A 144,179-nucleotide genomic window follows, 5' to 3' on the forward strand; every position below is an offset into this window, starting at 1 on the left:
TGAAAACATGCGTGTATCTCCAAGCAGAACAGCTGAAGGAGTACATTTAATCAGAAAAGTTCCAGAGCTTCGTGCAAATTATTGTGGAATACTGAGTCATTTCGTAGAAACTCATGCGTGTTTTTACTAAAGATTCGTCTTCCTCATAATCGTTTCTTGTTGAAAACATACGTGTATCTCCATGCAGAACATCTGAAGGAGTACATTTAATCACGAGAATTCCGGAGCTTCGTGAAAATTAATGTGGAACATTGAGTCATTTCGTAGAGACTCACGCGTGTCCTTACTAGAGATTCGTCTTACTCATAATGGTTTCCTGTTGAAAACATGCGTGTATCTCCATGCAGAACAGCTGAAGGAGTACATTTAATCACACGAATTCCGGAGCTTCGTGAAAATTAATGTGGAATATTGAGTCACTTCGTAGAGGCTCACGCGTGTCTTTACTGGAGATTCGTCTTCCTCATAATCGTTTCTTGATGAAAACATGCGTGTATCTCCATGCAGAACAGCTGAAGGAGTACATTTAATCACAAGAATTCCGAAGCTTCGTGAAACTTAATGCGGAATATTGAGTCATTTTGTAGAGACTCACGCGTGTATTTACTAGAGATTCGTCTCCCTCATAATGGTTTCTTGTTGAAAACATGCGTGTATCTCCATGCAGAACAGCTGAAGGAGTAAATTTAATCAGAAGAGTTCCGGAGCTTCGTGAAATATAATGTGGAATATTGAGTCATTTCGTAGAGACTCACGCGTGTCTTTACTAAAGATTCGTCTCCCTCATAATGGTTTCTTGTTGAAAACATGCGCGTATCTCCATGCATAACAGCTGAAGGAGTACATTTAATCACGAGAATTCCGGAGCTTCGTGAAAATTAATGCGGAATATTCAGTCATTTCGTAGAGGCTCACGCGTGTCTTTACTAGAGATTCGTCTCCCTCATAATGGTTTCTTGTTGAAAACATGCGTGTATCTCCATGCAGAACAGCTGAAGGAGTACATTTAATCACACGAATTCCGGAGCTTCGTGCAAATTATTGTGGAATACTGAGTCATTTCGTAGAGACTCATGCGTGTTTTTACTAAAGATTCGTCTTCCTCATAATCGTTTCTTGTTGAAAACATACGTGTATCTCCATGCAGAACATCTGAAGGAGTACATTTAATCACGAGAATTCCGGAGCTTCGTGAAAATTAATGTGGAATATTCAGTCATTTCGTAGAGACTCACGCGTGTCTTTACTAGAGATTCGTCTCCCTCATAATGGTTTCTTGTTGAAAACATGCGTGTATCTCCAAGCAGAGCTGCTGAAGGAGTACATTTAATCACACGAATTCCGGAGCTTCGTGAAAATTAATGTGGAACATTGAGTCATTTCGTAGAGACTCACGCGTGTCTTTACTAAAGATTCGTCTTACTCATAAAGGTTTCTTGTTGAAAACATGCGTGTATCTCCATGCAGAACAGCTGAAGGAGTACATTTAATCAGAAAAGTTCCAGAGCTCGTGCAAATTGATGTGGAATATTGAGTCATTTCGTAGAGACTCACGCGTGTCTTTACTAGAGATTCGTCTTACTCATAATGGTTTCCTGTTGAAAACATGCATGTATCTCCATGCAGAACAGCTGAAGGAGTACATTTAATCAGAAGAGTTCCGGAGCTTCGTGCAAATTATTGTGGAATACTGAGTCATTTCGTAGAGACTCATGCGTGTTTTTACTAAAGATTCGTCTTCCTCATAATCGTTTCTTGTTGAAAACATTCGTGTATCTCCATGCAGAACAGCTGAAGGAGTACATTTAATCACAAGAATTCCGGAGCTTCGTGAAAATTAATGTGGAATATTGAGTCAGTTTGTAGAGACTCACGCGTGTCTTTACTAGAGATTCGTCTCCCTCATAATGGTTTCTTCTTGAAAACATGCGTGTATCTCCATGCAGAGCTGCTGAAGGAGTACATTTAATCACACGAATTCCGGAGCTTCGTGAAAATTAATGCGGAATATTCAGTCATTTCGTAGAGACTCACGCGTGTCTTTACTAGAGATTCGTCTCCCTCATAATGGTTTCTTGTTGAAAACATGCGTGTATCTCCATGCAGAGCTGCTGAAGGAGTACATTTAATCACACGAATTCCGGAGCTTCGTGAAAATTAATGTGGAATATTCAGTCATTTCGTAGAGACTCACGCGTGTCTTTACTAGAGATTCGTCTCCCTCATAATGGTTTCTTGTTGAAAACATGTGTGTATCTCCATGCAGAACAGCTGAAGGAGTACATTTAATCACGAGAATTCCGGAGCTTCGTGAAAATTAATGTGGAATATTCAGTCATTTCGTAGAGACTCACGCGTGTCTTTACTAGAGATTCGTCTCCCTCATAATGGTTTCTTGTTGAAAACATGCGTGTATCTCCATGCAGAGCTGCTGAAGGAGTACATTTAATCACACGAATTCCGGAGCTTCGTGAAAATTAATGTGGAACATTGAGTCATTTCGTAGAGACTCACGCGTGTCTTTACTAAAGATTCGTCTTACTCATAAAGGTTTCTTGTTGAAAACATGCGTGTATCTCCATGCAGAACAGCTGAAGGAGTACATTTAATCACACGAATTCCGGAGCTTCGTGCAAATTGATGTGGAATATTCAGTCATTTCGTAGAGACTCACGCGTGTCTTTACTAGAGATTCGTCTTCCTCATAATGGTTTCTTGTTGAAAACATGCGTGTATCTCCATGCAGAACAGCTGAAGGAGTACATTTAATCACAAGAATTCCGGAGCTTCGTGAAAATTAATGTGGAATATTGAGTCAGTTCGTAGAGACTCACGCGTGTCTTTACTAGAGATTCGTCATACTCATAATGGTTTCCTGTTGAAAACATGCATGTATCTCCATGCAGAACAGCTGAAGGAGTACATTTAATCAGAAGAGTTCCGGAGCTTCGTGTAAATTATTGTGGAATACTTAGTCATTTCGTAGAGACTCATGCGTGTTTTTACTAGAGATTCGTCTCCCTCATAATGGTTTCTTGTTGAAAACATGCGTGTATCTCCATGCAGAGCTGCTGAAGGAGTACATTTAATCACACGAATTCCGGAGCTTCGTGAAAATTAATGTGGAACATTGAGTCATTTCGTAGAGACTCACGCGTGTCTTTCCTAAAGATTCGTCTTACTCATAAAGGTTTCTTGTTGAAAACATGAGTGTATCTCCATGCAGAACAGCTGAAGGAGTACATTTAATCAGAAAAGTTCCAGAGCTCGTGCAAATTGATGTGGAATATTGAGTCATTTCGTAGAGACTCACGCGTGTCCTTACTAGAGATTCGTCTTACTCATAAAGGTTTCTTGTTGAAAACATACGTGTATCTCCATGCAGAACATCTGAAGGAGTACATTTAATCACGAGAATTCCGGAGCTTCGTGAAAATTAATGTGGAATATTCAGTCATTTCGTAGAGACTCACGCGTGTCTTTACTAGAGATTCGTCTCCCTCATAATGGTTTCTTGTTGAAAACATGCGTGTATCTCCATGCAGAACAGCTGAAGGAGTACATTTAATCACAAGAATTCTGGAGCTTCGTGAAAATTAATGTGGAATATTGAGTCAGTTCGTAGAGACTCACGCGTGTCTTTACTAGAGATTCGTCTTACTCATAATGGTTTCCTGTTGAAAACATGCATGTATCTCCATGCAGAACAGCTGAAGGAGTACATTTAATCACAAGAATTCCGGAGCTTCGTGAAAATTAATGTGGAATATTGAGTCAGTTCGTAGAGACTCACGCGTGTCTTTACTAGAGATTCGTCTTACTCATAATGGTTTCCTGTTGAAAACATGCATGTATCTCCATGCAGAACAGCTGAAGGAGTACATTTAATCAGAAGAGTTCCGGAGCTTCATGCAAATTATTGTGGAATACTGAGTCATTTCGTAGAAACTCATGCGTGTTTTTACTAAAGATTCGTCTTCCTCATAATCGTTTCTTGTTGAAAACATACGTGTATCTCCATGCAGAACATCTGAAGGAGTACATTTAATCACGAGAATTCCGGAGCTTCGTGAAAATTAATGTGGAATATTCAGTCATTTCGTAGAGACTCACGCGTGTCTTTACTAGAGATTCGTCTCCCTCATAATGGTTTCTTGTTGAAAACATGCGTGTATCTCCATGCAGAGCAGCTGAAGGAGTACATTTAATCACACGAATTCCGGAGCTTCGTGAAAATTAATGTGGAATATTGAGTCATTTCGTAGAGACTCACGCGTGTCTTTACTAAAGATTCGTCTTACTCATAAAGGTTTCTTGTTGAAAACATGCGTGTATCTCCAAGCAGAACAGCTGAAGGAGTACATTTAATCAGAAAAGTTCCAGAGCTTCGTGCAAATTATTGTGGAATACTGAGTCATTTCGTAGAAACTCATGCGTGTTTTTACTAAAGATTCGTCTTCCTCATAATCGTTTCTTGTTGAAAACATACGTGTATCTCCATGCAGAACATCTGAAGGAGTACATTTAATCACGAGAATTCCGGAGCTTCGTGAAAATTAATGTGGAACATTGAGTCATTTCGTAGAGACTCACGCGTGTCCTTACTAGAGATTCGTCTTACTCATAATGGTTTCCTGTTGAAAACATGCGTGTATCTCCATGCAGAACAGCTGAAGGAGTACATTTAATCACACGAATTCCGGAGCTTCGTGAAAATTAATGTGGAATATTGAGTCACTTCGTAGAGGCTCACGCGTGTCTTTACTGGAGATTCGTCTTCCTCATAATCGTTTCTTGATGAAAACATGCGTGTATCTCCATGCAGAACAGCTGAAGGAGTACATTTAATCACAAGAATTCCGAAGCTTCGTGAAACTTAATGCGGAATATTGAGTCATTTTGTAGAGACTCACGCGTGTATTTACTAGAGATTCGTCTCCCTCATAATGGTTTCTTGTTGAAAACATGCGTGTATCTCCATGCAGAACAGCTGAAGGAGTAAATTTAATCAGAAGAGTTCCGGAGCTTCGTGAAATATAATGTGGAATATTGAGTCATTTCGTAGAGACTCACGCGTGTCTTTACTAGAGATTCGTCTTACTCATTAAGGTTTCTTGTTGAAAACATGCGTGTATCTCCATGCAGAACAGCTGAAGGAGTACATTTAATCAGAAAAGTTCCAGAGCTCGTGCAAATTGATGTGAAATATTGAGTGATTTCGTAGAGACTCACGCGTGTCTTTACTAGAGATTCGTCTTACTCATAATGGTTTCCTGTTGAAAACATGCATGTATCTCCAAGCAGAACAGCTGAAGGAGTACATTTAATCAGAACAGTTCCGGAGCTTCGTGCAAATTATTGTGGAATACTGAGTCATTTTGTAGAGACTCATGCGTGTTTTTACTAAAGGTTCGTCTTACTCATAATGGTTTCTTGTTGAAAACATGCATGTATCTCCATGCAGAACAGCTGAAGGAGTACATTTAATCAGAAGAGTTCCGGAGCTTCGTGCAAATTATTGTGGAATACTGAGTCATTTCGTAGAGACTCATGCGTGTTTTTACTAAAGATTCGTCTTCCTCATAATCGTTTCTTGTTGAAAACATACGTGTATCTCCATGCAGAACATCTGAAGGAGTACATTTAATCACGAGTATTCCGGAGCTTCGTGAAAATTAATGTGGAATATTCAGTCATTTCGTAGAGACTCACGCGTGTCTTTACTAGAGATTCGTCTCCCTCATAATGGTTTCTTGTTGAAAACATGCGTGTATCTCCATGCAGAGCAGCTGAAGGAGTACATTTAATCACACGAATTCCGGAGCTTCGTGAAAATTAATGTGGAATATTGAGTCATTTCGTAGAGACTCACGCGTGTCTTTACTAAAGATTCGTCTTACTCATAAAGGTTTCTTGTTGAAAACATGCGTGTATCTCCAAGCAGAACAGCTGAAGGAGTACATTTAATCAGAAAAGTTCCAGAGCTCGTGCAAATTGATGTGGAATATTGAGTCATTTCGTAGAGACTCACGCGTGTCCTTACTAGAGATTCGTCTTACTCATAATGGTTTCCTGTTGAAAACATGCGTGTATCTCCATGCAGAACAGCTGAAGGAGTACATTTAATCACACGAATTCCGGAGCTTCGTGAAAATTAATGTGGAATATTGAGTCACTTCGTAGAGGCTCACGCGTGTCTTTACTGGAGATTCGTCTTCCTCATAATCGTTTCTTGATGAAAACATGCGTGTATCTCCATGCAGAACAGCTGAAGGAGTACATTTAATCACAAGAATTCCGGAGCTTCGTGAAACTTAATGCGGAATATTGAGTCATTTTGTAGAGACTCACGCGTGTATTTACTAGAGATTCGTCTCCCTCGTAATGGTTTCTTGTTGAAAACATGCGTGTATCTCCATGCAGAACAGCTGAAGGAGTAAATTTAATCAGAAGAGTTCCGGAGCTTCGTGAAATATAGTGTGGAATATTGAGTCATTTCGTAGAGACTCACGCGTGTCTTTACTAGAGATTCGTCTTACTCATAATGGTTTCCTGTTGAAAACATGCATGTATCTCCATGCAGACCAGCTGAAGGAGTACATTTAATCGGAAGAGTTCCGGAGCTTCGTGCAAATTATTGTGGAATACTGAGTCATTTCGTAGAGACTCATGCGTGTTTTTACTAAAGGTTCGTCTTACTCATAATGGTTTCTTGTTGAAAACATGCGTGTATCTCCATGCAGAACAGCTGAAGGAGTACATTGAACCACAAGAGCCGCAGTGTACCTTATCTCACAGAGCGGCTTATCTGGAGACTATTTTTCCGTCGTGTTTTCCCCATAGAGTGGTTTGACAAAAGGGATAACTGTGTCTTCGGAATAGCACTGCCCTGCCAATGCACGAACAATATGTAATAGGGGCGTGTCCACATTGAGGTAGCCTGACTTTCTGGATAAGGCTTCATATCTAGCCCACTTAGTGTGCCCTTCCCCTGCAGCTCCTCCCTGACAAGCGGTGGCTAGCTTCGTACTAGGCTTTCGGTCTTGTTTGTGTTTGTGTTGGCCAGCCGATTAACGTAAACAGGCTGCCTTCTCCAGGCAGCTTTAACGAAAGCGGTCTCAGTGATTCATTTCTTCTGGAAGGCCAATGACCTGTCGATCCATGAAAAACACTCAACAACGGCGCAACCTGACCCTGGTAGTGCACTATAACTGCCCTTCTTTGTTGTACACCATGCCAACCCTGGACTATGGACCACAGGGTTTTTAGCCTTCTCTATGGACTTCTTTGTCGCAGAAATCAGTCGTGTCGTATTGCACACGGCTTATCTGACCAAAGATTTTCAAACGACTTTCCTAAGGACAGTCCCTGTAGCTTATGTGCGTAAAATTACGATACTCAACTCATGCTATTCTCCTCTACATACACATTTTAAGGTATACTCAATGAGAGCGGTGTGCATACATGTCACGCAACTTCCTTACAGTTTTCGAAGATTTTCAGTATTATATGTGGTGAATGGTTTTCCTAGCAATGGAGGGGGAAAGTGAGAATTGGTTTATTTGTGATATCATAGTATTTACTTTCACTTCCAGTTCTCACTCTGTGGAGGTAGCAGTGAAAAATTGAAAGATTTGTTGATGTACTTGTATTTCTGTAAAGTGCACATTGCCCTTGTTCACAATGTTGCAGTCCTAAATTCATGTGCTTCTGCTCTGCTCTTCCTCACTCATGCTGCAACCCGTAATTGCGAAATGCATTGAGTGAATGTGTCACGTAATGTGGGTCAAGTGTACTGAAACACCACAAACTGCACACAGAGGATCAACCGATAGAAATGTGTGTGATCAACAAGGACAGACACCAGTAACAAAACTGACAGAACTGATTTATTGAAGGATTACAGTGTCCCGTGTCAAATATATGACATGTGTATAGACCTCTCCCTGTTTGTAAACAAATGACGTCATAGTGTTCGACAGCGTCACCGGTTTGATAGAGTCGAACTATGCTCGAAGCTACAGTCACTATATAAGCTTACGCTTACAGTATCGACACGCTTTTCCCCTATTCAAGATTCCGCTCCGGGCGCCCATTCGCTCTGAGAGATCACGTGATCTGGTGCGTGCCGTGTGCTTAGCCGTGGACGCTGCCTTTTTGTTGCTCGAAGCTGCTGCCGTGATTTCGCCGTTTTGTATGCGTTTTTAAGGCTTAGTAGTCCGCGAAATGCCGTGTTGCGCGGCTCTTTACTGTAAAAACAGCACAGCGAAAGGCCATACGCTCTTCAGGTTTCCCCTAGGAAAGCGAGATGGTCAACGTTTCGAGGCGTGGCTTCGAATCGTGAACAGGAAGGATTTCCAAGTTACAGGACATTCGAGGCTTTGTCAGGTATGTATATTTCATCTTATCAGCAGTATGTTGCCACTGTTCAACCTAAGTACGTTCTCCCGCGTTGTAACCACCGAGCTACTGCTTTAAATCAATTCCCTTTTGAAGCGGGGCGTAGTCGGACGACAGCCGTTCTTGAAACGTAACTTGCAGAAGCATGTTTTCTTCTTTTTCTGTGTCGTTTTCAGAAAACTTCCCTCCGATTAGAGCGTGCCCGCGGTGAACTTTGTCATATCCCCGCGCGTGCTAAACGTAAAATGCCAGATAGGTACCTTTCCCGTCTCAGCCGTCCCATCGCAATTGTTATGTATAAGCAAGCGCCTTGCACGTCGGTCTTGAGTGTACATGCACAAGAACAGCTTCTGTGTGTGCGTTTGTGTACGTTGTAACATCCTCCCCTAACGGTGTAGGTACTGGGCCTCTTCCATAATGACACCTGCATGTTACCATGTTACCAAACATCTAGCATTGCACACCTTTTAGATAAGAATGAGATCTGCTACAACGTTTACGGTTCCCTTTTGTAGCACCATTTCGAGCCGGAGCAATTCCAGAAAGGCAGAGCTGACGGCAGGCTATTCCTTCTCTGGAATGCCATTCCCACGATACCCGGGACAGACATGAGTGGAAGGAAGTGCAGTAATAAGCGTCCAAGGAGCCCATCCCTGCCACCACTCACAGGACCAACAGGTATAGCTATGTGCTGCTATCATTAACCTTTCTAATATAAAATCAATGTCAAATGATCAAAAATGTGTTCTACAAACTTTAAACAATATCTCTCAGCAGCTCTGTCATCAGCTGTCGGAACTGCACAGACTGGTACCATTGATGATGACGAGGTGGGGGAGCCATTGATGCATTGTAATAGGTTTCTGGATGACGTTTCATCATCACATGATGGTAAGAAGCATGCAACCTGTCACACCGCAACATCTTAATGTGAACAATACTGTCTTACAGCATGTCCCTTAATGGTTGAGGAGCCTATTACACTACAAGAAGTCACGGAAGTCACCGTCCCCACCAGCGGTAAGAAATTATCATCCCTATGGAATGAACGGCATGTAAAACTATTTGGATCTCTTTGCAGCGGAAGACGAGTTGTTTCAGCAGCTTCCTGTTGTTTGTACAGTCACCGTCTCCACCAGCGGTGAGAAATTATTATCATTATGGAATGAACCGCATGTAAGACTATTGGATCTCTTTGCAGCACAAGACGAGCTTCAGAAGCTTCCAGCTGTTTGTGCAGCCACTGCCTCCACCAGCGGTAAGAGATTGTTATCATTATAGAATGAGCCGCGGTGAACATTTCCTTCTCTGCTTTTCTTCCATTCAAAAGTTTGCTTTACAGCTGCTTCAATGGAAGTGGAGCACATACTGCTCATCGACCCTACATCCGCTAGTGCCGACAAAGATGACGCATCATTGTCACTGAACTCGTCGACAGTTTCGGTCGAAGATGGCTATGTGCCCCCAAGTCATGAACGGCTATTCTGTGGTGGGAAACCATGCGAGCACGAGCTTCAAATCGTTGACTTGCGACGGCGTCTCAATAGTGCTCTAAAGAAAGTCCGCCAAATGGAAAAGAAAATGAAAACCCTGGAGAGTGAGCACCTTCCCACCTTTCTTATGCTAACCCGTTCGTGTGGCGGTACAACAATTTTCATTATCTTGATCCCTTTCCAGAGGACCCAAGGACATTCCTGTCCTCAGACCAGATTCGAAGTGTTGAAAATACAGACTCACGAGCTAATCGGTACAACATTTATCCTCATTCTCCCCCTCAGTGTTTCAGAAGTGTAGAACCAGGGTTCAAGCTGCAATTTTTGTTCACAGTTGGGACGAGGCAACAGTGCTCAAGGCATTAAAGGCACGACTCGCGTGTGGCCGTGGAGGCTATGAGTTCGTGAAGGAGCACCTCATGCCGCTTCCTTCTGAACGAACCTTGCAAAGGAAGATTGAAAACGTGAAGTTTGGACCAGGTACATGACTAAAACAACAAATCACAGTTGTTCTTGATGATGTATTTGTCGTGCTTCTCCTAGGTATTCTGGAAGAGCTTCTACCAGCTCTGAAGGTCAAGCTGGAACAAATGCGTCCTCAGAAACGACGTTGTGCTGTCCTCCTTGATGAGATGCAACTAACTCCAGGCCTTGATTTTGACCCGACGCAAAAAGTTGTCATTGGGCAGGCAACAGCACCACTGGCGAACCATGCCGCTAAAGATCCGTCTTTGGCAACGCATGGTCTTGTTATCATGTTAGCAGGACTTTCATCTCGGTGGAAGCAAGTCATTGCATAGCATTTGTCAGGTTTGTTTGTTGCTGGCAAGTCCCCAGTGAAAATCACAATGACAAACTGTTCTCAATACCTCCAGGTGACTCGATTGACGGAACCTTCTTGAAGGATTTTGTCTTCCAAGTCATCAACAATTGTGAAGCAGTTGGAGCACGTGTCGACGCTGTGATGTCAGACATGGGCCCCAGCAACAAGGCGCTTTGGAAGCTCTGTGGCATAGGAGCTAGCAAGAATTTGGGTGCTAATGTATCCTGCTCCCACCCTTGTGACAATCAGCGAAAACTGTACTTTTTGGCTGATCCTCCACATGTCCTGAAAAACATTCGTGGCCATCTCGTAAGGGGACAGCATATCCGCCTGCCAATGGATGTTGTTAAAGCTGAAAACCTCCCAACTGATGAGGTGAGTACACTCACGGACCCACTGAACCATGGCATTGCAAATGGCACTTTCTCTCCGGGTCTCAATACGACACACCAGACGTGTTGCAGAGATTGACGCTGCACTTTACTTAAAACTGGCGCCCCACCTGAAGTTGCGCTATCTGGACCCAAGCCACTACGAGAAGATGAACGTTGCCTCTGCAGTGGCAGTGTTAAACCATGCCGTTGCAGCAGCAATTAGGGTTCTCGTTAACCTTGACCTGCTTGGGAAAGAATCCCTCAGTACAGCTTGGTTTCTGGAGCAGGTTGACAAGTGGTTCACATTGATGTCGTCGAGGTAAATTACCACCGGCATGAGTGAACTAAAAGAGAACAAGCACAGAGATGCTGTGGCCTTCCTGGATAAATTTGCAGGACTGATGTCAACCATCACGATTCAGAAAGAAAACCAGAGCAGCTGCTTTAAACCAGTGCAGGCTGGTGTAATGGTGTCAACATACAGTGCAATTGCCCTACAGTCTTTCCTACTCAAGCAGCAGAACTTTAAATTTGTAATGCTGGGTAGGCTAAGTCAGGACGCCCTCGAAAACCTATTTTCTTGTGTTCGAGCGAAGAACCCCGTTCCTCGACCACTGGAGTTCAAGCTCACTTTGAGACTGATCATGCTCTCACAGTATTTCCGTCCGAGTAGAAAAGGCAGCTACAATATTAGCGACTGTGCAGACTTGCTGGAATTCGTGGAACTCAGAAAAGGTGTAGCGCAGGACACCATTCGTGACAGCACTAGGGACGGAGAAGATCAGCTCATTACCCCTGAACTTGATGATCCGACACCGATGGACGACGTAGAAGCTCAGTCACTATGCTATGTGGCGGGGTATGTTTCAAGAAGTGTTGCTTCTTGCTATAAGCTGAGCGACGCATGCAAGACCTTCTTAAACGAAGATTTAGTTGTGGACAACGACGACCTTCTGGGATTCAAGTCTTATTGCGGACCCAGTGAACGAAATCCACTCTGTCGACCATCCAAAAAAGTCATCAGTTTGCTGCAACATGCACATACAATATTCCGTCAGCAAGAACACAGGGTATTGAGCCTTTCAGTGCCAGCTCTCACCCAGGCCGTCTTGCAATCCGGGCTTCAACAATATCCCACGTGTCACAATATCGGAAAGAAACTTGTGGACAAATTTCTGACCCTGGGGATGCGGATTGCACTCAGGAAGATCAACAACAAGCCGAAGAATACATCATCAAAATGTGGCAGCAAGAGCGTAGCAATGCGAGTGCTCGCAGCCAACATAAAATGAAGTGATCATCCTGAAGTATGGTTCCACCGCAAACAAAACACAAGGCCCTTTTCAGGGCCATCCCACTTGTTTACACAAGAGGCAGCACTGCGAATGATTGAAAACCCTCTCATCTGAGTAAAGGAAATAACACTTCCTTAAAACCACAATATTGAAACAAACAAGTAATGCTAATTTGCACACAGAAAAAAAGTGCAAAACCTTTGTGATGGTTGTTCAGAGTCTGGAACACATAATGGTGTGGGGGGCAAACAATACACACAAAATCCCACTCCCAGACTCCTGTGTTTCTCTCAATAAACATATTCCCCTCCCCCCCCCCCCCCCCACACACACACATTCTCCGTACGTTATGTTTACTTGTTTGAGAAGTGGAATGTTTATTCTGCTGTAGGCCTATTTACACTGAAATTCGATTCGTCGCAGGTGCTTTCACGGCGCCGGCCGTGTACAATATTCGCTGTTACAGCCGCTTGCATTGAGGTATTCTACATTGACAATAAGGAAAGATAAGCGAAAGAATAAAAATGAAGCGCACTCCTGATTTTAATGCGTAACGGATGCAAACAATTTACACGGAACGAAACATAGCGAATTTACTTGAACAAGTTTTTGTGTGGATGCTATACTCCAGCAGCATGCGCACGAAATCTGTTTCATTCTTGTAAATTGTTTGAAAATAAGGGTTCATTAAAAGCAAGGCGCATTTTTCTCAAGGAAATACTAACGCGTATACGAGAGAGTCATATCCAGAGGCCGCGACGCTGCGCCGACAACACAGGCTGCTCGCTCAGGAGGAAACGAAACGATACGGGGTCACGTGGCTGAGCCTCGAGCAACAAGATGGCAGCCGTGCTCCTGTACGTAGTTCAGTGTCGATACTGTAGCGTAAGCTTATATAGTGACTGTACTCGAAGCTATGGGGCGAACAAGGTCGCGCCCGAAGGGGGGATTACGATGATCCCTGAAAGGGATGCAACCTTGGGTTCTACTTTTCTTTCAATCGGAGTCAGCAAACAAGTGCACATTCGTGGAAACCGCCTCTCACCTTCCGATCTGTTTCGGTTTCGGTCTGTCTACCAACGTCATGATAACGTTTCTCGGGTAGAGGTTTATATACCAGAGATGGGGAAATTACTATACAAAGAGAACTCGTTTCCGCTTAAGTTAGAGTGCAACAAATCTAAGTTACTAACTGCGGATTGCTTTTCCCCACCTGAGGGTTCTTTAACTTGCGATGAAAGCTCATCACAGAAAGATTATCATTTAACGTCCCCCGCGGAAGACGGCGTGTCTAAGCAACTTGTACCCTGCCACCAAGTTGCAGGCGTCCTCGGCCGGGTTCGAACCCGCGATCTCGGGACCAGAAGGCGAACACGCTGCCAACACCCACCGAGGCTGGTCCTGAGAAAGTTTACTGACAAATGAACATGTTCCTGAGGAAGTTACTGGAGCTCAAGATCAACAAATTAAAGAAAAAGGTACTAAAAAAAGAAGCTTAGTTAGAGTAACCAGTTACCCCCAATATTGGTATATACGACTACATAAAAAATACATAGTGAATAAGTAGTTCATTGCTATACTATCAGTAAGTGAGGATGTAGTTATAAGTTATTTACAGACATAAACAGTGAACATAGTGAAAAATAGATCAGTCAGTCAGTAGTAGTATTATAGTGTCAGGAAACTGGTGAAATGGTAAAGGGTGATGGTAAGCTGCTGTTGATGAGGGTGCAGAGGCTGGAGAAAAGCAGAAAGTGGTACGGCAGAGGGGCAGACGGCACAGAGGCCAAAAGAAGCCATGCATTGCCTTTCCATGTTACAGTTCAGCTCATAACAGGGGTTGTCACACTGGATGCTAACTTAACTTATTGGCTTGACCTAAGTTTTCGCTCCCTCTCTAGCAGGAGAGCAGCATACTGAATTATGGGAGTGAACAGCTGTTAATATTGTAAAAGAACATTACATCAGCATTTAATGAGATCTTGTATCGAGTACAACAATGATTTCGAAACATGTTTTCAGAGGTTGCCATACTGTTGTGTCCCATAAAATGCTCTGACCACTTCATTTCCTTCATGAGCAATGTCTGCATTTTTAAGATAGTTCCCTGACTGTTTTGCTCTCGTAACATTTTGAAAACATCTTGCTGCTTGAGTACGTGAGACAATAGCCTCTGACATAGTAATGCAAATCATGTACTCTCCAACATTGCATCTGACGCATAATCCTGTGCACTTATGTTTACTATACCTGGACAAGCGCGGTCATCCTGTCTACAATTTTTTTTTTTTTGTCCCGCCAGCAAATGTCGCAATTGCCCGCCAATTTGTCCCGCCACCAATTGTGGCAATGGATGGCAGAATCCGCCGCCTTCGCCTGCGGCACGGTATTCGTGTTCGCAGCCCTTGCTGTTGCTGCTGTTGTTACTGCTGCTGTTCCTGCTGTGGTTCACTTTGAACCTCAGGGGCTTCAGATGAGGCCTCCCCCTGTGAGCCATAAAACATTGTGGTACAATACCATTCACAGAGGATGTACCTCAGCAGTCTTATGTACCACTGCAGATGTTGATGGCAGTGGCTCTGTGTCACTGTGAAAAATATAACATAATGTTGTGCCAAAAAGAATAAAGCAAGACTATGAGAGCCTAAAGCCGTTGATTCTTCTGATTCAAAATCCAGGTTGATATAATTGTCTTCAGTTTTATGACGTGGCATATTTGTCAGCTCTGGTTGTGATATGATGTACCCCTTAGCAGCAGCAGCAGCAGCAGCAGTAACTATCGGCACTGCCGCTTTTCCTCTTGAGGACACTTGAACCCCTCCTGCGAAGCCGGTCACCTTGTCCCAGCCAACTAGTGCCATCACACGCTGATCGGTTCCAGACAGGAGGGATACAATGTCCACTGGTGCAGCACCTGGCCTAGGAGCAATGAAGCCACTGCTTCCTCCTGTTGCGTGCATTTTTTTGGATATCTGCCTCGCTCTGTTTCTAACTCCGTAGCGCCAGTCCTTCCACAACTGCTGCAACCCCTTCCCATCCTTGTGGAGTGGCCCAACTGCGTTCAGATGGGCAGCAATGGTCTCCCACTGGGCTCTCCTTTGTGCCGCACTTTCTCCCTCGAGGAACGTCCTGTTGTTACACAACTGTGGCGATTCCTCGAGGACGCCTAACAAAAGAATATGTTGCTGATGTAACGCCATCTGTAAAAAAGGGGGAAACTATGCTATGCAGTGGACAAAAACAAAAAAGGGAATAGTCATGCGTTTTAATTAAAAGTATTCTCCTGCCAGCCTGTGGTTTGTATCTGAGAGCTAATGCTAATCACTATTGAGCTACTTGCGAGCTCACACTCAGATATTCATCCAATTTGTTTACAGTAAGTACAAAATCACATTGTGCACAAGTTTAATGCCAGCAAAATATTCCCAACTTCAGTCAGAAACTTAACATTAACGTTAAACTTAACTCCTACAGACCAAGAACTTTGTCGTCATGAACACCGAAAGTCAGAACCCAAGGTAATTGAACTAAACTACGAGTAATGTGATACCACCTTGCTGTGAACTTTACTTACGTTGCACAACATCGTACATCGTCAGTTACTCACTCACAAACGATTTATGTAACTGGCTTGCACTTATCACGAAGATTTCGCTGTGGATGTGAATGTCGATATGAAGCTACTATTATAGCATACGAAGTGCTCTGCGCTGTTATTGGTTAAGTTGACTTAAAAAGTTGCGGTACGGGTGAACACATTTTTCTGCAATAGAGCAGCACTTTATTTCTGAATGTCAACGAAAGAACATGTATGGTTTTCATTTTATTACATTTACTTCCAGCCTTATTGCTGTTCCAAGAGGCACCTGTTGTAGAGAGTTATTGCGGGTTCGCGGTTGGTTGTCGTGAGCCGCGATGCGCACTCATAAGATGGCGTTCCTTGCCATGCGGCGGCTAGAGTCACTGTACCGGGACTTCCCCCGGTACAGTGACTCTATGCGGCGGGTGGCGGCGGCACACCGTCGGTACAGTGGCTAGAAGGAGAAGTGTGCCGGGCGCCGGGAAATAAGCGCACAAAACTGCAATGAAAGGATCCAAGTGGCGCTGGTCGCATTAGGCGAGTTACCTCCTGAAGGGCTCCTACGTGGGAAGTTGCGGAGTTCGGCACTCAACGTTAGCTTGATTTCACTTTTTTAGCTTGATTAGCTTGATTACACGTTAGCTTGAAAAGAAATCTTGATGGTACTTAATTCATGTCCTGTTAATTATGCAGCAATAACAACGAGAACACGAGCACGCGCAATTTTTAAACAAGAAAGAAAAAAAACGCCTTCAAAAAGAAAAAAAATAGGGTCATGATCGTACAGTACTGAACACATTTCATACTACCGAGACGTCATGGAAAATATTTTCAAATGGCTTATTTTCAAGCAAAAATAGCGTGCTTTCGTTGCAAAGATAAGTAGAGGGGACAAGCGAGCTGGTGTATAGATATACGATTGAACGGAAACATCTCTTTGGTCCTTAGACGAAAGGAGATGTTTCCGTTCAAGCGTATTTTCAAATGCTTCCGTCGCTCTCTTTTTGACACATTCTCCTTATTCAAGAAAATTTGAGAGAGAAAGAAAAAGAGAGACTTCGTAAGAGAATGCAGTCGTGTGACTAAAAAGAACTGAAGAACACGTCCAGTCAGTTCATTGCAGTGCACGTCAAAGCCGACTTGTTCAAGCCTTAGATTGGTCGAGAACTTGCATAAAGTCAAAGCTACTGCGGACGTAGACCTTCTGAGTAGAAAAACATAACGTAAATGCTTCTTGCAGCACTGAAACGAGCTTCGCCAATCCATGGCCAGGGTATAGTAGGCATCCCTTGTCGAAGAGCTGATGAACTCACTTTCTTAGATCTGTGCAGCTTCTCAAAATGATTTTCTAGTTTGCATATAGCTCTTATAACCATGGTCTATCCAGCCTATTCGCTCCCTCTGATCCTGAGATTGCGGGTTCGAACCAAGCCGAGGACGCCAGCAACTTGGTGGCAGGGTACAAGTTGCTTAGACACGCCGTCTTCCGCGAGGTCCGTTAAATACGGGATGCCGTGTGATGAGCTTTCATCGCACGTTAAAGAACCCTCAGGTGGGCAAAAGCAATCTACAGACCGACCGCTGTGGCTTCGCTCATGATCTCAGTTGTTTCGCGACGTAAACACCCAATTATTATTATTACTATTCGCTCAAAATTTAGCAGGCAGAAACCTGAATAAAGGTGCGTACAGGGTTTATTGAGCGCACTCTATACATTTTCTAAACAGGAATTCTTAACCACTTTCTATCCAAATCTTATCAAATTCTGTATCAAGCACACTGTATACAGCTTTTATACGACAATTTGTGCGTTTTATAATCAGTCCAGACTAAGTCTGTATGCAGCAAAAAATAAATAAAACTCGACGCGGAATTCCATTTCATTTTTTCTGATGTGTCATGTCATTGACCATTCTTTCATGCGCCGTACGTTGACAGAGATTGCAAAATCATTTCCATCACTGTTGATGCACAACGGGTAGAGGTTGTGCACCTGCGCACCAGAATCCAGGTTTCTTCTGATGGGCGCACTTTCTTGGTGAAATACTTGGGCGCGTCCGGAAACAGGACTGGTAGCAGTGACCTGCCCCTCGGAATTTCAACTTTTTCGTCGCCAATGATGTGCCGAAGAGTCCTCACGGTATACCCTTCCTCGTAGTGCCGTTCACACACAACGCAGTCAATTGTAGTTCTTTCTCCGCGCGCTTTACGTTACGCGTCCACTTTTCCTTGCGGATAGTTTCCTTCGGTGGTCGGAACAAGAAGACCTCATGTTCGTCCTCTCGGTGACATGGACCCTGTCGTGAAGACTGGATACCCATACTTCGCTAAGTGACACACAAAAGCGCCCAAAGAGACACAGATTGAACAAACAAACGCTCGAAACGACACACGTTGAGCAGACAAGTAAGCGTCTGCTTCCCGCGACCCGACTCGCCTAGAGTCACTGTACCCGGGGGAAGAGTATCGCATTCGCTTTCCCCGTGCCGCCGCTTCGCTCATTCGCCGAGGCGCGTCACGTGGTGCCCTTTCCTCCTCTTTGCTTCCAACTTCCCGGCGGGTCTACGGGGAACGCAATAGCTGTGACGCATGTGCGTGTACGTTCGTGTGACGCTCTTGCGTTTTTGTACGTGAAATGGATCCCAGAGAGCTGAGGAACTACGAACAACCATGCCTGAATGTTGTACAGCAACGGGACAGAGTCAGGCAAAGCCTTTTTCTGCATTCCGACGGGTACAAGTGACGGGACGCGTCGATCGGCACAGAATCGGCCGGAAAAAGCCTTTGCACACTGTATTGAATAACAGTTAAACTGTGCGAAGAACAGCCGGGCGTATCAAAGTAGTGCTTCTCGGATCTTCCCATTGCGTTCTCTGTTCTGTGGTGCCAACAAAACGCCACTCTCAGGACCACTTCACACGCGACGACTTCGAGGACAAGGAGAATCGATAGGAAGAAGCTGAAGTGGATGGCAGTCCGTAGCATTTTTGCATACCGGACACCTACAGGCTGAGGAAAGCTCCTATTCCCCGTTCTTCGCACGCAGAGTTCTACTAGGAGTCACCAAAAGACTTGCACACTGAAGTTAATGACACCCTAGTATAGGATCAAGGGGAAGTGGAGGAAGGTAATGCGTCGAAACGCATGTAGATATTCACCTTATCAGGTACTCTTATGAAAACTATGTATTCAGAAATATTGAGATGTAATTGTGAGTGAATCAACGTTGCCGAGGAACACACCACCGTCACAAATTTCTGTGAACAGAGCATCGAGGATACAGTCAAACCTCGCTTTACGAACACCCTTCGTTTCTCAGAAAATCGTTCGTAAATCGAGGTATTCGTAAATCGAGGTCCGAGGTGTGCAGTGCACAAATACCTCACAAAACCACGGGAAATTGATTTGAATAAGCTTTTTTGAAAATACTGCGTAGTTGTGCTTTGCACCATACTTTCGGCAGGGTCTATCCTGTTTAGAAGAGATGACAGAAGTCTGACACTTGACTCATCCACCCGGTCCTCAAAGTACCGTATCGCGCGCGGATGAGACTGTTTCCAACGGCAAATATCACGCTTGTCACCGGCTGTCAGGACTGAACGCCTTCTCTTGGAATGGCAAGATGTTTCCATCTCGGAGACCTGGTCCAAACTCACATCCGTTCGGCTATAAACGCCGGAATTATTCTTTCAGGGAATGGTGAATCATGTTTGTGGAACCTAGTGGCGTTGGAACATTGTATGTTTGACCTTGGCAGCATGTACTGAGGAACTTTCATTATCCTCCGGTCCACTAGCCTGTCCTCTGTACGTTCCTAACGCCCGTTCGTATATCGAGGTCAGAATGGCTTGGCTACTTTGGGTCCGTTCCCTAATAATCCGTTCATAGTTCGGATATCGAGGGTTCGTAAAACGAGGTCAAAATACACGGAAAAAGTTTGGTTCCCTGTGGAGCCGTTCGTAAGTTGAGGGAATTCGTATATCGAGGGTTCATAAAACGAGGGCCGACTGTATATGTACAGGACAAACCTGCAGACAAGCCATGAGATGGTTCCTTCGACAAGATCGTATTCCTAAAAGGAACGAGCAAAGGCTGAGACGGAATGTAGTGACCTGAAGCTCTCGATCTACTCCTCATGGAAGATCAACTGCTTGCATTGGAGAGGGGGACTGGAAGAACAATCCACAGCACTTTAAATGCGCATGAAAAAGCGTTGGCATGCGCATAGCCATTGAACGTGTGAAATAGAAATTTAATTGCGAAAAGATGATAATAAAACTGGTGGAGGTTATTTATGTCAATCTAAAGCTGCACAGGCGAGCACTAAAGTCTTATTTCCACAAAACAAGTGAACTAAAAGGCAAAAAAAAAATGCTCTACGGAGCGCAAACGAGACTGGACGATGCCTTACAACGGCGAACACGCGCCAAATAATTCGTCTCTTAGCTACATAATACAATAAATGATACTGTAGAGACGCTTGTGCCCTCTTCGTTAAGTACTAGCCTAGTCCCACCACAGGAAGTCACAAAAGTTGTGGTGCACAGCCGCGAAATCAACGCCATGTAACACTGAACTACAGCTATCCTAACACGCGCTCCGCGGCGGCTTGGAAGCAATATGGCTGCCGGAGCAGACGACGCGGAGCGATTGCGGTACTCTTCCCCCGGTACAGTGACTCTAGACTCGCCTAGTTGGTGCAGCGCCCTCTGCGGCGCAGGAACCTGTCATTGTAATTTGCGCTTCCCTATCGCAGGGCGTGTATTGTGAGCGTAGTACCTTCACCCCCCGCTTACCATTGGCGGCGCCCCGGTGCCAAGCTTCACCCTCTCCCCCGCTGCTGGCCAGAGCAGAGGAAGCACGGTTTCGCCGCCGCGGAAATAGTGTCGCCGCTGGCATTTCCCGCTATTCCGCAAGTCCGGCTATTTACTTTTCATTGGCTCCGGTCCCACACGTGACCCTTCTCGATCATGATTGGCTGGGGCTTATTTAACCGGTGGATGGATTCGACCGCGTTCGTTTCTCCAAGGCGCCGGCCCGTCTGACCGTGGTGTAGCTGGCGTCTATGTGAGCAGACGGTGATTTCGTTTCGTGGATTTCGAAGATGTTCGAGCCGTGGACAAACGCCTGAATAAAAGGTAAGCAGACAAACGTATGATGCATGTCAGTGATCAGACGTTTGATAAGGTTTATTCACTGACGTCACCTCGCCGCCATACTGTAGGTCCCTCGAAGTTATTCCTCGAAGTAGTTCCTGCCGTTCCTGCATTAGTTCGCTGCCATATCCTTTCTGGGTTACTACTAATGTCGAAAACATGGAAATTGCTTGGATATGCTACAAGTCACACTGCACAATAACACTGAAACACCAAATATGTAGGGTGTTACCCCAGAAAAGTCTACCCGCGCCGGCATGCTGTGCTCGCCAATTACTCAATGCAGGTGGTACAATGTGTTGCCTACGTATAAAACTCATAAGGACATTCCATCATGGTAAATATCGAAGTGATTGAGCACCGTAACGCTTAAGTAATAGTGCAAAACGTGAGGTTCCCGTAGTCAAAACAGCCAAGGTGGAGCCTTTCAGTTAGCAGACGACATCCCTTTTGGGTGTCGTCTGCTGAGTACGTCGGCATTTTTCGTTCCTCACGTTGCTTACTTCTGAGCAAAATACGACAGTTACAAGAAAGCGAAATGAAGACTGCAGTTCCATCCAGCTGGCAGGATATGCAACACGTCGCCGTCTGGGGAGCAGCATGTCCAGTGCTCTTCTCAACGCCGCCATCTTGATTGTTTTGACTACGGGAATTGCACGTTTTGAGTTATAACTTTGTGCTGCGGCGCTCAATCACTTCGTAATTTACCAAGATTAAATGTCCTTATGAGCTTTAAGAAGATCGCACAATGTGCCACCTGTATTGAGTAATTTGCGAGTACGGCATGGCGACACGGGTATACTTTTATAGGGTAACACCCTGTATGGTAAGTGGATATGGGTAGCGGCTTGGATGGGACCAACAATATGGCGGCCGATGCAACACATCTGCCTGCAAGCGACAGAGGCGGTCTCCTGCTGACGACGTCATGTGAATAAACCCTATACTGTGGCCTAACTGTGTGTATTACATCACTTTCTGCGTGTTATCAGTCATGATCTGGTTTATGTGCTATTCTGCGTGGCGTTACTTGTTGCGTTTTGTTCCGCTATTTGAATGTGTCTGATGTTTAATACGCTGGTGTGCATGGAAACGAAAACAGCGTGCATCGCGTACGCCGGGCTCCTTGAATTTTGTCATTAGTCGACATTAGGCGCATAGCGATAGCATGTCTTACATAGCGTATTCAGGCAATTAACGTGTTCGGGTTTACCATATTATTAACAGGTTCCTTTTATCATTCAGACACCGACAGCTGATCGTGGCCCTGCGATCCGCGAGCATGTGGCCCCTGTCACCTGAAAATTCTACAGTTGTGCTGGGATGAAGCGGATGGCTTCTGCGACTCATCACGTGCTATATATGTGTATAATAATAGCTACTTTCTCCAAACCGAATAGGCTCCCTTAAGGATTGTATAATATGATAGTCGCGCTCTCTGTTGCTCGGCACTATATATTCTTTATTTATTCGGCAGTATTCTGTAATACTAGTAATCGTGTAGATTTCCTTGCATTCAAATGTTGCTTCTTGTTTATGTATATGTTTACCGTGTCAATAAATTTGTACATGTGAATTGCTTCGTCTTCTGGATTTTCATTTTCTGCATCCCAACAATATTAACAGATGGCCTGGCGAAGCGCTCGGAACAGGGGGGGGGGAGAGAATTCGAGCGAGAGGGTAAGGAGAGGGCACGCAGCGTACATGCGCAGTTCGATCAGCCAGCGCGCGCTTTTTGGCGCCGTTTTCCGGCTACTTTGTCGTGATTCGTTACGGACGATCACGTGGTCAAGGTGGGCGGTGGTTTTCGTGGCGAAACCAGCTCCAAGAGCTCCCCATAGAGCCCATCGTTTGAGATAATTCACACAACACTGGGCACACGACCAATGAAATTGCGACGTGGTGGATATTATGCACAACCAGTTGGTCAATCAGGAGCTTCCATGTCTGGCTGGCTTTTCGGTCGGTCCTGGCTACCATCGCCTTCTACTGGATTTCAGGCCTGCCGCCGTTACTCGGTATTCAAAATAACTAAAGAGATTTTGGGGTAAAATAAAGATTTATTTAATACAAAGCACTAATTCAAAGATTTGATACATGGGTGCACTGTGCGTTCAAAGCCCACTGCGTTGTTGACACACTGGGACAAAGTTCGAACATGAAGCAGAACGAACACACCGTTCAACTCCTAATACCGAGCCAGTATCATGAGTGCGTACCATTTCATGATGAGCATCTTCTTTCGCTGCCTGCGATGCATCCATTATAGCGAAGCGAAAAGCGCTTGTGTGGCACGTAATCCTGTCTTTGTTGACAGTCCTCGAAGTTCAACGGCGCTCGAACTTGTTCTTCACGCTCCAACTCATGAAGCATTCCGGTACCGCAGTTGACAAATTGTTCGTGGGATAACAGTTGTGCCCAGAAACAGCACAACACGCGTAGACTCACAAGGACGAACTAATAAACCCGCGAACATATTCCTGCAAACTGTTCTGTCGATTGACACCACCGAACACAGGAGGACGACATGCCGGCCATGCTATTTCGAAACTATGCTGAAACGGTCGAGACGCTGTACGCACATGCGCGCTACAAAATGCGATTTCAAAATGTTCTCGACCAATCGGAGCGCGCGCACAGTCTAGGCCAATGGGCTTGCAACATGGTGTATGGGCGCAGTGGTACATACTGTACAGCCGCCTCCGCGGGTACCTCAGGAGGACTGGCGAAACTGTGGAAGCTACAGCCAGCCCCCCACAGCTCTCGCAAAATCTGTACCAAAATGCGTGTTACTGCGCACGGAGCAATCCGTGCCTCTCTATTGGTCGGACGCCACAAGCGTGTCCGGATTGGTTGCCGGAATTTGAAAACGGCACTTCGCGCTTCCTCGCCTGCGTGCTGCGTACTCCCTCGGCGGTTTCATTTGAAATGTGAACGGTGGACGCCGGGTCGGCGATGTCTTTCGTTGGGAGGCGAGTGCGTTCGGCGTCTTATCCGTGTGTTATGGTGTCTTTGATCGTGTTGTACTGTTTCTCGACACAAGCATCGGTCTACGAACAGCTATTGGGATTTCAAACTGAAGTGTTGTGAATTCTGGTTCGATGAACATGTTCGAGCGCCGTCAGATCTGCATAGCGGCGACAAGAAAATAGGATTCATGAAGCAGCAGCATTTTACGTTTGACGTGTAGCAGGCAAGGACAGGATGATCAAGAGATTGTGCGCAAGTATGTGACGGCTGTTCGTGCTGTGAATAAGCTGTGTCGATATGCGTGATTTGCAAGTTTAACTTTGTTCCAGTGTGCTAGGAAGCGCTACCCAATGGACACAGTACGCTCAGTGCATGTATATGCGTCAACCTGCCGATTGTGTCAGTATAATGACTCAAATAAATTTCTGTTCATTACGACACTTTTCACCGTTGTTTGGGAATCACGGAATAACTTTACGGCGTGCATAAAAGCTAGTAGACTTAGAGGTCAGGAGTAACCGGTACAAGCCAGTATGGAAAGCACAAGTCAGCAACAGCCACAACCAGTCGGGCTGCGAGCCAGACGGAAATACTTCTGATTGGAGGATTGAGGGAGCAATCGTTGCGTTCTCATTGGTCGTGTGCCCAGTGTTGTGTGAATTTACCTATACTATGGGCGCTATGGGGAGGTGAGAGCTGCTACAGCTGCGCTCCATTGGCCAGAGTGTTCTCCTGCCTTGCCTCGCGTGCGGGCGCACGCTCTCCCGTTCGTCAATAAACCAGTTATCGTCATGTAGCCACAGTGACTTCAGCCTTATTCACCTTCATCCCTTCATCATTCTCATCATCACCCCACCGAATCCGGCGTTCACTAGTCATTCAAGCCCAAGCCAGACTGTACCCTCACATGGCGCAGTCCACCCATGAATTTCTGCCTCGGGAATCGAGCGTTCACTAGTCCTTCAAGCCCAAGCCGCCTAAGCCAGACTGTACCTTTATACGGCACAGTCGACCCACGGATCTCTGCTTCGCGAATCTAGCGTTCACTAGTCATTCAAGCGAAAACCAGACTGCACCCTCGCATGGCGTAGTCTACTTTCGAATCTCAACATGGGCAACCCCGCAGCCGATAAGTCGACAAGCTCAGAGGATCATCATTCACCACTCCAAGCCTAGCAGCCCCGTCCCCTGCTGAAAAACCCCTACCCGTCCCCACGGCACCCTCGCCACCCAAGACGGACATTACACATTCCATGATGGCCGCCACTTGAACATTCGTCCCGCCATTACATGCCTCCTCGTCTGGCTTCCCCGCCCGAGCATAGTAGCTTAGTATACGGCCCCCGTTAATGTTTTCGCGGGTTCACGTGACTTGGCATTCGCCCTTTCCGTTCCTTGCCCTTCGCTTCACGCTTCGCCTCGAAACGCGATGGCGTCGCTCATCAACTGGGACGCATTGTCCAGTATCACTCAGCTTGGTGATGTATCGGACGAAGCCCTCAAAGAACTGCGACGTCGTGGGTATTCGTGTCATGGTCGTCGAAATGCCATCATGCGCAGACTATTCGACTGTATACAAGAAGAACGAGGCGCTTGGCCATTATCCGTCCAACCTCGTACCCAACAATCACCTACCGCCCCCTCGCAAATATCGTCGGAGTCTTCACAGCCTTCTCCCCAATCAGTCACTCCGTCTTTGCTGCGAGTCACGACGATGACCGACTTGTTATCTATCCACACCTTTGAGGACAACCGCCGTCACTCGTCGAAGCAGTGGTTGAGCGAACTCGAATGCGCACGCAAGCTCGCACAGTGGTCTGACGAAGTCCTTCGAGCAATTGCTGTAAGCAAACTTCGTGGAACGGCCCGCAACTGGCACGACGCTCTTGGGAAACACTGCGAAACGTGGTTATCTTGGAACACGGCGTTCCAGACTTAGTTCAGGGATGATCTCACGCTGATAGAATGGCAAGCAAAAATCTCTGAAGGCGTTCAAAATCCAGGGCAATCACTGGACAGCTACACGTTCGCCAAACTCAAGCTCCTTGCCCGTTCTCCAGTGCCCTTGACTGAAAAGCAGCAAATTGACTATCTTCTTCAAGGACTTCAAGGCCTCAACTTTGTGGCAGCAATTGTTGTCCAGCGACCAAAGACCGTTGCAGGCTTCATTGACATCGTCACTGACCTCGAGAATAGCCTCCTACATCCCCGACGTTGTCATCGCCATGCGTCTCAGCAACGGACTGACAGTCCACCTCAACCGCGAACGTCAACAACTGGATTACAGATTCAAAATGGTCGCATGTCTTCGTCTACCTCCCCTAGTCACACTCTTCCATCTCCTGCGAACGGCATCACGAACTCTTTGCTTGCTCGTCGCCAACGTATATCTGCCTTGCCTACAGCTGAGCAGGAAGCGAAATACAAAGCGATATCCGACCGACTAATGTACCGTCGTCACAATCAGCACTTCACAGCACCCCAGCTGTTACGGATGGCTCCCAGCGACAGTGTTCCTTCTTTGAGGCCACCATCACAGGCCTTGGTACACGCGACGCATTCCCGGACACAGGATCCAAGCTCACTCTCGTGTCCCAATCACTTCTGTCCGCCCACATGGTCCTTCCATGGACCCAGCCTCCTCTGGATGTAGTAGGTGGTTCCTCACTGCTGCCCATAGGTACTGCCATCCTTGAGATCACCATCGGGAACGTCTCTGCCTTGGTCAAAGCAGCAGTTCTGACCAACAATGTGTTGCCATTCATCATTGGTGAAGATTGGTTCGAAACTGCCAAAGCTCAATTGATTTTCCAGCCACCCAAGCCAACCTACTTCTCTGGCACTATCATACAGGCACGCCCCAAGGTTGCACCTCGCGTGGCCAATGCTGTTATCCTCCGAGGTTCTGCCCTTGCCTGTACTGCTGGTGCTCCCATTCCTAAAGACTGCCTACTAACTGATCCCTTGCCTTCTGAGCAGGAACCTCCCTGGAAAGCCTTCAACCAGAAAGTACCTTTCAACATGCCTGAGGCCAACACCGAACCCCAGCCTTCAGCCCAGCCCACCGGTGTTATCTCGGTTTCAATTCATAGTGAGCTTCCACCAGCCGCAATCGGAGCTCATCTGTCGCCAAGCCAACAGTCAGAAGTTCAGTCCATCTTAACAGGTCATTATCAAGTCTTCTCCCGCCATGAAGATGATATGGCCCACTACACGGGCATTGAACATCCGTTGACCTTTTGCCAAATACCACACCTTATAGCCGCAGCCCGTAACGCTACGCTCCGGATGACAGAAAATTTCTGGAGGAACGTATAATGTCTTGACACAGGAGTTTCTTTACTCCTGTGTCAAGACATTATACGTTATGCTACAGGCCCCTGGGCGTTCCCCGTCGTCACCAAGGGTAACAAAAAGCGACTTTGTGTGAACTATGTGCCTTTGAACGAATACTATCAGTGTTGTTCAACCTTTGCCTCATGCGGATGACATCATCCAAGACATTGTCGGATGTGGATTCTTTGCTTTTCTCGACTTAAAAACGCCTACTGGTAACTGAGCCTTCGCCCAGAAGACTATGAAAAGACCACCTTCATTATCCACAATGGCACTTTTATGTGGGCTCGCATGCCATTCGGATTGAAAAATGTCCCGTCGACGTTTCAACGTATCATGCAGTTTGTCTTTCGGGACGTCCAGCCTCATACTGGCAAGCATGGCATCCGTGCTTATTTGGACGATATTCTGATGTATGCTGACTCCTTTGGCACCTTTTTCTCTTTTCAGTTTCTGGCAGTTCTTGCTATATTTTTGAACCTTTGCACTGTGCCATCAAGAGGACTTGGTCTCTTCGGAGAAGGGTGGGATGTGACCGTAGTACCAGTAGTACCTTCTCCCCTCGCTTACCATTGGCGGCACCCCGGTGCCAAGCCTCGCCCTCTCCCCCGCTGCTGGCCAGAGCAGTGTTGCCACACCTACAGATTTATCATGAAATCTACCTACTTTTTAAAAAATCTACAGATCTACAGAGATATCTTGAAATCTCATGATATTTTGCTCCAACGAATGGATCACTCAACACAGCGTTTCGCATCAGTTCACAAAACGACCACGGTGAAAAATGTCAGCAGAACGCGGGGGTGAGTGTTTTACCGACTATTTTTAGAATATTTTCCGGCGTTAATTTGATGAAAACGAAGAAAAGAAACAGCCTCTCAACGACCACTATAACTGGCCTCCTGCACACGAAACGCATGCTGTTGGGTCAAGCTGCTTCGCCTCCGCCGTTGACAAGGATTTGATCCGTCGATAACAAAACTGGCGGGCATCGGCGGAGGAGAAGGACGTCTACGGACTGAGCCATTGGCGAGCCTCAACGCAAAATCAGTCCTCTTGAGTGTTTGTGTGCGCGTTACCAGTTTGCCTCGCAGACTTGACTTGACTGGCTTTGAAGTGAAATCACAACATTTATAGTTCACGTCACGCATGTACGCTTTCATTATGTCTGTGGAAATAATATATCGGGCTTTATTGTTTTTGTGGTCCATTGTGATCCTCGCTCACTGTGATGGTGGAACGAGCGAGAGAAATGTTCCTACTACACGCGATGCGTTATTCATGTATTGGAGCGGCATAGCTGATGTGAATACACGTATTACACGTATTAATACACAGTATTAAAGTCTACGTGCAGTGACGCTTTTTTATTGTGAGTGTAGCGGACACCTAAGTCTGCTACAATCATAAAAAACGGGACATAGCAAACCGAAACCGAAAGTTCCAACGCGTAATGCTAGAACGCCGCAGCAATAAATTCCGGCTGTGGTCTTCAGCAGTGGAACAAAATAAGCTCTTGCTCTTCCACTAATTTAGAGACGCAGGCAGATATTCCAGATTCGAAGGCAAAACGTTCAAGAAACTGAGTTTTGAGTGGATACAGATTTTTAGCTCGATCTACAGATTTTTCTGACTCGGATCTGCAGATTATTTTTTTTTTTTTTTTTTTTTACGTGTGGCAACACTGGGCCAGAGTGTTCTCCTGCCTTACCTCGCGTGCGGACGCGCGCTCCCTCGTTTGTCAATAAACCAGTTATCATTATGTAGCCACAGTGACTTCAGCCTTATTCACCTTCATCCCTTCATCATTCTCATCATCACCCCACCCTCACAGTATATGGCGCCCGGCACACTTCTCCTTCTAGCCACTGTACAGTCGGTCACACACGCAGCGCCGACCGTGAGCGGAGCAACTGCGAGCTCGCGAGGTGGCCGGGAACGCGCCCTGGGAAGCACTCCCAACGACGGGAACACGGATTGTCTTTAGTGGGATTCCAGCACGAGGGTACAGATGTGACTGCTTTCCCACTACGAAATGTGAAAATCTCTGGTACTGTTTTCGTTGCGCTGTGCCGAATCGCGCCGGACTATGGTCCCGGCAGGATGAGAAAACGTTACGTAGCGTACGCTGGCCGTCGGCGCGCAGCGCGGGTGGCCATGGGCGAAGACTACGTCGGACTCTAAACCGGCCTTTACCCCGCAATAGCGGGGCGCGACCACCAGATACGTTTCTTCAACCCGGTCTTGTGTTATTAACCGTGTATTCACACGAGCGACATACTCACAGAAGATGATTCTAGTGGAAGAAAAAGCGAAAATACTGCTTATACAGAGCCGAAGTTCCGTCCCGTGTTGTGCTGAGCATTCACACGGTGCGGACTACCGGGAGCGGCGTATTGCGCATTTAGCAGACGTCGCCGTCCGCCTGTCTTCCTGTCGCCGGAATATCTTGTGGCTGTGGCGCAGGGTATTCCCCACGGTAAGCAGTGTACGTGAAGACACGACGCTGAGCGCTCGCGCTCATGTGACAGCAGAAAGCTATGACGTTTCTCGCGTCTTCCGCTTCTGGGAAAATATCGCTCGTGTGAATACACGGTAACTCCCAGACCTTTTAGCCAACTGTGGACGATCGTGGGCACACCCCTCCGCGTGACTATATGTCGGTGCGTGTTTGCGGTTTGGATAACAAGCTACGTTGTCTTGTATTCATCGTCGAAATCAGGAGGAGGATGGCGACATACGAAATATCCGAGATGGACAAAGATATTACGCGATGCACAAAGCGCCTGGGAATTGTTCTGTACGCAGCAGCTTCCGAAAGGCCACCGACAGAGACGTTTTCTGACGAAGATACGAAAACGCGCTGAGCTAACCATGCCGACAATCAACGGCTGTATGCAGTGACTTATCCAGACCCCCTACAACTCCCAAACCTGAGAGACATCCTCTAAAATTTTGAGATAATGCAATATTTCGTCAACGAGCATAAAAGTACATGGGAGTACCCCCAATGTTGTCACGTAATACCCCATCTGCGGAGCCTGATGCACCCATGGGACAAAATTCTCGGTAAGTCACTGGCTACATTACACTTCCCATAAGCTTCAGTGCCATCAACGACGAAATACGATCTTAGCTCCAGTCTAGATTAAAACATATTTCATAACAAAGTTTGCAAACATGCTCGTAAGTCTTGCTATTTACTCGATAAAATCCGTCCGCCAATAGGCAACATCACCTGCGTTTGACATCATTGCCAGTTTGTTTCGCAGCCTGGGCAGCCATTCTCAGCCGTGGTTAATGGCGAGTATTTTCACTATCTTAAAGATTTTCAATTTCGTATTTCACAAAGTGAATGTTATAGCACAGAGGAACAAAGTGAAGATGATCGTAGGCTTGTATAATATTTTTTATTGTATAGTAAGTAGTAGTGTAGTCTTAGATTGTATAGTAATATCTTTTAATTGTCCCTTCACTGGTTATTCCCTATTCCACTCGGTGGAATTCGCTTTACAACGCCTTGGACCAGGTGCGGTAAGTGGTAAGTGCAGTTAGCACTATTTGTGATGCTGTGAATCTTTCACGATGTGCTTTCAGTGCTGATGAGAGGGCACTCATATACTATTCAAGAATATACTATTTCGCCATCCATGCATCCATTTCGCCTTCGTATTTCCTACATTTTCTGGTCCGGCGTCGAGTGTGTCATGACTGTGGTTGGTATCTTGTGTGTTTTAACGAAATTTTTCATGTTTTGCAGATCATGCAGCCAGTGGCAAAGCCTCCCAATGTAATATGTATACAGTCAAACCTCGTTACAACGAAACGCGATACAACGAAATTCGCGATAGAGCGAAATAATTTGGATTCCCCGGCAGATGGCCATAGAGATCAATGTATTTTAACTCCCGCTACAACGAAACACTTTTTAGCCGCCGCCTCGATACAACGAAAGAACGAGATAAGGTTTATGACCCCAAAGCCGACTTTAGGGTCATGAAAACAAAGGGCGCGAGCTGCGTCCTGTTCCCGCGGCGAAAGATGGCACGCGCGATTATGGTCGGGAGGAATCTGGTGCCTACAAAAGGAAGTCTGAGTCATTGGAAGGTTAGGGATTTTCTTCCGAGGCTTCTCCTTTTCGCGCTTGTTTTGAACTGTCCGGTTGCAGCCAACTAAAAAGAGCACGAGACGCAAGGCGCCATCGCGCGCGTGGGAAACGCTTCGTTCGCGTGGCGGCGTAAATGACGAAATCAGCCTAGATGATTTTCTTGACGGGGACAAACATGCCGTAGCAACGGAGAGCCTTATGGAAAACGCACTGTCATAGACGTAGAAGGTTTGCGGGAGATCGCAACACGATATGGAGAAAGCTGCGGAGGCTTCGGCGGCGTACGAACAATGCGTGACACCGCGTCTTCTAGGCACGACGCAGACGCGTATCACCGGCTATTTCACGCAAGAATAAAATGCCGTAGGTGCACCTTGGCGCTGTATTTGTAGTTGTCATTTTTCACGAAAAACATTTCCGCATCATCGCGGGAGTTATCGACGCTTATCTACAGCGCGCACCCTCGCAAAGGTCGCGATCCGCGACCTTCAATTCGGTACAACGAAATGTTCGATACAACGAAAGAAATTGCAGTCCCCGTGGGTTTCGTTATATCGAGGTTCGACTGTATGTATACTATAATATGTATACCCAATGTAATATGTATACTAAGTATATGCATATGGGATCCTTGCCTCTGATGCTCTAGTCCCTTCGACGCGTCTTACATAGCCTACTGAGGCAAAGGTTCTGTAAAGCCATCCGTAGACGGTTTGCACGTTGGAATTTCAAAAAGGTAAATGCTGTTTTTCTATGTATCTACATTGATGGCGTATGGGTCCTCAAATATGTGCCCAGGTTTCTGAAGCAGTTCACCAGTTCTGACTATTTGACTGCATCACCAAAACATCGGCGATTCAGGCTGAGCTGGCTTTGTGATTGTGGATCTGGAACGAAGCAACTGGAGAGTTGTTCAGCATGAATATAACAGGAGGCTGGCAACATCGTTAGACCAGGGGAGAGACCATAAAGAGCAGCCAGATGCAGCAGAGCTTCCTGGTGACGTCAGGCACCAACGAGCTTGGGCGCTGGAGGCTAACCAACAGGAAGTCACAGGAGTTCTCCTTCCTCGATGCCTTTCCCATCATCAAAGCCATTGTTCATGGCTACAACACCATGTTGCCATCGTCTGCATCGGTTAAGCGAGTCTTTAGCATGGCTAAGGACACTGTCAGTCAAAATAGGGGCCGCCCAACCGACGGTAACTTCGAAAGTCAATTGCTTCTATGCTGCAACAAGAGCTTTTTCAAAATTCAAGATTTATTTAATTTGGGTCATGTAAAAGATGCAAAATTCAAATGGACCGTGAGGGCGAACCCTTTTCGCAATAACAGAATGTGACAATCCTTGTGATGCACAGACTTAAGTATATCTTGTGGTTACAACAGCACCGTCTGACAACACATTTCCGCATCCTCAATATCATTACAATTACTTTTTCAGTAATGACTTTGTAATGTCATTACTTGTACTAACCATAATGTAATGTAATTAAATTAAATTCAGCGGTGTAGTGTGTCCTTCCTGCAGCATCTTAGTGTTTTTAGCACTGGTTTTAGCGATTTTAATAAAATTCTAACTGAAGTAATGAGTAATGTAATTCAATTACATTTTAAAACCAGCAGCATGGCCGAGTGGGCTAAGGCGTCCGCTCGTTGGTGGTAACCAAGATCGTGCTGTAGACTGGGAGGTGGTGGGTTCGAATCCTACCGCCGGCTGTGCTGTCTGAGGTTTTTCCTGGGTTTTCCGAAGACTTTCCAGACGAATGTCGGCACAGTTCCCCCTGAAGTCGGCCCAGGACGCACACTAATCCCCCTGTCCCCCACTCCTTCCTGCTGTCCTCTCTCCGTCTGTGCACATCTGTACGCCGCTCATAGCCACAGTTGCTTCGCGGCGCTAACACGGAAAAAAAAAAAATTTTAAAGTAACTTACCCAGATATATGGTCCGTGTGGACATTCAAAGGGTTCCATGTCATTCGTCCCAACCCAGAAAGGGTTCTCTACACATGCAGGGCTAAGAACCACTCGTCTAGAGGAGTATTTGGATTCCTGCATATGCAGTTGTAAGGTACAGGTTCTGACACTTCGGTAGTTCCGGATGACAATCGAAGTACTGTTGGTTGATGACACACTGGACAATGTATTTCCCACCACAGTGCACCATGTTCCATGAGTCGCTTCATGACTTCTGGTCTACCTACAGGAGGAGAAGTGATCATGCAGTTTTACTACATAAATTTTCATACAGTCTAGCATCACTCTTCACTCGAAAGGAATGGCTGCCCTGTGTTCTAACAATGAGCAGAAAAGCAAAAGGAAAAATAACAATGTCAGTAAAGGTAGTACAGTCACTGTACTTGAGTCAACTATAAGGAGACATGAAAGGCATAAAAAAAATAAAATAAAAATAATATACCAGGAAGAGCAGAAATAAGGCTTACAAGCCCTGGGACACACACTCGCACAATGAGCATGCGGCAGCGGTGCATACTCAAAAAAGCCCCAAATTTACCTCCAATATAAATTAGCTAATGTCCTGAAAGTCGTTTCGCCCTGAAAGCTCTTTTGTTTTTATGAAGACGAAGACTCGTGCTGGCACACCTGTAGTTTCAAGGTGAGGCCAAACCCTGTAGGTAAATTAACTGTAATAATAGCAAACGATAATAACAGGTAATACTTGCTCGGTGTGCAAGCTTCTGTTGCTATGTACAGTGATGACGATATAGAGCCTAGTTCCTGGTCAAAAGTAAAGAACTGAGATTGCATGACGTGCGTTATGCACCAAACTTTCTAATTTTTTTTTACTTTTCAAGGAGCATTAAAGTGGCACTCAGCATGCCCCGAAACTGCTGCCAACTTGCAAAGCTGTCTAGGAAAAGCATTCCCATAAAATATTTCTCTCCAGAATTTCTTCACTGTGGAGCAATTTCATTTACGAAATTGCTGCAGCGACGAGAGATTCGAGCGCTCAAACTGTGAACCACACTCCCTCTACTGTGACGTCTGTGATTGAGAGCCCTCTCATTCATTAGCAAAAAAAAAATTGTCTGCTACGAGCAGTCACGAGCACGGAGAGCTGTTCCTTGTTGACTGCTATTCATTATATCGCATTTTCTGAAAAACAAAGCATATGTGCAGCCTGACAAAATATGGTAGTGAAAGTGATATGGTATATATATATATATATATATATATATATATATATATGGCATATTGATACATATGATATATATATATGGTAGTGAAAGTGAAAGTGATAGAAAGATCACTAGAGTAATTATTCGTGGCTTCTGTGCAATCCTGAATTGCATGTCTCCAACTGGGGAGTGACGTACACGTGAGCCATGTAATGCAGCAGTCAAAGTGCGTAACACTTCGGAGGCTGAAGAAGGACGTCACAGAAAGGGTTAGTCAGGTGTAGGACTCGAGTCCACATCATCTGGATTACCTTTCCAGTGACTTCCTTCTGCATTCATTGTTCTTAGGCACTTGAGGCTTGTGTTGTTGTTGTTGTTGTCGTCCAGTGCTGTGTTCTAGCCTCAAAACATCAATTTCCATCGCTAATTCTCAGTCACGGTGAAGTCTGTTTGACCTGTTGTGTCCCCATATCAGTTAAGTGTGTGGCCGTATACAGCTGACCAGTGATGTAGCGCAGAGTTTGAGGTTGTGTGACTGAGAAAGCCAATGCCTGACTGTCGCCTGCAAACAGTTCCGCCGAATGAGCCAGAAAGAAACTCCATTTAATTCAACATCAGGATACCAAGCCAGGTAGAAACCTTCGAATATGCAGCCTGCACTTGAGCGAAAGCAACTATAAAGTGTTTTTGCCGTACGTCAACGATGGGACGGCAGCAGATATTCTACCGCTCGGTCAGCATGGCACAGGAGCTGCTGCACGTACAACTAGCAAACAAATCCCCTTACAGTTCAACTCATAGGTCGGTGTTCAGTTATCACGACACGGTGGCATCATCACACATCTTTCTGGCGCAACTACAACTCGATAGAGTCGCACACTGTCGGGAAGAACGGGTGGCGCTGTACAACGCACAGTTAGATTCGCACTGCATTACCTGTTCTTCCCATGGTGTCGGCAGTGCCAAAAAACTGCCAAAATGGTACCCAGTGCCAAAAAATGTCGTTGGTGGCCTTCGAATCATTTATTGCAAACAAACGAAAGACATCTAAGGAGCAGCGTCCCCTCCTCAGATGTCACGTAGTGACGTGCATCCCACAAGTCGTCAAGTGTCTACCCAGCACCACCTAGACAGAGAAAGCCTGTGCATTGCCTCTGTCCCTCTTTCAATTAAGAGTGAGAATTCGTCTGCTACTTCGGCTCACCGTTCTGTGAATTCAAGAACCCGCAAATGATTGCAGCTCACCTGGAACCTGCAGACCTAAATAGGTATTTAAACAAAAAAAATGCAGGGTGCTTTCCAGAAAATTAGTTTCGAGAAAGACTGAGACTGTTTTGAGCTTTATTTCCAAGTTTTCCCACTTAGTAGGTGGGGACGTTCAAGCGCATCTCGCAGACGACGGCGGTTCTTCTCCAGGGCCACGACCGGTGAAAGCATCTTAGTGATTGGCTATGGCCACTGAAAATGCAGTCCTGATTGGCTGACTCTTAATTGTTACATCACGTCGACAAGCGCACAGGCTTTCTGTATCGAGGTTGTATTCGTGTATCGTGAAGTAGGGCATTTTGTGCATGGGAGATTCAGGGGGCTGTTGTAGGTGTCGCAAGTTCGCTACCGTTGTACAAATTCCGGGAAAACTTTTTCAGGCACCTAACATATTCTGTGTCGACCAAAAACAGAAACAAAGTTGCTTGCTCCTTTAAGGGGTGCGCATTAATGATCAGTATACGTTACATACCGCGTGAGAAAAATCCTGCCAGAAAATACTGGAAAAAACAGGCTGTTTGAAACGAACAGAGTTTGAAATTCCTGGTACAGTGCGTTGACAACATTTTTATACTGAGACTACGAGAACTGCCTTGATGCAGTTTTCACAGGCTATGCAGCCAGGCAGACATCCTGCCAGAACCTGTATGTAACTACTCCACCTGGAATAACCTAAATTCAATACCTCATTAATCATGTTTCCAGGAATATGCGAGATACTACAATTAGAGCCAGTTATTATTTAAATCCTCCCATTTTTAAATAGTCTGAAAGACCATGCACTTTCAGATATAAACTGCAAGCTCTTGCTATGCAAAGATGGAACAGAAACTGCGACTTCTCAATGGCAAAAGGAGCGGCAGTGGGGGCCACATGTTTTGTAGCAGAGCTGAACTGATTGCCAGATGGACTATTTTCCGGTCCACGTAAGCTGAAGGTCATATTGTTTCTATGCTCGAGAAGCAGATAGTTCTGGTTTTGGCTCATTTGTACATCAAAAATTGGTGACGTGCATTTCAAAGTATTTTTATGCATTTATTTATTTATGTTTACTGTCACTTATATTTATTCATTGTATGAGCTCATCTCAGAATTTTTCAAAGGGTGACTTGAAATAATGATTGCCTCAGCTTCTGGTGTCTTGCATTTTCCCAAAAAAATCTTATTAGAAAGTTAATGAAGTTTTGATCAGCAGTAGGAATGGGAAAAACGGATACTCGAACCCTAGGCAGGGATTCAAGATCCGGGAATCCGAATTCCAGTGACCAAACCGGTGAACCAAATGTTTAAATTCCACGAACTGCATTTCTTTATTTCTTTTAAAAATTGACTAAGACTATGCCTACTTGTCAGAACCACTGCTCTGCCCTCTGCGGTCATCCTCAAGTATACTCGAATGAAAATCACAAAAATCCTGATTTGAGGAAACTGTCGAAAAAAGTTCCTAATCAGGCCCCCATCGACAAAAATGTCAGAAAAACTGTCCAGCACATCGGGTATCGGGGCTGATAAAGAATGGGTGAGAATGCTTATGTTTTTGAACAAAAACCTGCACTGTTTAACAAGAGAGAATTGGTAGAGCCCTGGACCGGTAATCCAGAAGATGTGGGTTCGATCCCTACAGCTGGCTAACCTTTTCAGTGACTTTCATCTTTCATCGTCTGCACTGTTTGTTTACATTGCTGTGGACTTTTAGATGTAGGAACTCTTCACTACAAGTTTAAAAGCAACATGATTTCTCCTGTAGTCGATGAACAACGTGTTATATATATTACATTTAAGAAGTATATGGGGATATTTGCCCCTGAAAGTGAGCTATTATTTAATTTGGTTTCATTAAATATATCAAACTCAGCTTCAAAACAAAAACAACTATTTGGATATGGTGTCTCTCCTTCAAAACACATTTCAGCAGAGTTTTTCTTCCTGGTTTTCTCAACTGTTTACGAAAGGATCTGAAAGATTTGACATTCGTGGATTCGCAGAACCTTCCTTGGATTTGGATGCAGAAAATTCTGGATTCGTCCCATCTCTAATAACCAGTAAGGTCGTCTGCCCGGCCAAATACCCCACCTGCAAAAGTGGCAATGCTGTTAGTCTCCCAGCCCATCATTAAAAGAAAATAGAAAGAAGAAGAAAGCAGGTAATGGATTTAAAAAAGTACCCTGTTGGATTTCATCCAAGTCATTTTCATATTCCCTGTGCGAGATGTATTTCCTGTGTGCTATTCATGTAGTATGCGTATATTTCCTCCTTTATATATTTCCGATAGGTTCGTGGCATTTCCGACTTTTAAAGAGACAGTCAGGAGCTGTCGACCAATTTTGGGGTTACAGCTGTGTGCCATCCTGAATTATGTGTAGATCACAAGTTCATCTAGTCACGATTTGTGAAATAAATGACTAAACCCAGCAGCTGCATCACATGTTTTACGTGGTTCCCAATAATTTCTGAACAAAAATTCGAGGGACTTTCAAGTACCTTCTAAGGCTCAGCCATCATTTTGTCTTGAACTCAGTTTATGACCAGGGCTTCATGTTCACAACAATATTATTCAGCCACAGATATTACATAAGATAACACACGGGGACTGCACAATGGTGAATGCGGCTGACGACTCCTAAATGTTAAACATCAGACAACAGAAAGCAAAATTCATTAATAACAGAGTGCACAGAGTGCAGAGTTGATTTAGTTGAAGACAATATTTCCCCCGAGTCGGGGGAGTACAAGAGTCCCTTGTTGTTTGCAGTCCCAGCCCTTCTGTGCGCTCCCCCAGACTCAGGGGAGATGTTTCCCTCTGCTGCATTATACCAGTTCGCTTGCATGCTGTCATGTTTTTTTTTTTCAGTTTCTTTTTTTCTAATTACTGCAAACAGTGCTAACTCCTATAATTTCAAAACTATGGTTCTGACTTTGGTTAAGCAGACTTTGCACTAGCAGCTCCATGAGAACAGGAAAAAGATGTGAAATCAATCAATCGTTTCTCAAGGACTGTGAAAAATTCCGGAGATTCCCAGGCCTTGCAAATGGCATTTTCAAATTCCAGGGCATTCGAGGGTTTCAAGGACCTCTAGGGACCAAGGTTTAGGTCGAAGCAGAGAGCAACCAAAACGGCCGACAATAATACAGGACAACCACACACAACATGCGGGTGTTGTGGCCATGTTGCTGCTACACTGGTGTCTGCACTGTCATTTGCAAAACAGTGAACTTGAGTGCCGACAAATGTTGCGCAGTAAAAAAAATCATTTATACAATGAACAGCTTAAATACAGTAGAACACCTTTATAGTAAACCAGTCAGGACCAAGCCATAGATACTGTATCAAGAGTGTTATTATATCAGGAGCATCTAAAAAATCTCAACGAACTGCATACACTTGCCGAAACCATTTGAGGAACGCTCTTTCGACAGTGCTCTCATTACGTCGCAGCTTTTTCCGTTCCCCACTTTTGCCATTGGCACTTGTGTCTCCAATGCGCATCCTGTTCTTGACTAGAACTGACGTCGTAACTGGCAAGACAGTGAACTCATTCACAATTTGTTTTTCACATTCGTGCAATTTCATACTTGACAAACAAACATACACAAACTGCGCAGCACAAGTCACCCAGACCACATAAACGTGCAGAGGTGCCACTGAAGGCGACATCAGCAATGATGGTACATACAGCGCCACCACTAAACCACATTCTCTCCACTCCTTGTTTTAGCGTTTTGATCTGTTCCTCCTGCTTCCATGCCTCTTATGGCAGCGACCATACCAAACAATTATTTTGTACAACCGGTATCCTGAGTTGCTGTAGTTCCTATATCAGTACATGAAGCCATAGAAGGTGCAATAATTCAGTCAGCGACTGGTGCTTACATTCACAATAACCGGGTTTCTACTAAAAGCGTAGTTACAATAATGGGATTCTACTGTAACTCCGTCTAGGTGAGACAGTACATATCCCTGCCGATGTGATGCACCTCACCATAATAATACAGTAGAATCTCGATGATACGATCCCGGTTGATACAAATTTCCGGATGATACAAATTTTTCTCAAGTCCCGGCCGGACGCCAATTCTTTACGTGTATTATCGTTCGGATAATCCGAACGTACTTTCCTACCTGGTTGGATGACACGAACAAAAGCTGCGCGCAACAACGGAGCAGGCGAGGGAGGTTGTTCCTCCCTGATGTCACGTGACACGCACATGAAACCCCTTCCTCCTACTTTTGGTGCTGTCCGAGTCTCCCGAGTTTGGACAGAGCCTCCTGAACTCAATCTCCTGCTTGCATGGTTGTGCGAAACTAACAGTGGTGGGGTTCCGCGACTGTGAACTCTCTTGTTAGTTGGGGGAAAAACCCAGAAGAACGGAGCATAAATTTGGAACCGGGAATGTGGTACGCCCAGTTGCAGAGCAATCACGCAAACTGAAAGCAGTGCCAGGCTATGTCTCACAAACGCAAAGCGCTATGATTCAAGGAGAAGCTTGAAGTTCTGAGCAAAGTCGACCAGGACCCAAAGAGGAAGCGAGCCGATCTTGCAAAAGAGCTCGGACTAGCACCATTGACGCTGAGCACGATTGTCGGTCAGCGAGAGCAGATTCTGAAGAACGTGCAACGCTTCGGTGCGAATGTCAAGCAAGCGAAGACGGCGCAGCACGTGAACTTGGAAGAAATCCTTCTGACGTGGTTTAAGGAGGTGACGGCGGCCGGCATCTACGTCGACGGCAAAGTGGTGCGAGAGAAAGCGGACGACATTGCTCTATCTCTGGGAATTGACAACTTCCAAGCGTCAGGTGGGCGGCTCCACCGTTTCAAGGCGAGACATAATATAGTGTACAAGACTGTCTGCGGCGAAGGGAAGGAAGTCGACGAGTCCGTTGTGAATGAATGGAAAACAGCAACACTGCCATCGCTCATCGCAGGCTATGAGCCGCGCGACATCTTCAATACGGATGAGGCTGGCCTCTTCTTCAACGTGCAGCCAGAGAAGAGCTTATGTTTCAAGGGGCAGAATTGCCAAGGTGGTGAAAAAAGCAAGAACAGAATTACTGTTCTCTTCTGCTGCAACGCAGATGGCTCGGAAAAGTTCAAACTGACGGTCGTCGGGAAGTTTCAAAAGCCAAGGTGTTTCAAAAACGCAGGCCCGTTGCCGTGCATGTACAAGGCCAACAAGCGAGCCTGGATGACGACGACCATTTTTCAAGAGTTTTTGGTTTATCTTGACCACAAAATGTCAAGCAAGAACAGAAAAATTGTCCTAATTCTTGATCAGTGTTCTGCCCATCCTAAAGATGTACAGCTTTGGAACGTAAAGCTGGTGTTTTTGCCAGCAAACGCAACCAGCCATTTGCAGCCGCTGAATGCAGGGATTATCAGAAATGTGAAGCACCATTTCAAAGGCCTCCTAGTGCGACGTCTCCTAGCGAAGATTGAACGCAATGAAGCAAACCTCCAGGTGAGCCTGCTGGACGCCTTGCACTTCATCGCTGTTTCGTGGGAACGGGTGACGGAATCAACAATCCAGAACTGTTTCCGAAAGTGCGGTATTCCCAGCTCACATGTTGAAACATGTGCGGAGCTGGACCAAGAAAACGTATCGATCGAAAATTGGGAGCGACTTCAGGTGGAATGCTCCGCATTTGATTTTGTGACTGCCGATGATGACATCGCGACGTGCGGAGTGCGATCTGTGAATGAGATAATCGAGGACTCTGCCGCAGGAGGGCAGTTATCTGCTTCCAGTGATAGTGAAAGTGAAAATGCTGTGGGAGATGATGAGAAGCCGCCAGCGACTGCCGACGTGTTGCACGCTCTCTACGTTCTGAGGCGTGCGACAAGTACGGAATGCGTCAGTGAGAACACTTGCACGCGGTTCTACGCGTTTCAGCGAAGTTTACTGCACGATCTCGAAGCACCCACGACGCAGCGGCAGATAATGAACTTTTTTCATCGTACGATACAAGAATAAAGCAGTACTGTCTATTTTTGCACATTGCCTTTCTCAGTTTGTTAGTTTCGGATGATACGAAAGCTTTCCGCGGCCCCGAGAGATTCGTATCATCGAGATTCTACTGTAATAATAATTTGCTGCTTGACGTCGTGGAAACTTTGATCATGAGTGACAGCACAGTGGGTGGCTTGTGGATTAATTCTGCTCACCTGAGGGTTCTTCAGAGTGCACCAAGAGCTCAGCACACAGTGCCGCCGTATTTAACGTCCCTCGTGAAAGATTGTGTGTCTAAGCAACTCTGCCGCAGGGTTGCTGGCGCCTTGAACAGGAATCAAACCTGATGCACCTCATCACTGGCTGTGGAATGGACCAAAGCAGACTGCGCAGAGCGGAACTTTGCACACACTGCACAGGTACTTGGTACGAGCCTCTTTAGCTTTTGTTGAACACCAACGACACCGTCGATGTGTCTCCATCAGACATGGATGGCGGGCGTTACCAGCAAACCGGAGCTGGTCAGGTATGTTTGTCATTAAGCGCTCACCCATCTTGCCTCGTTTCTTGAAGCACTCTATCAGGCTCCTCCTAGACTTCCTGAAGCTGCTTTGTGCAATGAGCTGACGCCCAAGCTGCAAGCGGAAGTCAAGGTAGGCAACAGGCTCCAAACAGTTCATCTAGACATAGGAATTCACTACTGCAGCATCTAGAATAAAGTAAAAAATCCTACTCCACCAGCGTTCGGAGCGGAGGCCCGTGACGTATGCACTGCGGATTCTATCAAACTTATCGACACCACCCATCCAGGTGCTGTAGTCCTTTACAACTGCTGGACACTCAACTGCCTTTTTTTTCCCATTGGGCAACGTTTGCTGTACCTGCACCCGGCTTTCGGGACCATGGTAGTTTGACATGATGTGAACATTTTGAGAGTGTTTCAAATAGAAATCTACGACGTGCCCCTCTCTTCGCCACAAGTAGGAGCCTCTGTCGAGCTTGTTGTCACCCTGGGCCTCCTCTGGGAGATTCGTCTTTTCGGCACGGAACATTCCACACGCGAGAATGTCTCTGTCGTGCAGCTCTTGAAGGAGACGAGTGGAAGTAAAAGAGTTGCCTAGAAACAACTGTGAGCCAGCTGGGATGGCACCGTCGGCAAGTGTGAGGACAACGTGTTCCCCCGACGCCCTGTCGAGTGGACCCTCATCACTCCTGCCTTCGTACAGTTGAAACTTTATCAGGTATCCCGTCTGAGAGTCAGCCAATGACCAGACCTTGTAGCCCCGCTTAATTTTCTGCTTCATACGCCTATACTGCATCATGCTAGAATGCCCATTCAATAAAATCAGACACTCATCTACAGCGAGATGACTTGATGGGCTATACTCAGCCTGAAACCTTTCATTCATCATCTTGATCAAAGGGCGCACTTTATAAGCACAATCAAAACCTTCCTTTCCACGCTGTGACATCTTTGCATTGTCATTCAGGTGAAGGCAAGTTGTTATCATTTGAAACCTCTTGTACGTCATCACCCTGGTGATCTCCTTTACATGAAAGAAGCTGTCGGAGCTCCAATACATCTGCAACTGGTGCATGGGATTTATGCTAATTAAAATGAGCATGCCAATGTATGCTCGAAGCTCATCATTCGTCAAAGGTTCCCATCCTCTTTTATATTTTTGCAGAGCATAGAGGTTTGTCTGTTCAACTATGTGCTGCATGCCATGAGTGTCAAAGTACAGTGTGAATGCATCCAGAGCTGTGCTTCTCTCATTAAGCCGCCGCGAGCAGGTAGGACCATGATTGTTGTGAGCTGGTGCCATGTTCCTGTTCCATGTTCCATGAGCTGGTGCCATAACTGTGGAGTCACCACCTTTAGGATCTAGCTGCGGGTCTTCGCTCTGCGTTGGTAGTTTCTTTTTTCTTGCATACTGTTTGAAGGCCTTTCTGTTGCTTGTGCTGGGCGCAGGCCATTGCACTGGGAAATCATTCTCATCCTCGCTGTACTCATCAGGATCTAGCTGCAAGAGTTCGTCTTCAGAGCTGAGAAGGTACTCATCTGCACTGTCATTCGGATCATCCGGTGAACTAACAGAGTGCTCCCACACTCCGGCTGCTGTCAGTTGCTCTCGGTTTCCTACAGATGAAAGATATGAAACAGTTACAACTGGCAGTTGCCTGCCATGTAAGTACTAAGCTTTGTGTGTCAAGTGATGAGAAAACACAGGATGCACACAAACATATAAGACCAGCCTCCACTTTCATTCTAGTTTACTTGAAGAATGAATGAAAAAATGCAACAACGAAGGTAGCACACTTTTTCGTTTTTCTCGGTTTTTATGTCACAACCCCTCGCGATGCCCCCTGCGAGTTAGGCAGACCCCAGAACATAACAGATAATGACTTCCTGTTACCTTGTCAACTCTGCCGTAAGTGAGCACACACAGTAATTTTTTATGCATTTATATTTGTCATTAAGACCATGTACCTTACATAGACATCTTTTGGTCCAAATTTTTTTTTTTTTAATTCCGTGTTTGCGCTGCGAAGCAACTGTGGGTATGAGTGGTGTACAGACATGGACAGATGGAGAGAGTACAGCAGGAAGGAGTGGGTGACAGGGCGGTTAGTATGCGTCCTGGGCAGACTTCATGGGGAACTGTGCTGACATTCATCTGGAAAATCTTTGGGAAAACCCAGGGAAAACCTCACACAGCGCAGCACAGCGACAGGATTCGAACCCGTGTCACCTCCCAGTCTCGGCGTGGAAAGCGATCATCCTAACCACTATGCCACGGGAGCTGGTTGGTCTGAAAATGGTTCGTACAGCATGGGATATCATTTGGCACCTACAAGACTCCACATGGCTGCAAACCAATTACAGTCAAACTCCTTTACAACGAAACTCAGGGGACAGCAAAAAAAATTTGCAGTAAAGGTATTTTCGTTAAAAAGGTGTTCGCTATAAAGGAGTTTGACTGTATGTCTTTTATTACCTTATTACTGTGCTCCCTCAAACTTTCATTTGAATGTCTACACATTTCCGTTATGTACTCCTTCTCGCAAAATAATTGTGTGGAGTGCACTGCACTACCTAAAAGTACACCACCCGGAATTTGCATCCCAAAGCTTTTTTCACGTGCCCCACACCACAAGCATTACTGCCAGGGTCTCCTGAAGCTGCTGTTCTTTGTCCCTGTCTCTGCAGTGTTAGCCTTAAGTATGATTTGCCAACCCTACCCCATTTTTCTACCTTAGTCTCCTGAAGCAATGGTTGGGGGAATACCAAGCTTTCTTCTTACAGTCGGGACAACCTCCACCCGGTGCACATAGGCACTCCTCTGGTGCATTGTGGTGTCACTGCTCATGTGGGCAGACTGCTTTTTTAACAGCCCTCAAATCACTGCAAATCCCTTTACCTGACCATCTCTTAATTTGCTTAATAAGTGACACTTCTACCCTGTACATGAAGTATTCCATATGGAGGCTCTAGTCAGTGTCGATAACACCTCCAACATGACCAGCTTAGAGTGGTTAGTGTTGAAACTTAGGACCGCCTCCACCGGTCCCTTGCACAGAGGATAGAAAAAGCAGCCTTACCTTTCAACTCGAACACTACAAGCGGGTCAAGATGGGGTCGAGTATTAAACAACAACTTTATTTTAGATAATGAATGGGAAGTTTCATCGCCAGGGGCAATACTCTACTCCATTACTCCATACACTACCCCATTGCTGGTGGGGATGTGGGGAATGAAATAATAAGCGCCTTCACAATAAGGATAGGAGTCCTATGGTGTCCAAAGAGCTTTGAGGGCAGGGCGTGGGAGGACTTCATTTGGCCAGGGAGCAGGCAAATTTGAGAGACAAAGTGGGCGAGAGTTCAGCTGATTAAGAGACCCTGAGAGTGTGGTTTGGGAAGGTTGGTAGCGGGCGCAATGAAGAAGAATGTGCTCTAGATGTTTTAGAGCACCGTAGTGACAGCATCTGGGAGGGTTAACTTGTCTCAAGCGGTAGTGCCACTGAGCTGTAAATGCCACGTCGAGTCGCATTCAATGAATTAAAGGAGTACAGAGGGCCATCCAAAAAAATTTCAGATTAAGACATCTGATGAAAGTGTGTGTGTCATTATACCGAATAGCGCGAAATGTTTTGATGTGTGCAATTTGTTTCCCAGAAGAAAACTTACATAAACATAGCTCCGCGCCTTCACCCTTAACTCGCCACTCCAGCTATGACGAGGATGAGGAGGTATGATGGCACGTCACCGATGACGGCATAAGGAGACTCGTTCTGGTTTGCCGATCAGTGGGGGTCAGCGCATTGTCCCTTTGCCGCCGTAAACCTGTTTTGCCAGTTTTCCCGGAGAATTGGGGATAGAAGGAGCGGCTGAAGCATTACCGAGCAAGGAGAAAGGCTTTATCAGAACCCCGAACAGCCGAGTAGCAGACGACAGCGGAGTAGCAGACAACATTTTTCTAGGCCAATCAGCGAGTGTTCTCCTTATAGCGTCAGCGCGAGGTTCCAGGCAGATCACAGGCTGGTACTGCTCTTCACCACCGTTGCGCACGGTCGCTTTTTGCGGCGTATTATAAATTCAATTTCTGCGTTAATTATGACTCTGTGGTGTAAATTACTGCACATGGTGCATCTTACTGGCAAACTTAACAGTTTTATAAGAAGAAAACTGGGTGTTAAAAATGACTTCTGTGCTACTTTAATGCAGGATCTTGACGAGAACTGTTTCGTGTCATGCGGAAAGTGCTGGATAAGCTCTTCTCAGCATAGATGGGGGAGAATGTCAGTTGCCCATTGGATGGCAAGCCAGGGGTATCACGAGGCGTCGAAGAATGGAACAACGGTCTCCTCTCAGCAGCGCAATACTCATTCGTCTCCGAGATGAGGGAGTTGCTCTGTGGCGCTGTCGGCCTGTTCATTCCCGAGTTACAACGGGTTGGAACCCCTGTGCCCCCTTTCGTAAACAAGGTGGTAACCCATTAACACACCTGTCACTGGGGGTGCTGATGGGCCTCGTATGCCAGCATTTTCAATTGCTAGCAGTGCAGATTTGGAGTCAGTGAAGACGGCCCTTCCCGTGGGGTAAAATGAACGATGTGCTGCAGAAAGAAAAAGATGGCATAGAGTTCCGCAACTGTTGATGAGGTTGGATGCGAAAGGCGTCGTCCTTGAACCACCCCTTTGGATGGTATGCTACTCAACAGGGGTCTCTTTCAGGGTGGTATCGAATTTTCCTGAGGCGCCAGTGACGGGGAATGGGAGCACACAAACACAGGAAGTGTGGAGCCATTTCACGTTCACATAAAACCTGAACCAGGAGTTCACGAGCTTCAGCTAGGACTTGCCATGTTTTAGCCATTTTTGGAATTTCAAGGCAGCTACAAAGGCTTCGAGCAAACAGGGTCCGAACGGTGTTTAATGATGTTGTGGAAATCCTGTGCAGGATTGGAAGGCTGTAAAGCACAGTGACCCTCACCAAAGCCATGTGAGGTAGCACAAGTACAGTGATCCCTCGTTACAACGAAGTCTCTTTATTCGAAGTTCCCCTGTATCCCGTATAAAGCGCATGCAGTTTTAACCGGATTATTTGAAGCATACTGTCGCGCGACTCCGCATTTTATGAAGCGCGAGCTGGCCGTATGGCCCCAGCTCCTGCAGGACTCGCGGAGCGGTGGAGACGCTGGGCAGCGTTCTCTGCGACCGTTCTTTCCCTCGTAGAGAAGAGGCGAAAGTTTCACACCCTCTCCTCATTTTTGCACGGAAAGCGTAGCACACACGTTCCACTGTTTCCACTTCGCTCGATCAGCGTCTCGCTCTCCGCGCAGTTCCCGCGTTTTCCAATGGCTCTACCGAAGATCCTACGGAAGTGTAAGTCGCGTTAAGAAGTTGAAAAAGCTACTATGCCTTTCATGGAAGGAGCTGGCGGCAGCTAAGATCGCAAATTGCTTCGCGCACACCGAATTTTCTAGGGGTTGTGTGCACGATGAACAAGAGCACGTCCCAGACATAGAGGACTGCGACGATCTCTACAGGCGAGTGCATGAGCTCGTCAGACAGGAGGAAGACGACGACTTCTCTTCGTTTTCACCTGAAGATGCACACGTACCCGTCGTCTGCACTGCGGGACATGGGACATACTCTGTTTGATCCGCAATAAAATTAAGTGGGGCGGTGGTGACGACGGCCTCCTACGGTGCGTGCACAGACTGGAGGAGGCCCTCCTGGCCCAACAAGGCCGCGCGTCAGACGCAGCTCACCTCTTTTTTTGTAACGAAATAAAAGTGCTACCATGCTGATAACTTCCCAAGGTATGTGTCTTTTGGGATACCGTTGTTTGCGCACAGTTTGGGCACCACTGGCAGCATTTTTAGCCGTTCCCGCATTTATCGAAATACCGCTTATAACAATTTTTTTTCCCGTCCCGATGACTTGGTTATAACGAAGGATTACTGTAGTTAGAGCCATGCAAATAATCAAAACTTCAAATTTGAATCCAATAGGCTATGACATCTGAATAGTATCCGCAGGCAAGCATTCACAGTTTTAGAATGTCATAGTCGCCAAACAATTTTTCTGAATTGTAGGAGCCATGAAATCAGTCCAAATTATAGGGCAGTTCAAATTTTTAGTGAATGGCATAAATCCACTTGATTTCAAAGAACATTTAAAGTGGAAACTTTCACTTGAAAAAAGAACAATCTCGGTATAGTATGTGTCTGCTTTGCTGCACAAACGCGCAACAATATATTGTGGCGAATGCTGTCAACGAGTGGATCATCGGTGTAGTCATCACAGCAAGGATTGCCCTTTGGACGGGGGTGCATCAACAACATCTGTCTCGCTGCTGTTGTTTCTACTTTTTTCTTATGTTGTCAGTGCCAAAGATGATGCTGATGCTAACGCTGCTGAAGTGTCAAACACTGACGCCTCGTTAATGCCAGTTGTCGAGAAATTTGCATCTTCGGCTCTACTAAACACGACTGTGGAAGTAACCTCTTAGATATCTTCAATTCAAATTGAGATTGGCACTTAAGTATTTCCAATACTCAAAGATACTCATAGTTGAAGACACGTGTATGGAAGCATGAGGAATGTTCAAAAAGTATCCAACACAATTCTTTTTTTCCGCTGAGGATATTCTTGTTAACGAGACGAAACAGCGCACACCTGTTGCCAGGTCTGATATTTGGCAGAGATGGCACCTGCATCTTTTGCCCTGAGAGATTCGCCCGTTTAGAGATGCATGACACCCTCATCGAAATTTCACTGCACGTGAAATGACGTGCACTGCACAAGTGTTGCGAAAGGCTACTTACTACAGTCGCTGACTCATATTTCGGACTCCAAAAATTCGAACCTTCCAATTTTTCTAACAAAACCCTTGACACTGTCAAATGCCCCATAGAGCCAATATATTTCTGCTTCCAGTATTTCGGACTCTGTTTCAGAAGGACTGCTAGTTTTTTCTTTAAGCTTCGCTACTCATTTTCTTTCAACATTTCGTCTTACAAGAGCCAAAACAGACATATTACAGGGACTTGATATTTTGGACCACGCCATGATGGGAAACGCGCCAATCCAGCACATGCATGCACGAAGGCTGAGCTTACTAGACCGTGCACCGTCGGTCAAGTTCTCGATCTGCCGCCACAAGGTTCAGACGAGAGTGGCAGCGACAAAGGGGTTTGCCATTGTGCCCCCATCAACTGTGGCTATCCTTACGGCCATTACTACGTTCATGGAAGTTATCACGACAAGGAGCAGAAACTCGCAGTCATGCGTTACCCCGTGTCAGCATGGTGAACAAAACTCATGTTGACAGTTATTTCAAGTGAGTGTGACTGCTCAAATTCATTTTTTAAGCACTTCAAATATAAGTCTGCCTAAAAATTCAGACTGCTCCATAATTTGGATTGACTGTGTGGCTCCTTAAAGTCTGAAAAACCAGTCGACGACTGCATGAATTACTCAACCACTAAGTGCCAATATACTTCCTAGGAAATAGGCTTTGATACCGAGTCGATGTCATCTTCTCTGTCTTTGATTCGATTAGGGAATTTTGCTACTCGCGCAGTTCTGATAATAAGTAACACTTAAACAAAAATAATTCATTAGCACACCGACAGCAGTCCAGGAGCAATTGCCATGTGACAAAAGCATGATTAAAAATTATTTTTGCATATAAAAGCATTGGTGATAAAATCTGTAATAAAAGCATCAGGTGTCTAACCTAAGCTGTGGTTTTAGAGCCATCATGCAGAGTAACGTGCTAGGTGATGTATTCATACACAAGGGGTGAACCGAGACTAGGCACCTAATATTCCAAAACTGAGTCAAAACACAGAAGGTTCCCACGAGCAATAACAATTCACTGGGACAATGCAGGCAAGTGGAATCAAATTATACTACAAGCTGTTTTAAGTACTGACATCAAAAATGGACTCTAATTAAATCAAATGGAAGCAGGCCAGTTTCCAGTAATGCAAATGAGGTAATAATGTGTGTTGCAAGTAAGTGGTGTATACAGTGAACTCTCAATAACTCAAACACCCACTCCAGGTATCTTAGTTTGACTTAAGGGGAGTTTTGACGTATCGAACCTGCCTCAAGTTTTGTTGAAAATTGCCTAAAAAAATGTTGAACTGGCCTTGCCCTTGCAGTGTAAACTTTATTTTCAAGCTTAAGTTGATCATAAAGTACATGTAATACAAATCAGTGCTGGATATGGCAGTACTTTCACAGCTTTGGAAGTAATCTAGTACTTTTCTTTCCTCTTTTTGCTTTGGGCCATTTCACGCCAAATAATCCAGATGTGCCATCGACCCCCCCTAAGAATTTTATGTGAATTTTTTTGGTGGTTCCTTATGATTCCGAAAGCAACAGAACATTGGTCTTTCCTCACGAAATTGAGCTTGATGGGGTGCAGAGCCCTTCAAAGATGCAGTGCTTGGCGAAAACCTATGTCATTTTGAGCAGGCATTACAGCCCACGTCAGGCACGGAGCATGTTAGAAAGCGTTTTATTTGGTAGGGGATAATTCATGTTACCGTATGTAAGCAATTTTCACAATCGCACTCGACAGGCTCAACGCTTGTGGCATGCATGAAACTTGCAAAGTTTGCGCAAGTTTATGAATTTTTTTGCAATATCAAATTAAAAATTTTGTCTTCAAATTTTTTTCTCGAATAGCCCCCATGTTGTACTTGAAGCACAAAATGTCAAACCCCACGGGTGCACTGTACGTCGCAGTAAAAAAATCATGAAGTCATTTGTCAAAATGCACATTTTTTACCGAAAAATACAGTGTGAGTGAGTCAGGATAGAAGAGTGATCAAAGTGTCATTCAAAGCACTGTCTTCCTAGCAAGATGTAGCAAAAAAATCTCAGAGGTACTTTTTGTTAAACTCAGATAATAATTTTTTAATTGAAGGTAATTTTGCAAACGTGTATGCACACATCGTAGCGAATGAACAACTGAGTAGGTAACTCAGAAAACACTATAAGTAGGGCCAGAAGTTTTCGGGTTTTACTCTTTTTCAGATTCGGGTAGTAAAAATCGGGGAAACACGTTTATACTAGGGGTGTGCGAATCCGAATATTTTAAGTCGAATCGAATATCGAATCGAATGGAGGAAAAAATTCCGAATACCGAATCGAATATCGAATATTCGTGCAAACTTTACAATATGTGACTTTCGCACTAAAAGTTTCCATTTTGTAGCCCATGCCTTTAGTGCAATTTTTCTGGCATTAACTCTCACAAAAGAGACATGCAATTCTTCTGCTTAAAGCCCCTACTCTTTAATTTTACATGAGAGTGCTTCCTGCTTTTCAGGTGAGCCTACAATTACTGGAGTACTGGAGTGGTTACCTTCATTTCAAAATTTTATGTCAGGCAGTAGCATGTTATACAGATGAGGTTGTAATTGTTTCGGACAACCACAGGCCATTTGTGAAACAAACGAATTGGCATCCTGCCTCAGCTTTGCCATGACCACCCTTTAGTTTATTTGCACTCGCCTTAGGAAGTTGCACTACCGAAATTTTAGACGTAAAGGACATCTTTAAGACACCCTTCTTGTTCGTGCGATGCAGTCATTATTCAAGAGTCCTAACTTTTTAAAGGCAACCTCAGAGACATCAAATCAAAGTCCCTCATCGGCACCGCTAGACTGCATGTGGGAGGGGTGCCACCCCTTCCAAAACAAAACTTCCCCTTCAAAACAAAAACTCCTTCCTCTACAAAACTAACTTTGGATACCTTTATCTTAAACTAAACACTGTCGCACCTGTGTTGGTCCTGCAGCAAGGGCAATTTCGTAAAGGAGGCTTCACCTCATGCACGGAAGCATCAGGTGAAGCCCACTTTTGGGTTGTGTCGTTCATATTCGTGGAACAGTCGAATATTCGAAAAATCGAATATTGGATATTCGATTCGCGAATCAAATAGTTCGAGCGTTTGATATTCGATTCGAATTCGATAACTCGAATATTCGCACTACCCTAGTTTATACCCTAAATTCCTACAAATATCGGGTGAAATTCTTTGCACTCTGCTAGTGCATTGTGGTGCAGGGAGAAATTGTGTCTTACATTAGGACGAAAAGGTTTTGGGAAATACTTTTTTTCTCAATTCGGGGTGTAAAAATCGGGTGCTATATATTGGATGGCCAAATTCATGCAAATTCAGGTGACTGACAGCAGGATGCATTTTCCAGTCCAAAAGCTTTATTTTATATCGGTACAGTGGCAGGATTCCTATACTATTAATATGTAGGGCCCTCAGTTTTCGGGTTTTATTTTTTGTGAAAATCGGGGGGTAAATATCGGGTTGAAAATCAGGACCTGCCAAACAGGGTAAAATCGGGTGATATACTGAGAAGTGATGTATTTTCGGGTGAAAAAAAAAAAGATACTTTTATGTCTTTAAATTAATTAATTAATAATTGGGGGTTTACGTCGCGAGACAACTGAGATCATGAGCGATGCCACAGCGGTTGGTCTGTGGAGTGTTGAAGTTAAGTGAAAGAATATTTATTAAGAGACTGGTAGATAATTCACTGTATAACCACTAAGGCTTGCACTGGCCCCTGTGTATAAAAAAAAATAAGTTGCATGTTCAGTAAAGCATCATCCATCGATGAGCGTTGACAGCATGCTCGCGCTCGTGTTGGTATGCCTCGTATATCATTGGCTGTTGCTGCATCCTCTTTACTACTCCGCGTACTTTGCTGATACAAGATACTCCCTACAAGATTTAAAAGTTGGCTTCACCTAACACTTCCGTGTATTGCGTGCAAACCCACTTCAAGGAACGCCGAGCGTTCGCTGCTTAGCGTGATTTTTCCTGATTTCTTTGCTATTTTTGGTAACAGCACAAGAAAGGGTCTCGTCGACGTACACTGAAGTTTACAACTTACTTATTGACACAAGCTTTCATGTGTAGCAGACTACGTTTCTTCGGGTGTGAAAAACACAGGGCATTTTTGGTACGAAACCAGGGTATTACTTTGGTTGGCGTTGCCATTCTGCAAGGTGGCTTCACCTCATTATTGAAACGGATTTTGAGGGACAAGGGAAGCTGTCATGGCCCCATTACTCTCACTTATCACTAAACTAACCAAGTTGATGATGTCTTTGGTTAGTTTAGTGAAGTTAGGTTAGATTATAGGGCCATGGCCGCTTCGATAATGAAGTTGGGAGTGCGAGGTAAGCTGCCACAGCCGCACTAATCTAACTTAATATATCACTAAACAAAGTGTATGATGTCATAGGTTAAAGCTGGCTTTCCCGTAACACAAAGAACTGAATCGAAAAGTTCCGCTAAATCTACAAGCGTACAACACTAAGCATTCGTTGAAGTGGGCTTGACCGCAATACGCGGAAGTGTTAGGTAACTTTCTAATGGTGACGCCTACCAATGGAACATTTTTCACGCTAGAAATCAGACCTGCATGCAAGCGTCCACAAATCCGAACACGGCGCGGTCGGGAGCAAGTCGGGAGCGGTCGCACGATTGCCGTAGTTCGCGCGTGTGCGGATCGTCCTTGGTTTCCACTTTCGCAAGTCCGGTTTACGGGTTTTATCGGGTTAAACCCGAACTATTTTGATGTAAATCGGGGGGTAAAAACGGGCTTTATCGGGTTTTACCCGAAAACTGAGGGCCCTATTAACATGTAGTGTGCAACCAGAAAATGAATTCTTTCTTAAATGCATCACTTCAATGCTTCTAATACAACAGCAAAACCCTACAACACAGTTATGACATGGTAACACATGTACTCTCTCAAAATGTTTTAAAAATTCAAAGGAATGAAGGTACAATTGTTAATATGATGTCATCTGTAGTTACCATCCTTTGTTAACATACAGCATCATCGCCATCCTCAATGTCTCTGCACCCATTGACGAACGGTCGGGCCTCTGAACGTAACGCAGCTGGCTGAAGGTGCGCTCAACGTCACAACTCCCATTGGGGATACACAGTAAGCTCAGAGCTGCTGACCTCAGATTAGGGTACTTTGTGTTCTTCACCCAGTATTCCATGATGCCCAGGCCATCATTTGTTGGGATGTCTTTCTTTAAGTACTGACAAAATTCTTCTTGCACAGATGCAGGGTCAGTTACAAGTGAAAAGAAGCTCAGGTGTGATTCAAACTGTTGGCTAGCAGCATGCTTCTGATGGGGGTCGAGGATCAAGGATTGCTTCCATGTTTCGTTCTGCGTCACTTGGCCCCTTTCAAGTGCTGTTAGGTTCCTCATGCATGTGGCATTCCATTTGTCAGTCAGAGCTCTGCAAAAGTCCGCTTTCAATTTACCATGCCGTGCCAACGCCACGTGCTCTCTGATGCGATCATAAGGCTTTTTTTTCTGGATCTGGCGAAATATCCAGGCAGCAGTACTTGCAGACCAACGTGAATTCCGCAGGTGTTTCACCGGAGTCCTGAAAAGCGTCCAGGCGCGCCTTCTTCTTAACCTCAAGATCTGAGTGCTCCCTCGCCCAGTCGTTAGCTGTCTTCTTTGGTCTGCCCATCAGGACAGCAGGCTTTGATCCCAAGAATAGGCGTCACACAAAGGTGCACGTTGCGAAACTGAAAGAAGTTCGTGTGATTAGTGTAACTGAAAGCGTCCGACACGGACGCATGACACATCCACAACCGGGGAGAACACAGAAAGCCCGCCGCTTGGTGCGCATGCGCAAATCAGATGTTGGATTGGATTGACTCGTCGCTCGGCTCGACACTGATTCAGACTGGCCGGTTAGCTTGCGCCCTCCTCTATGTTCTATGTTTGGCCGGTTTCTCTGGTTTTACCAGACTTGTGCCTGTTACTCGAAGAAAGTAATTGATTACCATTACCGTTACTTCAGCAGGAAAAGTAATTGATTACCGTTACCAATTACTCGACTACAAATGTAATTGAGTAACGAGTAAAAAAGTAACGCGTTACTCCAGTCGTTACTCTGCATTCACGCAAATTATAACAGTCTTTGTGTGCCTCAGGAAGAAAAAAGAACAAACAAAGAAAGGTTCAACAGCGGAACAGCTGAGATAACAACAAAAACAAAGACGCCTAGGATAAGAAGATCTGTATGTCTACTGTATTTATCGCAAGGGAAGACGTTGACCAGATTGTGGAAGCGCATTGCGTGGAACTTCCCCATGACTCAATAAACCTCCAAATCTTCAGGTACCATCACACTGGTGTAGGAAGGGATTAGAGGGAGAGACCCTGAAATTCCAGAACGTCATTACAATTACCTCCACTTGCTATAGTAGAACAGCAACAGCCCAACAAAGGCAGACGGCACCAGGGGCTTGACTTGGGGCAGAACATCTAAAAGATAAGCTAATACCTGCCGCAAAAGTAATCAATTACTGCGTAATGGATTACTCAGAAAAGTAATTGATTACTTGTAAAATTACTTTGACAGTTAAGTAACTGATTACTCAAAAAATTACTCAGAAAAGTAATTGATTACAAGTAATGCAATTACTAGTAACACGTTACGCACAAGTCTGGGTTTTACTGACATCGTCCGGGCGCAAATATCGCGTTTAACCCGAAGTCTGATAATTGCATTCAGGGGGTACAAACGGGGAGAAATAGGGTTAAACCCAAAAACTTCTGGCCCTAACTATAAGTCAGTGACAACTTAAGTCCTACAATTGGGACCGCCCTTTCATCCGTGGAATGCTCCTGCGATTGGCTACCAGCCTTTGCACGGCGCCCCCGCTTCGCGATGTAGTGCCGGCCTCCTGTCGCTCTCTCTCCCCCCCAGTCCCCACTTGCCCGCTCCGCTCCGCACTGCATCAGCACGCGAGGAGTGATTCTTGTGTGGGGGTGGGATCAAGTGTATGATTTATGTTGTCACTGAATATAGATGGAAAGAAAAACACTAAGCAATCACATTATTGAAGAGCAAATAACGATTGCAAACACGTGTTTCCTTCCTTCCTTCGAGACCCGACGGTTATGGAGTGAGCGCTCATAAAGCTGGTCATCTTGCGCTCTAACAAAACTTTTAGCCAGCTCGCGGTGCTGGTAAGAGAGAGATAAGGAAAGATATAGGGGTCCATTCAGGCTTCATTGTACAGCTTGGGACAAAAGTTTATGAAACATGCCACTGGCGTATTTCTTTATCGGAGCGCCCCCTGCTAGCTACCAGGAAGCGCTCGAATAAGACACAGGTGACCGTCTATTCTAGCCATATGGTTGATTTTTGGCCATGTGGCATCCGGCATCCGTCAGTAGAGTCATTGCCATGAGTAGAGTAATCACAACACGAACAGTGATCAAGTACTGCCTGCACCGAACACAAGCAGAGAATGCTTTCAGAAGCAGAATGCTTTCATGGGATGTGCCATTGTTCCTTTCATTTTTGTCGATCCACATGTCCCCGTCAGTATCTATGGTGGCTGCATTCGCATTTTTGACAGTTTCGCAGAAATTTCAAGTTATGTGTATAAAAAAATGTCCCTTGGTACAAAATAACTGTTCGGGATAGCAGATATTTACAGTTATACGAGTTCGACTTAAGTAGGTAGTTTTTACATTAAGGGTATACTGCAGGTACATGGAACATGGTAGGGCGTTCCAAGACCAAAGCAGCACAATGTACTGAAACTTGAGTGCAATAAGGGTGGACGGGTAGGTGGAAGGCCTTGAACAGACTCTCGAAACTAAAGAACACTGATAATACACATGCCGTCCACCCCTATTGCACTCGACTTTTAGTACATTGTGCTGCTTGGAGAGGTGTTTGATTTAAGAAAAGTTCACTGTACTAAATGCAGAAATATATCACCTGGATGGTCATCTGTGATATGCCACTCTGTGACTTCATGTGTCCCTGGTGAAACAGAAGAGCTGCTGTCTTGAGATCCTTCATAGATGCTGAGGCTACTTGAATCTCCATCTTCTTCTGAGGACACAAGCAAAAAAGAAAGAAGCCTCGAGTATGCTGTTAACACAGACTACAACACAAATGGAAACAAACAATATCTTGAAGGCCACTGTGCCACATACTATCTTAAACAATGTATTTAGTGGGCTGTGATATGAGGCATTGGTATGTCAACGTAAGTGTAGGTGAAAAATCCCAAATACTGGCGCTCAGGTCTATGGCAAACAATGTTCATTCTTCGAGGGCTTTACGGCACTTGAAGCATGCGCTTCTGTGAAACAGATAAAGCAAGCAGAACATAAAGGATATGTAGAGCAAATGAAGAGGCTAGGCTCTACAATAGCACTATGATTGAACAAATTATTTTGATGCTGCGGCAAAAACAAGAGCTTGGGTCACGCCCTTCTATAGTTGACGCCGCTGCACATGGGGATGTGAGTGCAGAGACTGCAGAGTGGGCATGTGGCCCAACGAACACGACGGTCACGTTGAGGGGAGGTGAGATGTGCATGTGGACCTATAGAGAGCGGCGGAGCACATGGTGCCGGCAGGCAAGACTGTAGGTACAAGGGCGGCAGCAGCTGGATGCTCCAGATCTGTGGGATGCAATCAATGGTGATCAATCAGTGTTGATCAATCAATGGTGATCACAGGAACGCTGGAGGCAAAGTGCTTCTGTACAAGGGCCAGGACGAGGTAACGGAAGTCATAGGGTGGCCGCAGTGTGGCCAGGAACTGTGCCCTCATTCGCCTGGAAAATTTCCGGAAATCCGAGGGAAGACCTCAGACAGCATAGCCAGTGGTGGGATTCCAACCCATCACCTCCCAGTCTTCAGCACAACCTTGGCTACCACCACCAAGCGTGACGCCTTAACCTACTCAGCCTGGTGCTATGGAAAACAGGGTGTGGAGATGGTGGATGTGGAGGGCCATGCTAGAGGTTGTTGCGCAGAGGGTTAAATTTGTGATTATGCCCGAGCTAATTACGACACAATAAATGCCCCACTCCAAAATTTCCGCAATAATTACCTAAACGGCTTTCAAGAACAACCAGTTCAAGAGAACTGGGATTTGTTCAAGCATGAGGTGCAGTATCTGACCAACAGATACATACCACTCCGCATTGTGAAGCGACCATCACGTACTCCTTGGTTCAACAAAACACTGAACAGACTGCGCAGTAATAAGCGTAATAAGCGTCTTTACCGAGCAGCCCAGTTGTCAAAATCTGTTCCTCACTGGGCGGCTTATTATGATGCGGAAGATGAGTACAAAAAATTGTTTAGCAACGCAAAGTCCTCTTTCTTTTGTCAAACACTGCCGCAGATTTAAGGATAACCCCAGGACGTTTTGGAGCACATTCAGAGCTAAAGACGACCACAGCGTTACTCTTCAGCTACCCAGTGGGGAACAGGTTCCTTCAAATCTTTGCGCTAATTATTTCAATGAGGTATTTGCGGAAATGCTGTCATCCCCTGTTATGCATTCAAATCCCCTTTACCAACTGGATGAATTTGTACCCATGGAGCAGATTTTTATTTCTGTACCTGGAATTGTTAAGATCATTGAGTCACTCAAAATATCATCATCGTCTGGCAGAGACACCATTAACTCAAAATTCTTGAGAAACACACAAATGTACGCCTGTATCATCGTTGCAACATGTTTAGAGCAATCACTAACAAGATGTGCACTTCCAAAGGACTGGAAGATAGGCACGGTAGTTCCAGTCTACAAAGCAGGAAGTAAAACGCTACCAGTCAACAGCAGGCCAATTTCTTCTGGGAAATTATAGACAGCTCTGACATGACTAATCCTTAACCTGGTCAGCAAAAAACTGAAAGTTGCTCCACTTATAAACACCGACCTTGAGGCAGCCCATCGGCTCCCCTCGAAAGATGATGGTGCGCCTCCTGTTATCATTGTGCGGCTCAAAGATCATAAAACCAGAGATGCATGGTTTAGCCAGAGACACAAGCTGAAAGGTCACGATACTCAAGGTAATCTAATGCTTCCCACATCAGTTTTTCTCTGCGATACCCTGACTGCCTTTAACAAATCACTCCTTTGGGAAGCCAAAACAGTGGCGAAAGTGAAAAAGTTTCAATATGTTTGGGTGCGCAATGGCCATATTTTGATGCGGCGGTGACCTTTTCAAGTGACCTTTTTATCAAGTTTATCTCTTATCTTTTGTCCGTCTTTTCTTTCACCTTTTTGTTTGCTAGTGATTAGTTTGTACTAGTATTACTGTGTGCATTCCAGTAGTGTTTATGTCTCTAGCCACATTGGAACGCTTGAGCAAAACGTGTCCAGGTTATCCGTTTACTGTGCACCTTAATATACGTAGTCTGGGAACACATTTCGAAGAATTGAAATCTGTTACGCAGATTTTGGAAAGCAAGGTGTCTTTTTTTGCGTTATCTGGAGCATGGTTAAACAGTGAATGCGATGCTTATTTTAATATAGAAAACTAGAATGTAGAATTTTATCATAGAGATGGTGGTCAACATGGGGGAGTGCACTCTATATACGATCAGAGATCCTGTACATAGTTCAAAATGATATTCGTCTTCACAACCACCTTGTGGAATCTTTATTTATCGAAATACCCGACTGCCCTTCGCAGCTCTGTACTTTCACCCGCCGCCCCCTTGTCGTGGGCGTTGTATATAGATTGCCCAACTCCATCTTAACTGATTTCCTTGATGAGCTGGACCGTGTTCTCCATTATTTTCAACTGCAAAAATTGAAATGTTATTGTGCTTGGAGATTTCAACATCGATTTCCTAGGGCGGGACCCGCTTGTCTCTTCTTATTCTGAAATAATTGCTAGTCACGGCTTTACACAATTAATTAGCTCAGTTACACGTTTTGGCAAGTTGGACAGTGGAACGCTTCTTGATCATGTTGTCACATATCTCCCTCCGCACGACCTGGCTTATGAGGTTGTAGGATGTGATGTATGAGATCATGAAATGATCTATGTTGGTAGAAAGACTCGTTCACTTTCTGATGGTCCCCATGATTCTACCAGAGGAGGCCCAGAAAGCGGGTTTCGCCGTTGCAAAAATAGTGTCGCCGCTGGCATTTCCCGCCAAATCAGGCTATTGACTTTTCATTGGCTCCAGTCCCCCCATGTGACCTTTCTCGAACATGATTGGCTGAGGCTCATTGAACCGGTGGATTCGCCCGCGTTTGTTTCTCTGAGGCGCCGACCCGTCTGACCGTTGTGTAGCTGGCGTGTATGTGGGCAGACGGTAATTTCGTTTCGTGGATTTCGAAGACGTTCGAGCCATGGACGAACGCCTGAATGAAAGGTATGCAGACAAACGTACGATGCATGTCATTGATCAGACGTTTAATACTGTCGCCTAACTGTGTGCATAAAAGTACGCCTTGTCCCGTATTACATCACTTTCTGCCGGTTATCAGTCATGATTTGGTTGACGTGCTATTGTGCGTGGCATCACTTGTTGCGTTTTGTTACGCTATTTGAATGTGTCTGATGTTTAACTGGTGTGCATGAAAAGGAAAACAGCGAGCATCGCGTACGCCGGGCTCCTCAAATTTTGTCATTAGTCGACATTAGGCGCGTAACGATAGCATGTCTTACATAGCGGAATCAGCCAATTAACGTTGCCTGTGCTCGGGTTTACCATATCATTAACACGTTCCTTTTTTTCCTTTTTTCATGGCCCTGCGATCCGCGAGCATGTGGCCCCCGTCACCTGAAAATCCTACAGTTGTGCTGGGATGAAGCGGATGGCTTCTACGACTCATCACGTGCTATATATGTGTATAATAATATCTACTTTCTCCAAACCGAATAGGTTCCCTTAAGGATTGTATAATATGATAGTCGCGCTTTCTGTTGCTCGGCACTATTTATTCTTTATTTATTCTGCAGTATTCTGTAATAATCGTGTAGATTTATACTTGCATTAAAATGTTGCTTCTTGTTTATATGTTTACCGTGTCAATAAATTTGTACACGTGAATTCCTTCGTCTTCTGGATTCTCATTTTCTGCTTCCCGATAATATTAGCAGATGGCCTGGCGAAGCGCTCGGAATGGGGGGGGAGAGAATTCGAGCGAGAGGGTATGGAGAGGGCACTCAGCGCACATGCGCAGTTCGATCAGCCAGCGCACTCTTTTTGGCGCCGTTTTCTGGCTACTTTGTCGTGATTCGTTACGGATGATCACGTGGTCAAGGAGGGGCGGTGGTTTTCGCGGCGAAACTGTGAAAGCTACAGCTGCACTCCACTGATTCTACTCAAGGAGAGGCTGAGCCGGGAGAGGGGGCGGAGACACGGGAGGGGGGCGTGGTCGCTCCAAAATGAGCCAATGAGAGTGCGCCATGGGGAGCGGGCGTTCCGGCGGCGGCGGCTAGAGGAGGAATGCGATGTAGTGGGCGAAGGCATGCGCAGGGCTTTGGACACTTGACTTCCGGAAGTGTGGTGGTGCTGGGGATGATATGCAATGCCACGAGAAGTTGTGGTGGCGCTGTAGGCGAGTGTGGTGTAGGGAGCCCCCATGGGTTGCTGCGGCTTCTCCGCTTTTCACCCTTTAAAGGAGCTCAGAAAGCACTTCGATCACTACCACTTTTTTAAACCAGGCGGTTATCCTGCCTATTAAAATGCACCACGCGCAATAATTCAATCAACAGACGCACAAATATCGCAAAATTCGATTTTAAAAATCGCGACCGTGCGCAACGGTGGCAATGACCGGAACGAGCAGACTAGCCGGTTACGTCATTTTGACGTAAGAAAGGTACAGCCGCTGGTTGGGTTAGAGAAACGTCGTCTGCTATTTTTTCTCTGAACCACGCCGTAAGAAGCAGCGTCTGCAGAAGTGTTTCTTTTCGCTTTTTCTTTGATTTATCAGGTACAGTAAACGAACAAGGGTGCTGTTGTTCTGTTGTGTAGCGACAATTAGTACAAAACTGCGCAACACTTCAGCGTACGCTTCAAGAGGAACGCCGCATCGCCATAATCACTAGCTCGCCCGCCTCGATTAGCAACGTTGTTATAGTTACTCAGTCATTCATCTGGTGGTATATTCGTAGAGGCACGTTGTCTGGCACGATCCACAGCAATCCTGCAACTTACGAATTGTTATCTGTTCACGGCAATCAGTCGCGATGCCGCAGGCGTGCGGTGTTCGCGGGTGCGTAAACAGTGTATGTAATCGCTCGAAATATTGTCGGCACACGGTACCGCGGAAAGAACCTGCACGAAGTACATGGCTACGACTGATACAACGTGATGACGTCCCATCGAACGCTGCAATCGTCGTCTGTTTTCTACACTTTCGACCGGACGACTACGAACTCAACGTGTCACTTGTTGAAGGCTCCGGAGTTGGAAAATTCAAACATAGACTGAGACCCGAAGTGACGCCGTCGTTGAACCTACCTAATGCTGCCGCCGCGCAAGAGAACGTGGTACGTATGTCGCCTGTGACGTGCCTGCAACGGTACATACTAGAAATATATGTGTCGTGCACCTGCTTAGCACATTTTATAAATTTCAATCACTTTCCTCAAATACAGGCAGAACAATGTGTACCAGAAGGTGACAGCCTAAACGGTGACAGTGCATGTGCCAGCTTAGTCAGTCACGTAAGGATTCTCACTTTTTTGCCGTGCAATGTAACAATAACCACTATATTTTTATGATGATGACTGGGGAGTTTTAGCACCAGGGTGCAATACAGAGGCAATGTAAACATATATATGCTCTGTATGTAAATGCTGCTGTCTTGTAATGTTGCCCCACAGGCTTCTTCCTTTGGAAATGAAGAGAGCGGTTATTCATCTCACACCCAACCTGCTTCCCCTGTGCTTACATCTCAGTCTCCCAGTGTAAGTATCTCAGCAAACATAGGTCCAACTTAATTGATTATGACTAGTACATCATTCAACCACTACACAGCATACATGCAGCTATGTGATTTGTAAAATATGTGTCAAATATAAAATGAGTATCACAGAGAGACACATATATTATCATTATCATACTTGTATGTCATTGTGTCTATACCTTTCTTTCATGAAGCCCGACATGACACCTACAACCGTCCTACAGTGCATGAACTGTGGGTGCAGGCAGCCCAACAGCGTACCTTTGACTGAAGAAAAAGGGACCCAGTACAGTTTGCCAAGAGAGTCAAAGTGGACCCAAACAACAGTTGTCCAAACTAGGAGAGTCGGTATGTAAAAACATGGGACTATGATGGCAACATGTAGCTGATACATTTCTCATCTTATAGGCACACAAGCAAATCATAATGCCAAATCTCTGCAAACATCGTCAACTCAAACAAGTGAAGACTTCTGTGAACCTGGGCCACAGCACTCAGGCATTCAATGGGAACCAAAACGGTGCTCTACACCAGTTATGAATGATGTGACAGAGACCACTATCGGTGACACTGACAATCCAGCAGACACCACCTATGTACCACAACACGACAGCCTTCTTGGGTAAGTGCTTGACTTCTTCAAAGTGCCACATTTTTCTATGTTACATTCAAAGTTCTTGCAGTGATAGCCCTCAAGCCAGCAGTGTCAGTCCCCAGGAGGAGAGAAAATATATAATATTCGAAAGCAAGCTGAAAGAACTGTTTCGTTCCTGCACCACATGCTTGAACCCATGTACTACAAGCTTCAGCTGTGTTGGTTCCCTCCTCCGAGTTGAGTCCTGCTGCGTAGATGGTCATACGTTTGTTTGGGAGAGCCAGCCATACATATCAAATAAGCCTGCTGGAAACGTCCTGCTGTCTGCAGCAATTCTGTTTAGCGGAGCAAGTCCCACTCCAACACTGCGGATGCTCAAACTGATAAATGTCAAGGTATAATTTGCATTCGGTCCCCAGAAATTATTCGCATGTAAAATGAGCAGAAGAGCTTACAATGTGTCCGCATTGCTTTTAGATCTTCTGTGATCACACGTTTTTCAACTACCAGCGAGGATACCTTCTACCAGCAATAACTGAGGTACGTTTTCTGGTAATGACATAACTTGGGCAAAAATTTAACCAGTTATGTATCTTGCTACCACAACTATATTTTCTGATTTCTGATTCTGATTTCTGATTTTTATACATTCTGACATTATACAACATTCTGATTTTTATATTTTTTTTCATATTTATTACTAGTTATTACTGAACTTTGCTTTTGTTGAAGGTATGGACACAGCACCAAGCGGCACTCCTGGTTGAGTTGCAGGGCAAGGAAACCGACTTGGCTGCTGATGGAAGATGCGATTCTCCGGGCCACAACGCAAAGTACCTATCGTACAGTTTCTATGATGGGAAGCTGAACAAGGTTGTCCATACAGTACAGGTTCAGGTATATAGTACCTTCGTATACTTCATACATTTTGTGTGAAATATTAACAATAACCAGATGTCCACAATAAAACTTATTCACTTTATCTATCAACAGTCAAATGAAGTGGCATCAAGCTACCACATGGAGCTGGAAGCACTGCAGCGTGGCCTTGAAGAACTGCATGATTTCAACGTCGGTGTACGGTCTTTGACAACAGATCGGCATCCCAGTGTACGGAAATACATGCGTACATCACACCCAGAGGTTAACCACCAGTTTGATGTCTGGCACGTTTCCAAAGGTATGTACTGTAGCAGACAGGTATACTGAAATTAGTTACAAATATCAACCTGCTATGAGATCCTTACTTTTCCTTTTCACATTCTTCTGTATAGGCATTCGAAAGAAGCTGATGAGTGCCAGCAAAGGAAAAGGTTGCGAAGCACTTGAGCTATGGTCAAAGCCTGTGGTGAATCATCTGTACTACTGTGTCACCCACAGCGAAGGAGATGCAGAGCGTGTGTTATCGATGTGGAAGAGCCTTAACAATCATGTGTGCAACATTCATGAGGGCCATGAAGGCCCATATCCACGCTGTCTGCACCCTGTCCTGGACGAGAACGACCGACCATGGCTCATTCCTGGTAAATGAACTTGCAACAGAGCTATTCAACATGCAATAGTTTTTCTCATTTGTATTAAATGTAATTATATATTATATTCCTCTGAAGGGTCACAGCCTCAGAAGAAGCTAGCAGAGATAACCCTGGCAAAATATCTGTTGAAGGATATTCCAAAGCTTTCTCCTGATGTTCAGACATCAAACTTGGAAGCATTCCACAGCCTTCTCATCCGGTTTGCTTCCAAGTCTGTTGGGTATGGCCCCAAAACTATGAAATGCAGGTTTGTAGGTCTCATCAGTAAGCTGCATTCTGCTAGAAATTATTTGTGTGCATGCCAATGTATCACAAATTTATGAAGTACACTTACATATAAGGCACCAGGATAATTACTTTCTCCATTGAACATGTAGGACGCAGCTAGCCATCCTGCATTTCAATGAAAACTCCAACAGGGCCCATGCTTTCACAGAAGATGGAGAACTGCGCTACCTAATGAAGCGATCGAAGGTGTACTCTGGAGAGTATGTTGCGCTGCCCATCAAGGAGGAGCCTACCTTCAGTAAGTGAACCACGAACAAGACACAAGTACTGAGCCGGTGCCATGTCAGCCTATCCATATTAAATTCAAAAACATGAGCACATTTTGTTGCTGTTTTCAGATTATGCTCGCAAGCTTCTGGACAAGGTGGTAGAGCTCTGCCATAAATGGCTTACATTTGATGACGCATGGGCTGCAAACCCTCCCGATGAACTGCCTAGTCTAACGAAGAACGAGCCCCCTGTAGACAAGAGGGCACTTGTAGAGGCCAGGCAACACCGTCTAGAGATGTCGCTGCTGCCTGTGCAAGGAAGATTCGCAAAGTACGTAAACCATCCAGATGCTGTATTGTCAGAAGTGCATAGCACATAACATACTATCCATGAAGACTTCTTCACACACACACAGACACAGAAGACGACACACGTAGGTTCTTTTGTTTCTTCTGTGTCCGTGTCTCTCGGTCTTCTTCATGAATCTATACCAGCTAGCCTGCACCCTTTTCCTTGTTTCTTTTATAACATACTACAGTGCTAAATGTCAACTATCGACATGTCGACAACGACAAGACTTGGCACTGGAGAAAACTAACAAACAGCAATTTTGTTTCACTGCTCCTTTGTATAAAATGAGTTGACAATGTAACATAGATCCACAAAAGTATGTATTGAAAATAGTTACGGTACATCAATTTTATCTCTACAGTGTAGGTCTAAATCCAGTGTAGTACGTTGAAGGGAACTTTTCCCGAATTGCCCACACAACACATGATGGCAGCACATGACGGTTCCCTTCGCCAAGGTGCCCCCAGAGCCAGGATGCACACTGCCGGTAGGCAACATAGCGGTACCTCCTGTAACAAACGGAACAACATCATTATGACGAGAACTGTATTTTTCTCCTACAAGGTCTGCTGCTTCATGGCCGTGGGCCAGCACGTCATTTATTGAACTTGACACTGGAGATGACACATTTTGTTTGACAACTTCAATTTGAGCTTTCAGAAAGCAGCTTGCAGGTGAGTGACTACGAAAGAGTGAAACTGAACCGCAAGACCGATAGAATCATCTGTGTGGAAGGCTAGCTTATCATACTACGCACTGGGGACAAGGCATTTACTTCATGGCAGTTTCCATCTGTAGCTTTCAGAGAAACAGTGACTACCTATATTACTCTGACACTCATGCAATCACCTCTGGAAGAGAGCATTACGGATGGTCTGGAGGAATGCATGTGGAGACATCTGAAGACTCTAAACAAATTTTATGAAATGGTAATGCAGCTGCGTTTGTGTTTCACTGGTACGTTGGAGTCTTACAATTTCCCTTTGACTTTTGTTGCGCATGAGAGCATCGTCATGGATGGCCTGGAAGAACGCATGTGGAGACCTCTGAAGACTCTAAACAAATTTTATGAAATGGTAATGCAGCTGCGTTTGTGTTTCACTGGTACGTTGGAGTCTTACAATTTCCACTTTCAAATGTATTGTTGAAAGCCCTACAGTATTTATTCCCCCATGAGTTTCAGACATGGTTTCCATACACCCACCATATGTTGTCTCCCTTCATACTAGTTCAAAAGACTATCTGGTATATGCATCTGGATAACTAACGACACTGGTGTCTGCTGATCTGAACATTGGCCTGCAGTTTTATATGATCTGGAAGATGTTGGTAATATAAGAAATAACTATGTACTTATATATTTCAGATTACTGAGAACACTTTTTCACGGATACTTGGTACAGAGGTACATGCTACTGTTCCTTTGTGTTGGGCAATGATCTTCTAAGGAACTGCGACAGACAAATCGAGGGAGAAGCTTTTCACAGTAACAACAACTTGGAGAGTGTGTGTGACGGGAATATATTTCTGTATCCCTGGGCCTGATTGTGATGATACACATCAAAGGTCTGTTGCTACAAACAACAGGCTGCTCCTGAGGCATTTCTGTGCATAAAAGACAGAATTTTCTCTGAAGTGTAAACATGCTCTTGCTATCCAAGACCTCGTGTACCAGTGAACACGCCTACTTGTGAATGCTGAATTTTGCTTTGAGGGCATGTTTCTCGCTCAACAGGCATATCAGAACATCATATGAACTGCCAGTCCTTGATAAACTACAACCTGTTCTAAAGAATTCATAAAAGCAAGGCATGAATGCAAAAAACTTGTTCTTGTCTCTTGGTAGTGAGTAATGTGCATAGTTGTTTGTTATTGTGTCTAAACAGAGTGACTTGTAGCAATATCTGACTTCTCCATTACAAAGTGCACATGAACGTATCTATGAATGATAATAAAATAATTCGAGGCTTTATATCGTGAAACAACTGTGATCCTATCTGTGAATGACTTATTGCTTGCAGAATAATAATTACCACTGTGAGTACAACTAATAAAAAGTTCATTAGGACGTTTCTGGCGTGATTCTGGGTAACAGTGGCCCCGCACGCATACTCAGTTTTTCTTTTTTCTTTTTTTTTTTGTGTGTGTTCTATCATATGTTCCCAATTATATCTTTATGATGAACCATCAAAAATGACACTAACTTTGCAGCGAAACTGAACGCTGTCATTGTACCGATTCGCGCATTTCACAATGCTGCACCATTTACTCAATATTAGTCAAGGTTGTGAACTTACTCGTGAAGCGGCGTGTTCATGAACACACCCTGATTTTCAAGTGATTGGAGGGCTAGCCGTATAACGACGTCGGTCAAGCACGACGCTTGGAACTCCGACGCCGTTGTGACACAGCCCTCCGGCTTCTTTTCGACAGCTGCTGGCACGTTGCGGCAGCAGACGTCCTCGCGCCGTGTTTGCATTGATCGGCACACTCCACATGTGCACCTGTTGCAGAGATCAACACAGTTAAGCAATGTCATAAAGTACCGCAACTACGGTCAACTTACCAATCATCCGAGCTGTCCCGTCGCTTTCTCTTGGCTGCCACATGGTTACCGACGACGCCAGCTAAGTTTGCGCCTGGCGTCATGTAAGGCGTATCGCCATACGGCGTACAGTTCATTATTTTGCACCTCTGCAGAGTTCGAATTTCCCATTCAGATAGTGGCATCAAGTGCCGATATTCCGCAGGCACTTCGAAATCCCCCATCGTTCACGACAGGGAGAAAGCAAGGAAAACGAAAAGAAAGAAAACCGGGTAGAACTGACCCAGATAGAAGCGCGGAAGAGCGGTCGCCGCTTTCGACTTTTATTACGTCACGAATGACGTTTTTTCCTTCTCATCCTCGTTTGACCCGGAGGAGCGAGTCGAGTGGGAACGCGCGCGGCGATGTTCAAGTGTCTTTTTTTCTATGAAAAACATCGCGCACAGAGAAAATTTTCGTGTTAGTCATCAAGTTAAGTTACCTACTTCCACAACGCGTTCGGACCGGAAAATTTTTGAGATGGCTTTCAGAGCTCCTTTAACCGTGCCAACGCCGCCTTTCCTCCTCGCCCTTATGCGGAGCCCGCATTTTGACTCCCAACTTGCTGCGCATTGCCGGCTGTGCATTTTGCGCGTTCGAGCGGCCATCCGGCACATATACACGCAAGTGATTGCATTTCTTCGGTGTCTTAGCATAATTGTACGTTTTGGGAACAAATATCGCAACTCATCCCTCCGGAATTTTAAATCCAGCGTGCAACAAGCGTGTCAGAACTTCCTCTGTGACAGCTGAAATCGGTCCTTCCACGAGTCATTTTCTCGGGTAATACCAGAGTTCCAGAGATTTTTTTCTGCATGTACCACGTTCGGGTCACAGTTCTTTTTTCATCGGAATTTACGCATGAAAGAGCTCCTTCTTTCTTTTCTTTATTTCTATGAACCACTGCTAGGGCTCAGTTCATCTCCGTATGGTTGGCATGGGGTCGTTGATCTGTCGCCTAAAGAGCTAGGTCGCGAACCAGCGTTCTCTCTTGTTTGTCCCTACTTGATTGAGCAAATACATTCGTTGGTGAACGAAGACAAGCGTGCGTGGAGATCTGCAGAGCGCGTTACTCGCATGATACGGCATGCAGCGAAATGCCAGGGTGCCGTGTGCACAAGTGTGCCAATCACTCTCGGAAAGGTGTGCGTTTGTATCGCTTCCCAGCATCTAAAAAAGCGGAAAGATGTTTCGCTCGTGCAAGTAAAGAAAGCAGAATGGGAACCAACAAGGAGCTGGTGCGTGTGCGAAGTAAGCAAGCACCTTTGCAACGTGCAGTGTGTACCGTGTATTCTGGTAGCTCAGTGGTCATTTACGTTAAAGTAAATTAAATTGCGTTAAATCTCCGCAAAGCCACAACAAGCTCATTGAGCTTCGTGAACACATACGTGGTGCAATGAATCCTCTGTATATTTCGGGCAGCGTGAGAAATGTGCTACATGTTTCTTCGTACAAACGTGAAGTGGCATTCGTCTTTTATTCATAATAACGTGGACAATAATCTTCCGACTTGTAACCAACACAAAGAAGAACTATGTCATGTAATCGTGGACAAATTTGTACAACTGCAATTAAGGGTGCAGTTTCGATAGGAGCATGTCGGTAAAACAACGTTGTTTTCAAGCACAACGGCAGCTGGCGTTGCACTTGAGTGAGATGTTATAATAAAATCTGCTTGCAATTAACATATTTCTGTTGTTTATACACGTTCCCATGTTTACTATTGTAATTCGCTTGTCGGGACGCGACCGCGTGTCCAGGTGCAGTGACGAGTTTAGACGAACGTTACAAAGCATTAGCAACATATTTTACAACCCATGACCAGCTCTACTAGCATATTTGACAGTTTTGCTACGCTAGTATCCTTCATTCTGCTTTCACCCCCTTCCTGTCGTGAAAAATCGAGAAAACGCCCAATCAAATGTGGGAGTCAAGATGCCCGCGCTTGTAGCAGACGACGGAGTTGTTGCCTCCGTGAAAAGGGGACGCAGATGGAGGCTCCTTAGTGTGGTGTTGAACGAAGGATTGTGGTATAATTTACCCGTAAGATCGCGTGAGTCTGTTTGACAGGCGCTCAGCGTCGCTATCGGACTGATCGTTTTGACCGTGCGTGTCGGCTTCATGAAGTGAAAACTGCTGTGACTTGTGAAGACTTTTCCCCTTTGACCATGATATCTGCACCTGTAATTCATGGAGGTACGGTTTCATGAAGTGAAGACTGCTGGTCGTTGTGATTTGTGATTACATCTTTTTTTTCTTTGACCGTGATATCCATGCGTGTATTTTACGGAAGCACGCATTCACGGAATAAAGCGTTTGACGACTTTTTCGCGTTGTTCATAGTTACACAAAGAGGGTGTAGTTCCGTAGACGGGCTTATATCTTTTTCGAATTAGCCGGAGTGTTCAAAAGCGAAATAATGTACTGAAGTGAGAGAAGACTATATAGCAAATATAAAAAAACAAGAATTACAAGAATGTGTGGTCTAGAAGTTTTTTATATGCATCTGAACAACCCCATCTGATGCACTTCTAGCGCTGGAGAAACACGGGAGTGCTAAACCTAACGAATTCTAAACTTACCATCTTGCGAAAGGTAGGGTCGTTGAAATGGGCTAAATCACCTCACTTTAGTGAGGTTAGGTCAAGTTAGGTTCACGACCTACTAGATTATAACGATCATGTCGAGCGTACCCCTTCCCAGCCCCGCATTTTTGGAAGCTAGCGGTGGCACTTCCCATCATCCCAGTTATTGCTTCCTCAACTTCTACAATACTTTGTACTTCAGCTTACATTAGCATTTCTGTACAAGCGGTGAACGTTCCACGGATGTTTTATTCTGAGGTTGATTATCATCATCATTCTACGTGTTTTCATTGGAGCTATCGCTGTCGTATGCTACGGTAGTCGTACATACACTTCCGCACATTCAGAATTCAAATTTCCATCGTCCAATCGTGGCGTGCCGATGAGTAGCACCCCTGGCAGATCGTGTAGACAGGCTCCTCATAGGGGTTGCTGATTGTGACATGGTCGTTATAACCTAGTAGGTCGTGCATAATGTAAAAACCCCGAGACTAGGGAACACAAAGGGACAGACACAACACGAAGTCTCAAGGGCTCAAGTCTTCGTGTTCCCTAGTCTCGGGGTTTTTACATTATGCGTCATCTTAACCAGCTCGCTTGCTTGCTAGCCATTTTGTCCCAGTAGGTCGTGGTTAGGTTCTACAGATTGGGGGGGTCTGGGGAAGTCCCCCCCTAGTCACGCACTAGGCAGGTCGGGTTAGGTCAGGAGGTCCTCAGCCAAGATGGCGGATTGCCTCGAAGAAACGAGCGATAAAATTTAATTTTTGTATGTTTGGTACGTTATAAGACGTTGATTTTTGTTTGATTTCATCTGTAATTTTCTCATCTTTCTGGTAAAATCATCTGTTATTTGATATCTACTTTCGTTTGTTTAAAAAAGCCATAAGCCCGGCTACGGAACTATATCCCCACAAAGAGATGCGATGTCCTCGCAGAACTTGTGCTGTTTGCGCGCGCGAAAGTGTAGGAGAGTGCAGTAAGAGTGACGCATGTGACATGCGACTGCTACAGTTTTGTCATTTTAACTCCTCAGCCATTGTTTTCTTTAGTTCACTGGATAGGTAATGGTAGAAGTGCAAGGGTGCAGGCGAGCTGGTACATTGTAAAACGACGATAAAACCGGAGACACGGAACAAAAAAGAGAACGTGTCGTGTCGGCTTTTTTGTTCCGTGTCTCCGGTTTTATCGCCGTTTTACACTGGATAGGTAATTGCACTGGGACAGCTGGGTCTATTCATGGAGCGCCGTATTATCAATTTTATTTTCCCCTATACTTTAACAGAAGTGTCATTGGAAGTGCGGGCAACAGATCGCATTCAAAGCGCTGCAACCTTGACAAATGCATGTCTTTTAGGGGTCACATGGTGACGTGTTGACTGAAGCAGCATGTAATGAAACGGCACTTAATGAAACTGTGTTCGATGAGATGGACGGACACCAATTCGCTCACGTGGGCAGGGATCAGAACTGTTATTTTTTCGGTTCGGGTTCGGGTACATTGGTTCGCGGTTCAGGTTGATAATAATAATAGTAATAATAATTGGGGTTTACATCGCGAGACAACTGAGATCATGAGCGACGCCACAGCGGTCGGTTTGTGGATTGCTTTTGCCCACCTGAAGGTTCTTTAACGTGCAATGAAAGCTCACCACACAGCACCCCGTATTTAACGTCCCTCGCGGAAGACGGAGTGTTTATACAACTTGTACGCTGCCACCAAGTTGCTGGCTAACTCGGCCGGGTTCGAACCCGCAATCTCGGGATCAGAAGGCGAACACGCTACCAACTGAGCCACCGAGACCGATTCAGGTTGAGTTCCGCAATAGCGCAAGATATAGATTCGAATGGATTCAGGAAAGTGCATTTTGAGCAGATTGCCAAGGGTAACTTAAAAGCAGGCATTCTGAAACAACACATATGTGTGCTTTTTTGTTGCCGACACAGCACTCGTTCACCTCAACACTGCGTGTTTCAGATCTGCATTTCAGGTGCAACGTTACGGTAGCATATACTGTACTCCCTATGTTCACTCATCGTATGCACCCTGTTACAACCTGCTCGGGGACTGGCCGTTATTTTCAGGTTGCCGGGGCGACAAAATTCGCGTACATAGTGATGGTGATGATGATGACAGAACGAAGCCTACAACTGCCGAAAGAAAGACGTAACTAAAGTCACCAACACGTCCTTTTGACTCAGTGTCGAGTTCAGCCATTTCATTGAACCGTCATTCTTTTTTTCTGTCTCATATGCTTTTGGAATTTAGTTTGGTAAAAGTCTGCTAGTCTGTTTGCTATAGCTAAAGCAGTGAAGGAAGAGAGAGAGAGGAAAGAAAGAGAGGCCAGACTCATAATCGAGATCCCGCACCTGAAATACGATTTTACTATGCGGACAATTATATCTAACGTCTGCAGATGCAATTATGAGAGCCGTGAATCTGAGAACACAAATATACATAATAAACATACAACTCTGAGAACATAAATCGTGGCAGTTACGAGATAAGAAAGTGTATTTCACTTCCTAATTAGTAACTAACTTGGACAAGTGAAAGGGACAGCATGAGACATTATTTTGTGAGGCCTGCATCACTGGATATCGAAACCGATACTTCAGCCATTGCGCTCCCCTGACCCATCGCCACTGCAATCAGGCTGCTCATGTATTCGATAGGGCCTGCTTCTGCTGGGTGGAGTCTGTCGCTTTTCAGTGTGTGTATGAAATGTGAGGTGCCAAGATTTATATTCGCAACGGTACAAAGCGGTAGGAAGCGTATCGCTTTAAGCCACAAAATTGTTGCTACAAAGTATCAACCACATATGTCTGCTTCCAGTCATCATGCCCTGTTTTGCACTGAGTCTGTCGCTTTTCAGTGTGTGTATCTAATGTGTGCCAAGATTTATATTCGCAACGGTACAAAGTGGTAGAAAGCGTATCGCTTTCACTAAAAGCCATAAAATTGTTTCAACAAAGTATCAACGCCATATATGGCTGCTTCCAATCCTCATGTCCTGTTTTGCACTGAGTCTGTCGCTTTTCAGTGTGTGTATGCGTGCTGAGATTTATCGCAATGGCACACAGCGGTAGACAACGCATCGCTTACATCCAAAAGTTGTGGCAGGGTTTTATGCAGGAGCAGAGTGTATATATATACACACACAGAAATGAGTACAATGAAATGAAAGATGACTCCTGATTGGCACTCAAAATGATTCATTCATGATTTCGAACAGTGCATGCTTTTGGTTTATTTACCTGTAGGTAGTTTTGGTTATTGTTGTTACATACAGTGTTGATTTATTGTGCTTGGATTCTCTGCCTTGTCATAAATGATGTTACCTGTACATAAGCTAAAACCCACAATCACTGACACTTTGTTCTTGCCTACTTATTGTCGAGCAGTCAGAGAGCTCATGAATATTACAATACAAACAAGGCGAAAAAGTCGCGACAACACGTTATACGCTTCCTGTGAAACCGTTCACCCGTAAAGTAAATTACACGCGCCGATATCGCGGTTAAAAAAAGAGAGAAAAATTACAAGTCACAGCAGTTTTCACTTCATGAAGCCGTACGTCCGTAAATTACAGCAGGCACGGTCAAAAGAATCCAGATAAACGATCTGTCCGATGGCGACACTGAGCAGGCGCATGCGATCTTAACAGGTAAATCATACCACGATCCTTCGTTCAACACCACGCTCGCCTACAGCGCCACCGCAACTTCTCTTGGCATTGCATATCATCCCCAGCACCACCACACTTCCGGAAGTCAAGTGTCCAAAGCCCCCAGCGTGCCTTCGCCCACTACATCGCATTCCTCCTCTGGCCGCTGCCAGAGTGCCCGCTGCCCATGGCGCGCTCTCATTGGCTCATTATGGAGCGACCACGCCCCCCTCCCGTGACTCCGCCCCCCTCTCCTGTTGCTAGGGTGTACCGTTTTAGCTCAAACCCAGTCGTCATGAAGTGACAGGTTAGACTCATGTACGAATGGTTCGCGTTTGATGTCCACATGTCACATGTGAATGTACATGCTGAGGTTCCAGTTTCAAACGCAGCAGACAGCTCTGGTTGAACTTTGCGTCGCGTGTCGTGGTAAAGGTGTGGAACCGTCACACGCGAAAGTGTCATTCTTGACGGTAAGGCATAGTTCGGAATGGCTTCCTTCATCAGTGCAGTGAAACCGTGGTCTTCCACAACGCTGTAAGGCTGCATGTCCAGTGCGATAATCTCTGCAATCTTGGTAGTCAGTGCTTCCTCTTTCTTCCTCTCTAAAGGCGCACGTTTTGCGGCTATTTGCACAAGTGTTGGCTGCTGCGACACTTTCTGCTCGTTTTTAAAATGTTTATACTCAGCGAACAGTTGTGGATGAAGTTTCAAGTGATTTTGAAGCGGTGTCGTCGTTCCAGTTGGAGTTTTGAAGCGGCGATCGCACGTCTTGCACGACGCCACATCAGAGGAAATCCGCCACTTGCGGAAAAAACACGGCGCATGCACACATCCCCCTCTCCCTCGTGCTTCCTGTAGGGTTTCGAACTGGCTGGAAAACAGACGCGATTTCACCGCTGCTGTAAGCATTGCCTGTGAATTGCGTCTCTTATGGCTGTATGAATTATTATGTGCAGGGCAAGAAGTTACATTCTTTTTTTTAGGTTTCCGTGTGATATGTTATATCCTCAAAAACGGGTTCGATGGGTTTGGGCTATGAAAAGACAGGAAGAATTGTGAGACATGACAGCATTTTACAACCGTCCAGGAAACACAAACGAATTTGCCCAAAGCTTTTCGCAAGCTTCCCAACACAAGATTAGTACTCGATGCGACTGAAGTCAGAATCCGGAGGCCACCCTCACTAAATGCACAGAGACAAACTTTCTCGCGTTACAAACATTACAACACCTACAAAACAGTTGTTGTCTGCACCCCGGGCGGTTATATCAGCTTTGTTTCCTGGCTTTGGGGTTCCCGGGCTTTTGGATATGGTGCAGAGTGGAGGATTGTTAGATCGCCTCGAAGAGGGTGATGCCATAATGGTGGATAAGGGCTTCAATGTTCCGTGTCTCCCTCAAGGCATTGATGTGTACAATCCACCCTTTAGGGTGAAAGGAGAAGCGCAGATATCCAAGAGCAGTGTTCAAAGTACAAGAGAAATTGCCAGTGAAAGAGTGCACGTTGAACGTGTGATCCGACGTGTGAAAGAATTTCACATTCTTGATCGGGCCTTTCCCATCAGCATGGTGGACATTGCTGAGCACATATTTTATGTATGCTGCTACCTTGGTAATTTCCAAATGCCCTTTATAAATGAGGCCTAACACGACACAGGGAAGGTATTAAACAAATGTGCATGTATTATCGTATTATCATAAGGTACCATATTTTCACGCGTATTAGCCGCACCGCAGATAAGCCGCAGGACTCGTTTTTAGATACATTTTGAAAATGTTTTTGCAGATAAGCCGCACTCACAGATAAGCCGCGGGTACTACAACGCGACTGCTTTGTGCGCTAAACCAGTGATGCGCAAACAAAATCAATAGAGACTCTCAACGCTCGTCGACGCCGTACTCCCTGCCAGCTGCCCTGTTCCCGTACTGTTCCGCGACGCTGACGACTTTTAGTTTGAAGCCGCTGTCGTAGCTGCGCCTCCGCGATGGAGCCATGCTTTACCTCTAACTGCCGTGCCCGTGTCCACGAATGCTGCTGCTCAGGTCAAATGAGAACTGACGCTTAGCTGACCACGTTTTATCCCGATGTCAGGTGTATTGAACCCTTCCTGTGGGTCAGCCGATAAAGGAGACCGTAGGGAAGGAAGGCCATAAACCCTGTGGTCCACATTCCGGTGTCGTCATGATGTTTAACAAAGGAGGTCAGTTCTAGTGTTCTACTAGGATCGGATTGTGCCCTTGTTGCGTGTTTTTTGTGGATTGACGAGTTAGTGGTGTTCCAGGAGACATTAATCACTGTCACCGCTTTTGTTAAACCTGCGTTGGGGAATGTATTCGGAAGGTCAGTCTACTCGAATGTGGACCCTCCCCTGTTTGGTATTGTTAGTGCACTGGCAGGGCGGTCCTGTTCCGAAGAACATGAGGCACTGTGGGCCCTTTCGTTTAATCTGGCGTATGGCGAAAATACCAGGAAAAAATAGCTATCAGATAAGTTGCACCCATGGATAAGCCGCAGAGCGTCCGCGAAAAAAAAACGCGCATAAGCTGCGGCTAGTACGCGTGAAAATACGGTAATCTATGAAGTGACCTTATCATGAACAAAGTAATAAAAATGACTCAGTTATGAGAACCGCATGGGGAAATGTTATACATTTCACTGTATACACTATACACTGTATACACTATAAGTTACAATATATACATTCATTTTGTGCTTCACGACTGGACCCTCCTTAGACGGATCTTCAGCTCCCTGATACTGTCTACGACATAGTACCCATTTATATACTTTTTGTACGGGATATAATTCCCCAAGGTTCCCAGGCGGCGGATGCGTTTGGTGAGAACTTCTGGGATGAGAGCATGCTAAAAAAATACTGTCCACCCGAACTCCAAGAACAGAAACGGGATGCCATCCTTCTCGATCATGGACAGAAATTCTCACTCTTCTCAATCTGACCGACAAACACTCAAAGAAACAGTCAGACAGACGGCAAGAAACAAGCGAAACCACAGCGATATTTCAAGAGCGTTCTAACCAAACACTCTCGAACGAAGGAAGCCCTATAGTTCTTTCCGCGTCCAACAGACGGCGCCAGTTTCTCCGCGAGTGGCGGATTTTGTCGAAGTATTGCCAGATCCCGCTCCTTCCAGAGCTTCTTTGATTGTTGCCACCGTCACATTCAATATCATCCATGCTGGCAATGCACCAACCTCACAAAGAGTGTGGAACTCGCGATAAAAGCAGTAAAAGTCACTCCCAAAACCGAAACTACGAAGCCGTTGGCGCCAGGAGAGACGCACAAGGACGCAAACGCACACAACGCAGCCTATCCGGTATAGCCAGAGGCTTGGTATGGCTCGGCTGTCGGCTCGATCATGATGATGCCGATGGTGCTCTCAACAACATTGCTGCCAAATGGACGGCTGTGGACTTTCGAAAGCGAAAAAAAGTCGGTTATTCGAAACTTTCGAATATCAATTCCCGAATACGAATACGATTCGAACATTGAAAATATTCGAGTCGTATTCCAAATTTCGAACATTCGCACACCTCTACTGATTTCCTTATACGTGCTCTTGAATAAAAGGACTTTGAATACTCTCTCTCAGCTCTGACTAATTGCTCTTACCTCATAAATCACATTACTGTTGAAACCGTAAGCACCTACAAAATTTGGGTGTAATGATAACTCCTGACCTTTCTTGGAAAGACAGTACGTTCAGTACATTGTCAACAATGCTAATCGTACACTTGGTTACATCAGGCGAAACTTCTACGTGGCCCCTATGGACATAAAGCTCCCCCTCTTCGAGGCATTAATCCGACCAAAATTAGAATACGCCTCTGCCGTCTGGGATCCCAGTCATACCTCACTAATCGATCAGCTAGAAAATGTTCAGAGCCACGCAGCTCAATTTATTCTTTCACCAAACAACGAGCACCTCATCCATGAAATCCTCATTATCATTCGAACCACTTGCTTTATGCCGCAAACACTGGAGGCTGTGTCTTTTCCACTCTACATACTTTCATAACCATGTCCTAAAGCAACAGCTTCTAATACCCCCATCGTAAACTTCATCTGGCATTGACCATCATTACAAAGTTGCCATCCCCCATTGCAGGAGAAACCCATATTTCTCTTCGTTTATAGCTCAGACAAGTGTGGATTGAAACCATCTTCCTGTGCCACTATTTAGCACAGACACTAACATGTTTCAGCGTATTCTATGTGCTCACCACTCCCTTCTGTAGTGCTTTGCCTTGAGGGTATCAATCAGTAAATAGAGGTCAGCAGTTTTCTTTTTTTGTTCCTCGTAAGTGCCGCGAATCAACTGTGGTTATAAGCAGCGTATAGACATGGGCGTATGGAGCGAGGACAGCAGGAAGGAGTGGGGAAAGAAGGGGGTTGGTATGCATCCTGGGCCGACTTCAGAACTGTAATACATGGAAAGAATAGGCACTACGGCCGGAACCCAAAATTAATAATGTATCAACCCGAAATTCGTACCATCCGTGATCATATCATCGAGATTACAACAAGTTTGGTGTGTTACACAGGGCAGTGATTCTCAAATGGGAGTTCGCGAAGACATTTCTAGGGTCTGTGAGTAGAGCCTGAAGCTTTTACAGAACAATAGTCACTGCAACAGAGATGTGGGATTGTCTCACTCAGCTTGTTGAGCAAGACACAACAAGCGCAACAGCGAAGGAACTGAGAGGTTCCACCAAAGCTGTGCTGTACGCAAAAGCAGTGTGCCTCCAGGATGTTCTTGAAGGTTTACGCTTGATTGCCACAAAAATGGAATGTGGAAGTGTTCTACTCCCGGAATCCTATGACTTGCTTCATGTGGAGGTAGCTTGCATCCTTGACAGGCTGGAGGCAGGTGTCATCTTGACTCCAGGGGGCAATGCTCCTAAAGGAAGCATCAGAAACGGTAAAGGAGACCATCAACACATTTTGTGTAGCTCTTGTGAGCAAGTGGGAAGCAACATGTTCTCGGAATCTGATGGAATGAGAGAGGAACCAGTTGACACAAGTCGAATTGTGGGACCTAGCAAGAATTCTGGACCCACTTCAGAAACATTTGTTGGGCCAGTGCTTTGAAGGGTACAAAGAACTTTTCTTGCTGGCCACCTCGTCACTGGACTCCCTCCAAGAGGAATTCGCCTGTTACATGAAAGAAGAGGCCCCAGTGAATCATGACATAGATATGCTCATGCACAGGAAGAAAAATTTACAAGTGCCCCAATCTCAGGAATGCTGCGCTGAGCATTCTCTGTACACCCACTGAAAGTTGCGATGTTGAGACATATTTCAGTAAGCTAAGGTAGTATTTGCAGAATCCACGTAGGTCCAGCATGAGTGAGCAACTGCTGAAGATGAGTGCCAAGCTTTTTGTTAACAAGAACATTTCAGTGAATGGTTCTCTGTTCCTATTCTGTGGCAACATTTCAAGTAATAAACCCCGATTTTCCCTGCATTCAGAGCATTGCAAATTTTTCTACCTGAATTTGCATTAATTTGGAACATTGTTTTTTCTTCCCAATTTTTACCCCCCAAATTTTGAAAAAAATATTTCCCAAAATCTTCAAGCTCTATCTGTGAGGCTCTTGCTCATCAGTGAAATGAATGCCACCGGAAGAAATATTAAACTGACCATGCACACGCAGAGTACATACCAGCGGCCATGCGTGAGGAGCAGTGGACGCGTCGTCGTCAGCATGTTGCAAGCAGAAGACAATCTCTAAATGCTGTGATTGGTCATGGTCTGTTGACACTGCGCATCATACAACAGGGAACGGTACAACGGTAACATACGTGGGGAATTCCTGCCACCAAACTGCACCTCCATATTGCAGCCACTCAACCTCGGGATCATCAAGAATGTAAAGGTTCATTACAGAAGACGGCTGATCCAGCGCATTATCATCAACCTTCGAATGAACAGGCCTGAGCCTATAAATGTACAACAGGCAGCTGAAATGTTGACAGGTGCATGGTGGTCTGTGAATGAGAGCACGATAGCAAACTGCTGGCAAAAAGCAGGTTTGAGCTCTGCCAGCTTGCCCTGCTCTGCCAGCCCTCAAGAGCACTCAACTGAAGATGACATCGACTGTGCTGTTTGGCAAGAACTGTCACAAGAGCTTTGTCTAAATGAAGGTGCTGCATTTGAGGACCATGTTAGTGCAGACTCTCAGGTGGATACATGTGCAAAGCAGAGAGGAGGACATTATTGCCAACGTGCTTCCTAACCAGGACGAAGATGGAGAAGAGCCTCCCGAGGAAGACACCCAAAGTGTCTGGAAATGAGGCACTGCAGTGCTTGGAGAAGCTCAAGCCATTTACAGAACAGCAGTCTGCAGTGCCTGAGAACGTCCACATGTGCCTTGATACACTAACACAATTTACCTCAGTGGCTATACAGTCGAACCTCGTTACAACGAAACGCGATATAACGAAATTCGCGATAGAGCTAAATAATTTGGATTCCCCAGCAGAGGGCCATAGAGATCAATGCATTTTAACTCCCGCTACAACGAAACACTGTTTAGCCGCCGCCTCGATACAGCGAAAGAACGAGATAAGGTTTATGACCGCAAAGCCGACTTTAGGGTCACGAAAACAAAGGGCGCAAAAAGCGTACAGTTCCCGTGGCGAAAGATGGCACGCGCGATTAGGGTCGGGAGGAATCTGGTGCCTACAAAAGGAAGTCAGAGTCATTGGAATGTTAGGGATTTTCCTTCTGAGGCTTCTCCTTTTCGTGCCGATTTTGAACTGTCCGGTTGCAGCCAAGTACAGGACGAAGGTAACAGCAAGGAGCACGAGACGCAAGGCGCCATCGCTAGGCTTGTGGGAAACGCTTCGTTCGCGTGGCGGCGTAAGTGACGAAATCAGCCTAGATGATTTTCTTGACGGGGACAAACATGCCGTAGCAACGGGAGACGCACTGCCATAGATGTAGAGCGTTTGCAGAATCACAATACCATACGGAGAAAGCTGTGGAGGCTTTGGCGGTGTACGAACATTGCGTGACACCGTGTCTTCTAGGCACGACTCAGGCGCGTATAACCAGCTATTTCTCGCAAGAATAAAATACCGTAGGTGCCCTTTTTCGCTGTATTTGTAGTTGTTGTCATTTATCACGAAAAAGTTTTTCGCATCGTAGCGGGAGCTATCAACGCTTATATACAGTGCACGCCCTCGCAAAGGAAGCGATCCGTGACCTTCAATTCGATACAACGAAAGAACTTGCGGTCCCCGTAAGTTTCATTATATCGAGGTACGACTGTACTGCAGTCTCAAAAACAACAGAAAATAACGTCTTTCTTCTCAATGTGCTAAATGCATTACTGTGCATTACTATCACTAAATGAACATTGTTATTTAAGCAGATTGTTCTTGTTATGATTCATAGCCGCAATTGCTGTGCATCCTTGGAGGTTTCAGTTTGGTGAACTTTCACTTCAGTGAACTTTTTTTTTTGCAGTCCGTTCAAGTTTGTTCAACTGAAGTTTTACTGTATTCATATCCGATTCGTATTCAAAAATTTCAATATTTGTTGTTTCTGATTGTAATGTTTACGCAAACAACCTTATACAATAATGTTCCAGTTAATAGTTCTCCTTGGCTTAGAACACCCTTAAACCGTTTTATGCAAACGGTTCATGAAGTCTGTAAGTGTCGTACCTGGATAGACGTCCATGAGAAGTTTGTCCATGCCTCGATCGTTTCCCAGTACAGGTGATGAGCCAATGCCACAAAGTTCTTCTGCGACAGAAAAGAGACCATTTAGCACCATTGCTGCTTCTAAGCAGGCAAGTGGAAACACCTTAACTACTCGCTGTCACTCATTATGACACAGCTTAAAGAAGGCACATTTTTTGCAAAGAAATGAAATGTTGCACATCACAATGCATTTTCAGCACTTTGCAGTTTCAGTCCACTGTCCAAAAGCATGATCTCAAGGCTACTGTTCCCCTTGTTCTTCCAACGAGCAAATACTGCAAATAACGTGATTCATATGGTAGCTGGTCAGCAACACAAAATGCAACTTTTGAGTCATAGATTCACACCAGTGCCAATGGTAGGATTTCTGAGTGGACTAGTATATTTACAAGCAAAAGCATGTCCTAGATTTATGGTCTCTTATTGAAGCTCACCCTCTGTTTGTTTTTGTGCATGCACGTGTGTGTGAGAGAGAGAGAGAGAGGATGAAATTGCTTCAGTAGTGTATAAAACAAAAGGGCTTGTTCCCAAAATACTATAAAGGTCGTGATATTTGTGGATTTTACAACTGGCATTTTGTGTGTGTGTGAACCTAAAATCCCTCAAAATATCAGTGTACCTGAGTAACAATGGATTTGCAAAAAATGAGATTGACAAAGCCAACGTGACTCACTCAGTAAAGTTTAGCATAGCACGCTTATATATTAACACGTAGATGAAACTTAGATGCTGCTAATGGACCTTTTACGCAACTACTTGTGCACATGAGCCGCAACCTTGGAGCGCCGGACAATGCTATCTCCGTATTCAATAGATGTCCCTGGGGCCAACGGGAGTAGACAGGAGTGGGGGACCAGTGGGAACACTGCGTTAACTTATCGGCTCCACTTCAAGACCAGTTTTTTGTTTTTTATGCTACCCTTGTGGGCTTGTTTTGGCGCTCGCCGAGGGTGCTCTGGTGGCATAGAAATCTTATGGAGAGAGGCTATGTTCATAAAAGCGATAAAATACACACGGTGTACACAACGAACTAAAATTAACAACAGACATTGACGTTTCTGACATTTTCCATTTTCCAGATGCACGCGTTCGTTTATTTATGTTCAATTGGAGAAATAGGTATTCGATGATATTTGAATATTGGAAACCGTTTTCGGACGCCTAGGTGGTAAAAGAACGGGACCAAATATCCTGCAGTTTCCATTTCCACATAGATTGTTTTCTTTCAAGAAAATTACCATCGACATTTCGCCATGGCTACCTCTCCCCTCCTGCCTGGGCTGTGGTCACGGTGGCTGTGGTAAACGAGGTTTCGCCTCCCGTTCAAGACATGTGATGTCTATGACACTAAGGACAACTTGGAGCCGTTTGTAGCACAACGAGACACTTACAAAACGCAAAAACATGCAGCAGTATTTGGAGGTCGTTTCAGATTTTTACGCAGTCATCGGTAGTGTAATGCATGCAAGTTCGTGTTGGAAACGCCGACAGGCACAACACCACCTCTCGTGAACCACCTTAAGCGTCACCTTGCCCTCCTGAGGGAGCACCAATGGCAGATCAATGCCAATGCACCCAAGAAAGATCAGCCCACGCTCAATGACATACTCTGTGGGCCAGAGCCTCTGCTGGTGAAGAAGAAACACGCTCTCAATGGCAAGCTTACAGCAAGTGGTCGCCTTGACCTTCAACCATACAGTATCGTGGAAAACGGTTACTGTATAAGTAATAATTTTCGCGAGGACCTATTTTTCGCGAAATTCCCGAACACCCTTTTTTTCGCGAATTCCGCGAAATATTTGAACCAATGACAAAAAAATATGTGAACGAAATACATATGCAAGAAATTTGACCCAGGACGCTGAGGCAATTTATGTAGACGGGGTTTCTTACGCTATTACATTGCATTGCCTCGCAAAGTGTTCAGTTCGCCGCTGTAACCGGAGACAGTAGTCCAGCCTTCACGTACGAATTCTGCGCGGATGTAGGCGTCCCGTAATTCCTGTTCCTTGTAAGCCTGGATCATCCAGCAAGCTTGTATGCACTCTGCCACACAGATAGACTTGTGTAAAAGTTCGCACATCACTATCGAGTGCCAATCACACCTGCTCGATGTGATGACAATGATGACGAGAGACAGGACAATCTGGCAATAACACAGATTCAAACCGAGTAGGACCCCCTAATCGCAGCCCTTTCAGTCAGAAGGGCTCAAAAGGAAGATATTGAACGAGTTTCACAGTTGTGATACCTTTTATTAGCTTCTTCCAGGAAATTCAAGGTCGAGCGCCCATAAGATGCAGGGTCGACGCCCCACGGTACCGCGAATTTAAGGTTCCGCGAATAATTGCCTGGTCCTGTCTTCTCACAAATTCACAAATTATTGAGCCTGCAAATTTAACCACTTATACAGTAATTCAAGGAAGTAATGTCGGAGGCCATCCCGAATTACGGCTTGCCGTGCAGATCTACATTCTCTCGAGATATGGTATGAATGGTCTCAAGTTTTAGGGTTTTACACGTTCTTCCCCGAATTTGCACCCCGAATTGAAGGTTGCCTCTATAGGGTGAAACCCGATTTTTACCGGCAAATTGCCCTCACTGGGATGTCTGTAGGAATGCACTAACTTACTTGTTTGGCAGAAAAATGCAGTTACATAACCGTTTGTACCAAACCGCTACAGTTAGTTTGAATAACTGAGCCCGATTTCTCCCCGAATTTAGCGTACTGAAAGTTTTTTCACCCGAATTTGCATGAATTTGGTGCACATGTTTATTTACCTGATTTTTACCCCCCGAATGTAGGAAAAAATATTTCCCGAAAACTTCAGGCTCTAGGTATGATGCCACCTGAAACAAGGTAAAATCAGTGCTAAAGAAAACCTTAGAGGGTGGCCACGAGCAAGGTCCAAATGTGGTGCAAAGGTTCAATGACTCCGAGCAAGATTCAATGATGGTTTGAAGTAACTTGAAAGGGGTTACTCTTTATGGCTAATCTTTTGTCCGCCGATTTCGAAATCGCACTTGAAAACCCACATGTAGTGGTGATGTGTGTGTGTGGGATTCGTAGACTTCCTCCTATACGGTGCAGTCCCATTATTAGAAATCTTCCAAATGATGCTCGGGTCCCAGCAAGCCTGTGTGCATAGAAATCTTATGGAGAGAGGCTAGAAGGAAAGCTGGGGAGGAGGATCGGAGGAGAGCAAAGCACTTGAACGGGGCTCTTCCCTTCTCAATGTATGCGCTCGGAGACAGCCATATTGAATCAGCCGAGGAAACGTATATTTCCGTATATATATAAACGTGTATTTCCAGCCCGTGAAAGCAGCCACAGTTCCAAAAACTGTTGCAACACTTGCTCGGTTGCTCCTCTGCTTCTGTCGGCTACATATTTTGTCAGTGTCCGCCCCTATCCAGGCTTGTAGTCAAGGCTGGTTGAGGCAGCGGCAGCAGCGGAGACAGCGTCCCCATGTGGCATCCGTGTCGTGTCTGTTTCTTCGTGTGTGTGTGTGTGTATGTGTTTTCGCATATCTTACGGTTTCATGGGTTCTGGCGGTGTGTTACTGTTCCAAAAACATTTTTGGCGTTATGTTTGCTGTATGCTTACTGGATTCTTTTGTTTGCATGAGCCGCGGCAACAGTAGCTGATTCAATATGGCACTCCCCTCGCCCGTATGTCCCAGTTTCGGAGGTTTCCTCCTAGCATACTTCTTAAGATTTCTCTGCCTGTGTGTACTTCAACGGGAGAAAATGCCTGGTGCGAGATGCATCAGCTCGGGAACACCGGCGGCGCGTTGCTGGCATGCGGGAACACCTTTACCTAGTTATTTTCTATATGTTCATTTCTCATAAAAGAGAATTCTGAAAGAGGAGCAAGGAACGAATCACCATAACTTGAGTGCTCAAACATGACCAGCGTGGAATGACGCTGCTTACTCAGTGGCGGCAAAGCAAGTGAGCCTTGCTGTTTTAAGGGGATCAAGACCTTTCCTCCTGACTACACACACAGCAAAGAAAAATGCAGCAAATCGATATTTTCTCAAATTGGGTTGGGGATATTTGCGCTCGCCTTTGGGGTGTTCGTGATTGGGTCACGCTTGACTTCGCAAACAACGTTTAGAGAGTCGTGGGTGGACAAACGAACGCAAGTGCAAATAAGATTATTTTCTGCTCTGAGCTGTTTTGATGCTTGCGTGTAAATAAATATTCTGGAAGGACAGCGTGACCATGAAGGTGCAGCGAGGCCTTGCAAGCCATGCCACTTCAATGCAGCTTGTGAGGGTCGGCGACGTATAAAGTCCTCATATAGAGTGGCTCCCTCTAGTTCGAACTCCGCGTTATTCCAGCAAATCTCAGCTCCCGTTAGAGTTCAAATTAACGGGATTGCACCATATCTGTGCACTCACACGAGCAACATTTCCCAGAATACTCCAGTGGAAAGGTGCTCAAAACATCACAACCTTCTGCTGTCACGTGTGCATGACCACCCTTGTCTTTTCTTGACCGTTTAACCGAGGGGAACACAGTGGCCTCCTTTAAATGGAACTTGAAGGGAATGAAATAAAACTTGTTTCATTTATCAAAAGTTTAATTCAAGAAAAGTAAACAGATTTCATGAAATGCAATGTTGTCTTAAAATCAATTTCCACTACTGTGGATTTCATTCACTTAACTACCTATGTTTCCATGAATTTAGACAGCACCAGCATGAGTTCACCACTACTGAGGTTCATAATGATCATACTATGTGGCCTTATGTTGCAGGACAATTGTAATCGTGAGTGAAAACACAGTAGTCAGTCAGTAGATCACCTGACTACCTGAATGCTGTTCAATGTACACTTAGGTCTCGGCCCACGCTACATCATATTTATTGCCTAATGCTACTTCAGCTAGACAGCTGCACTCACCACTTTAAGTGCTGTTACCACTGCCACCTGGATAGTTGTCTGTGGTAAAGCCATCTCCATTTGCTTGGTTTTCCATTGGAAACGGAAAGGTGGTGTCTTGAGCTTCCTCTCATGAGGGTCCTCCATGAGATGTGGATCCTCTGGGAAACAATGTGCTCACTACGAATGAAAAAAGAATATGTCTATTATAAAGATACGAGTAAGCATCACACCGGCTGAAATTCGCAGGAAGCTTCAACGTGAGCAATTCGTGAGGATATCTTCAACTGGGAGTAGTTTTCATGGTGGATGATTAATTAATTGTGTGCACTTAATTAGCTAACATTTTAATTGTTAGTTTTAGGGCTGAGATGTGAATTAGAAACCTTCAGAGCGTGTCGAAAAATGCACACGGCAAATGTTCCCCAGTATGACCAGCAAGCTAAATACTGCAACTGTGCAGCAGTTAAATTGATTACGAAATTATCTACACAAGCCATAGCATATACATGGGCCACTGGGAATGTTAAAGTAGTCAGTTTCTTTTTTTTTTAACTTTCCCAACTTATTATTTATTGAATGGGACAAAATGGCAGCTTTCATATGTATTTCAAGCAGCCACTACATCCTTCACTGTATGATACCTGTCTAAATGTCTATCCCTTCATTACGCAAACACTCGACTTTATAATTGGACACCGTGTATTTGTGTATTTTAGGTATTCATGAACCTTCTGGCTCGGGTCATGCACATTGTGAAATCTTGGCACCACAGGGGAAGATATGATTTTTCGTATTGATTTTTTACATAGCCAAGGCATCTACCAAATTGCAGCCTCCAAATTCCCTGACTTTTCCAGGTTTTCCACTGATTATTTCAAGCGTATTCCCTGAGCAAAGCAGAAGGGGACTTGGTGCCTGCTTGGTGCATTTTGATACAGATCCCTCATAAAACAGATCATTTACTGAGCACAGTGGGCTCCAACTACAGTAATCCCTCGTTACAACGAAGTCGCTTTATTCGAATTATTGCCTTATTCGAAGTTCCTCCGTGTCCCGTATAAAACGCATGCAGTTTTAACCGGATTATTTGAAGCATACTGTCGCCTGACTCCGCATTTTACGCAGCTCCCGCACGAGCTTAGTCCCGGACTCGCGCAGCGGTGGAGACGCTAGGCAGCTTTCTCTGCAACCGTTCTTTCCCTCGCACAAAAGAGGCGAAAGTTTCACACCCTCTCCTCTTTCCTGTATGGAAAGGGTAGCACGCGCATTCCACTCCGCTCTGTCTGCGTCTTGCTCTCCGCGCACTTCCCGTGTTTTCCCAATAGCTCCACCAAAGACCGCACGGAAGTGTATTACGCTCGAGCAAAAAGTCACGCTAATTCGAGAAATTGAAAAGGCTACAATGCCTTTCGTGGAAGGAGCTGGTGGCAGCTACGATCCCAAATTGCTTCGTGTACGCCGGATTTTCTAGGGGTCTTGTGGTCAAGGGGTCCGGATTTTCTAGTCGTGTGTACGATGAACAAGAGCACGTCCCAGACATAGAGGACTGCGACAATCTCTACAGGCGAGTGCATGATCTCGTCAGACAGGACGCAGACGACGACTTCTCTTCGTTTGTACTTGAAGATGCGGATATCCCCGACGCCGATCCGAAAGTAACGATAGTTTGGATGATGAGCCCCGGGAAGTTCCAACGACGACTGAGACACGGGACATGCTCCGTTTGATCCGCAATAAAATTGAGAGTGGCGGTCGTGACAACGACCTCATGCGGTGCGTTCACAGACTGGAGCAGGCCCTCCTGGCGCCCAACAAGGCCGCGCGTCAGTTGCAGCCAGTGCTACCATGCTGATAACTTTCCAAGGTATGTGTCTTTTGGGATACCATTGTTTGCGCGCAGTTCGGGCACTACCGGCAGCATTTTTAGCCATTCCCACATTTATCTAAATACCATTTATAACGAATTGTTTTCCGGTCCCGACGACTTCATTATAACGAGGGATTACTGTAAATGAAACTCGGTTAAACAGAAATTATAGATGAACAGAACAATAGGGTCACCATTGGTTGGTTTCCTATATATGCAGTGATAAAAAATCTTCGGATAATTGAAACAACACGTTTTGCGTACTTCGGGTAAACAGAACCAAGCGGAGGTACCGAGATCCTGGTGAACCTGGAAGACTACCATTCACGTCTCACAGCCTGGGGGAAGTCATAGCCAGTGTAATCCAAACCATCAGTCACTTCTACAATGCTAGGCTTAGGTCGTGTCCACATGTGTCTTCATGAAGTCTATCGAGAAACAGTTACATAAAGCACTTTCGCTTGCGTCAACGTTGCAGATAGTTTGGGGACATGATCATGAGAGCAAGTCAAAAATAGAAACCATGAAATTTGATATGCTAAGGTAAACGCATTGAATGAGGATGTACAGGGTTAGTCTCACAAACGCTACACATTTTGATCGCATCGTAAAAATAGAAGACGGGGTTTATCCAACACCAAACTTTGCAGACTGGTAGCCATTTGTCTGAAGTTTTGTTGGAATTTTTTCTGAGCATTATGGTCCTGTAGAAGAAAAATTAAAAATTGAGCAAGATTGCACTCTATGCATTTTCTATGGCCTATCTCACTGAAAAGCCGCCATTTTCTGCTGTGTGCACTTCATTTTCATTTCACCACACACAGGTGGCATCAGCATAGAGAACAAGACTGAAACAAGAGGATTGGTGCATAACGCCAGAATCAGCATGTCACACTGTTGTAGGCAGCGCTACCTGTGTGAAGTGATGTGAATGTGAAGCAGACACAAGAAAAACTAGCGGTGTTTGTAGGGGATAGGCCATTGAAAACGCATGGAGCGAGATTTCGATATATTTTTAATTTTCTGCCTACATGACAATAGCATTTGCAAAAAATTAGAATGAAACTTCAGATAAATGGCTATCAGTCTGTAGAGTTTCGCATGGGTCAAACCTAGTCTTCTATTTTTACAGTGCGATCGAAATGTGTAACGTTTGCTAGAATAACCCTGTAGATGATGCCACATGATACTGATACTGCCACAGTTGCCACCCACCATACCCACAGTAGTGGAGACAGATTATCTTGATGTTAAAGATTATCACCCCTGTACCACATCGAACATCATCGGCATCACCGCTCGTGAGCGGGGTCTCGTTGATTTCTGTTCATCATCGCATAGTCATAGGTGTCCATTAAACGTTGTTTATCGTCGCTACACAGATCCCTTCTTTATATTCTTGCACACTTGAAATAAAGTTGCATTTCACGAAATCTGCGTACTTTGCTTAAATGAAACTTCCGATAAATGGAACAATATTTCCATGCCCTTGGAGTTCCATTTAAGAGGAGTCCACTGCATCAGTGGGACTGTCTTACTTTTCTACCACTGAGCTTGTCGTATTGGCGGACTACTACTCGCAGCAATACCACTGATCAACACTCACAACTCGCTGTGCATCATCACAGCACTTGTCTGCGCTTTTCCCTGACTTTAGCTGCTTTTTGGCAAATTCCCTGACAATCCTCCGACTTTTCCAGTCACATCAAAATTTGTCGATAATTCCTGGCTTTCCAGGTGATAACCTGCATAGCAAAAGTGATACTACCAATGCTCACAAAGTGTATCACTGCTTCCAAGGGAGCAGATCGATGGAAAGTAAGTTCTGAGGCTGAAACACAAAACAGACAGAAAAAACAGAAGCCTCAAGGTGCCTGAAACCAGGATGTCGAACCGAACCGTTATTTTTTTGGGAACCGAACACGAACCGAAATATTAATGACACTGTTGAACCCGAACTGGAGCAGAACCGGAAAACATAACAGCGGTAGCTGGTTCGCAACAAAACGGTTCAAACATAAAAGCAGTCAGTGTAAGAGTTCAAGTACCTCTCAATCCCCAAACGAGGACACATTTGTCTCCATATCATGGATTTCACAAATTTTCACCTAACAGTCAAACAAGGGCGTATAGTAAGTATATTTTCGGTAACTTTTTTAACACGTTTTTAACACGTAACTGCTGTCCGTGTGAGCTAGCACCCCACACACGCGCTGCAGCGTCTGATCTTCAGAAAGGAGGCCCCATGCAGACGAATGAAGCAGGAATGGTGTAGGCCAGTTGTGTAGCTGTATAGGACATATATGTGATGTAGCAAGCACCCAATATTTAACCTTTACACGTGAGCAGTAAAAATTAAACAAGTCAGAAAATGAGAAGTAGAGAAGGAGCGTACACATAACAGTGCCTGTTTGATTGGTTGTGGTGTGAAACGTAAATGTAGTTCTGCTTACTGGTAGTGCAATTGTGTCGTGGCACATTGCCTCTGTGTTGTGGATTAACTGGTACACTGCTGTGAGGTCTGGCAGACTTGCTTCGACATGCTTCAGTAGGGTTTCAGATCAATTCATACTGTGAATGCGGTGTGCCTCAAGTACAAGTACAAGTGCAAGTACAAGTACAAGTGCAAGTGCAAGTGCAAGTGCAAGTACAAGTGCAAGTGCCATCATCGTCTATGCAAAATGCTGTCAATCTTATTAGCCTACCTTTAAGTGTGTCTCGCTGACACTGTGCATGTTAAAAAAGCGATTTTGGGAACAGAAAGTAGCAGGACTATACCGCTTCGTCAGCGTCAACTGTTCATCCATTTCTCCTTTCTCTCGCCAAAGGGAGTATACATAACCCCGAAAGACGTCAATGCAGACAACACCAGTAAGTAACTAGCCACACATTTCTTGAGGCTGCGAACCAGTTTGATTTTTGGCGTGGCCGAACCGGAACTGAACCCGAACGAAATCTAAGCAACGCGAACACACACCGAACCTGTATTTTTTTTGCGGTTCAACACCCTGCTAAGAACATGAACAATTGACATACGGAGGTCATCGAAAAAGCCAGACAGTGTCTGGACAATCACTGACATATTTCAATTGAGCAAATTAAACCTCGTGTCCCTCCCCCCCCCCCCCCCCCCCCCCCCACCAACAGCAAAAAACTACAAATTTACTGACTCACATGGATAATCACCACTCACCAGTGACGAATTATTAGGCATTCCCGTGGCTACTTGGAAAAATGGGGGAACTGGTATCCTCAGGTTCTATGTTTAGAGAGAGGGAACCACTTGCAGCCATACTGGCTCCTGCAGAAAAAAACACTGTTCTCATTTCAGTACCCAGGCTGTCAAAAGGCAACATTTTGCGAGGTTGGTGACATTTTCATGACAACAAGGCATGAAACAAGAGACAGGACAAAACTCGTCCGTTTTTCTCGTGCGGGTGCTCCATAGTTAAATCCATGGCTGTCTGCATCCTTTTTCAAGGTTAAACATCCTAAAAGATGTTTTGCTGTTTCCTGCATCCTTTATGCACCTGTTGAATTTAAAGAAAACTCAAAATACTCCGGGGTATCAGAGGGTGCAGGCACGCAATTCCCACAATGGTTGTGTTAAGTAGGCTCCCCTCTTGTGTCGCACCCAAACTGGGAGAAGGAGACACCCGGAGAGGCCACTAAACAGCTAAAAGCAATTTTGGAGCGCTACACTGCTCGCTCCCGGATGTCGCTTCCTGTTGTCGGCCCGTGCAGTGCACAGACGGAGGACATGTTGTCTTAGTTTGAACTTATTGTAACGTTGCAATAGGCGACTACGGTTGTATAGACTTCTCCTTGTAACAGCAAATGAAATGGAAAAGATGAGAATTTGTAAGAGACGTCATAGGAACTGTTTACTGTGAGGACGAGAGCATGACGTGAAGGTGTCTGCATTAAAGCATCGCATTTCCTGCGAATAACTGCCTGTATCTGTGTGGAAGTTATCCACTAATACAAAAGTATGATAACAGTTATATAAATATTACAGTTTAGTGAAATCGCAAGATTAGGTAACATAGAAAGTCCGTATTTTGCTTCCGAACCCACATTTCGAAGGTCGTCCTGCCGGCGCTCAACAGGAGGTACGTCACGGAAAATCTCAAGCACCCGGACGCTTGTCGTCTGCTTCAAAGCCCCCCCATTTCAAAACGGGTGCTCGGCGAGCAGCTCATATTCTCGCACTCCCGGGTGCGCAAGTGGTGCTTGTGTCGCATTAAGGCAGCGGAGTCTGAAACACTCTTGCTCCGGGGTGTCTACTTAACACAACCAATGGATAGAGGCTGGAGAAGATGGGTGATATTCTCTCTCACGAGGCAAATTTTTGCAGGACTTTGCTCAAGTTAATTGTGGTACCAGCAGCTAACATTTCTTTTTTAAACAAAGAATCTTATCTCGCATGAATGTATTCACTGGGATTGTAGCTTCATTTCTGACACGAAACACATTCCAAAATGAAATATGTCTGATCTGATGGTCACGTACAGAAAGACTGGCCATTACCTAACTAAACGAAGGTTGTAAGGTGAAGCTTCTCTAGTGTGGTTCAGGTTGTTTTGCACTCCGTGTAGAATGTGTCATTTTACTACGGTTTTTCTTTTCATGTGTGTGTGTGACACTGAGTAAGAAAGACGGGAGAAGGAAACTCTTCATGTTGTGAAATAAACAAAAAAAGATGATCACGAAGTAGTATGCACTCATAAGACTACCTCGTTATTAGGATAAAAAGAATGACGATTAACCTGTTAGAAGCATGAATAATTTAAGGACGAGACTTTCGTGCAGTAGTCTGTACACCTTAAGGTTGTTAGGAAGTAGAGAGCATATTTGTTCTGAAACTTTGGGCTTGGTAACAGTGTGGTAGCAAGCACAACGTAGTGGGATTTGTATAGATAGACTGTTTAAATCAACACGATGTATTGAATGTATTGTTTAACCAAAATTTGCTTTAGTTATTTCAGACTAAAAATAACTGGTGGTCAATGGTAGAAGGACATGCTGAAAGGCAAGACAAGCAGGAAAGACAATGATGGACTAGATGGAATGCATAACGTTGCATTCTTATCGGTCAAGTCAATTTCATTTGCGTTGTGCCCACTGCTGTGTGAACTATCTCAAACTATGGGTTTTAGGGGAAGCTGTTAGTGTTCGGCCCTGCCATTCCACCCTTCATTTTTTGTCCTGTATTGGACTGCAGTGGCAGTCCCAAGGGGGGCGTGTTGGGGGCGGTCTCCCCCAAAAGCATAGCCTGGTCCAGTTTTCGTCTCTTCCTCAACGTTTTCTCGCACGAAATCCTATCACTGGTAGGAAATGATGTAGGCCCTAGCGGCATTTTCCTGTTGATGCGGTGTTGCGCGCACATGTTGCCCAGTGATAGGATTTTGTGCGAGAAAAGGTTGAGCCCGTGTCCAGAACCCCCCCCGCACCCAAATGGATAGTGACTGGCTAAAGGCTCGCAGACGTCACCCCCCCCCTCAAAGTGCTTCGCTGGGACCGCCCCTGGTGGATTGTGAGGGACTGTATCAAATTCTTGTTGAAAGCTGAACGCTGGGTACGGAGGGTTCTAATAATAGATTATTGGCTGTCTACACTATCTTCATGTGGCTCAACGTGGCTTTGATTGCTCATTTTGGCTATCGCTCAATCTTTGGCGACAAGGACGCAAATGAAAAACTCAAGTCATAAGGTTTCTACGCCAACTTCAAAAAATTTCATGCCCAGATTGCTCTGGACAACCCTCCTTGAGATTGGGAAAAATTGGATGGACACTATGAAATCTCATGCACAGCTGACCCTGCTTTGGAGCAGAGTCGAGAAGAGTTGTCACCACAAAAATTAAAAGCATAGCAATTATTATAATAAGCACTCTACCCCACCTAAGGAACAACAGCATTTCATTCCACACAGACTAAAATCCTATGAATCAAAAATATTTTCTCTTACATAATTAGATACCCGAGATCCGGCAAAATTGGATGGACACTATGAAATCTGAAACACATAGCTGATGTTTCGTCGGAACAGCTACAAACGTTCATTCAGTGTTGAGCTATGTTTGAGATGTAGTAGTGTCCGTCCAGATCCCCCCCCCCCCCCCCGATTTCAGAGTTCTTATTCTGGTATTACGTAACCACGAGCCCGCATTATTTGTTTTTATGTATTTTCTCACCTCAGCGTTTCCATAACTGCCTGGTGAACGCGACGACGACGTTTCTTCCTTGAATCGGATGGAATCACTCACCTTAGGCGACAAAAACAAACAATTACTTGTCGAGTCACGTTTTATTGCATTCAATAACATATAGTATTGAGGAAGGCTCGCTGTACATACGGGTATTCCAAAAGAATAACTACATGCGTAGCTAAACTATGGCATACACCCAAATAATGCTTCACTACTTCGGTATTACTAACTGCAGCATATTGTCATCCGACGGCTGCATCCCACACAAGGCAATAAAACAGGACAGAAACAGAATATCGCACAAAATGACGCTGTAACCAGCGGAATCATATGAGCAGACAATCACGCTGGCATGCTTGCTTGACTAGCATTGCGAAGCAAAGCTACAAATGCTTACGAAATGAATGTCTGATGGTTCATGGGCGCAAACAAACCATTACGTAGTCCCTTCAACGCAGGTAACTATTGCTCGTTAAGTAAGAACGCCTGTCACATTGACACAAAACTCATCAGCTTGCAGCTGCTTCGAGCTTTTGGGCTTCTACTTCTACCGCTGGCGCCCAGGGTCGCCAGATGCCGACGACGGCCGCCGCCAAATCCAGCAGAAGAGAAGCCCAAAACAAAAATAGCCAAATAATAAACTACCGCAAGGTCACAAAAACAAAAAACAGCCAAAGCATTTATTGCCTTTTTATCTTAGCTTGCTCCGGAATCGCGTACGACTAGCACTTACTTGCTAATGCCCGGTGTGACGGGCAGCATAATATATTTCTCTGACTCCAACTATAAATATTATCGCAAAATGTCACAAAAATACTTGAACGCCCGTGCTCGAAACAGAATTATGAATGCATTATTGCGCTGTTAAATTTCTTAACTCATCTGAGGCAAATCTTTGCAGCAACGTCCTTTTCTACGCGACGCGAATTTTACGCGGAGCACGTTTTCAAGGGTGCCATATGGGACATATGGTCTGTCTTTGTGACAGAGACCTGACGGGCTCAACAGCAGCATATGGAGAGTGGCAGGCAGGAGAGTGGCTGGACAATTTGGGGAACATTTTCTGACCTACGCTATTTGTAGCATTCGCTACGTTGATCCAGCAGGAGTCTCTGCGTAGTTCATTTTATGTTTGTTTGAAGTAAATTAAATTCCATTGCAACATCAGTCGATGCGATGAAATTTCATTTCGGAAGGTTTTGAGAACGTCGGTAAACTTTTTCGACTCCACAGAGTTGCAATCAAGCAGTTTTAGGCTTTCCATTACCTGGGTTTGAAGGAATACGCTTGAGGACAGTTTTGACTGCAGAAACCAAACACTGACGACAGCGATCTATTATGGCTGTTTCCTCCTCCTCAGAAAGGTTTGGGGCTGTTTCAAGTGCTTGCCGAAACGTTGTTCCAAAGTCATGGCCGGTGCTAGGGGTGTGCGGGGCCTGAGGCAAAGGCACATCGCGGGGCCTGTTTGCGGCCTGCGGGGCCTCAAGTGCGCACTTGATATTTAAAAAAAAGTAATCCCTGGTTGAGAGCTTCGTGCGCGGGGCCCATGTAAGCGCGGGGCCAAAGGCGGTCGCCTTACTCTCGCCCCCCCCCCCCCTATCGCCGGCCTTGTCCAAAGTGACAAGGGGGGGATGCCGAGATAGTCTCGCCGGCACCAGACTGTGCCGCCGAAGTGTCTTTGCCTCCTCAGCAATAAACATGACGGATCAAGTTGAAGATATCGACGATAAAAGTTAATTTATATGTGTTTCACGCAACATTCTGTAACCAACTGTAACAATTCTGCAATAATGCTATAATTGTTTATCTGGTTATTTTCTTTCGTCAGAAAAAGTGGTCGATATCTCTGTTGCAAAACAAAATGCAGGACATAAACGCTTTCTGGTCCTCCGACTGAAAATAAGGCGCCGGAAATGCAGTCACGCGCAGGAAATTGCCAACAGCGAACTCAGACTAACCCATAAAAAATAAACACGAGAAATGCAAACACCCATCTTGAACTAATCTGATAATAAACTCAACCCATGCTGTGCCGGCACGTCCGCCCTGCTAAAATCGACAGATATCGCAAACTCATGAAGCCAACAGGATAATTATAGTGATAACCGCTTTTTATAAACACGGAATGTCATATTGCGAAGCAATCGAGCATTATCTTTATTTCGATGCCGTGAATTTCTGAGAGATCGGGAATTTCGCAACCGGGAATATCGAGGCCCTCTTAAATAATCATACCCTATGAATAAGAACCACGTGCTGTACATCGTAGCCTACAGCATTGCGATATACTTGCTATTCCAGTTGAATAAAAAAAAAAAAAAAACACGCCCAAAGTGTAGACGTGGGTACGCTGTGCACGCTTTGAAAGTGCTCTACATTTCTGATTCAATTCTGTATAGTGGTAGTAACCTTCCAGTAGGTCACAGAGGTAGCACTAGAAAATTTTCCTAAACTAACTCTAGCCGAAAAGCTTTCAAAACTCGGTTATGACCTGGCAAAACAGGGCCATCTGTCGTGTGTAGCAGACGCCAGACGCATTTGCGTGACGTCATAACCCTAGCTTACCCTGCTTTGGAGCAGAGTCGAGAAGAGTTGTCACCAGGGTTAATCCTGGCTATTTCTCGCCGCACAGCTACGACCTCATTTCCGCTACCCTGGCTACTTTTTGCCCACTTAGAGTAACTCGGAGTTGCCAGAGTTGAATAAGAAAACGCATCCAGCTGTCCGTGTGTGTCTGCACTTTCGAGTCTGGATGGAATATAGCAACATGCCCAACACGCAACCTCTTTTAAAACTAACTTGTGTAATACACTGTGGAAAGTAACTGTCCCTTGAGTACAGGTGTCAGGCAGTATGTAGGTTATTAAATTACAGCTGCAGCTACTCGTTTCTGAAAGTATTTGATACAGTAATTACTCTAAACGTAATAAACTACTGTTTCGAATTGATTACTGGCTGTAATAAGTTTAGTTCACTGGAAATTACGGCTTTATTGTTCAGCAGTTAATGTTTTCCTTCTCAAAACTAAACAATCATATAAAGCATTAGGCTGTGTCTCTAGAATTCTTTGACATTCACTAAATCTCTACAAGTACTCAACCTGAGGGACACAGTGGCGACGCTATCAAGTTGAATTGCATTAATTTCCATTGATTTCGATATGTTGGGAGAACAAAAATTAAAAGCATAGCTATGAAAATAACGGGCACTCTATCCTACCTAAGAAACGACAGCATTCCGTTCCACACAGACTAAAATCCTATGAGACAATAATATTTTCTCTTCCAAAATGAGATCCCCGAGATCGGGCAAAATTGGATGGAGACTATGAAATCTCAAACACATAGCTGATGTTTCATCGAAACAGTTACAAACGTTCATTCAGTGTAGAGCTGTGTTTGAGATGTCGTAGTGTCCGTCCAGTCTCCCCGATTTCAGAGTTTTTATTATGGTATTACGTAACCACCAGCCCGCATTTTTTAATCATTTTCCCCCCAAGAATTTTCTCACTGCAAACGCCTGTACTGAAAGGTTCAGCGTCTTCATGACTGCCTGGTGAACAAGACGACGACGGTTCTTCCTCCCATGTAGCACATGGTGGGATAATAGACGTCTAACCCAGGGATAAGTTGAGACTTTAGGGCTAGGTCTAAAAGTAGACGTCTACTAGACCTCTACGGGGTTAGATGTTTAGTGACTGTCTGCATCTAGATGGCCACTAGACCTCTACCGGGTTATACATTTAGTAGACATCTCAATTTGGAAGTCTACTAGACCTCCACAGTTTTAGATGTTATTTAGACATGTACTAAAAATGGCTTACGAGACACACCGACGCGTTCCAGGCTAAAAATCTCCCTTTCGCGTGGTATAGCAGCTCGTATGTATTGTAGACCCCACTTAAAAACTCCCAATGTCGTGCCTTTCTTTTTTTTTTTTTTTTTGCGTGTTCAGGGGGGATATGTAGAGGTAAAATACGCGGAAAGGTTGCCAGGTTGGTGAGAGCTACGTGGACCTGCTGATCCGCATTCGTTTGCTGAGGCTGCAGGCCAGGCCGGTGAGGGGGGGGGGGCAGCCGGGGATGGGGCCCGCAGAACCAAGGCCTGTCGTAATCAAACAAAGAATAAATACTGAACAGTGTTATCACGACGGTATCGTGAGGAGGGGGTACTGGGCATGACCCATCCCCATGCAGGGCCTGTAATTTCGCTCGCCGTCCCTGGTTGCAGGCAGTGCACACTGAAATAAGGGGTCACTGGAGTAGTCACAGGCAAAGAGTGACAGCCAACGTCGAGCCCAGCCTGTGTCTGTCAGAAATCGTTGCAGGGCGTCTGCCGCAAAGCGTTAGGATGGTGGATTGTTCCATAACCCTAGATACTTTCGTATGCGGGTACTATTTCGTATTTGGAATTAACGATGAAATTGTTCTAGTCTGTCTGGCTACTTCTGTCTCCTAGCTACTGCACTGATCCCACGGGTGATTCCCTTTCTTTTTTTTTCTGCCAATAAATCCCCCCCTCCCTCCACGGGTGATGGAGTTAGCAGACAAGCTCAACCAGAGCCGTGTATGAGCTCGATTTTTTGCAGCCCTCTCTCCCCTTCTTCCCCACCCACCACCCGGGCATGGGATCTCAGGAAAACCAGTTCCATCATGGAGCTCGGAAATGCGACGCGTAATAACTGTAGAAGAAGCAGTACCTTTTTTAAAGAAAGCAAGTGGTTCAGGTAGCATTGCATAAGCATACGCAAAGAAAGCATGTTTTCACACAACGCGAAGTATCTGCAGCAGAAGTGGAGACGAAAGAGGAGACCATTTGGAGCAGTACGCAACATAATTACCTTGTGAGCCGCTCTTGTGCTCTCCAGTTTTTCGGATATAAACGGTGAGCACAAAGTACACATGAGAGACCGAAGGAAATCATCGTAACGCTCATGTCAGAGCGTCGCACGTTCAAATCACATCTTCGCAATTACGCAGAAGTTTAAAAGAAATGGAGCGGCAGGTGCCAACCAGGGAGACCCCATAGCTCCAGAAACCATCCAGTTATTTGAAGGCGGAGGAGGTAGCTGAAAGAAGCTGAAAGAAGTGTTACACGAGCACATTCACAGCTTTGGATGCACTAGCAGCATCTGAAGGTGGTCAATGAAATGATAGTTTAGCTGCACTGCAGATGAAATTACAAACGTCAAGGATGCCTTTCAAACTAACCGCCCACGACCAGCAGACTTTCCTCCTACAGTCCGAGCGAGCTTCCGAGCTTTGACCGAACAGAAGAAAAAAGCCGAACAGGGTTGCCAGATGCCAAACTCGTCTCCCGCCAAAACTGATTCATAGAATAGCCCAAACATAGCAGCGCACGCCAACACATAAAAGAAAAAATAGCTCAAATGGCGAAAAACGTTTTCGTTTTCCTGTTCACAAAACCGGGAGAATATACAGCATAAGCTAGGGGCATGCAACTTGCACATGGATTATATGAGAAACGCATATGCATAAACTCATATTATGGACACATTAGTTCGCTTGTAAACTTGTTCAGGAAGACGTCGGAGTGGCACGAAGGCTTTACAGTCCATTTGTCCGCAGGGCGAATTTCACGTGAAGAAAGTTCATTGAATGGTCACGTGAAGCAGGTCACCGGTTAGCGTAAGGGGTGTATTTTGCAATACATACACCCAGATCACTCTCATATCACACCCCTTCGAGGCTGATTCTCTTATAGATGGGTGTGAAGTGGGTGCACATCTACAATGGTGTGTTGAGGGTGTGCTAAGGGTGATGGTGTTTTGCCTTATTGTAAATCTTTAACATTGTTGTGGAATATGAATGGCGTGTACACTGAGTCTTAATTTTCCTTCATACCAAAACCAGTAAGAAGCATAAACGTTGTCTTGATGGTGAGTTTATACTCCAAGCAATTCCTTATTTCGGTGTTTTTTGTGTATACACTGTAAACTTTTTCACACCTTTAAAGGTGTGCGCTATGAACATTCAACCTGGTTGCGTAACATTGCATCTCCAGGATGATATTTTACAAAATTTGGAAAGCATCACTAAAGATCAAGTGTCAGTGCAAATCTTGCTTTCATTATGTCTTGGATATCGTAGGTACGAGCTAATGCATATATGCATCGCTATCGATAATCGAGCACGCGCAAGTGTCTACAATACTGTTGAACAATGTTGAGATGTTGCAAGACTGAATTTTTGGAGGACAGACAACACTCGAGTAAAGAAAATTTGTGCGAAACCGTGCTCCATTATGATGTTACCAAAATTACACCTAAAAAGGCGTGCGCCATGCACGTTGTTACACCTTTAAAGGTGTGAAAAGATTTAGAGTGTATAGTCAAATTAAATTTAGACACCTCACCCTCCGTTTTGACTGGAATGCGAGCAGGGCTATCGAATTTGCAGACGCTCGCAAGAGAGACAATGTATATAGTCATGCCATTGCTTAGGGGTGTTGATTTACACCAAAAATTGATCAGATAGGGTAGCGTCCAATTACCAGTGTAGACCAACAAGCCGAACACCCGCTAAGTTGACGTAACACCCTTTCAGAAGGTAATGTGGGTGTACCATAACTCACACACTTTTAGGTGTAAAAGTTTGAAAGTGTTGTGAAACACACCATGAGAGGTAGGTGTATTTCATTATACCTACACACTTTAGGGGTGTGTTATGGTACATACACCTTACACTCAAAAGAGTGTAAAAAAGTTTTGTGTGACAAGGGGTGACAATCATAGTGTGGCCATGTGCTATCGTCCGAGTGCATGTGGCGTGAAACGCTGAAATAGCCCCGCCAACTGTCACAAAAAGTAGCCCAATTTGGCGGTTTATAGCCCAATCTGGCAACCGTGAGCCGAACTCCTCTCTGACTCCGTGTCCCGCCTCTCATGCTCTCATCTCTGGTTTACACTCTCCTCCTCTCTTTCGACCAGCGCAGCGCCACGTGTCTTCTGCACCACGTGATCCTCTCCTTTTGAATTTGGTGGGTGGTGGTGGTGGTGTCGATTACCCCTTGCCGTAGTTGGCTACGCAAAGTGCGGGCAGCGTCACGACTAAAAGAATTTGCAAGTCTGTGCCGTGCACGCGGTTTTCGCGCTGAGAGCCACCTCTTTCGCGTTGGAAAAAGTCCGCGTGATTTCAAATGTTTGTGGGCAATTCCTTCATGGTACAGGTGTTGTTGTAACTTCATACTGAAGCTCTTACTTCTAGCTATTGTTTTTGCAATCTGTGCAACATTGTACTGCATGTACGTGAAAGCGTTTCAGGCCAGTCGCCGGCGGTTTAATCTGTTTAATCTGTCGGTTGTGTAACGTCGAAGTTCGCGGTCGTCTTGGATGCTAGTTCCGAACCTGAAGCTATTCCCGGGTCCGTTTACAGGATTTCAGCCATTTTTTCAGGTATATAGACGATGTATCGGATATGGGTTTGTGAACGACAGGCATTCCCGTTCGTTTTTCCGCATTTACCTCTTGATGCAGGCATTGTGAGCGCTGATACGGAGATCGCAAGGTGCAATGCGGTGAGACTGTAACTATCCGCTCTCTGTACAAACATGTTGTTATTTTTATGACTCCTTCGCACTGACATGCAGTTCTAGCAATGTATTTTGAAATGGTCTTTCTTGCAGGTTAAGTCCGTACGAAGCAGCAGGGAATGGATGGAGTCGTCGCGAGCTGGTAATGAAGCTCGTTCTCCCCGACGTTGGATCAAAAAGGCAAACTGGAAGGGGAATCACGAGCCCCCAAGTCTACGAAAAGACAGAAGAACACCATCGCCGAGGAGATGACTGCTTGAAGTAAAATGTTTAGTCGTCGTTATTCCTTGGTTGGACATTGCGGATACGTGCCCCATGAGTTTAAGCTCTGTTGATTACAGCGTGTGTGTTGATGATCAACGTTACGCTTTCAAAGACATGTAAGTGCTGAATCAAGTTTGTGTTGTAATTGGTTGCTGTTTCGTGTGGTTTCTTGTAAGCGATCCCCATCTCGATGATGAATGCTCACGCTTCTGAAAGCCATGTAAATAACAGTTGTGTGATTTGAGGCTGTTTTGATACTGCTACTAATTTGAGGACAGCGCCAGAGGCGCAGTGGAAACGAATTAATTTGGACCTTGTTGTGCCAACGTCACAGCGCATTTAGGTAGCATATTGCAGACTGGTGTTTACATCAGGGTCATTTTACGCCGAATGGTCCAAAGGTCCTACGCCCTCAGTTCTTTATAAAGAAAACAAATGGTGCGTCTTCGCAATTGCGGTTGACTGAACAACGACAGCGCTTCACAGCTCCACCCTAGAGTGGCTACTTATAACGTAGAGGGATTGCAATACAGTGGCAGTACTATTCGAATGCCCAAGACTAATGTGTCCCTCCCTTTCCCCGGTGGCGCTGCGGGCAGCCTCCCGAATTTTGAAAAAACGAACGATTACTTATCGAGTCACGTTTTATTGAACGCTGTGACTAATCATTGGATGAAGGCACGTACTACGCAGTCGTTCACTTGCCCGCCATGGTGAGCTTTATCAGGGCATCGTAGAGATCTTGGACGAGCCGTGGTTCTTCGCGAACCAGAGCTTTGAACCCGTGTGTCTCTTGGACATCGACGGCATGCGCGTTGAGATAGCACAGGGCGACATTTTTCAGGTAATCCGCGTTGAACTTGTCGGCCACACGGAGTGTGTCAGCAACAGTCTCCACACTGAGATTCGAACAAAGTTCTTCTTCGCACATTGATTTTAACTTCTTCAAGTCGTACTTATCGGCCGCATGCAGAAGATCAGCAGCCATGGAACCGATGTTGGACACCATATTTGTGTAAATAAAGCTCAACATCTCCTGCAAGACCTCGGCGGACATGTCCTCCAGGTGCACTTCACCTTCACGCATCTCCTTCATGTTGCTCTTGAACATGGCATTAAAAACTGGAGACCGCGTGGCCAGGATAGCCTTGTGGACTTCAAATTTTTTCCCATCGGCGACGACAGTTAGATCGCTGAAGTCACGACATTCCCACAGGCGATGGTACAACTCTTCCTCGTGGAAGGCATCTTGAGGCGACTCGCTCCTCATCCAGGACACAGATGTTTCGTAATCTTTCAAAGTGGTCAGTTCGCAGCAGAGCGTTAGAGCATCACCAGCGAGATATCCAAGAGAGACATTGCGTACCTGATTACCATCGAGTAAATTAAGCAGAGCCACCTGTGTTGGCAGAAATTTCCGAAATTCTATTTCTTTCTTCTCTACCTTCTCTGGTGTTTCGTTGGCGAGCCAGCACTGGCACGTTGCTGAAATCGTTCCGTCTCGGATGTACACTAGCTCGACTTGAACGATAGTAGCATTCGTCTTCCCCCATGGGTACAGCCTCCAACACCAATCACAATCGACGCCCGTAGAAAATTTGTCACTCTCGATGTAGTCGCCGGTAGCCCCACGTCGCAGAGTGAAGCTTTCGACGAGCCAGGTCGCCTTGCAAGTTGCCCTTCTCAACTTACTGGAAAGTTTACTGCGCACAACTACGTCTCCAACAACGGCCGACATATCTATGATAGGAACGAACCATCGGCAGGAGGGAGGTGAGTCACAATAACAGTGTTCCCGCGCACGCTCGAAACTCGAGTCACAGGTGGAGAGGGATCAGGCATCGAAAATGGAGGAGACGAGCGATTGCACCTCGTTGCGGCGAGCGGCCGTCACGCGGGGATTACATCACGTATGTTTATCTTCTGACCTAGAGCTATAACGCTACGAGACAGGTTATTTTTGACGTGAAAACGGTTTAAGTTTGGTTTGGTAGCCCGGTTAATTTACTAAGCAACGAAATTATGCCGAGTTCTATGACGCAACAACTCGGTGAGTAATAAACCGACAGCAGCCAACAGAATAAATCAAGATAGCGCGCATGTAAACAAGGTCATTGCGACGGGTGACACAATCTGTGGGTGTCGCAGGCGCCTGCGAGAGAGGCGCAAATACAACTGTGCGCGTATCTCACTGGCAGTATATCTCGCAAACGCGCGAAGCTAGGACGTCGATCGAGGTGTCGTTGGAAGGCGCTGAAGAGGTTCTAACCGGACCTTAAAGGGACGGTCTCGTACAGATCGAGCGATTCCGAAACTTAGCTGAAATTATATTCAAGAGTGCTACAGAAACACAGTCGCGAAGTTTCAACCAGAACAACGAAGTGGTTTTCGAGAAATTTGAAGAAATATGCCGTGACAGCAGACGACGGAAGTCGCAGCTGGATTCAACTCCCTCTCATGCAACGTCACATGTGACGTGGTTATGGTATTTATGGTGGCAGGTCGCCCATTGGGCGACCGAAGCACAATGCTCAATCACAGTCGGAGGTGTATGCGCTTTGCGCTTGGAAGTTGTCACGCGCGACGTCGTAATGTCTGACAGCAAATTTAGCGATAGTGACGGGTCCCTGTCACTAAGCGGTGAAGATGAGCTCATCGGCGCCGACCGATTGACTAACGGGGACGTTGATGTACCTTTAGCTGCTGACCCTTTGCCACAACAACGTGGTTAGCCAGTGGAGTAGTGGATGATCCAGAATCGATTGACGGGTAAGACTCATCCATAAAAGCGCACTTTTTTGCGTATATATGTTCCGCCTGATTGTGACACCATTCTAAATTGTACAAACATTGCAGGTGTGTGTGTAGCCACTGCTCGCCAATACCAGGATGTGTTGTGCGCACAATCCGGAACCTGTTTCGATCCGTCACGTACACATGGTGTTGCATTCTCCTGGAAGGTGTTGTAAGGTTTGTGTTTGTTGCGCAGCTTTTTATTTGCATATAAAAATGTGTGTTTCATGGTACGTTACGCAAAATTTCGGACTTGGGCATTTCGTCATATGTATCACAACTTGGATAGTCTTCTGAAGGAAACTGCTCTCTCTATCCATTCCCGCAAGCGGCAGGAGGTTGTCAACGTGATAAGTGAAGGCTTTCCATTCATGTCATTACACCTGGAGCAAATGACAAAATCAAGGATAAGCTGATCTACGTCAACGTCTTCAATTACCCCTGGCCTATGAAAAAAAAAAAAAAAGCCCTTTTCAGGACCATCCAACATATCTGCATCAAAGACTATGCTTCTGCATCGAATAAGCCCTTATCATCATTGATTATTACAATATTTCATATCAAAAATACCTTGACGTGCATTGCGAATGTGCAAGATGGAACAGCCTTATTTTTGCTAATGTTATGGCAGTGTGTTCATGAGCCCATACTGGCTCAGATTTTGATTGTGTCAGGGGTTGCACGTTGAATATAAAAGACTTGGAAATGTTTAAAAACTTTTTAAAATATCAAAAATACCTAGACGTCCATGACAAATTTGTAAGATGGAACAGCGGTTTGCAACTTGTCGACATGTCGTCAGTCTTATTTTTGCTCAGGTTACACCGGTGTGTTCATGAGCCCATACTGGCTCAGATTTTGATTGTGTCAGGGGTTGCACGTTGAATATAAAAGACTTGGAAATGTTTAAAAACTTTTTAAAATATCAAAAATACCTAGACGTCCATGACAAATTTGTAAGATGGAACAGCGGTTTGCAACTTGTCGACATGTCGTCAGTCTTATTTTTGCTCAGGTTACACCGGTGTGTTCATGAGCCCATACTGGCTAACATTTTGATTCGATATCATGGGTTGCAAACTAACATGTCCAGCACGTTGAATATGAAAGATGTGGAAATGTTTAAAAAATATGAAAAATACCTAGATGTGCATGACAAATGTGCTAGATGGGACAGCGGTTTGCAACATGTCGACATGTCGTCAGTCTTATTTTTGCTCATGTTACACCGGTGTGTTCATGAGCCCGTACTGGCTCACATTTTGATTCGATATCAGGGGTTGCAGACTAACATGTCCAGCACGTTGAATATAAAGGTTGCGGAAGTTGAGTGTTTATGCAGTCATCTTTTATTGTCCCTTATTGTAATGTACGTCCACAGCACTGACCAATTGTGTTAAAATTGGGTTGTTGGTATCGGGTAGTCATAATGATGTTCAAGCAGCAAGCTCTGAGCAACCTGTCGTCCTGTCCTGTCAACAAGGTTGTCTTGTCTTTTGCTGCTTGAACATCATGTAATCACAACACTGATTTGTGGATATAACTTACATATTTATATTATGCAATACTTTTCTCACATCAGCAATGTGCAGGGAAAAATTAAATAGAGTTGTGAAGCCGGCGAATTTGAGTTGTTATATTTGTGACCCATTAATAGGTGTTGATTCTGGCACAGGAAGGAGTGCCACTCTCATCAGTTAGTGTCAGCTACTGAAGGGGTACAAGACAACATTATTGAGCATAGTTTGGTGATATACTGCTCCGGTAGGGATAATACCTTAGAGAGGCTTTATGCAAAACAAACTGATGTAGCCTGCTGGATCAAGCACTTCCTTCTCGCAATACTACCGAGGTATGCGGGACTGCCGTTTCGTGCGGTGCCGACAATTTCTGTACACATCACTTTTGGCTACTATCAACAAAGTAATACCTACATTTCAATACTGCGCGTATCCAGTTCTTTGGACACCGTTGCCGATAGCAGTTGACTCCATGACGGTCGACCAGACTTGTACGTATTTAGAGTATTGTATTTAGAATACTGTATTTTAAATACAATTTGCGGTATTTTGGTACTCTACTCAATACTTCTTGTTTTGTGTATTTGTACTCTATTTAAAATACATTTTATGGTATTTTCTACTCAATACTCTAATTACATATTTTGGATCTTCCTCTCGAACTTTATGTGTCTCGTCTTTCCATTATCTTGGTTGTTCAGTGGAAATCTCCTGAATCCCTTGGACTTGACCCGGACGTTGGCCCTTCTTGGAAGTCCCCATTTAGGGATCTTGCCCCGTGTGTACTTATCCTTGGCGAGTGAGGGTTCTATAATGCGTGTCCTGACGCGGTAACGCCGAATTTTGACCTCGCCGAGCAGGGGCCTGCTAGAAGTTTGCTTTGTTCTGGGTCACTACTTAGTGGAGTTATGTGGTATCTCTTTGTCATCTTTTTGGGACTTGTGTTTAGATGACTCCTATCACACATGGACGGCTTGGGTAGTACGCGGGGTTTAGACGATTCATTTCACATAGCGGCGACTTGCTGCATTGACCGGTGACTGGTGACTTTTTGCGTTCAAGGATAAATAGTATCTTAATTGTATTTCAAATACTATTTGAAGTATTTCGTACTCTATCTTAATTACTTTAATTTTCATCTGTTTATACTCTATCTTAATTGCATTCTAACGTCAGTATTTATTATCTTATCTTAAATACATTTTTGAGTATCTTGTACATGTCTGCGGTCGACATCTTTTAGTCTGAGCTGCGTCCGGCGCCGTCCCATACATATCGTGCTCGCAGAACGTCTCTTACCTCCTATGCATCGTGAACGAAACGTGCGGGGTACACGCACGCGTGTGACAATCAGACGTTTTGTTGAAGATGCTTCGGGTATGTGACTCCCAGCAGGTGCTTTTCTATATCCACTTTCGTCACATTGTCGTCGACAAAAGAGTTGTTATACACCCGGGTTACGTTTCCACCACTTCCATACGGAATATTCTTTTCGCAGGTAAGGCGAACTAGAAGTGCTCAAAATACCGATAACGATACGAGACAAGTTAGTAAATAAGCGTCAACTGCCTTTATTAGGTGGAGTCATCCACGTAAACTCCCGCTCGAAATGAAGATGCGAGACGTATTGACATTGTTGTTCGGCCACATTTTACAATACGCGTCTTTCGTTTGACCAGACCACGTGGAGCAAATTTATTGCCGTCGCCGTGATCCTCGAGCACCTTTTGGAAGTCGTCTGCTCTCACCGCTGCAAAAAGGCGCGAGAGCAGACGATTTGTTCATCCAATAAGCGGTCTGCCATCGTAGCGGATATCGCTGTTGCCAACAGAAATCGCAATGTGCTGGCGCTGTTCTTATAAACTTAATTCGTTTATTTAATAACCGTGGCGATTCTGGACAAGCGAATTCACAGTATTACGTTTTCAGCAATGAGGAATCGAATGGTACGCTTTGTGGATGGGCCAGGGTGTACGAGACCGTCCCTTTAAGCGATATCGGCTTCAGCGACAATAATCAACGTTTTACAACTTAGCAAGTTTGAAATATCAAAATTTTGTCAGAATGTGTAAATATGAAGCTGGAATATGGTAAGAATCGAAGAAGACCCCAAGCAGCACGCCAATATTGGTCCAATATTGGACCCATATGGGCTGCAAAGATTGCCAATATTGGCCCAATATGGGCTGCCAATATTGGACCAATATGGGGAGTGCAACCAGGCTCCATATTGGACCAATATGGGCTGCCCATATTGCCAATATTTCTGTGATAACACCTACGGGGAGCCCGTGTAATAATAAAGCATTATGCTGTATAATATTCACTACTTTTGTATGATTTTTGCTTTTTTATTGCTGCGGATCTAATTGATCCACGTTCACATCACTGCAAAAAAAAAAAAAGAACGAAAAAAAAGGAAAGAAACACGGCACTGTCCAAACACACACAAAACAAACGAAAAACAGGTGCTACGCCCACGCTGAAGATCACAAGCAGTCCCACAGAACTGCCAATACCTAAGATCCCTCAGAAGCCTTCATTGGGATCGCAATATTCTGTGGACTAACAATTTCCACACCCGCTCCGAGAATACAAAGCAGCGAAACACTTTCGTGGCGGTGGCGGACACACGCCAGAGCAATTTACACTGCTTGCAGCAACTTGAAATCACCTAACTTTACAGAATAGCCATCCCTTCTTATCAAACATTGTGTTTTTTACTTGACCTGCCGCAATTTCGTTACCATTACAGCACCCAGCGACATTTTAGCCCTATGAAACGTCCGTTCGGGCTGTCGCGCATGCGCATTAGTTGTAGGACGCGTGATTACGCTCAAACAACTCGCTTGCTCACAGTCGGCTCGACCGATTGGCATTGGCATCGCGAAGGAAGATGGCGGCGACTTTCAAGACGTGGAATTACAGTGGCTAGAAGGGGTAGTGTGAGAATCGCGCCCTCGAAGCCGGCCCTGTTGTGGAAGACGGCCGCATGGCGGCGCTCGAGCAACTTTCACTGCTTCGGCTGCTTTTTTGTACTAGACGATTGTATACAAATTTTATGCGGTTATGTTGCCACTGAGCCTGTGTAGCGTGTAAACTGTTACGAGACGTAGTGCAAATGCACTGTTTTCGATGTTTCTTCCTTTTCTCCTCTTCTGTCTGAAACCTGGATCACTAACAACAGCTCTAGCGCCATTAATCTCTGTTGTTTTATGACCCCCGTTTTCAATATAGATTAGGCGAGGCGCGAAAGTTTATTAATGATAAGTAGGACTCTACAAGACTTTCGCCTGTAATTGACATACATCCAGAGCTCCGCCAATCCCTTAGGTCTTGATGAGCACGCCAGTACATTTCACAATTTCCATTTCTCATTTATCCAGCAAAAACAGTGTTAGTTGAGACACAGCTATCAGGACAAGAAGTTGTTCAGCTGGAATACACTCAGGTAAAAGCTAATCTTTTAGTTGATATACCGCAGCATGATATTAGCAGATGAAAAGGGCAGAAAGCATTTAATGGTCGTCAGTCACATCAAGGTTTGTATTGCTAAAATCGCTTTAAATATTACAAAAGGCAAAGTTGAAAACTATTAATCACCATATCTTTCTTTCCCACTCACAAATGTTTTAGCACATTGCAATTTTCTTTGTTACAGTCGTCCCAGTTTAGAATTCTTCGCCTTCCTCTTCTCCTAACTGCTTCGGGTAGCGATTTCACGTAGAAGTGGAGGTGCGTCAAAATGTAGAACTTTATAATTCTGTTTGTCAGTTCTGTTTCATGTGACTCACAACCAACTCTGTTAAGCGGGCTTCCCAGAAGGACTGATGATACTTCCATCACTGCGTCACTGTGGAGTTTGCACTTGCTCATGCATGCTGTGAAGGCATTTTCCATTGTCTCTATCAGTCTGCACATCTGTTCAGACACATACAGGAGTCCCTCACGGTCAAGGTGTCTAGTGTAGCCATCAACTCCGTCGTCTCTCGCATGTTTGCTCACTAACAGGACAGCCCAGTTTTCACATTCCAATGCTGAGATGCACTTCCGAGCAGCGTAACCAGCTACACAAAATATAAGCCTGGAATCATTACGCTCCCCTGTCATGTCATCTAGTTCTAGAGGCTGACCCAGTGAATTTAGAATCTGTTGTGCTTCCTCCAGGTTGCCGATGTCTAAGGCTGCATCAACCTTTTCCTGCTGTGATACACTGGTATGGTGTGAAGGAAAGTCTAACAATGCATTCACAGTCTGCTGACGAATTTCCTGTTTGTGGTGGCCTTGCTAAGTTATAGAAACTCAAGCAATTAACTGAAGTGAGGAACTGTGATGGCGTGGGGTGCACATTGCAGCCAGAAGATCAATTGTGAAGGCAGGCAGTGCTTCCTCTGACAATGCCTCGACCTCGCACGCATCGTTCCGATCACCAACAGGATTAGAAATTCCGTTCCTCTGTTCACATACAGGCATGCAAGCAAGCAAGACAGTCAGCGATGGCACTGTAGCCTGTAGCGATGGAGCAGGGAAACTGCTTACAGCGCCGCCTGTGATATGACGTCACCGTCTTCCAGCGCGCGGGCGGCCTTGCAAGCGTGGAGCCGGGCGCGTTCTTTACACTACCTCTTCTAGCCACTGTAGTGGAATGTTGAGATGTCGAACTCTAGCGAACTTTACGTTGGGAATGCCAAGTACGTTGACTGTTTCGAACAATGTGTATCATCTGCGGGAAGTTGTTGAATGTAACGATGTAGTGAATAGGGTATTTCACACGCTTCAACGTTCAATCTTGCCGTGCTGCTTGGGCATTTGTGCAACACGGCTACGTACCCTGTTCAGTCAATATGGGGTGTACGCGTGCAATATGGGGCCCATATTCCCAAGATTTTCCCAATATTGGCTCAAAGTGGGCAATATGGGGCCCATATTGCCAGGATTTTCCCCATATTGGCTGAAACTGGGCAATATGGGGCCCATATTGCCCATTTTCAGCCAATACGGGGAAAATCTTGGCGAAACGGGTCCCATATTGGACCCGTATCGCCAATGACCAGCCAATATGGGTCCAATATTGTGTGCTGCTTGGGACGGCAGTCAGAAGAAAGGGCACCTCGAGAGGAACCCAAAGCGCACACTAGGTCCAGCACCGAGCTATGAAGAGGGATACGGGCGAAGAAGATTAGCTGCGGGGGCAAATTCGACGGCAAGCGTGAATGAAACATTCCCAAGAGCAGCCCCTAATTCTACCGAAACCTACTTAAAGTTTGCAGTGTATTGTAATGGAACCATGAGAGTAAAAAAAAGGTGGATACGTTGAAATAATAATAATAATAAAAACACTCTCGAGTAGCGCGCGATGAGGGAACTAGAAACGTAATGTTAAAACGGTTAGATGCAACTCAGTTTTTTTCGAACGAGAACCCTGTTGACAACCCTGTGTTCAACAAATAACGCCCCCTTCCCCCACATATTCTTTTTGTTGTGGTATATTTCCAAAAGTGGCCTACATCCTGAGCACGTTCTTCAAGTAATTTTTATTTAATTTCGTGTTAGCGCCGCGAAGCAACTGTGTCTATGAGCGGCGTACAGACGCGGAAATATGAAGGATAGCAGGAAGGAGTGCGGGACAGGGGTGCCAGCCTGCGTCCAGGGCCAACTTTAAAAGCGTTGTGAAACCATTCCCAAACTTTTGAAGAAATCACGTTCTAAACATTGATTTGTGCGCACTTATCATGCACGTGGAAACGCCATGTTTCTTTGACCCCGGGTTGCTATGCTCTATCCGCCTCGAGAGGTTTTTAGTGTCGCCACCTTACGGGGACTAGTCCGTAACGTGTTGGATGCGAGGCAGGAGAGCAGACAACGGATCAGACATGTACAAAATATTGCGCAAACGTATATAAAACAGAGTACAAAGCACTCAAAGGTTAAAGTAATTTGAATACAGTACTAAATACCCTAAGAAGTATTTAAGATAATGTCTAAAGTACTTTAGTATTCGCAGTAAGTGAAATGCGTGTTCTGAACGTGGCCACACAAATGAAAGGAATTAACTTCATCCGCCATACTTAAGCATATCTTTTATTTGCAGGGTCTTGGTGTCAAGTAATGCTTGGTGAACTTTGGTGAACGAAAGTAAACTTTGGTGATATGTTCTGACCCAAAACTTCGTAATATCTCATGTGTGTCGCTCCTGCTCGGGTTTTCAACCTCTGGCGCGAGTTTATTGCTTTGTTGACCAAGGAAATAAATGCCGGGATTCTCTTGCACCTAATCCCCTGGGGATTCAGCTGGCAGTATGAATAGAAACCACTTTCTGATGTAAGCGTCGGGCCAAGCGTGGGACCAATCATGGGACCACCCTATTGTACAGGAGGATAAATGAGAGTTCGCGAAATCCCCATCAAAAAAAAAAAAAAAAAAAGGAAAGAAAGAAAAATGGGGGTGTTGCAGTTCTGTTCCAGTGAGCTTAAAATATGGACACGGCGGGGAAGCTGGACACGGTATGACAAGGAAGAAAAGTGCTATGAGTATTGAGTAACGAATACTGAAAAACAAAATTTTTTAAATACATTAAGAATACTTGTCGCAAAATGTATCGAATCGAGTACCAAAATACTGGGAAAGGTATTTAAAATACCGTATTTTGAGTACGTACTCAAGATACGTACAAGTATGCGACGGATGTACAGCTTGGGACAAAAGTTTACGGAACACGGCACTGGCACATTTCTTCATCGGAACGGCCCCCTGCTAGATATTAGGAAGAGTTCAAACAAGAAACAGGTGACCGGCTATTCTGTTAATCTTCCAGTATGTGTGTCTATTCCTTTTGGCTGCCAAGGTGTCGTCCTAACAGCGAAATGCGACACCCCGGTGTTCCGTAAACTTTTGTCCCAAGCTGTATCTACGAGTGCTTGTTTTGCGTGTGCGGCGTCTGCGTGTAACTGTGTCGGTAACTTTGATACCACGTAGCCTGACTCACGTGAGATGAAGGACGAAAATGATGTGGGCAAATTATCTGGAGACATTACTGCATTTATGAAGCGAGAACTGGCGGGACAGTGCGAAAACGTGTCCGTAGGGTGAAGGCGGGAAAAAATACGAAATCTGTGTTAGCAACCCTGCGCCCTTCATTATGCACCACCACCGTGTACACCACCATAACACCACTGATCTCTGGATCGCGCATTGGAGAGGGGCTTGTGGGGGAGAGACACGCATTCGGGCCACCATGTTGGGAGGCCCTAAAGCGCTGTGTGTACTCATAGAAAACAATTGGAGGCAATTCAGAGATTGAGAGTATTTATTGCGCTACAGGCGTTGATCGTTGTTTGTCGTCACACAATTTTGTAAGGTGCCAGTATACCAGGGTGTCGAACCGAAACGTTTTTTGTTCCGGTTTTCGTTCCGGTTATATCATAAACGATCCGATACCGGTTCTGCTCCGGAGCAATAACATAACGGTTCATACCGGTTTTAACCGGTTCCGCTTCTGCTGGGAATATTCATCCCCAGAAAAAAAATCAATGTTACAAAATGTAAAACCGTTTATTCCGCATACATGGTATTTAATATTAATAGACAGCTGTGAAACTGGTAGCTCCTGGTTCCTGTAGGTTACTGTCTGTTCAAATAGGCTTTCTCCTTTCTTGAGGCGCATGCTGCACACGGACTTGTTTGTTGTGATGTCTTTCTTAAAGTACTTCCTTGCTGGGTTGGTGCGATCGCGTCCCATCCGAATGTCTCTTGCTACTGTCTAGCCAGCCAGCACCACCGCACGAGTACGACGCAAGTCGAGGAACACCTTCACTCACAAACGCGCTCGACGGCTCCGTTTCATCTTCTTCGTGTCCTATCCACAAAAGAGTTGCCACTTCGCACGGCCTTGCCCTCGCGTATACGTAAATGTATTCAACTTAGCTGCTCTCAAACAAGGGACGCGTTGCGCGACATTATACCGATAGAGGAGCCGTTATGCAGCCCCCTTGGGTCGCTGTTTAGTTGAGGAGAGTTTGGGCGGGGGATCAAATTAAAACGAATACTATATACGGCACATTGCTAGAGAGTCACATGTACCTCTAAGTCTGTGTGCGTGCGCGAACGATAAACCATTACAAAGGGAGCCTAAGGGTCATAGTATACCGACATACATTCCACCGTAACCGTAACCTTCGTATAGTATCCATGACATGACTTCAGAGCACACGACGTCTGTTTCCTTTTTTTTCTTCTTCTCTTCAAGTTTTTTCTTGTACCGAAAACCGTTAAATATATTTTTCGGTTTCCTGCCTGAGCGAAAAAAACGCATACGGTTTCGATTCCGCTCCGGTTCGCACAGAAATAGCGTTTTTTTCCGGTTTTCGGTTCGCTCCGACACCCTGCAGTATACCGATGTATCCTAACAGTGTTTCACAGGTGTCCTGTCGTTGGATTCTTAATTACGTTGTTTTGCATTCCGAAACTAGACCGTCACTGCAGTGCAGCGCTGGGGATTGTACTTCAGCACGTTTCCCAGCCAATATTTCAATAAGAAACGATGTGAGATTAACAACAACCATGTATATAATCTCCCGTGCTGCGTTCTGGACAAAAATTGTTCCACAAAGAACGGTCCCGGAAAAGATATACTCGCATGGCAGAGAGATCGTTCTGTAGAATGACAGCCGTTGTTTTAGCCGTGTATGCGTTTAGTATGATTTATATCAAGCATCGCCGCAGGAAGAGAGTGAGAGAACGACAGCCGTGCCTCGCCTCGCAAATATGGACACACCGAAGCAACCCAAATAATTACTTCACGGAATTAGATCACGCTCGTTAGGACAGTTAATCAGGTAGTGATGTAAGCTTAATCAAGTTACTTAGAAAGTGGTAACACCTCCTTGAGACACAGGACTTATCTCTTTTTGAAGTACAGCCCTTCTATGTTTCTTTGTTTCTGCCTTCATTTGTTCTGATTATTTGCAGGCGCGGTTATGCCAAATTGAATGTCCTTCTCGCGTACTCACATGCTTTTGCTGAATAGAACTGCAGCGTGAGCAAAGCTGCGTAGGGACGGGAGCCTGCTATCCTGTGCTGACTTTGTCATGCTTGTTATGTGGAGTACGTTCCAAAAAATGCAGCTGCACATCTGAAACTCCAATCAGTAGCATCGTCATCTAAAAGGGACCGTCGTAGCACCGTTGTGAGACCAGACACGCTTTCTGAAGATCTTCTATCCGATCTGAACCTTCCGCAGTTTGCACAATTTTCTTCAGCATCGAAGTCTCTAATAGGAACCACTTTGCATTAACTGTGCCTCCCATCTTACATTTTGATGTGGTAGGGCCTTCTTGCACTACACACGTATGGTCTGCAAATTGCAACAGGACGATTTGGAGCTTGAAACAGTTGTGATTTTGTCATTTTGGCCCTCGTGTACCCTGTTTGTGAAACGTAAAAAAAGTCTAACACGATATGCTTTTGTTAAGAAGATCACTGATGATGAGTAAAGAGAATATACATTTTTCAAGTTCAACATTTATTTCTTGCACTTATGCCTTTCAAGATACAATGAACGTGCAGGGAAGTCACAAAAGACAACCACCACCACAACAACAACTACTACATTTATTGTTTTGTGACCTTCCTGCAATGACAATATATATTTTAGGAAAGAATATGAATTTTAAGTTGGAATGAGCAATGAACAGAAACTGCCCTCCATTAATTTCCCCTATATATACTGAATTTCAAATTTAATGTGTTCAAATATGTGATAATATAAAAATATATATAACAATAATAATAATAGTATATAAGAATATAATATGTGATAAATGAATGTGATCAACAGAATATGTAAACAACATCAGTAGCCAGCGAAGTGCATTCTCAAGAAATAATTTTCTTCTTGTAGCATATATGAGCATACCTTAACTGAAACAATTATCACAGTTCCCTGACAAGTTTTAATTTCTGAGAGTGTACTGTAGAGGTGGCTTAGATCTACAACAGTTGATACAAGGTATTATATACTATGAATACCTTTAAAAATCTCACGTGACACATATGCTTTTACATTTTGGAGGTGCTGTGGTCATCAAAGTTTGTGGGCACTACACAGGTTCTGCACACATTTCTTGAGTATGTCGAGGCAGCTGTGAAGTAACCTGTATTGCTGATGATTATTTCAATTTTTATGGTGCATCGACAACAAAAGTCATAATACATCAGAACATTGGTTTGGATGCAACTAGTTAAAAATAAATATGTTGTTTAATAAATGCATTGGAGAAATGTTAAAACATCAGTTTAAAACGGGGTTTACAATCCCTATATCTTTAAATATTTAAAAGATTACAAACTCTTCTAAAAAGAATATGGGGAACTCTGCTATATATGGGGATAAACTATTATACTATACTCTTCTAAATATGGGGCCTAAGGTGTATAAGGCGTGTTTCTGATGTGAACATGTAAGAAAATGTGCAAAATTGAGAGAGGCTAACCACAGTGCGTGCACTGAGGTGGCTCCTTCCTGCAAAAATAGAAACCTGTGGATGAGGAACATGATACTCACCTGTAACCTCAATCGTATCACACTGCATAGACGATCCTCTGGGTAGCCCCATGAGGAAATCTGTATTGAGAGACCACTCTTGCCTTAAAAACTGCTACAAATAACAGTAACTACAAGTAGCGCCAAACCACCGTTACGCAGGATTCTTTGTCACAAATCAAAGCAAGGCACCAAAGAATACCAATACATGAAATAGGGTGACAATCTCGGTCGCATTATGACGTAATACCCAGCATGTGCGCAAAGGTAATTCAAAGAAATGACTGTGCACTTGCTTCCGTAGAGAACACCGTGTAACGTGCTAGCAATGCACGCAGAAAAGCGCTCAAGTGCTGGCACATATATTGATGACAACAATACCAGTGTAGTGTAACATGTTCTCTCTAGCATATTATGCACTCATACTGTATTTGCCGCCGGGTAAAATGCAAGTGTGTTCGATTGAATCTCGGAAGAGCGATCAAACAACCTGCGTCCAGTGCCCGTTTTGGGCAAAAAAACACTTCATAATTGTCAAATAAATGTACAGAATGGACGCCTATTTATTCCTTGATAAAGAATGACTCACCTGCAGAAATTTAGGCCCTGTATCCTTGCCGGTACGGTTGATACGACCGTAATTGCAAGAAGTTGCCATGATCGCTGCGGCGACTGTTTTGGGTACAGTACGATGGCGGCCGGTTTCCGCACGCTCTCGCTCCCTATCCGCGATCCAGCCTTTTACAATCGAGGTCAGTGTGATACACACAGGTCACCGGAGCCCATCCAAAACTGCCGTCACGGTCAAACCACTGATCTCTATAGTAATAGGCTGGATAGCGGATTGAGGGTGCAACGGTACGGTCACCGGCCGCCATCTTGCGAAGCTCAAAACATTGCCGTGCTGCGTATTCTGCTGCGTATTCTGAGTACTCATCTGCGTATTCTGCATGAGCCTTTGCGCAGCATTTTTGTGGTGTCATGCCCGCCTGCTGTGGTTATGGGTGTACTGCCCGTACTGGCAAGATACCGGGGACGACATTTCACAAGTAAGTGACTTAGTTTTACTAATAAATGTGATTTATTAGTCCACGAGCGGGGCGACAAAACATTGCTGTTGAAGCATGTGCGCGGCACTGTGTGACTCGTATCTCAAGATCTAAACGTTAAACTTTAAGCAGTACGTTATCTGGATAGAGTCATTGTGATAGTCCCGACTTCCTGCATTTGACGGGTATGGTCTTGGCACGCAGGCGTTGAAATGCGCTTGTCAGGTGTGGGATCTACGACTCAGTTTGTTGGTCACGGTATCGACGATTGCTTGCTTGGATCAGCCTTGTCATCCGTGTCGTAACTGATGGCATAAATTGTTCAATGCAGGTTCCCTCACAGCCGCCCACAACATTTAAAAAAGTGTGTGGTGAATGTCAGGCGAAAGGACTGGACGCCGTCGAGGACATCACTGGTCTGCAGCAAACATTTTAAAGACAGGTGCTTCGACAGAACAGGGTAAACCGTTCGACTGAGGCCTGACGCTGTGCCCAACAAGTTCGACTTCCCAGAACACCTAAAGAAAGTAATAATGCATACGTCATATGTAGAGGCCGGATTTATATGCACTAAAAGCTGGTTGAACACACATGCACGAAAAATTAATTAATCTTGCTCAGAATATGCACCTCTAGATATTCACTTGCATGCATTTAGAACACGCAACAAATTCACTGGGGCAAAAGTATCTTACTTTATGCAGTGTACAAAAAGCATGCAGAGTTGAAAGCATAGATCGAGAAGTTACCAGTCAAAAGGAACTCCCTACGAAGTTACCGTGTGAAAAATGTAACGAAGTTATTCAGCCCGAAACAAAACTCGCAGTTACGGAGTTACTTAAAAAAAAAGAACGAGTGACTCCCAAGTTACTTCGGACACAAAATAGCACTACACAGGTGCAGCGCGTGTGAGCAGTTGAGTTCGACCCTGAGTTGCCTGCGTTGAGTTTCGTTTATGTCCAATAATGCGGACGCTTTGCATCTTATTCACTGTGGGCACACAATGGTTCAGCTTCATTTCAATAGCAGCGGTTCTTACTGTGATGACCGCTCCCGGTAGGAACGACAGCACACGAGATAGGGGTACCTTTTGGGGTAGTTTGTGGAAGGAACGAGGCCTACACCAGTAAATAATGGGCACACAATTTAATCTAACACAAGAGATCTGTGCTCAGGCTGCCGGCTCACCACACTTGGACGTTGTCCTTGGGGCACAATCTGTGACGGCACAGTGTTGATGGACGCTGTCGAGCTGCTTGTTGAGAGGTTGCACCGTCTGAAGTCCGTGTCGGGCCCTGCGACACCAGTTGTTCCGGGTTCCCCGTCCGAGCGATGACTTCTTGCTCCCGGTGGTTCTGTGACGAGTCGTCGTCGTCTGCCCTCACTTCTCTTTTTTTCTGGTTATGGAGCTGCTCCCCTTTTATGGACTCTCCGGTCGCCGTTCCCACTCACCTCCCTTGCTTAGGGAAAAGCCGGCCAAGTAATGAAACGGCTTCCTGGAATCGGCGGTTTCGTGTGAAGTCGTGATCACCTTCCCTCTTCCCATCTGTCGCTTCAGTTTACGTGCACTGCTAGCCTCTACAGGCCACGACTATTCCCTGCTTTGGGAAGAGTTGGGAAAACAGGGAAATTGCTAAAAGGAGAGTTTTCTCCGCACTATATCTTCGTGCTAGACGTTGGTTCGTCAACAGTTGACTTAGCTCTGGGTGGGGGCGTTCAAACAATGCCGTGCTGTCCATTCTTTCAAACGGCCGCTGTCACTCCAGGGGTGCTCATAAACACACAAAGAAGATGCTCATAGAAGTATACGACTGGCCTGCTCGATGGGCACATCTGGAGAGCCCATTTAGTTATTCTAGGAACCTCACTTCCTAGGAACATCACATTCGCACCAGCGGAGGGATACCATTGCTTTGGGGCATTAACGGAGACCCTTACATAAGGACCCTTCCGTTAAAGTGCGTGGAAGGAGAGCGGCAAATATCGGGATATCTGGTACGTTCAGCCGGTCACAATGTCCTTACAGGTGTCATCCAATGGACCGGCAATGGGTCCTAGTATTCTTGCTTTCAGCCATCTCATTCCTAACTTCTCGGGAGATGGATCGGGCGTTAGAGATTTTCTGAATATGTTAGAACAGGTTGCAAAGGTGCGAGTCTGGAGCGATAAGCAAATTATCTGCATGTGCAAATGTGATGACCGCTCCCGGTAGGAACGACAGCAGACGAGATAGGGGTACCTTTGGGGTAGTTTGTGGAAGGAATGAGGCCAACACCAGTAAATAATGGGCACACAATTTAATCTAACACAAGAGATCTGTGCACAGGCTGCCGGCTCACCACACTTGGACGTTGTCCTTGGGGCACGATCTGTGACGGCACAGTGTTGATGGACGCTGTCGAGCTGCTTATTGAGAGGTTGCACCGTCTGAAGTCCGTGTCGGGCCCTCCGACACCAGTTGTTCCGGGTTCCCCGTCTGAGCGATGACTTCTTGCTCCACTGTATCGTTTGTCTTCAAAAAAAAAAAAAAAAGAAGGGGCGAATGTGATGTTACTAGGATTTGAGGTTCCTGGAATAACTAAATGGGCTCTCCAGATGTGCCCATCGAGCAGGCCGGTCGTATACTTCTACGAGCATCTTCTTTGTGTGTGTATGAGCACCCCTGGAGTGACAGCGGCCGTTTGAAAGAATGGACAGCACGACATTGTTTGAACGCCCCCACCCAGAGCTAAGTCAACTGTTGACGAACCAACGTCTAGCACGAAGATATAGTGCGGAGAAAACTCTCTTTTTAGCAATTTCCCTGTTTTCCCGACTCTTCCCAAAGTAGGGAATAGTCGTGGCCTGCGGAGGCTAGCAGTGCACGTAAAATGAAACGGCTTCCTGGAATCGGCGGTTTCGTGTGAAGTCGTGATCGCCTTCCCTCTTCCCATCTGTGACTGACGTTAGAGATTTTCTGGATATGTTAGAGCAGGTTGCAAAGATGGGAGTCTGGCGCGATGAGCAAATTATTTGCATGTGCAAATGTCATGACCGCTCCCGGTAGGAACGACAGCACACGAGATAGGCGTACCTTTGGGGTAGTTTGTGGAAGGAACGAGGCCAACACCAGTAAATAATGGGCACACAATTTAATCTAACACAAGAGGTCTGTGCACGGGCTGCTGGCTCACCACACTTGGACGTTGTCCTTGGGGCACAATCTGTGACGGCACAGTGTTGATGGACGCTGTCGAGCTACTTGTTGAGAGGTTGCACCGTCTGAAGTCCGTGTCGGGCCCTACGACACCAGTTGTTCCGGGTTCCCCGTCCGAGCGATGACTTCTTGCTCCCGGTGGTTCTGTGACGAGTCGTCGTCGTCTGCCCTCACTTCTCTTTTTTTCTGGTTATGGAGCTGCTCCCCTTTTATGGACTCTCCGGTCGCCGTTCCCACTCACCTCCCTTGCTTAGGGAAAAGCCGGCCAAGTAATGAAACGGCTTCCTGGAATCGGCGGTTTCGTGTGAAGTCGTGATCGCCTTCCCTCTTCCCATCTGTCGCTTCAGTTTACGTGCACTGCTAGCCTCCGCAGGCCACGACTATTCCCTGCTTTGGGAAGAGTCAGGAAAACAGGGAAATTGCTAGAAAGAGAGTTTTCTCCGCACTACATCTTCGTGCTAGGCGTTGGTTCGTCAACAGTTGACTTAGCTCTGGGTGGGGGCGTTCAAACAATGTCGTGCTGTCCATTCTTTCAAACGGCCGCTGTCACTCCAGGGGTGCTCATACACACACAAAGAAGATGCTCGTAGAAGTATACGACTGGCCTGCTCGATGGGCACATCTGGAGAGCCCATTTAGTTATTCTAGGAACCTCACTTCCTAGGAACATCACATTACTTCCTGAACAGAATACTGTCATTGACTGAACATCACATTTTATGACATAAAATGCCATGGAAGAACCGGAGCGAAAGCAAGAAAACAAGTGGACGTGAGTGAAAAGCGAATTAAAAGTAACCTGGAACTTAGCTTAAGTTACTTTGGCAAAGTTACATGAAAAAGAAATGAGTTCCTCTGAAGGTTACCACGGCGCAAAAGTAGTGAGTTAAGTTATAAGTTACCAAAAAAAGGAACTTAGTTACAGTAATGAGTTGCCTCGAACTCTGGTTGAAAGTGTGTATTTGCATGAAAGTCTAGCCTCTATGAGCATGTTCCCTAGTTTAGAGTTTCAAGCGATGGTTGATGATTGGAATCAGTACTGCATGAAGGGCACCTTAAAGCTGCAACTAGTCCAATATATGAAAACACTCCTACGTATGCATTCATACGCAGTTAAAAGCTACTCCATAATGGATAGGACAGTACTAAGATGGGCAAAAGCATATAAAGGAAAAATTATTGCATTAAAATTTTGACTAACGTACAAACTCATATTAGTGCGACATCCCAGCCACATGTCTCTTTAGTGCGTTCCAGCATGTTTACTTTACTTAGAGACAATAAATAATTTTTCAACCTGGAATGTCTACTCTTTATTCTCCCTGCTTAAGTTTGCGACAATATATGTTTGAATGCAGCCCAAATGAAAACAATGTGATCCGTCTGATCAAAGAGGTTTCCCAGTGCTACAGCAGTATCGGACTGTACCACATTGCCAAGGAATATACAGAGAAGGTGACAGCCAGGCCTCATCTGCGAAAGAAATTGTCAAGGTTGATCATATTCAACAACCAGTAATGAACTCTGCACTCTTAAAAAAAAGGCGTACTTTAACTCCTTTCCTTGCCACATATATAACACCATTTTGCAGAGTACAATTACGCTCAAAAGGGTGTCTCCTCACTCCCTCAAGGGAGTTGCATAACACCTTCTCCCTGCTGGGGAGTAATATTACTCTCCAGTAGGGAGAAAGGTGTTATGCTACTCCCTTGAGGGAGTGAGAAGACACCCTTTTGAGCGTAATTGTACTCTGCAAAAGGGTGTTATATATGTGGCAAAAAAAATGAGTTAAAGTACACCTTTTTTTAAGAGTGTGCCCACTTACCTGGATGACTGCTTCAAACTTTGTGATACTTTGATGTTGGAGCTTTCACCACAACACCTTGCTACTTAGCCTTTTTATGACTCATTCACTCTACCTCTAGTCAATTTTGAACTGTCTTTACCGCCATTTACTTCCCCAGTGCACATATTTCTAGTCGATATGTTTTTACCGTCATATAGCCTTTATATCACATATCATTCTAGTCCTTTGGAAGTGCTTTAGTGTCGTTCGGCATTTCGTGTCATAACTAGTCATGTCTGTGCAAAGCATAATGTTTATACCCAAGCATATTATGGTGGGTATGTAAACAAACGTACCAAACAGTGCTGAATGCCGAGAGTCAATTCTGAGAATACTGCTCCCTGGCATTCCACACCCCCGAGCAGAAAGGAAATGGGAGAAACACGAGAAGCAACACGCTGACAGACGACAAAAGAAACGTAACACAACAAATACAACACCACACAAAACCAGCAAATCACATAATTGAAGTTCAAAGTACAAAATTGGAACGACACCACCTCACACGAGTACAAAATACACAGGAAATAACATGCGGGATTTCACACAAAAAACGTAAGGAATCCAATCACGAGGGATTTCTGCAGCGATCCGTGGCAAAATTTTAGCGAAGCAGCAAGGGAAGCGCTCACAAACAGCAAAACTTGTCACAGCTAACATGCATTCCAATGGGCTGTAATGACTCTTTTGAGCACCGCAATATGGCGGCCGGTTGGCGTACCCTTTCCGCGAAACCATCACCCATCCGCTATCTAGCCTTTATACATAGAGATCAGTGGGTCAAACCAGAGCCATTTATAGGGAGAGTTTGGCCATTCTTTGATCTTTTGCCGCCTCATGGGAGGAGCTTATTTTGACGTCAGAGTCGTCGTTGCGCCGCCCAAAAAGCCTGAATCCGAGCGGAATCCGCTTATCAGCCATCTAATCCACGCCATATTGATGCTGTCCGCCAGCTGGTCGACACCTTCGTGGCCGTGTTGAATGTAATCTACAGGAATAACTGGCTTATGACCCACTGGCGCAAGTGATATGGGGGGCTTTGTTGCCGAACAGAAAGAGTTCAAGGACGAAAGGCTTTCGATGCAAGAAGCACGCACGTGTCTTCTCTCCTTGGATTGTAAACAACGATCAGCATCAATATGGCGTCTGCGACCGGGTGACGGCTGGATAACAATAGAGCACGACGAGGGAGGCCGTTCGGCCGTGACGTTGCATGACGCGCTTTAAGTTAGGCTCCTCCCAATGGCCAAACTCTCTCTATAAACGGCTCTGGGTCAAACTAAGGAAGCCGCCATTAGGCTTCCCCGTGTTGCCCGGCCAGAACTGGCGCAGGCCGCTAGTTTTGGCGGAGGAAATCTGAACAATGGTTTTGGTTCATGTTTGTCGTTTTTTCACTGTGTGTACCAAACAAAGACGTGTGAAACGTGATAAAAAGCGATTAAATCTCGAGTGGGGTCATATCTTGTGTGTTTTATTGTTCCGATGTATTCTTTTAGACCGGCCTCCAGCTAGCTTTCTAACTCGAGCCTACTTAGATTTCGGTTTCTATTCTGTGGTTGTCAAACCTGTCCAGCCATAAAACGCGTGAACGTATCTTTAATTAGTGAGTTTATTGGCGGTTTCAAAGATACCGTGGCACCGATGCCTTTAAATGGAGCCGAAATCCGAGAGCTTTGACGTTCAGTTTGGGAAGTCAGCAACATGAACATGAAACTCCCCATTGGCCTCTGCCGATGGAACTCCCCATTCATCATCTTAAAATAAAGTTGATATTGTTACTGCCCAATAAATGCATCAAAGAGAACTGCAAGCAGTGCAGAGAGGGTGGACCAGGAGTATCTTTCCTAAAGTAAGTAGCCTACCTTTCCTACTTTCATGTGTGTGAAATTCATCCACTATGTTTCTGAGTGAATTAAGTTTGGCTTTCCCTGACCGTGCAGCTTTGTACATCAGATGAGTATATCAGTGTGTACATCAGAGTGCCAATATATACAAATATAGCTTTATTTTTGTAACTTTTGCTCAAACTTATAAATTTCAACATCAGAAATATTTTACTAACACAGCATTGACTAAAGGGCACATGCCGCAAGGTAGCATGCCGCTCAGCACCCACCTTATCCCAGTTACTTATATTTGTTTGATCCCATCTGTCATGTTTTTGTACACACACACATATAGGAGCACCTTGTATTTTCCTCAAGATACACATAATACAAGCACTCAGATATTTTCTCTCAGGGAATATACCAAGCAGATGCTGCACCATCCCATGAACAGCTCCACATGGGAAGGCTCTGTTGCGATGGGCACGCATGCACCTGTAGCTGGAGATCCCATAGCTTTTACCGACCAATATGAAGGTGTATTATGCATATGCTACATAAAGAAAAAGAGGGCACTACTTCTGTTGTTTCTCTAATATTGTTAATGAAAATTTGTCGCCCTCACAGGCTCCCCCAACAGCATACGGAACGATATTCGAAATGGGTTCAGTGACATGAGGAAGTGAATGCGAAATCCTACACTGACTGCAAACACGACCTTATGTGCTTCACGCATTTTCAGCAATGCGCCTTTTATGGTGGACACAGTCGAGCTGTACTTATGCCTAGTGCATGCCCTAGCGTTCCGGCACCAGGTCAACAAAGTATACATGAAAGAACTGATGTTCTGAGGCTGGAACAACATAGAAGGGACAAACACATACAAAGCCTCAATTTGCCTAAGAAATTAACGATGAAAGATGAAAGTCACTGAAAAGGTTAGCCAGCTGTAGGACTCGTTCTGGATTGCCGGTCCAGGGCTCTACCAATTGAGCTAAGCTAACACGCCTTCTCAGCGACTGCCAAGGGTGCGTCGATCCCGTCGCATGAATGTGTGTATGAGTGAGCAAAAATGTAAGAGTGAGAGGAGGATAAATGAGAGAGAGTGGCTGGTTTGTCCCTTCAGATGACGCACCCTTGGAAGTCGCTGAGAAGGCGTGTTAGCTTAGCTCAATTGGTAGAGCCCTGGATCGCCAATCTAGAAGATGTGGGTCTGAGTCCTACAGCTGGCTAACCTTTTCAGTGACTTTCATCTTTCAAAGTATACGTACATGTTCAGGAGGTGATGGAGCTTACACTGTTTCATTCATTTTAGTGTCAATGTGCCTCTGTACTTCTCTGTGAATTTTCTGAATTTTATCCTGCTTGTGCTTGTGTGCAGGTCATGCAAGAGTATACCCACAGCAAAGTGTGTGTAAGGTGCAAACCCCTTGAGCACTTGCCATGAAGCCATGAGAGAGGATGGGCTTCACTTGGACCACTCAGTTAAAAGTGTGCTTGAGCCGTACTTTTTGTTTGAGCAGGGGTTTTTCAAATCCTTTAAAAAGTAAAGTACTAATTAAAAGTACATGATCGCTGCATAAACATAATTTGTAAAAGTGTTTTACATGGGTGACCAGATAGTTTGTGTGAGGCATATTCATCTAGCACATGTTACATGACTAAAATTCATTTACTAACCACGAAACTATGGCTTTGATTTTTGTGCAATTATACCAAAACCAAGGAAGAATCTACAGCAAAGTGCGCGGGCACTACAACTGTCTACATGAAACAGCTATGTGCTACAACATGTTCTACATCGCTCAGTAGATCATCTCTTTTATATGGGGAGTACCGACACTGACAGTGCAGCGTGGTGTGGTGAATGCGCCTGTGTAATACAGTCACAGCTTGTTACACAGAAAGTCAATGCAATGGTATTTTCACTGAAACAAAATAGAATCATCTCTTGATTGATGAAATTGGAATTTACAAATTCCTTTATTTTATTAACAGTGCCCTCTCAATCAAAACCCATTTCCTTATTTATTGCAAAATTAGAAGCCTCGTTTTATGAATCTCAATTAATTATAATATTTTGCAGGAATATTGACCATTCATAAATTGTGTGTTAATTGTATTCGATACAATAAAGTAGACTATTCATGATCACCATTCATTCTTTTAATATAGAGGTGTACCTGCGTCGAACAGCCTGTGTACATACAACATTATACTTACGGTCTGACTTTGTCAAGTTAAACTCATCTCCTACTGATTTTACTCCGAATCAGTTGAGCCCCAGTTTTGGTGGAACATTTTCTCTGTCTGAACTCCAATCATGTATCATATCTGCTAATTAGTGGCAATATGAATGCGTATGTAGGATGTAAAATTATTTTAGTGCAAAAATAAACTATGCAAGGCACGTTTGATATCACAACATTCGGCATTTGTGACCATTAATTGTGACAACTGTATATTTGACTTCCTTTACCTGAGGTACAGTTGCACAGAGAAAAGCGAAAAAAATTACGAAGCTTATAACACCCAAATGCATCAACAGCACCTGATGTCATCCTGATTTGCAGATGGGAAACTGAAAGACTGTACCTACACATTTTTCTTCCCCTTTCTAGGGAACATACTTAAAAAAAAAGACAGACGCAAGTATAATTTGTTCAGACGTAGCGCTGTACAACAGCATCCCATCCACAACTACGTTTTAACATGGCTTGGCAGAAGCAGCTACATCTCTGTCGACTACCCCGTGAAACAGCTTAATTTTACTGTACTGTGCTCTAATGAAATTGTGACTCGCATTAATAAACAGATTTTCTTTGTTGCAACAAAGTTGTGTGTGGCTCTCTCATTCACCTACACTACATTCACCTACACTGCGTACGTTTCCCTCTACTTCGTGCAGTCGAACAGCTATTATACCTGAATCACGGCAGACTGTGATATCGAACATCGACCTACAGAGCTATGTGCCAAGTACCGTCAACATGCGCAATTCATTCGATGCAAACAACTTGATGCATCTGTTAATTGCTCAATTGCATGATGCAGCTAGCACGATGATCTATATGCTGCGTACTTCACTTCGCCAAACTTGAAACGAATTCACAAAAACGAACGCAGGTCATTATTCATGATAGAAGTGCTAAATGGCACGCAAATGTAAAGACAACAGCACCGACAACACTACACAACAAGCGCGACGACATAAACAAGGCTTGAGGCGCGGAAGCCACAAATCACCAATTTCACAAAACTGTGCAGCGTATTGTAGATCAAGAACTTCAAAATACGTTTCTGCAGTTCACAAACCGACGATTTCGCATTATCTTCGCCTCTGCACTGCTTATTGTTGACATTAGGAGCATCTAGGCTTGGCTTGGACAAGTTGCCAGTTGGATGGCTTAGATTGAATCTGTAACCCCACTTGAACCCAAACAATCATCAAACTTTAGGCACAGTGTGCGCAGACACTTTATACTTTGTACCAAGTATGGGGAGAGAAATTTCTGTGCCAATTACTGTGGGACGTCTGATGGCTGCCGCCGCCGTTTGACGCGCTGAATAGGGAGAAATGCACGGGAAGATGGCGACTTACTCCCACCTGGATACACATGCGAGCGTGGTTGATGAGGGGTAAACTACGAAGGTAAGCAAAAATAATGTAATTGGAGGCACGAATAATGTGTGTACTAATGCAATATGCATGTTTTTAATAAGCAATTCGCGCGGTCTGCCAGTAATATGTAAGATTATAGACAGAGTCGAGTACGCTTCCAGTTCCTCTCACTCTCCATGTTCTTAGCTACGAGCTGCTACGAGTTTGCCGTACGTTGACTGCGCACTTTGTGACTGTTAATAGCCGTTTTCTACTTCATCGTCGTCTTTTCAGTTTCAAACCACCAAGTCGAACATGGGACATTCCTCGGAGGAATGCCACATTTCAGGACAGTAGCCAGCTATTGCTTTATTTGAGTGTCAAGAATGTGAACAGTACTGACTTTGGAGCTGTCGGTTTCTCTTCCTGCCTTTGCGACGTTTGTGAGTGCGTGTGAGGAAGCCTTCAAAGCCAACGTCAAGACATTCCTCACCTCCCAAAGGGTCAGGTTCAAGCTGTGTGAAGTGTTGGACACACTTGTGCCAAAGACATTGAGTTTGTGTTCTTCATCGGTGTATGATGATCTATTTCACTTTTTTCTGAGGGTACGACTGTTCTGGTTTGCACGACAAAGGAATGATGAAGTACGAAGTAGTAGGCTACGTCAGAAGGCACTGCAGCAGGCAGCGAGACAAAGTTCGTAATCTCTGCACGTTGTTGTGATGTAACCAGAAGTTTTCTTTCGATGCAAAATGATATGCATGGTTCTGTTGTCTATCCAGTGCTTTCAGTTGTAACCTATAGATTACACATGATCTCTTGTAATTCTTCCATTCCTGTGCAGCATACGATATGTGAAAGTGCACTTTTGCACATAGCTCCTCACTGTGTTATTTGTACTTTGACAGCCCTGCAGAGTTCAGTAGTCTATGCCTATTATTTATATGTTTAGTGTATGTACACCTGTGTACATATATACCTAGCATACATTTTCTATTTTGAATCTTCAGCAGTTTGCCTATTATTTGATACGTATTAAGTGTATACCTGTGTACATAGATCCCTAGCAAGTAATTTTATATTTTGAATCCTGCGCTGAGTTCAGTAGTTGAGTGCACAACCGCCAGTATGTAGGCGCAGTTATGTGGAGGGCTAAGCACCTTGTGCAGCTTGAAAATCTACACCACATGGCAAAAAGTGCACGAAATAGCAGAAGCACAGAACATTGTCGATGCTTTGACATGCCTTTAATACAAAAATGCTGTTGTAGTCAAAGTAGAAGTAGTCATCAGCAGTGTGTATACACACTGGACAAGATTGTCATTGCTGGGAGCTGATATTATTGTGGCTGTTTTGCAAGATAAAGTATCACAGGCTTCTAAACTGAGCTAATGGACTTGTGCCTTCTAATTTTTCTCATAGCATTCGTTACAATGCCAAAAACTGTGGGCAGGCATAGCAGCACACAGTATGCAAATATCATTTAATGTGATCTTCAGGTGCAAATATGATGAAAGATTAAAGTCACTGAAAAGGTTAGCCAGCTGTAGGACTCGAACTCAGCGGAACTGTTCCAGCCTCAGAACATCAGTTCTTTCAAGTGCAAATATGTTCACTTCCAACTTGTTTGTACGAGAGATATGTGGAAAGTTCCAGATGTGCACGAGGACAGCTATAGCAGCATGCATTGGACATTAAGGTCCTGGGCCCCACCTGTGTTTGCTGGAATTTGTACATTATCCTTTCGTGCTTATTCAGTACGTGGACTGTCATATTGGTTATTTTGCACATTATTCTGTCGTGGGTATTTATGATGAAAGATGGAAGTCACTGAAAAGTCACTGTGTTCCAGCCTCAGAACATCAATTGTCTCATGTGGGTATTTATATTGTTTACAACGGCATGGCGAATTTACCTGTGATCAAAGAAAAAAGCCCCCACCTGGTCTCCTGTGTCCTTTGTTGCACGCATGTCGCTAGTGTTGATTCTTCTGTGTTTACAAATCGTTTATGAGTTTTTGCTCTTGGATTTGCTTTCAAGAGCGATTGTAATACTCCGCGGCTCGACATCGCGATGGAAGGAACGCGCAGCGCGAGCGCCCGGCCCGCGCTATATATTCTTTTCACCGACGTCACGCGCGCGATGCATCATGGGTTTGTGCGCCATATTAGTAGTATAGAACATGACTGTATAATAACCGTTACGTAAAACGACATCCTTTTTCTAATCCAAGATGGCCGATTCTAATCCAATTCTAAGCCAAAATCCAGTTCTAAGCCAACACAATCAAGTTCTAAGCCAACACAATCCACTTGTAATCCAACACAAGCCAAATCCAAAGCCATCTGATTGGCCGCCATTAGCCCCGCCCACTTCACGTTGATTGGTCCACGCCAAGCCCCACTGATCATTGATTGGTCAATCGTAGCTCCGCTCCTTTATGCTAATTAGTTGGCTTGGCTCCACCCAGTTCACGCTGAATGGCCCGTGCTAAGCCTACTGATCATTGATTGGTTGACTGTAGCTCCGCCCCTTTATGCTAATTACTCAGCTCTGCCCACTTCACGCTGATTGGTGCATGCGTATCGCTGAGCACAGCTCCGCCCCTTTATGCTAATTAACCGGCTCCGCTGATTGGTCCATTCTAAGCCTACTGATCACTCTCCACATTTTCCACACTTTCTAAGCCCTCTGATTGGCCGTCCCCCGTTTAAGCCTACCGATTGGCCCGTTCTAAGCCCGCTGAACATAGCCTTCATTAGCGCCCGCAAGATAGCAGCGACCCCGCTGCGGCTTTATCTCAGATGTTCAAACTTACCTATCTCTTCATGCCGATTGGCCCGCGCTAAGCCCCACCATAATGGCTAGCAGTCCTGATTGGCCTACTGAACATAGCCTTCACCGGTGCCAGCCAGATGGTGCGCCGATCGCTCGGCAGTGGCCTGCGGCTTTATCTCAGATGTTCAAACTTACCTTGTGGTGTGCAACTTTCCACCCACTTCGTGCTGATTGGTCCATTCTAAGCCTACTGACTTCTAAGCCGGTCGACGCTAAGCCTGCTGATCACTCTCCCAGTGCTCTGATTGGCCGTTCCCAGTTCCCTACCAATTGGCACTCGCTGGCCCGTTCTAAGTCCACTGGCACCAGATGGCGCAACTCTTTACTGGCTCCAACCACTTCATGCTGATTGGCCCATTCTAAGCCTACTACTTCTAAGCCGGTCCACGCTGAGCCTACTGATTGGCCCTTCACACCAAAGCCTACCGATGACTTGCCCTGATTGGTCCACGCTAAGCCTACTGAACAGTGATTGGCTAGCCTGTCGCTCCTAAACCACAATGCAGCCGCTTCAGACAAGACAAACGACAATTGTTGATTTCAACCTTTATTTGGTACAACAGCCTCCTGGTCCAGCTGTGGGATGGTTCAGCTGCATCAGAGAGATCTCGGTCATCTCTTGCGCTCATCGGTCACTCAGCTCCCTCGGTAGACACCAACTGCTGTCGGTTCATCGAACTACAAGTGGTTGTGCTCATTGGCCCATCTGACTACAAGCCTCTCATTGGTCACTTATGTCTAGAGCTTCCTAACAGTTTCGAACTGCACTTCCACTCATCGCTTGACCCGACTGCTACTCCCTCTAATCTCTAGATGAGATAATATAAGTTTAACTGTGGGATATTGGAACTTTTACCATAAGATAGGTTTAGCCAGGGGCTGGTAGGCTCCAACTGCTATCGACCCATGCCTCCATCCGCGGCTGCTCACTGGCTCACAATGAAACTTTTTCACATGCTCTGCCCTACACATACAATAGATGGCGCCGGTTGTCTTTGCAAAGATGGACAGCCGCGACGCGAGTATTGATAATGTCCATTCTAACTGCATTGGTCACTCCTTTCTATCCAACTGGTTCATATTTCTAGCAAGAGAGCCAACATTAGAAGTGAAATCTGTTGCTGAACATTACAAAACATGAATAAAACAGCTTACATCAACATGTTCGGTGCCGCCATCTGAAGTCAGCCCCCTTCATGCTATCCATGCCCCTCATAGCCACGGTTGCCTCGCGGTGCTAACGGCAAATTAAAAAAAAATTCAGGATACAATGAACACATCTTAAAACACGCTCTACTCATCTCTCCATAGAACACGAGTAAAGTGGGCTTAACCACTTTGTATGCATGCGTAGGGGGAAGCCCACCTCTGGGAACAAGCTTTCGTTTTTGTGATAGTGTGCCTTTGCACTTCAACATCAAAATTTAGATCAGTGTTTATCAAGCAGAATGGAGAGGAAAAACATCAACAATGCTATAGACTAGTGAAGCGCGTTCATTCTCAAAAGCTGAAGAACGAATTTTGTCGCAGATAGTGTGCTTCAACAACAACAGCAAAACAAAACAAAATGTTTCAATGTTTAATAAGCAAAACGAAAAAAAAAACATCGTGATGCCAAACTGTGAAACCCACTAGCTCCGCACGGACAGTAAGAAGCACAATTAGAAATATAAGTCCAGGGTGATCACACAGATTCAAAATGACCGAAGTTCATCACATTATAAGCAAGTTCACCTCAGAATAAATGTGTTCACTTTAACAGTATCACAGTTACAAATATGACAGGTTTTACACCACATAGATTCACCGCGCGTCACGCGACACGAGCACCATACAGCACGCAATATCTGAAACGCATGGACAGCCCACGCGATTTTAGCCTGCCCATATCCGCATATATTGCAATTTTTCACCTGAGAGGCATGCACACACCGTTATCACGTAGCTATGCATACACACACAATACAATTTTGAATGCGTAATCTGCGTATGATCGCGACGCACGAGCTCAACATGCGCCGATATAGACACACCAAACTATCGCGCACCTTCCAGGTTTACAAATCTACATCACGCAGCAAACGTAGCCAGGGTGTATTTCACGCGACACACCTCCGCGTTCGCACGAGCACTACTCAACAGTATGAAGAAATATAGATTTAGGATGATCGCACTCAATCTTAAAAGGCAGATTCAACCCAAGCTGAGTATGAAGAAACACAATTTCACATTGCTCTCCCAGAACATTACGTGCAAACATAGCCAGCGCACGCAACCCACCTCGCACGCAGAGCACAACTGGAAGCACCATTAGAAATATTAGGATGGTCGCATTATGAACAGGTTCATCTCGGAAAAAATGTGCTCACCTTCGCAGACTGGCACATACATTCACGAGCACCATGCAACAATATCTGAAACATGCGGCGCGCGGGCAGCTCAAGCGACTTTAGCCTGCCGATGTCCCGATGTCCGTGTATATTGCGGTTTTAGACAGCGTGCTTTAACATAAGAAATTAACTAAATCAAGCAGAATGATAGAGCACAGTGATGCTATGTCATAAGGCTCTCACTGACGCTCCAACGCTTATTAAACAATGCTATGCAGTGAAGCTTCGTACGTACTCAATGTTAAAAACGGACACTCAACCCAAGCTGAGTACGAAGAAACACAATTTAACATTGTTCTCTCCCCGAACATCCCGTGCAGTGGCACCTCTGCGTTCCTTCTCTATACTGGAAGCACCAATATTAGAAATATTAAGATCATCGCACTATGAAGAAGTTCACCTCATCAAAAAAAAAAAAAGGGGGGGGGCTCACCTCATCACACCGGTATGACGCACGTAGATTCTTGTGGCGCGGCGCCGTACAGCAGGTTAGGGAAACATGGGCACACTTCACAACATGCGCCGACACACGAAAATGTCGCGCACCTTCCTGGTTCACCCGCATGTCGCCAACTTACCGTGCCAGCCGCACGGAAAACTAGATAGCCGGATCACAGGCGCATAATATAACCCAGGACCATCTCTTTTATATCAATGTTGGCTCCTTTCTGCAAGGTTGCAAGTACGAGAAATTGGGTCACCTTGAAGATGAGCCGGTGTTGGAGCCATCTGTTTTATATCAAAACGCACTTCCACCCGTCATGGCCAAACTGAGTACTCTGCGGCGGACCCTAGCGGAAAAAAATGTTGCGTCAAGGTGATGTAAATAGGCTTTCTCCGAGAAACTGGGTCGCCTCGTAAGTCATGTTTTCCGAGGCCGCACGTATTAAAACCAAAAGTAAGCAGTGATCACACCACGCTATGTGAAGAAAAAAATATCCCTATGAGCCCACGTCACCACCTGCTCATTGCCGAAACAAGCTTTCTCTAACCAAGAACAAAGGGTTCGCTTATGCAGTTTCCAAGAAGTTCCAAATGTTATTCGCGCATCACGGGCCGTTCCTGCGTGATTCTATAAACAAAATCACACCACCCTCCAAGGGCGCATTTGAGTTCCGTCCGTCCGTAGACTCTGGGTCAAGCACACAACGAGGAAGATGAGGAAAGTTCTCATTTTCAGTTCATTCGGCAGTAAATTAAAAGTATTTCCTGTTTTTAGGGGGGCAAATTCGGTGTTGTGTGATGGGGGGGAGAAGCTATATAGATAGCTGATAAGGAGAAGGGTTATATAGCACGTACTCATCGGCTAAGAGAGTATAGTTTGTGGAGAGCGCCACACTATTTTAAAGCCATTTTATATCATATCCCAAACGTTCTGCGCGATCAAACAGCATTATGGAAAGAAGAAAACCGTTTCACACATCACGGTGCGTGCGCGTTTCAGCGTGCTCAAACAAGTTCTGGCTATTAGTAAAAGAAGTAGTTTTGGGTTCCCAGGCGGGTTCTGCATGGTGTTTCCAGCGCATCAGGCGATGTTCGACAACAGCGTAAAGTGTTCTGCGCGATCAAACAAGTCCCGCTCCCACGCGCGCGCCATATCATGACTTGTTTCAGCGTGCTCAAACAAGTTCTGGCTTTTGTGGTGAGACGTGGGACTCGTATGATGGTGCAGATTTGTAAGAAACACTGAAGAAATTCAAGGATGATCCTCTGACATGAGAAAAGTGATGAGCAGCGACTTGACAACCGCGAAAGTGAGTAGTATAGAAAGGAGTCCTATAGCCAAGAGTTTTCTCTAATCCAATTCCAATCCAATTCTAAGCCATAATCCAGTTCTAATCCGACACAATCCAGTTCTAAGCCAACACAAGCCAAATCCAAAGCCATCTGATTGGCCGCCATTAGCTCCGCCCAGTTCACGCTGATTGACCCATGCTAAGCCTACTGATCTGATTGGCCACCATTAGCTCTGCCAACTTCACGTTGATTGGCCCATGCTAAGCCTACTGATCTTTGATTGGCTGACCGTAGCTCCGCTCCTTCATGCTAATTAGTTGGCTTGGCTCCGCCCAGTTCATGCTGAATGGCCCGTGCTAAGCCTACTGATCATTGATTGGTTGACTGTAGCTCCGCCCCTTTATGCTAATTACTCGTCTCTGCCCACTTCACGCTGATTGGTGCATGCGTATCGCTGAGCGCAGCTCCGCCCCTTTATGCCGATTAACTGGCTCCGCTGATTGGTCCATTCGAAGTCTACTGATCACTCTCCACATTTTCCAGACTTTCTAAGCCCTCTGATTGGCCGTCCCCCGTTTAAGCCTACCAATTGGCCCTATTCTAAGCCCACTGATTGGCTGACTAAGTCCGCGTCACACGAGCGAGAGAAGTTTGTCGAGATGTGCTGCCACATATTGTGCTCCCGTATCAGCGCAAACAAGTTGCGGGAAATCATACGCGAAATCTTGGATGAGTACCTGTCGGCTTACAGGGAGCAATCACTGCGCGAGCTTCAGGAACTATGTCAGGAAGAAATAAGAGTCCTGGAGACGATCATCAATCGTGCTAGGAGCTATGGATGAAACTAAAGATGCATCACACCTCGCTACACAGTCTGCTTGAGTTATTCCACGATGCGCATGCAGTTCCAGCACCCCGCTCGAATTCTCATCTCCGGCGCGTCCATGTGTGGGAAGACGGTGCTCACGCAGAATATAATGAGACACCCCGAAGTATTTAGCGTTCCATCGCAGAATATCCTCTACGTACGAAAGTATGCAGCCGGCTGGGAAAAGGATTTCGACAGTGTGGAATTTATGGACAGGATACCCGCAGATTGGGATGAGCGATATCCCACTCTCATAGTTATTGACGATCAAATCACGGAAAAGGGGGTTCTCTCGGAGGTAGAGTCGTTGTTTGTACGTGGTAGCCATCATAAGAATGCGTCCGTGATCCTGATCACACAAGCCTTGTTCTATCACAATGCCGCTTTTCGAACGATATCGCTGAACGCCAGTTATATCGTATTGTTCCGGAACGCTCGGTCCGTACAACAGATCGAAACCTTCGGACGTCAGGTGTTCTGGAAACAGGGGCTCTCCTATTTTCTCGATGCATATAACCAGGCGACGAAGAATGCGCACGGTTATTTAGTTGTGGATCTGCACGTGCAAACACCTCCCTCTCATAGCCTGCGAACGGGTATTTTACCGCACGACTGGCAGTTCCTGTTTACGCCCGCGAAATGACGGCCGATCTTAGAAGACATCTCACGCTCCTCAAAGTATTGGCCGCCAGCAAACCGACGCACCGCGCGGAGTTACTTAAAGAGCTCAGCTGCGACGACATTCGAGTCCTTTCGGAAATCTGTCTGAATATTCTACGTGGAAATATCCCACTTTCGACGGAACTTTATAAAAACCTGAAGAAACACAAAAAAATCCTCCGCTTCCTCGCTTACAAGTCACTTCATAAGTGCCCCCGGCAGTTGAAGAAATATATTAGGGGACAACGAGGTGGTCTCATTCCCATACTTCCGCTGTTCCTCTCAGGGCTATCAAGTCTCGTGGCAGGAGTCGCCGGGCGAGCGATATCCAAAGCTATTGGTCATGGCTCATAGAATAGAAATAGGTGAAGTTCTGAAATGTAACGATTCGGATGATGTAAAAGTGGGCAAAATACTGGAAGCCCTCTATTACTTGCTGAAGCGTGCTCACTATCATCCTCCTCCTCCTCCTCCTCTGGAACCAGTCCATTCGGAGCCCGAACCGGAACCCAATCAATTCGATTTTAGTTTTCTGCCCTCCGGCGTTGATAAAGCACGTGCGAAATCTGTGCTAAAAGAATTGAAGAAAGTTTTCACCTGGCAGGCGGATAATGTGCTAGTATATAGAGGGAAGCGAATCAATCGCTCAAACATTGTGGCTCTCGTGAGCTACTTAGCACGTCGTAGCGCGCTCATCAAGAAACCTGCTGGTACAAAAAAGTATCGAAAATTATAAGCGCTCTGAAAATACACCGCATTGCTCGCTGGAGCAAATATGGGGCCCTATAGAAAGATCAAGGAGAAAGGGTTAGGTGGAGTTATCACAAGCTCACGCGCTCAGAAGCCGTGGAACAGCTGAAAAAAGAAGATGCTTACACCCTTCACAAGCCAGTGAAGAAAAAATTTAAGCGGCGCTCCATCATCGCAACTCACGTGCGGGATTTATATCGGGCAGACCTTCTGGATATGCGTAAATATCAGAAATTTAACAAGGGCTTCAGGTACATCTTAACGGTCATAGATACGCTATCGAGGTACCTGTACATGGTCCCCATTCGCACAAAGCGCCCGCAAGACGTAAAGAAAGCCTTCCAACGAGTTTTCCGTCACGGAATTCCGAAGAATTTGCTCACGGATCGCGGAAGCGAATTTTCAGTCGCTACTAAATCACTATAGCACGCAAAGCGGAATGAAAGCGGCCTCCTGTGAACGCGTGCAGAGAACAATTAGAGAAAGAATAGCCAGGCATTTCACTAGTACGGGGAAGTTTAATTATATCAACGTGCTGCCGAAGGTAGTGGCTGACTATAACGACTCGGTACACTCCGTCACGGGCGAAAAGCCGAAAAACGTGAGCGCCGGAAATGAAGTAGCTCTGTTCAACAGATTGAATCGTAAGACGACCCCACGCGAGAGCAAGTATAAAGCAGGGGACCAGGTGAGGCTCGCGTTAGATCACTGCGTGTTCGCCAAAGGCTACGATCAAAGGTGGACGGCCGAAGTGTTCGAGGTGTCACGAACGAGAAAGACCGATCCGCCCGTAGTGTACGTGAAAGATTCGACGGGAAAAGAAATACTGGGATCATTCTACGAGCAAGAGCTGCAGCCCGTCGATTCTTGGGTGCCCGCCAGCGATGTCAGAAAATGAATTTTACGTGTATCTGCTCTCGAACGCCAGCATGGACCTGTACCCATTCAACACGCTGAATGACTTCACGATCGCGTTAGATAAGCCGCTACACCTGGATGATTCGTACGTCGTCGGTCTAGAGGGATTTTCCATTCCCAACAGCTTTCTGAATGTGAACCAAGCGCCTGATAACCTGATAACGCTATCAACGGAGAAGTGGCAAACAAAACAGCTCACGTTCGAAGACACGGACACGCTATTGAATAAAATATTCCCCGAATATGGGATAGAGTGGACTTACGAGGAAGATCACTACGTGTTTAAGCTACCGTCGCGCGTGCGCTCGGTGAAATTAATCGACAGACCGCTGCATCTCGCCTTTGGAATCGTCGACATCGATGGAGATCATCCGGAGGGCGGTAAAGTACGCGCCGTCCCAAACGTGTTACCGCTCGCGGAGGAAAGAGCCGTTATGATGCAAGTTCGCCGGGTGATAGTGATCAATAACGATCTAATTTTAGAACCCCGATCGCTAATTACCGACACATTCAACGAATTCTTCTGAGCGATGAACGATACAGAATCAAGGGTGGAATACAACGACAAACTCAACAAAGTCAATACAAAGACTTACTCGCTCTCTCTCCCGGCGAATTTCAACTTGTCGACTGAGTTCCTGGACCTCATTCAGGTGAAGCACGTCCGTGTTGAAGGATCCCGAAAGCGCATCACGTGTAATCCCATAGTGAAGACGTACCGCATCCACATAAACACTCGAGAGACGGAAAGTCGGCGAATTTCACTTCCACCGAATTACTACGAAACACCCGAAGCTCTCGTGAGCGCCATCCATGAGCGTCTGCAGCCGGAGGCTTCCCTCACGTACGATGCATGGGCGAGGAAGTGTTCGTTGAGCTTGCGGGAAAACGTGTCCCTTACATTATCCGATTACTTTGCGTACCTACTGGGTTTCGGCGCAAAAACCGTATTTACCGAAAACGATACGGGCGTCGACGTTATTAACTGTCCATTAACTGTATTATGATATACACGGATCTCGTCGCGCCCTCCGTAGTGGGAAACGGGCGGCCTCCGATACTGAAATTAATTTCATTCGTATATGATAGAAGGAAAGAACAACTGAGTTTCAGCTTTCTTCCCGTTCAGTATTTTAAGTTAGTGCAGCGCGAAATTTCCTCAATCACCGTCTCTATACGCGACGACACGGGTCGCAAGCTACCGCTGCAAAATCGCGGTAGATCGACGCTGACGCTGCACTTTAAGGATGTACACTAAAGCGGTACCAATCTACGGATCTGGCGTTCCGACGGTATACAGGTCGCACCTGTACCAGAGGGGAGGCAATTTCTTTTCTGAGCTCGGGCGCTTCGCTATTCCACTGTTTAAACGCGTATCGCCCTACTTAAAAAAGACGGCTGTTGCGGCCGCTAAGCGCGTGGCCAAAAATCTGTCGGAGGGAGACTCTTTCCAAAGTGCGCTTAAAAGATCGGCGAAAGATACGGGCCGTGAAATTCTCCGCGACCTCGGAGGGGCTGGCAGGCGAAGAAAGAGGAGAAAACCGGACGTCTTCGACGGCATAAATCACGCCGGTTGCGCAGCCACAATTTAGTTGCGAGATGGACACGATTAACGTCGTACATCCCGACACTCATCTGTTGGATAAGTCGGAAACACAGTTATTTTCCGTGCCGGGAAAGCATTGGCATATACTGAAGGGGGAATATGAGGTATTCTACCCGTTCGCTGACATGTCCTCCGTCATAGAGTTCCAGCTTTCGAATTTGGGGCATCACTATCTCGATTTGAACTCCGCGTACATAGTGACGAAAGTCCGCATCGTACGTGACGATGGTTCGCTACCGGAAACACAGGCTGGCGATCGGACGACCTACGACGAGGTCTACCTCGTCAATGCGTTCGCCAGCTCGCTTTTCAAGAACGTAGCCGTCTTCTTGAATCAGACCATGATTATGAATAATGATTTGTATAGCTATAGAAGCTACTTGGATATTTTGCTTCACGCCAGCACCACGGAGCAAAATACCGTGCATAAAGCAGGTCTGTACACGCAAGAAGAAGCGCGTCAATCGGAAAACAACATTCGCGCTCGTGGACCGACTGAACGATACAACCTCACACGTGGCGGCAGGACCATCGACCTGGTTTCCAAGATCAACTCGGACATTTTCCTGCAGCTTAAGCTACTCATATCGGGAGTGGAAATTAGGCTTGTTTTTTATCAAGGCTCCGACGAGTTCCGCATTATGAAGACCGATCAGGAGCAGCACACGCATAAAGTGGAAATCATGAGTGCCACCTTGTACATAAAGAAAATCACCGTGTCTCCCAGCCTATTCCTCGGACACGAAACGGAATTGCAGCAGCGCAACCGGAAGTGAATCGCGTATTCGTTCGCTACCAGTTGGCAACCTGGATGCATGCCTGGAAGATTTATTTCCAGAGAAGATACCGTCTAAGGTGGTGGTCGCATTCGTTCCCACCCTAGCCTACCGGGGAGCGTTCAATCGGGACCCGTACCGATTCGTGAACTGCGACATTGAGTCGGCGATGCTCACCGTGAACGGGACGCAGCGAATAGACACGTTCGACTTCAACAATAACCTGAACCACCGAAGCTACTTCAACTTCCTGGAGCAGCTGTGTGAGAAGCACGTCTCCTACGAATACGACCACTACGTTGGAAACAAGTTCCTACTGTACTACGACCTGGATCCCGATCAATCCTCCGTCCACCTGTCACCGATCAGGCGTGGAAACGTTCGTCTGCAACTCAAGTTCCGACGTGCCTTGGCCGAACCTACGACCGTATTGATACTGTCCGAGAGTGTGCGAATTATGTCCATCGATAAGAATAGGAACGTCACACTGGATTAGCGATGTTCGAGCAAGATATCGAGAGACTCCTGAAGTACAACGATTACACTTCGGCACTCTTCCGTGGTGTATACGCTCGAGACGACCGTCTGCCCGCGCTGGATAGACCGGGTATAATCGTGGTGAACACCGATCGGCGACAGCAGGCTGGGGAGCACTGGATTCTGTACGCGAAAATGAAGGATGACCTCATCTACTTTGATTCCTTCGGATGGCCACCCATCGAACCTAAGTTGAAACGCCTCATCGTCGACGAATATTATGATGTCTGTATTCAAAGCCTGTATTCTCCAATGTGTGGTGTGTACTGTTGTATCATGGCGACATTGTTGGCGAAAGGGAAATCACTGAAGAGCATTGTATCCCTGTTTTCCGATAATCTTGTCGCTAATGACCTAAAATCAATAAAGCTGCTAGAAAAGTTGTTTGTCACTTAAAAACGCCTGATGTCCTTTATTCTCTATAGCTCCCCCACAAACTACACTTACTTAGTCAATGACTACACGCTATAGCTCCCTATGATATCATTCTATCAATACAGCTTCCCATCATATCAGCCTATCTTCCTAATCCATTACAACAACGCAACACTTTTTTCTCTTAAAATCAGAAATACATGTATTTTTATTTTACTGCTGATTACATATGGGACGCGGACTTTCGCTGGTCTCGCGGTCACTTCTTCTTCGCGTGAGTAAAGATGATGTCGGGCGATGCGACTCTTTTACCATCCCTGAATCTCTCCTTCTTCTCTGGTTTCAGATCTGGTAATTCTCGCATTTCTTGCAAATCTTCATCTGTGAGTCGCTTAAAACGACTGGGTAGGTACACCTTTACGCGTTTATCGTTGTCCATCAGGAGTTCCACGTACACGGACTCCCCGTACATAGTATCAACTTTGCGCAAGCCCAACACGTCGAGCTTTTCGTTGTTCGGAACAGTGCTCATTTTCTGAATGTCCCCATCACCGGGTTTCTTTAGTTTATCCAGCTTCTCGAAAATAGATGACATATCTCTCAGTGCAAGTTTCTACGCAGGCCAAATGAACTGAAAATGAGGACAACTATTACCTAACTTTCCTCATCTTGAAGACAATAGTGAAACATACCTTTCTCGTTGTGCGCTTCACGGGGAGTCAACCGACGGAAGTAGCTTCACAGACCTCAAATGAGTTGTATATATCGCAACTTTTATATAAAGCACCCCTGGAGGAGCGCAAGGGTGGTGCGATTCTGTTTACAGAATCACGCAGGAACAGCATG

General features: G+C 45.3%; 4 protein-coding genes and 4 long non-coding RNA genes across 18 annotated transcripts; 6 read left to right on the forward strand and 2 right to left on the reverse strand.

Annotated features, from left to right (window-relative positions):
* Positions 1-33,480: 33,480 nt before the first annotated feature.
* Positions 33,481-96,253, reverse strand: LOC135378587 (piggyBac transposable element-derived protein 4-like). Of its 9 annotated transcripts, none has more exons than XR_010418484.1 (9): positions 96,091-96,253; positions 95,679-95,750; positions 92,676-92,783; positions 87,634-87,792; positions 82,685-82,765; positions 79,666-79,910; positions 57,212-57,328; positions 42,100-44,024; positions 33,481-33,733 (listed from the first exon to the last, which is right to left on the reverse strand). XR_010418484.1 is itself a non-coding variant. In XM_064611650.1 (8 exons), exons 5-8 carry the CDS (start codon positions 87,757-87,759, stop codon positions 54,912-54,914), a joined length of 408 nt encoding a protein of 135 aa, XP_064467720.1. In that variant the 5' UTR covers positions 87,760-87,792; positions 89,747-89,910; positions 92,676-92,783; positions 95,679-95,750; positions 96,091-96,253; the 3' UTR covers positions 52,611-54,911. The 9 variants fall into 9 exon arrangements, 4 of the variants coding, with proteins under 4 accessions (XP_064467718.1, XP_064467721.1, XP_064467720.1 ...); XR_010418482.1 differs by lacking the exon at positions 79,666-79,910 and adding an exon at positions 89,747-89,910; XR_010418481.1 differs by lacking the exon at positions 79,666-79,910.
* Positions 37,408-41,908, forward strand: LOC135385199 (tigger transposable element-derived protein 6-like). The gene is made up of 2 exons (XM_064614396.1): positions 37,408-37,458; positions 40,418-41,908. Exons 1-2 carry the CDS (start codon positions 37,408-37,410, stop codon positions 41,906-41,908), a joined length of 1,542 nt encoding a protein of 513 aa, XP_064470466.1.
* LOC135378586 (uncharacterized) lies at positions 62,547-63,471 on the forward strand. Its single transcript, XR_010418480.1, has 4 exons — positions 62,547-62,756; positions 62,865-62,933; positions 63,093-63,176; positions 63,370-63,471. It is a non-coding gene; the product is annotated as an uncharacterized LOC135378586 (long non-coding RNA).
* On the forward strand, positions 63,491-66,182 carry LOC135378994 (uncharacterized). The gene is made up of 10 exons (XM_064612212.1): positions 63,491-63,523; positions 63,584-63,797; positions 63,859-64,165; positions 64,248-64,310; positions 64,503-64,667; positions 64,764-64,950; positions 65,045-65,293; positions 65,381-65,552; positions 65,683-65,831; positions 65,932-66,182. The coding sequence occupies exons 2-10, from the start codon at positions 63,712-63,714 to the stop codon at positions 66,180-66,182; spliced, it is 1,629 nt and encodes a 542-aa protein (XP_064468282.1). The 5' UTR covers positions 63,491-63,523; positions 63,584-63,711.
* On the forward strand, positions 66,755-68,222 carry LOC135378588 (uncharacterized). Of its 2 annotated transcripts, XR_010418487.1 has the most exons (4): positions 66,755-66,828; positions 66,953-67,083; positions 67,159-67,258; positions 67,521-68,222. It is a non-coding gene; the product is annotated as an uncharacterized LOC135378588 (long non-coding RNA). The 2 variants fall into 2 exon arrangements; XR_010418486.1 differs by having other exon boundaries at positions 66,953-67,258.
* A 6,451-nt stretch (positions 96,254-102,704) lies between the features above and the next one.
* LOC135368792 (uncharacterized) lies at positions 102,705-103,656 on the forward strand. Its single transcript, XR_010414872.1, has 3 exons — positions 102,705-103,106; positions 103,188-103,228; positions 103,337-103,656. It is a non-coding gene; the product is annotated as an uncharacterized LOC135368792 (long non-coding RNA).
* A 481-nt stretch (positions 103,657-104,137) lies between these two features.
* On the reverse strand, positions 104,138-105,523 carry LOC135368799 (speckle-type POZ protein B-like). The gene has a single exon (XM_064602316.1). The coding sequence runs from the start codon at positions 105,243-105,245 to the stop codon at positions 104,205-104,207; it is 1,041 nt and encodes a 346-aa protein (XP_064458386.1). The 5' UTR covers positions 105,246-105,523; the 3' UTR covers positions 104,138-104,204.
* Positions 105,524-105,728: 205 nt separating this feature from the next.
* LOC135378589 (uncharacterized) lies at positions 105,729-121,099 on the forward strand. Of its 2 annotated transcripts, XR_010418489.1 has the most exons (3): positions 105,729-106,276; positions 106,364-106,477; positions 119,741-121,099. It is a non-coding gene; the product is annotated as an uncharacterized LOC135378589 (long non-coding RNA). The 2 variants fall into 2 exon arrangements; XR_010418488.1 differs by lacking the exon at positions 119,741-121,099 and having other exon boundaries at positions 106,364-108,474.
* The last annotated feature ends 23,080 nt before the right edge of the window (positions 121,100-144,179 follow it).

Source organism: Ornithodoros turicata, chromosome 1 (genome assembly GCF_037126465.1).
Source record: "Ornithodoros turicata isolate Travis chromosome 1, ASM3712646v1, whole genome shotgun sequence".
Classification (NCBI taxonomy): Eukaryota; Metazoa; Arthropoda; class Arachnida; order Ixodida; family Argasidae; genus Ornithodoros; species Ornithodoros turicata.

Coding starts and splice junctions, on each gene's coding strand:
- LOC135378994 (XM_064612212.1), top strand. CDS start 63,712: ATGAATGATGTGACAGAGACCACTATCGGTGACACTGACAATCCAGCA. Junction 64,311..64,502: donor TTCTACCAGCAATAACTGAG/GTACGTTTTCTG, acceptor CTTTTGTTGAAG/GTATGGACACAGCACCAAGC. Junction 65,832..65,931: donor CAAGGAGGAGCCTACCTTCA/GTAAGTGAACCA, acceptor TGCTGTTTTCAG/ATTATGCTCGCAAGCTTCTG.
- LOC135368799 (XM_064602316.1), bottom strand. CDS start 105,245: ATGTCGGCCGTTGTTGGAGACGTAGTTGTGCGCAGTAAACTTTCCAGT.
- LOC135385199 (XM_064614396.1), top strand. CDS start 37,408: ATGTCAGAAAAACTGTCCAGCACATCGGGTATCGGGGCTGATAAAGAA. Junction 37,459..40,417: donor TCGGGGCTGATAAAGAATGG/GTGAGAATGCTT, acceptor CTATGATTCAAG/GAGAAGCTTGAAGTTCTGAG.
- LOC135378587 (XM_064611648.1), bottom strand. CDS start 82,715: ATGGACAAACTTCTCATGGACGTCTATCCAG. Junction 57,329..82,684: donor TCTCATGGACGTCTATCCAG/GTACGACACTTA, acceptor TTGTGTCCTCAG/AAGAAGATGGAGATTCAAGT. Junction 44,025..57,211: donor TATCACAGATGACCATCCAG/GTGATATATTTC, acceptor TTTCATCTGTAG/GAAACCGAGAGCAACTGACA.